Consider the following 144,179-nt stretch of genomic DNA (forward strand, 5'->3'; position numbering starts at 1 on the left):
CAGGTGAGAACACAGGAGACCAGGATGGGTTTCATTCGCAAGGGTGACCTGGGATCGGATGGGGAGTGACCTGGGATGGGACGGGGCAGGGAGAAGTATGATGAGATGGGTGTGGCAGGACATGGAGGGGTCAGTGGTCATGTGGTGCGGTCGTAGGGTTCCGTCGAGTTGGATGGAGTGGGACGGAATAGGTTGGGGTAAAGTGGAATGGAATTGTGGAGTGGGAGAGGTGGGGTGGCGTTGCGGAGGGTGGAGCGGAGTGAGGTGGGGTGGGGTGGCGTGCGGTGGAGCTGTGCTTGGTAGAGATTGGGTGGTGCGGGGTATAGCCAGAGACGATGCTTGTGGTCTCTGGTGGGAATCTCTGGCCTCTGTTGATTCATGGGGCTGTGGAGCACGAGGAGGCTATAATAAAAAAAATCTCCGCGAATAAATTCACCTCGCAACTGCTGCTGTGAACGATGGGGAGGTGAGAGACGGAGGAAGTTAAAATTTTGGCAAAATCTTCACGCCTGTGAGCGTCTGGTATTGAACGCGTTGTGCTCACTATGCAATTCATTTTATGAGTTGTGCGTGAGATATTTTTTTATATGGCTTGTTCTTACTGAAATAATCTAATTCATAATTTAACAATATTCCAACTAGAGTACTTGATTTGTTTGCTATGCTTTAATATTAGGCATGATCTTTTAAAAATAAAACATGTACTATTATTGTACAGTACATCATATAGCTTCTAATAACATTCCACATACATATGGAGATTAATTCTGTCACAGTGTATAAGGATATATGTGCGTAAAATATACGTTATGCACAAGATAATATTTATTTACGAGTTTTGCAAGCTACATTAGCAACAAATGGGTCAGCAAAAAGCAACACTGGAAACTAATCTTCACAAAATTTCACTGCAGCCCTATTAATTTTGTGAAGCTTCATCCCAAAATACGCTGTCACAAAATACTGCAGTCTTTAAGTGGAATGAAATCATACAAATTCCAAAACTCTGACATGGAAAATGAATGGGTGAATTATTCTTCATTTTATCCAACGGCCTTGGAAACGCTTAGTTTATATATATATATTATTCTTCAGTCGCGTTCCGCATCCCGTCATCCTCCTATAGATTCTTGACACGTCTGTCAAACGCGATGAACCAAAAATCTGGCTCCTGTTGAGACTAAGTCCTGTTGCTGGCAGGGCGTCTCATTAAAATAGGGAATGCTCATTCCACCACAAAGCAGCAGCATCTGCTCATACCTCCAGGTAACAAAAATAGCTGCAGCATGTGGTATTAAAGTAGAGGGTGACTAGGAAAACAACAATCAGAGAACACGCAAACAGCTACCTCCCACTGTTCGCACAACAACGCTGATGCGGACGAGGATTCGAATAGTTTTGTCATCTGCTCTCCTCTCTTATGGCACGAGACTTTTCGGGAGTGTAAATATTGATATGCTTATCGATGTAAGGCACTCGGTTTTTTTTTGTTCCTCCGATTGGTTCATATTGGTGGAGGGGGGAGGGGGTTAGTCTGATTTATATTTAGCTTCATTGCTGTAAATGTATTTCATTTGAATGATTTTGTCTTGTTGCAAATATGACTCATATCCTGGTCTATTTGAGTTCTCACCTCCTGGCGAAGCAAGTAGACGTTGAACTTGATCGTGAAGTATTCTGCACAAACAAATGCTTGTGTGCAAGACGAACGATATTTTGTTGGTGGAGAGGTGGGGGAAAAAAACCCTCCCTGCATTCAATAAAACAAGGTAATTGTATATTTTTTTTGTCCGGGGTGCCTTCTGCTGAAACGCAAAACTTTTTAACAATATATAATGGTCATCATGAATCAAGTGAAATTATTTCCCAGCAAAAGGTTATATATACGAAAAAATCTGTGTGAGTTTGTGACCTATTTAACGTCGACTGTGGCAAGGGTTTACGTTGCAATCATGCACGCGCACCTGAAGCACAACACGATTATACAAGAAAAAGTTTGAAGGCAAACTAAACATCATGGAACTGGCCACAATTTTTACACTCGAATGTCAACGTTGCTAAATTAAATATGGCGCTTGAATATCCCCCAAGAGCCGACAGAAGACATCAGAACTTAACTCAGACTAAACTTTCTAAAAGAGAATTGCATTAGCGCTTTGAGTTAGCTCGGCCACACGCTGGGGGGGGGGGGAGGGATGCAATTAGCTGCATTGAGGTTGCAACAAACCTGCGTTGCATTTTAGCATGCGCCAGTCTCAATTACGTTATCTATTAGCCAAAACTTCGAGCCAAGGTCTTTTCCCCCAAGTGGCAAACTCGCCACGTACATTTTTTTTCTTCTTCTCGTGGCTTCATTTTCAGATCGAAAAAAAGTTTCAAAACAACTTTGGTGCAATACAATTGCACTAATTAGTCTGCATGACCTCTTACCCACAAGTTTTATCCAAAAGAGGAGGGGGGGCGGTGGAACACATGCTCTTTCCTCCATGAAGGTTATGCATTTTTCAAGAATTTTAAAGAACCCCAGATCAAACATGAGTTTGAAATTTGCAATATTTTTTTTTAAAAATCCAAATTGGTTTTTAATTAGATTTTATATTAGCATGCAGGACCCCCCAGGCCCGTTCAGCATGACATTACAACCGCTCTGGCATTTTTAGGCTCTGCTAAGAAAGGCACTGGAGTATCTTGCTGGTCATCAACCTTTTCACCCACAGACGTGACCTCAATCACAAGGTGTTAGCCACTTGCATCAGCCGGTGTACTCGGGTAAAGAGAACACATTCCTTGATGGAGGAACTCCGAGAAAATTGCATCACAAAATTAGTAGTCTATATGTGTAAATTTGACCACACGTTTTGAGGCTCCGTGTGCTGTTGACAATTTTTTTTAATGTGTTTAAGTTTTGTGTATAATTTTTTTTAAAACCGTGTTTTTCTTCCCATGAGGGATTCCAGTTCATAAGCAACTTAACAAAAGTTACAAACGAGACATGGCCATTGGGTCCATGTGGCTCGCTCAATTGTGAGGATTGCGTCCAAGATCTCATCAAGGTGTTTCTTGAAGAGTCCCAGTGAATTGTGTGGGCAGCCGGTTCCAGACACCCACTGCTCTCACTATGTCTTTTTTATTTTAGCAGGTAAGGTCCACTGAGCTATGTGACTATTTTCAGAAGCGACCTGGCCACAAATGATATCTCAACGAAGTGGCTTATCATGTGGAACTTTATAGCAGCCAAAAACTCGAAACGCATCTAAATGTCGAGAGGAAAACCGGAGGGACCAGGACAAACATCCATGCGACCACGGGGAGAGAAATTTGCAAACTCCAAATATACCGGTGTCAGAGTTGGGCTCGAACCCATGATCTCCTGTATGCCAGGCGAGGTAGCTAACAACTCGCCACCGCAGCTCTCACAATCGCCTCCTCCAGGCCTCGGCACTGAATCTTCCCACACGCGGCTTGCACCCATTGCTTTTCTATTCTTTGCAATGAGCTTGAAGAAGTCGTGGTGTGGATAGACTTGGTCGGCATTATTTGTGATTGTGTAGCCCTGCATTAATTCCCCATGGATCCTTCTCTGTTCTAGACCAGAGAGAAATCGAAGCATTGTGTTCAAGTTTGACAACAAAAAAGGCGGCGTGCTTATATAACAACCTGAGTCCAGCACAGTGCCGTTGCAATGTGTGTGGGGGTGGTGCACTGCTCTCCGATGTGTGTTTTGGGTGGCGCTGCGTGTTGTTCGGCACGACGTCTGTACGTTTCCATCCACGCACTTCAATCCTTGAATAATTTTCCAACAGCGTCGAGTGAAACGTCAGTTCCCTGAAGAAGCTCCCGCACTGCTGGGTGTGGGGAAAAAACATCACAAATGCTGGGAAATAACGAGGAGCACTCATTAGAGAGCAATTTATTTATTAATTAAAAAAAAAACACGCTTTTAATCTCACTTTATAGAATATGCCATGGCTCCAGCACCCATCATTATGTTATAAGAGAAACACGCAACGCTCTGTGCTTTGTGTCTGAACCTCGGAGTTGAGAGTGGAGAGTTGAGCAGGGAAACAGTAATTGTGCAGTCTCAATGTCTAAAGTCGTGACCTCAAAACTACCACTGCTGCCACCATCATTGCCCTAATAGTTCACGGGTCAAACACAAAACTGATGTGAATGTGTGGCTCCTACTTTAGACGTGAGCGAATGTACATGGAATAAAATAGATGCCGCTGTATGTGAAAGGGGCAGATTTGTGAACACCGAGAGCAAATGTCAGGTGAACCCAGTGAACAAACGCTGCACAGGAAGTGGGCGGTTCAATGGTCAGGGCAGACACGTGATGGTCAAATATGCGACGTTGTGCTCTCGTTTTTACAACCTTACATGAATGGCAATCGTGTGGTTTTAAAGGAAACATTATCCGGAAAGAGAGCTTATTAATGTGTTTTTTTTATCTTAAGGTGTATAGCATCAATCGACATCTTATTGATTTGTAGAATGATGGAGTCGAATGATACACAATTGACGGAGGGTTATTGCACAAGGCATACAGTAGTTTTTTGAAAAATTTCTATTCTTACTTTTTTAGCATTTGCCAGAGACCAATAATTGGATATTGATTTACAATCTGCAGCAGTGGCTGTGCGATTAGAATGTGTTCTTTTTGCAGTGTGTCCTGATTTACTATATAAATCACGTACAACAATTCAGCCATCATCATCACCATTGCAGTGCATGTCAAACGTTCTCAATTTAATACGATGGCCATGACACAACTGTGCTTTTTTTCAGTCACCTGTGGTAGAAATAATGTTAATCCCATCACATATCAGTGGATGCTGGAGTTGTGTAACGGGTTTCACACTCGAACTGCCAATCTGGAGGTCGCCAATTGAATTCCATGTGGCGCAGCTGTTGAAACAACGATGCAAGTTTCTTAACCCCCCCCCCATCACCACCACCACCACTGCCTCTGTCCAACCAGCAGTGTGAATGGGTTCAACGCAGTTAGTCAGTCGGGAATAATTATGTGGTGAAGTAAAGTGTGGGCGCTACCATATTTTACAAGACGTCTTACTGGTGTTTTATTTATTTATGTATATGCCAGGTAAAGCCCACTGAGCTCATCTCCATAGGCGACCTAGCCACACGTGACAACTCATCATCTGGGTATTTAAAAGACCAGCTAAATCTTTTAAAAGCATGTTTTTTTTTATGTGGAGGGCAAAACCGGAGGAACCATCGAACAAAATACGTGACCACAACGGGGAGGGAACTCTAGATATACAAGTGTCAGGGTTGAGATCTAACCCACGACCTCCTGCCTACCAGGTGCAGGGGATAACATAATAGCACCTTGACTCGACAGAGCTTGCCAAATAACCTCGAGAAGGGCTCACAAGAGCTTGGTCGAGTGTAGGCCCTTCTGCCAGCAGTGGCAATGAGCAAGCATTTGCAGAGCTGTCTTGAACTCGAGGTTTTATTTTGTCGTAAAATTTAGGCATTTTTATTCGAACAAATTTCGTTCAATATTATTAATTGAGTTCGGAACATTTTTACGCATGCAGTACATTATTGTGTTTATAAAAGTTATGGTAGTCATACGATACCAAATGTGGCATCTTTTAAACTAGTTGTAAACAAAACTGTAAAATTGCACATTTGAATATTAAATTGATAAAACAGATGTGGGCAAAACATTGTCTCAATCTTTTCTGCTCATTTGCAACATTGCAAGGTTTACACGCAGACAATGTGATCTCTGAAGAGAAGCGTTTCAAGAGTTTTTCAAATGGAGTGATGGAAATAAACAGTTATTACCATAAAACATGTGCCCCCCCCATATTTTCTAAATTATGAAAAATAGCTATTTAATGATCTGTCCAGTCTGAAACATTTAATTTGCCTCAATCTAGAATTTTGAACGTCATCGTGTGAAATAGTAAATGTGTATGCTTGCATTACAATTTATTCTACAATTTATTTCGTCGCATTCCATGTGTAGTAACGCTTACGACTCGATGACACCGGAGTTGGAGGCACACTTGTTTATTTGAACACCAACTTTGTGACATACACAATTGAGGGGGTATCGGCCCCCTCACCCGTCTATCTGAGGACACACCTCTAGGCTAACCTTAGCCTGCCTCTGAGTCCTCCGCTAATGGGCTAGGGGAGGCTATCTTGGCCCGACACTGGTCAGTCGGGCCCGGTACCCAGAGTCCAGACCAGCACTGGCTCTGGCTCTGGTACCACGCCACTGGCTCGAGCCTGCGCGGTCCTGATAAGGACGGCGTACCAGGGGGAGTCCAGGGCTCTATCTCAGACGTCTTCCTCCTCCTCTTCTTTAGCTAAACCTCACTCCCGAGCCCTTCGATACATTCCCCTTTTATACCCAACCCCTCCCTGAGGGGTGGGGCCCCGGGGGATCATAATGACCGAATCGACCCCCCAGGGTGTCTGGCGCGGACGTCGCAGAGGGCACCTGCTCGTGCACACATGTAGCCCCGCCTACTGTGTTTGTTTACCATAGGCTGCCATGCATAACGGGCTCTCTCTCTAACACCCCTACATCACTCCCCCCCGCATAGCATGCAGCCGTCCCGGCTGCCAACATACAAAAATTTGACAATAAAGGTGCCTTCACCCCCTGACCGCGCGTGTGCCTCACTATTTTTGAACAATAACAGGAACCAGATCAAGAACGCAACAGCAAGATGAGAAAACAACCCGTCGCACCCCCCCCGAATAAATACGAATTCCGTAAAAAAAACAGCCTATATACAATCAGCAGGGAACCCACCACGCACACACAACACACGGTGAAGCCAACATATGTACATCCGAGGAGTGGGGAACACACCACCCACACAACATCCAATGAACACAACAGCTATGTACACATTTTCCGGCCTCACAACAGTTTGCGCATTTTAGCGCGCGTCCTTGCAGCGGGCCCCTCACACGGGGTAACCGCGCGTGGCGGACCATCAGGTGGCAATTGTCCGTCTTGGGGTGAGCATTCATCCGACTCCGCGTGACCCTCGGTATCCGCAGGAGGGGTGATCGGGCGTGAGCCCGTCACTCCTGATGCACCTGAAGGTGGCACAGCCGGCAAGGCATTAGGTGAGAGCGACGGAGACGGACCCAGCGAGTCGGCCGACCCCCCACATGCTTGGCCACGCGCGTGTGAAGTGTGATTGTGTACCGCAGAGAAGGGTTTTAACCTAGAGGGGTGCACGAACCATCGCCGCTTCCCCCACTTGATGCGCACGCACTGCGGTCGTAACACCTCCACCACTTCCACAGGGCCCCGCCACGGCCGCACCAGTTTAGAGGAGGTTGCCAGTGGCACCTGGGGGCAGTGCAGCCATGCCTTGTCCCCCGGCTTCCACTGCAGCATGTGCGCTCGACTCAATCTGAGGCGCTCATTCGCCTTCTGACGGAGGTCAGAGTTTTGCATTGCAGCATCCCGTGCCTCGGTCAATTTGTCCAGATTAAATTTAACGTGGTCAGCCAGATTAGTTTTTCCCTGCGGCACGGGGATCTGCAACTGGGCACGAACAGGCGGGTCTGGTTCTCGGCCGTACATGAGGTAAAAGGGAGAAAACCCCGTAGCTGCATGGGGTGCCATCCGGTACGCCGCCAAGACCCCCTGAATTTGTAGGTCCCAATCCGTTTGCGAGTCCGAAACTTGTTGTGATAACATGGACGTGATGGTGCGATGCAACCGTTCGACCATCCCGTCAGTTTGTGGGTGATATGGGGAGGTCCGAATTTTCTTTGTGCCCAGGAGATCACAGACTTGTCTGAGTAGTTTACCGGAAAAATTTCTGCCCTGGTCGGTCAGCAGCCTCTCCGGAGCACCTTTGTCCAGGACATAACCCTGAACAAAGGCCTCCACGATGGCTGCTGCCGACTGGTTGGCCAGAGGCCAGGCCATAGGCCAGCGTGTAAAATACTCGACACCAGTCAACAAATATCTATTCCCCCTGGGGGTGGCGGGGAATGGTCCCAAAATGTCCAGAGCGACCAGCTCGTTTATCCTGGACACTTTGATCGATTGCAAGGGCGGGTTAGACTCCCGTGCCGGCGGTTTGCGTTGTGCACATCGAGGGCATGATCCCAACAAATCCCCAACATCCCTCGTCATGCCAGGCCAATAAAAATCAAGTTGCAGCAAGGCGAGAGTCTTTTGGGTCCCCAGGTGTAGGAGGCGCTCATGAGCGGCCCATACCACCCTGCCCCGCAACCCAGTAGGGACCACCAGCCGATGTCGACGCGACTTCCCGTCCCAATGCATCAGCAGGCCTTGGCACATTTCCCATGCGTCGGAACCACCTCTTTTTCCCCCCGCCGCACCGCCAACGCGACGTCGCCACCCGAGGAGGGAGACATCCTCCATCTGGAGGCGCCCCCAGTCAATGACGGGCAACCCCAACAGGGAATCTTTGCCCTGTTGTTCGATCGAATTAGTAACTACTGTATCGTCGTCGTTGGCGGCCGCCAAGACAGGAACCGATGTGTCCCCTGGAGGTCTGCAACGTCCAGACCCCAGGAGGCATGCACACTCGGAGGTGGTTGGCAAGCGCGACAGAGCGTCCGCGTTGGTGTGGCGAACGCCCTTACGGTATGTGGTTTGGAAATCGTAATTCTGGAGGACCTCCAACCATCGGGACAATTGTCCCGATGGCTGTTGAACCCTCAGGGCGTACTGCAGTGCCGCATGATCTGTGCGGACGGTGAAATGCCGACCGTACAGATTTGGGCGATACTGTTGGATGAAATGGACAATTGCCAACAGTTCCCTACGGGTGACACAATATCGTTGCTCCGCTGGAGACAACACCCGACTGCCGTACGCAACCACACGTTCCACGCCGTCAACCACCTGGGAGAGCACGCCCCCAATACCCGTGTTGCTCGCATCGGTGTCGAGCAAGAATGGTTTAGAAAAATCAGGGTAAATCAGGGGAGGAGCGTTTACCAAAGCGTCCCGAAGGGAGCAAAAAGCAGCTTCCTCCTCCTGACCCCAGCAGAACCGAACCCCTTTTGATGTTAAAGCGTGTAGGGGTTTTGCTATAGTCGCAAAATTAGCGACGAAGCGTCTATAATACGACGCAAACCCAATAAAACTCCTAACCTCTCCCACTGAGGTGGGAGTCGGCCAGGAGCTTACACACTGCGTTTTGGCGGGATCGGTAGAAATACCTGAGCGTCCCACGATGTGCCCCAAATAACGCACCGACTCGCGTAACAAATGGCATTTTTGGGGCTTAAATTTCAAATTAGCAGCCCGCATCTTTAGGAAAACCGCCCGCAACCTCTGGAGATGTTCATCAAAAGTTTTGCCAAAGACAATAACGTCATCCAAATAAATCAGGCACGACTCCCATTGCAATCCAGCCAAAACCAATTCCATCAACCGCTGGAAAGTTGCCGGCGCTGAGTGTAAGCCCATCGGCAACCGGTTGAATTGAAACAGGCCGTGCGGAGTACGGAAAGCAGTTTTAGGCTTTGAATCATCGTCCAGAGGAAGCTGCCAGAATCCCGAAAGTAAGTCCAATGTGGAGAAGAATCGCGCTCCCGCCAAGGCGTCAAGCGATTCGTCCATCCGTGGGAGCGGGTATGCGTCGGCAACCGTAATTTTATTAAGGCGCCGAAAGTCAACGCAAAACCGCAACGAACCGTCCTGCTTCTTAACCAGGACGATCGGCGCTCCCCAAGGGCTGTTGGAGGGAGAAATGATGTCGGCGGCTAGCATGTCATCAACAGCCGATTTGACATGGTCCTTTTCGGCGGGACTCAACCGAAAAGGATTCTGGCGTATTGGCGCGCTGTCACCCGTATCAATATGGTGACGCAGCAGATTAGTGCAGCCCAAATCGTATTTATCCCGACTGAAAACGTCGGAAAATTCCCTTAGTAGCGTCTTAAGACGTTGACGCTCTAAATTTGACAGGTCCGTCGATCCCGCACAAAGCGCCTCGAGCCACCCTTCATCGCTGTCCGAATGTGGTCGCGGTGCAGGGACAGCGCCGACATGACTCGCGACGGGTTCCTCACAGGGCACCGGCGTTGCGTGAGCAAGCACGGTCCCCTGTGGGACCACCACCGTCTGCGAGCCCACATTGAGGACCGCGATGAAGGGTTCTCCTTCCCCTCTCACTATGGTCTGGGCCGGGAGTAAATCAGGTCCACTGACCCCGGCCCTAGACGGTCCCAACAGAACCCCTTGAGCCCCAATGCCCTTAGCGAAGGGCCGCCGAAGTTTCAAAGGAATCAACATTTGCGCCCCCGGAGGAACGCGCACCGTTCTATCTACGAACGCCGGCACCGTCGCGAACGCCGTCCGGCTCGTAGCGGGGGATGGCAGAAACGCCATGCGTCGGCCCGATGGGAGCTCAATGCATCCCTGGTCGATTAATATCCTAATCGGCATTTTGGCCAGGAAGTCCGTCCCCAGCAGGCACGGAACCGCCAGCAAGGAGGAAACAAAAATCGGCCCAGACAATTTAATATCCCCGACACAAATTTGGGCACGAATTTGTCCGATGATGCCAAGTGAACCCCCGTTAGCAGCAAAGAATGGCACGTTAACAGGCATCAAAGGACGGCTTTGGGCAGGGAGAATGTTATAAATCAACTCCGAAATAATGGTCGCCGATGCTCCTGTATCGACCAGGATGCGCACCTCGACCCCATCGATGTGACCCACAACGGCCGACGACCCTGACGACGCGGCTACAACCCGATGGGCCAACACGGACCACTGGCTGGGTTCAATCTGAGTACCCAGAGCGGTGCGTGTTGGTGCCATGGTACGCGATATTGGCCCCCCCTTCGCTGCGGTGTTTGAGTGTGTGACGGGCGTGTGCGTGGGCCAAGCATGAGGGGTGCCGCGACTCGCCGGATTATGATGGTGGAGCTTGTGACGAGGGCCGGCGTCCCGTTGAGGTGTCGTCCTGCGCTGCCCAGGAGAGCGGCACCCCGAGGCGACGTGGCCCCGGATGCCGCAGTTGTAACAGCGTGGAAGCGCTGGTGACGACGATGGATGTTGTAGACGGCTTGAACCGGCCCGGTCCTCCCGTACTCCCGCTCCATGCTGCCGTTGATGGTCGATGGCGCAAACCTCTTCCGCCGGGAGGGTGGCTGCAGCGACGGCACGCCCGCTCGCCGCCTTGCTGGCCTTCCGTCGTTGAGAGGACAGGTTTGCGTGGAGAAGACGGGCCGCTTGGAGGGAGCACATCTCTGCATCGTCCTGTGCGACAATGACGATGTCTAAGTCGTCCGCCAGCAAAAGTATCTTCTCTGTCACCATGGCGTCGACACCCTCGTCATCCATTCGTGGAAAGGCCTCCTTCGCCAGTGCCAGGAGGCTTGTGCGGTACGCCAGGGGCGACTCCTTCGTCCCCCGCTGGCGATCGTAAAAGAGTTGGCGACAGTCCGATGGTGGACCATATACCGCCGACAGCACCTGCATCGCCTTCCGCAGCGTGGAGCGCCTCTCCTTCGAAGCCGATGTTAGAGTGGCGAGGGCGTCGCTGTCGAGAAGTGCTGGCAGCGCGCGGAGAGCCTCGGCGTCTGTCCACTGTGCCATCTCCTGGTGAGCGAGGAAGCGCCGCTGGAAGCCGCCCCAGTCGCCATCCTCGCCCACAAATTCCTTGAGTGGAGGTAGCCGCTGATGTAAGGCAGCGGCTGCAGAGGAAGAACGCACTCCCTCGTCCGCCTCACTCAACTCAGCGTCGGCACGAACCAGCGATGGCATCGCCGGTCGCACCCGTGGTGACGTTCCGCCCGTTGGTGGTGACGCGGCAGGTACTGTACTCCCGCCGTTGGACGCGATGCTTAGAGCGGCCACGCCCTCAACAGCAGCTGCAGCGATGGCGGGAGTTTCAAAATGTTGCTCCGTGGAAATGGCGGGAAGGCGCTGTGATCGTCGGCTGCCGTTGCCCCGTGGCGGTCCCGCAGCCCCCAGCTGCGTGATGGTGTCGAGCATGGCGGCTGCGGCGTACAGCAGCTCGGTCAGCTTCGCGTGCGCCTCCCTCAGCCCCTCCATCGACGGCTCCCCTTCCTCCAGCTGCTGTGGCGTGGATGCGCCCAGCCCCGGCTGGTCGATGGCATTTTCAGCCGTCTCGGGCCCTCCGACTGCAGTGGTGTCTTCTGCCTCTGGTACCCCGACTCGAGTCGTCCGGCGTGTATCCATGTTCGTACTTTGTTTCACTTCTGACGCCAGATGTAGTAACGCTTACGACTCGATGACACCGGAGTTGGAGGCACACTTGTTTATTTGAACACCAACTTTGTGACATACACAATTGAGGGGGTATCGGCCCCCTCACCCGTCTATCTGAGGACACACCTCTAGGCTAACCTTAGCCTGCCTCTGAGTCCTCCGCTAATGGGCTAGGGGAGGCTATCTTGGCCCGACACTGGTCAGTCGGGCCCGGTACCCAGAGTCCAGACCAGCACTGGCTCTGGCTCTGGTACCACGCCACTGGCTCGAGCCTGCGCGGTCCTGATAAGGACGGCGTACCAGGGGGAGTCCAGGGCTCTATCTCAGACGTCTTCCTCCTCCTCTTCTTTAGCTAAACCTCACTCCCGAGCCCTTCGATACATTCCCCTTTTATACCCAACCCCTCCCTGAGGGGTGGGGCCCCGGGGGATCATAATGACCGAATCGACCCCCCAGGGTGTCTGGCGCGGACGTCGCAGAGGGCACCTGCTCGTGCACACATGTAGCCCCGCCTACTGTGTTTGTTTACCATAGGCTGCCATGCATAACGGGCTCTCTCTCTAACACCCCTACACATGCACCACGAAGTCTATTTCACTTAGAAATCGGTCAGTATTATGCTTGAAAGAACACCTCAACAGCATTCATTCTGGAAGTGCGTTCATTATCAGCCTTCACATTATTTGATAAGAATTTTCTTCTGAAATAGAATTGCTTAGATTTTTTTTACTCGGCAATTGCAACAACACAAAATTGTTGAAGAATAGCATTCTATTTCTTCCCACCACGTCGGCATAATCACTGTCAGCTTTCCGCTTTGATCAAGTTAGGCCGAAACGAGGGGTACAAATGTTGAGAAATTATTTTAATAGCCACAACTTATATTCTTATTCTTGTCCTTGTGTCCATTTCACTTTGTATTCAAAATCTCCGTGCAGATTATATTTGCCTCATTAACCACAATTGTTACCAGCCCGTATTAAAGTTATCGGCAGGTTACGTAATGAGCTGGAAACACCATCATCGAAAAGACGACGAGATGTAATGGAATTACATCCCGATATCCGTAACCGTTCTGCTGCTCAATCCCGCCACGATCCGCTCACCTACCCATTCGCGGCGCACGTTTTTGGGAAGACAGCTGCGAATTTCTTTCGCGCAAAAAAAAAAAAAATGCGATAGCCCGAGATGGTGAATATGCACGCCATTGATATCGTGATGCGGGGAACCTTGACGCTGCCGAACCATCCATTTTAAAGTTGAGGAAGGCAGTTATTTACCACATCAGATAAGAGAGCTGCTCCCGAACATTCTGTATTCTGCCTCATCCTCCAAATTTTTTAACATGAATAAAGTTTAGCGAGCCCGTTATAAATTTGATGCACTAACACGCGTTCATATACTGCGCTGTTGTAGAAATTTAGATAATACAGTTCATCCTTAAGATGTCATTTGCTGCAAATGCAACTGTTAGGAAGTTTACTGGCATCATTCATTTTCCAAAAGTGTCATTTTGGTGTGTACACGGCTTGCATAAAACAGGGCCCAGTGCAAAATGACGCACATGCAGTTGTGACACATACAGCAGAGTTCCACGTCTAAAGCGTCGCATTAATCAACCCTTGCCAAAACACAAAATCAGCACCATTCATTTCATCGAATGCCACGAAAGATGTGGGAGGTGTGAATAATTAATGGCAACTCCTTTTAAAGAAAGCTTGGAGAGAGGGTGCGATACGTCTTACTAATTTGACTGCTTTTTTGTTAACAACACCTTCCATCATGCCATTATTTCCCAACAAAAACCCGGCTCTCACTCTGTCAGAAGAATGTTTAGAAATTATTTTTTTTTATTGTGTTCCAGCCAGGTGGCTCAGTGTTGAGAGAGCGAGCGGAGCGAGCGGAGCGAGCGGTGAGAGCGAGAGGCTCGCAATCAGAAAGTCCTGGTTGAGTACCCGCTTTGTACTATGGATATACTCTGCCCCACCATAGGAGCCTGGAATTCCCACCACTGGCTCAGTGCTTTAAATATGAGATGTGGACCGCCGCGCGATTAGAATCACGATCTTCTTGCCGTGTGTCCTGATTCGCTCCGTGATTCACGTGCAATGACTCAGCTGTAGGCATTGCAGTGTGAGCCGTAGCTAAAGAGTTTCTTCAAAAAACGATTTTCAAGTGATCTAGATTGTTATCGCTCCTTAAGGAATTAAATTGATGAGTTATCCGTTTTAGCCATAATTGTAAAGCGCTTTGGAGAAGGCGCTCTGTACATTCCCTTCAGATAATTTAAGATCATTCGCATTGTTTCAACGAACTTTCCTTGTAGTGAGCCCATCGCCGTCGTTAGTTCCACCCAACACCACCGACATCATCAAGTGATGTGGCTTTGTGCGTCGTGGAATATTTGTAGTCACGTGATGCACCCAAAGATAATATCTGCGAAGCCCCCCCACCCTGACCCCCCACACCCTGACCCTCACCCCCCCCCCCCACATTGATCCCATTCTGACCCTCACCACCCCTACCCTCATCTCCCCCCACCCTGGTTAAGATTCTTGAACCAGAAAATTGCCAGGATTCCTTAAAAGCATGAAAACAAACTCCGCATGACGCGTGTCCCATTGATCACTTCTGCAGGTGATGGTAAAGGTGCAGCCCTGCAATTGCTTGCTCGCAGCACTGCTAGTAGAAGAGGTTTCCATAGAGAGAGTTCTCGAGAGTCCCGTCCAGAGGGTATTGTGGGATATTTATGTTGAAGTCTGTAAACAACAACACATCATGAAGACCGGTGAACAGAAACAACAGCTCGTTCTTCTGTTTCTCTCAGCACCCCCCCCCCCCCCTGTTGTTATTTTGAGATAATCTGTTATTCATGGCAGACAAGCGTTGTAAAGACGATCAGGATGGTGGAGGCCCGGTTACCCTGACAGACCTTGGCATGGTTTCCACGAACCCGCCGGGCCACGGGGAAGACCGAAGAGCAGATGGTTTGGAGGCTGTCGGGGCCGGTCTTGGGGGTCGCTGCTGCGTCTGCTGTGCAGCAGCTGCACTGATCTTGCTGAGAGTACAGCACGTTGGCGGGGTGTGGTGGTGTTGGCATCAATGGCTTTGACTGTGATCACCTCTTGACCTCGTTATTGTATGACTCTGTCGGTTGTATATTGAACTTGCATTGTAAGTCTTTGCGTGAATGTACCCGAAAAGTCGGTAAACATGGGAGAATACTTCCACGCGTCGCGCTTTAACAATCGTGGGGCTCTGCGGATTTGGCATTGCACAATAACGGCTTTGACCGTGTTCGTGTTTGGATGCGAATCGTTGGGACTCTCACAAAGTCAGCCGAACGATGCTTGGACACTTCCGCGAATCAACTGGCAAATGAAAGTACGCGGCGAATGCGTCAGGAAGGGAATGGGACAATCGGCATTCAGACTTCTTATTGTCACGAGCAATCGAATGCAATGGCTCGCACATCTACCCAGGACGGATGCCACAAAGAGGTTACCTTGAAAACCGATGCAAAGGAACCCGACACACGGAAGCAGGGAAATATGGAGACCTCGGAGCAGATGTGAAGACAGAAGATGGAGACTTGGCACGAGAGAATATGGCGGGTGGAGAAATATCGGAAGAGGTGGAGGTGACCATATTGCCAAGCGATGATGATGATGATGATGTAGGCTTCGTGAGAAGACAACACAGCACACCAGAGTTGTGGTAAATCATCCAAATTGAGTTATCTGTGGATCAAGCCCCTGGAAGGTTCTTGAGCAGCAGCAGCAGCATCAGCTCAGGATGGAGCAGAGCAGACAACTCACGGCCAAGAGTGATCTTGCAGGAGCAACGCGCATCTCAAAACAGCTGGCTAAACTTTGAATTACGAAAGGTCACCTTGGAATGAATGTTAATTGAAGGTCAGCCACGGACTTCCTGGCACCCGATGTCCTTAGCTAACATTTAAGATTTAATACAAAATGTTTTTTTACGTTAACACTCCATGGGGGGTTTCATTTGCCTATGTTCACAATACAGAGTGGAGTGGAGTGGTGGCACAGCGATTGATGTATTGTGCTACCAACCCCGAATATCTGCGTCGGATTCCTGGCCACAGCAAACATGAACGCAATTGTGCATCCCCCTCCCTTCTATTCAGGCGCATATCCAGCTCGTGTTTTATACTCCGTGTCAATCTGGCAGATTAATGTGAGCGTCCCCGCTAACGATAATAACAATTTAGTTAATGTGGTATTCCTGCCGTTCTTATAACACAAGGCTATCGCGAAGGAAGGCGCCTGTGTTTCACAGACACTCTAATACTGGGTGATGTTATACGTCATCTTTTTTTAAAATTAAATATATTTGGACCATGTCGCCGGCACGCAACGGCCTACTCGTTTCAAATGACGTCAGGGGATCTTTAACGTCCACTGTGAGGCAGACGGCGCTTATTGTGCGCTTAATACGCACAGCAGTAATGGCCAGGGTGGCCCGCCGGATTCGAACCGCGAACTTCCTCAACAAGCGGTGGAACGCTCCACCGCTGGTGCTGTGTCACGTGTCGTGGCTGTGGGACACGAGCAGGGCATCACCCTGTGGAGTTGGAGTGACGAGGTCAGGAGGTGGACGGCTGACCCTGACATCACACGGTGGCATCAGACCTCCTTGCATGCACTCTGTCCCCTGACACTGCCATGGTCAATGCTCAACAACCCGCTTCCTCGAAAGATGCTGAGGCTAGGGGCACCGCCGCCCCATTGGGGAAGCTGGGGGTGTCCTCTGAGCGAGCGGTCCCTGTGGTGCCTGCGATTATCATCAACCGTGTCCGATATTTACGTAATGTAGAAGGTGTGGATATCTCCTCCACAGATGGAAGATCAATTGCTAGCCTTGTGCTCTTTTTCAGATGCCATATGAAAGAACGAATAATAATCACGATTGCATAATAAATACTGTATGACACACGCATTTTTATCTCTGAGTTCCTCGTATAAGCCAAGCTGAGCAGGTGAACCTTGAGCTGCTGCTTGAAGGTGGAGGATGGTGCTTGGATGCAGTAAACTTGTGGAGGGAGAAGGTTCCAGACGGCTGTTGGTGCAGCTCCGGATGTATCGCCAGGACGGCAACTGGTTCTGGGTACGATGAGCATTGCAGATAGAAGTGCATCAAGTGTGCCTCCAGCTTCCACCAGGATAACAGGAGTGCTGATGTACTCTTAATTGTATGAAGTGTACACAACTACAGGCTACTGCTTTGCACGTGCGCTGCTGTGAACTGTATTTAAAGTTCTGACGACCACGTAAATCAGCAGCGGTTGTCACTTTGTCGCACGGAGACAGACGCAGACTCAAAAAGTCGCGTGATGTTTGTCCAAAAGCGTCGTGAGTGTTTCGAGATGCCGGGAGCCCGGGGTACCAATGGCACTTGGCAGTAGTTGTGTCGACCGTTCGAGTCGTTTGGATTTTGATGAGCACATTGAAACAGGAGAGCTCAACAATGTCATTACGCTCGACTTTATTTTGCGTGTGTTGTTTTTATTTTATATTTTTGTACATATTACAGGCATAATTTATTACATGTTCACCTAAAAGAGGTAATAAAGCATAGATCTCCTTAAAGTTCATTAAAACAGGAAAAGAAACGTGTTGCGAATACTGGAAATTCATTTGGCGAAAACGCATATAAAACTGTCACTGCCTTTCAAGGGACTCTTTTTTATTTTTTGCGCTGGAGGAAGAAACAAAACTGAAACAATATTTACGCAATTAAATTCTAAGCATAAATATTAATCGTCGCTGATATTTTAAAAAGTGTAGTGTACATTATATACAATTTTCATAAATAATAATAACAGTTTTAGTGAAATGGTTGTGTGCTTTTTGAGTTAATAACAGCTTAGATATTTAGGCATTTATTTGAAAACTAAATATTAAACCAAAATTTGTATTGATTGTCTCAAATATGTTATAAGCACAATTTTTCAATAATACTGTACAGTATCTAACAATCCACAAATTCATATACAAGAATAAAATCTATTAACAAAATAAGAACTTCATTGCAACTCTATCCCTTTCACCTACATTCTGTGTGTCATAAAATCCTTTCATTTGCAGATCAGTCAAGTTCATTATTCACGGATTCATACAAAAATATTGAATAATTTTACTCACAATGTATTTTGTTTTAAATATTAGGGGAAATGTCGATGCACGATTGAAAAAATAAGCAACGCGGAAAACAGTTTACAAAGGATATCCTTTTACGATGAATCTATTATTTTACTCGCAAGGCATTCTGTATATATATTGCAACAAACAGATAAAAAATACCATTAGATGTGCATTCATTAAAGTTGCATGGGAAATAGCGGTGAAGCTGACTAAATGAGACGGTGTTGGTCTTTTTTACGGAATCGCAAAATGTAAAATGTACACGATCTTCAGGACGTCGCCACACTCCGTCCCCCCGGACTCGCGCTGTTCACCATCCTGGCGCGTCGCGTGCTCGCCGTCCAATTCCCATCCTCCCAATTTTCTCGTCGTCGCGTCCGTAAATATTTTAGGACGGCGAAAAGCAAAATTGCTTTTGAACTCGACTGCGTCGCCATCGTTTTCAACGAACGACCGAGTGGCCCCGTGGTCCGCCGATCCACTGCGCGCTAGCTCAGAGCGTGCTTCTTCGACGCGCCCTGCGCCTCCACGAACGCCGGATCCACCAAAGCCACTTTAGCGGCGACGAACGAATGGATGCAATGCAGCACGGCCATGTGATTTGCGAATTCCAGCTCCTGAGATGAAAAAAAAAATCAAATACATGATATATATACTGTAGTTATATTCGCTTCGCGGAAATGTGAGTGTTGCGTGCTTCCCAAGTGCGCTGCGCGGCACAATCTATTTACAACGCCATCGGACGACATCATAACGGGGATAGCCATTAGGCTACAGGGTGGCGAGTTCAGAGGGGAGCGTGCGGGAACGGAACAAAGGGATGTTAACGGCCCTTTTAGTCCAATGTGAGTGCGCCACGTTACTCAAACATAATAAGTAGGATTTCTGGTTTATCGTTGTTTGACATTAATGTGGCCGTTTTTTTTATGGTGTTTGTATTCACTGGATGTAAAATGAGTCATTTTGATCCTGTTTTTTTGTCATCACGAAAGAAAGCCACTGGCGGTTGCGTTTGTATCTGTTTGGATAATGCGCCGCTGCCGTGTCCCCTCTGCGCCAGCCCACGTGGGGTCACGCATCTCCGAGTGATCTTTTGAAGCCATTGTAGTGATTTTATGGGGGTTTTTTTGGTCGTAAAATCATAATCGTCATCAGCAGCCATGATCAATCCGCTGCTGGATGAAGGCCTCCCCAAGCCGTCGCCATCTCTCACTAATCTGCGGGGCAATCCATCCGGCACCTGCACACGGGCTGATTTCATCGCTCCGTCTCCCTGGTGGACGCGCTATCGGACTCACTCCATTTCTTGGACGTCACTCCACTGGTATTTTTAACCGTCATTTTTAATAATTATCATTAAAATATAGATTATGATGTTTGAATGATATTTTACATTTCTGATGTATATATATATACATATCTTCATATATAATTGTATACGTGTTTAAAATTGCACGTGAAAATATATATTTGATTAAAAATGTCAAAAATACATTTGTGGGATTTAAATTTTATATGGCTGCATTGATTGAAACCAGAATAGCTCTTTATTTTCATTGCTAATTTGATTTGTTTTTCTTATCTGAAATACCACAGTTGTATTCATGAGCGCAGCTTCTACATTATGCAAATATGAACACGTGAACAATCTGGGAATGTAATGGAATAGAATGTGTTATGCGTTGAGATGTAAGTGCACGTCCTTACCTTTGTCTCCACTAATTTTGTGTCCGTGTTTTGAAATAAAAACTTAACCCTGCTCATTCCGTCGTCAGAGGAGCCTTTGAGTTGAGCGAACTTGTAATGCCAAATTAGATGCTGCGAAACAAAAGCAATTTAAAAAAACAAACAAACTAGCAAAGCAACAACCAACAACAAAACTGAACTTACATCATGTTTCCTTCTCTTGCTATCGCACATGTTCGCTCGAACCCATTCACATGCAAAAGAAACCCAGCACAAACATGATCTCTTGACTCGAGTTCCCATCCAAATTGCAGAATCGCCACCATTGGAACCTCATTTGCCAGAAGAAAAAATATGATAATTGTTTTTTTTACCCTTTTATCTGGCAACAAAACTGACACCTTTTTTTTACAAGGAGTCATGTTTGCATAGACCACAATACCGGCAGTCGTAATGCAAACAAAAAACATAACTCTGATAATGTATGCACTGTCCTTGAAGTTGATTGGTCCACACCGGAGACAGCTTTCCTTAGAGCCTAGTCTCACATGGTGTTGGACCAAATGACGGCAAAAGGCGCACCATTTGGCGTCATCTGGTCCAACACCATGTGAGACTAGGCTCTAAGGAAAGCTGTCTCGGGTGTGGACCAATCAAATGGTGCGCCTTTTGGCGTCATCTGGTCCAACACCATGTGAGACTAGGCTCTAAGGAAAGCTGTCTCGGGTGTGGACCAATCAACTTCAAGGACAGTGCATACATTATCAGAGTTGTGTTTTTTGTTTGCATTACGACTGCAGGTATTGTGGTCTATGCAAACATGACTCCTTGTAAAAAAAAGTGCTCATCCAATGGGCGAGGTCTCACGACGACGGCCAACTTTCAGGCCAGGCCCGGCAGAGTGCCGCCCAGCCATTCTTCAACTGGGCACGCCACAAAGAAGTCCAAATAAAGTCGCGGCGTCTTTTCACAGACGAACGAGACGGCACCTGCCTTGAAAGGACCACAAACGGCAGGTGTTGATGATGACGTAGGAGATAATCCCCGGCACCCAATGTTATGTCGAGTAAAACTTGACACGTGTGGAGCCTACATCTTTGTCGTTTAAAAAAGAGACCATTAGCTTCAACAGGGCTCATATTTTACCGAAGTACATTCGTTTTCCTCCTTTTAAAGAAGTGTAAAATCGTGGATGTTGCTTGATCTTCACAAATATAAAGTCCCACAAATATCATCATCTGTGCAAAGACCCAACGATATTTATCTGCTAGCAGTTTACAACATAAAGGGTGTGAGTTTTTAAGGATATATTTTTTAATTAGCAAATCATATTTTAAAGTAAAAACATTAACATTTCTTTGGTTTTCAAAATAAAAAAAATAAAAAGTTTTATTAACATTATTCTTAACTCGCTTTGGTCATTAATTTTAACGACTGCGCAACTCATTATAACCATTTAATTAATTTAGTCGCTAAATTGTAATGCATTCAAAGTTTCTTTACGCACAATTATTAAATACAAAGTGATGTTTCCTTCAAATGTTATTGAACAAAATGCAAAAAAAATTACTGTAAACGGAATCATAATTTTCGGGTGTCATTAAAATGTAATTGCAGCGTGGCTGATTTACAACATAGACGTTGTGTAGGAACAGGGCCGCAGTTAATGCTTCCTACGAGCAAAACTGTCGTCAGCTGCTTTATCATCGGTACACATACCTTTGTTTCCGCATCAAAACATGTAAATCCTGTGTTAAAGTCTATCTTCAATCCCAGTGGCCTTCCCTTGAGTAAACAGTTGTAGGTTATAGACTGAAAAATAAACACAAGCAAAATGACGCCCAGATTGCACTGAGCATGGATCTCACCCATCCCCAGCCCCGCACACATAGTCTGTAGAGAAAGTCAATAGAATGCGTAATTAGACAGCTCCTGGTTTTCTGCTGAATTGGGGTTACAGAAGCGGCGGTAGGAGAGAGAAGGAATGGTCAGAGGAGCGGAGGAGTGGAGGAGTGGAGGGACGTTTGTGAGCAGCGAGCATGAGAGGCAGCGAAGGGAAGATTGGGTACTTGGAAGTGAGGGCAGGCAGATGTTCAAAACACAAAAAGACCCCCCACTGGCACAAATAAACTGTAATTCAATACACATCATTAACGGTGTTTTGACCTAAAAATAACGAAACGTACATGAAGTGACATGCATTATTCATGACCAAATTCTATACAACATCTTAATAAAAACCACGGAGCCAGGCAAAAAGGCCTTTCATAATGGCTTTGCAATCTACTCGTGTTGACGTAGTCTGAATTTTATTTGAGTCTTAACCTGAGTCTGTTATCTGTAAGTGTAGTCGACTGAAGCAGTCTAACATTTTGTAAAATACGCACAGTTAATAAATGCATATGTTTGGGGGTGTGCACCACCCCACCCCCCCCAAAAAAAACCAAGGTAAGTACTCAGTAAGCTCAATACAATCACCATCGCTGGTCCTTCTCGGCGCACTGCCGCCTCTAACGTCAGCAAGTGACCTCCGTCCGCATATTCACTCGGAATCGTCAGTCACGGCGGTTAGCCGTATTCATCGTCACGCTTATTTTTTGTCCGCTACCCTTTCAAAAATTTACGTCACTAATTTCCTTAAACAGAATTAACAAGCGACAAGACAAACGTAACAACGTCTACAGCTCCACTAGCTCACAGATTGATGGTCACAATCAGAACCTTAATTTCTCAAGGAATATTTTCCGTGGCCCTCTAACCCGCCAATCCCTAACTTCCCGGACCAGCAACACATTTTTCGGAGTCCAGCCCCGGACAACTCCCCACTGAAATGAAGCCCTGGTCTTGATTGATCAAACACACAGCGCAGTGGCCACGTGGGTAAAGTACACCTACCCCTCTTCTCTGTACCTCCAGGAAGCTTGCCGTCTGGAAAGCCTTCTCCCACACCGCGAGCTCGCTCGCCTGCTCCACGCTGAAGTAGTGGATGTCTTCCGTGGAGGTCATGACCCTGAAGCAGTGCTCCTTCTGGTCCTGCAGGTCGCCCCCCTGTGCGTCGCGTCCGTGAGATCGGCAAGGCCGGGCGAAGGGGGCGGGGGTGGAAGGGAATGAACGGAGGAGGCCCGTGAAAAATCGGCCGGCGATGAATCGTGCCGTCCGCTTCGATTACAGTGGACGTTCAAGGATCCCGTGGCACCCCAGAAATGCAGAACAGCTCGAAAATACGTGGCGTCCCTCCAGGATGCTGCCGTTGCGACTCCAGCGAGTGCTGACTCATTGCGCTGCGTCTCTCGCAAGGCTGGCTGAGTGGCGTGGGGCCAGGGCCCTCGACTCTCAGGGGGGCAGGTCAAGAGTTTAACGTTTTGCTCAGAGATTGACTCGGCCCATTATGCCTCCGTGGTCAATAAAACAACGAGTTCTGCTATGTGTTCCACTCAGAGGCAGGCGGGTGCTCTGTGGAGTGACTGGTCCCAGCACCTAGGCACGTGGTTAGGCCACGGTGATTTAGGGCCATTGAACGAGATGAGCACTGCCCGGTGGCAATTTAAGCAGGTAGACACTGAAAGTGAAATCAACAGCAACAAAGTAGGGAAGGAAACCAGAATTACACATCCTCTGATTGTCTGACACACACACACAATTGTAGTGATCTCAATCTGTGATAGAGGAAAAGCAGGCAAGAGATAGAGGGAGCAGACAGGAAGAGGAGAGACGAGAGGGAGACGCATAGTGGGATGAAATCACGTAATGGAAGGGGGTGGGGTAGTCAGATCAAGACCGAGTGCTCCTGTACACCGTTCGTGACCCTTGGAGCAGAATGGCACTTGGGATATCACCTTGATGAGAGGCGATACGTATCCAATATTTGAACAATTCCACCAACATAGACTCAATTCGATGACAATTTTGAGGATTCAATTTAGTTTTTTGTCCTCTGGTGAAATCCAACTTGTCCTGCAGCGACATACCGAGCCCTCCCCCTCCCCCCAACCACCAGCACCAGCAGCGTCTCGCGACGAGGGGCGCGCGGCATCACTTTGCTCGCGACAGAAGTTCAAGAGGGAAAAACGCCGACGGCAGCGCAAGCCCCCCGGGCCAACGCTTTGCTGCCCATCGGCCTCGCGCTCACGCCGCGTGTCTCCTCGAGAGACGAAGCAACTGCTCGCGACGTGGCCACGGAAGAGGAGGAGGAGGAGGAGACGGTGCGCTTCTAGCGAAACGATGGCCACGCAACAGAGCGCCCCCACCAGCGCCCGCGTCGCCGCTTGCGCGGAGAGAGAAGCGCTGCAGCGGATGAACTTAGCGGTGGCGCTGTGCCACGAAGCTGGCAAACGGAGTTCGATTCGCGCTCACGGCCAACATTGGTGACAAATGTCGGAGCCAGTCACGGGCCTCCCGTAGGTCGACTCAGCCTTTTATAAAACAAAACAGGTTTGACGTTGCTCATGGTTGTAAATGCTGTGCTCTAGTATCGGGGTTGTCATTGGGCACTACCACTCGAGACGTGCAAGGGATTCCTATCCATAACAATCCTCTATTATCCTATCCTATATATCGATAATTCTATGAACAGGTGTTTTTTAAAATCCTTTATATTAAGTTCACTTGCTTGCTTGCTTGCACGCTTACGACCGTGCAAATCTTTCGGTCGTTTTTTAACCCACTTCCCGTGATCCAATCGAGCTCACATTTTGCACACAGACTCGTTGTGCATGACAACTTATTTACGTGAAAATTTTTTTCCAAAATGTTACACTTTTTAGGAAAAAATAAATTATATTTAATTACCAATTGCTTAATGGTGGCAGGCAATCATCTGACCCATTGGTGGCAGCCATCTCAATCCAGAGGACGAGAGGACTCTAGCCGCCATGCATATAAAGGATTTATAGTGAAAAACTTTGTTTTTACGGATTTTTTTTTTTACATATGATGAAGACAAAATAAGTTGAGATGGATGCGGCGTGCCAAATCATACCCGGAAAAGCATTCCAGACTGTTAAGCACTGTTTGTCGAGCTGAAGCTCTTTCCCAAACTCTATCGCAATGCGGACTTGCAAATGAATACGTCTATGAATTTCCCAGCCTTTAACTGATGGATTTGTTCAACATGATAATACAATAAATCATACCCCCCTTGCCAGCCCACTTTTGGACGAAGGCCTCGCCACACTCTGTTACATGACCATACTTCACCACGCTGGTCAATGTGGGTTGGAGAAGAGGGGGGTGGGGTGGAAGTCGCTCCGGTTCATGAATTACTAGTCATTGATATTCAAATTAAGTTGAGATGGATGTGGCGTGCCAAAATCATTCCCGTGAAAGCATTCCAGACTGTTAAGCACTGTTTCCCACCTGATGACGGACGCTTGTGTTGCGCCCGAAACGTCGTGATTTATTTTATTGTATACCTACGTGACTTTACCGAAAGAACCAAAGAGTATGGATTTCTGCAGTCACGAAAGCTTCTAGTCGAATTTAGGTACAGTAACTGGCTTCATTAGAGCAGTGCGCTAACCATTGCACCACCAGTCCACCCACAATGCAGACCATTTAGACCGCGGTGGCCAACCTGAAACACAAAGTACCCATGAGTTCTGCAAAAAGCCATGGGCATATCTAATATTATATCATAAAACTCACCATGCAACATTCATCCATTCTTCTTTGCTACTGTGATAGCATGTTCTACGTTATGCCCCATCGAGAAAGCTGCATGCGACTTGATTTAGATGAAGGAAGTTTCCAGGCACGAAGCTGTAGTCAAAACTCTGCAGGCATGTGGAACGATGAGGCAATCTCTTTAAGGGAGCAGAATAAGCAGTGCTCACCGCGGAAGTGATTGAGACACAATGCAGCATCGCGAACGCAGCTGCTGCGGCAGACCGCGGCACAATCACCGCACATCGGTTCACTCCAAATTTACAAAAGGGTGTTCATTGTGAGCCACGTTGGAGTCGAGTGAAAATGTTTCCCATTCGCAAACCACTCGGTCAAGTAGTGAAAGGGAGCGATTAAACGCGGCTATCTCGTACGAGTGAATTAAAATTAAACGTGTGACCCCTGCACCGCCACGACACGCGTGGTGGCGTCTGTAACTCACCAAGGTCAGTAGCACCGGTTGTAGGAACAATTCCTATTACAGACACATCCAATTACCTCGGGTGCTATAGCTTTCTCCTGCAATCAGAAAGCCATCCAGTCTTTCCGATTGCTTTCTATTTTATCCTGCAGTGTGAATCCTGATGGACGGCTGCCAACTTTGTGTGTCAACTTCAATCCCATGATTGGATTGGGGGGTTTCAAATTACGCCCGGGAGCGATATGTCCATTACCGCTCATGAAATATAAGTTAGCGTGCACTCCGATAAAGTCTGCATCCTGTTTTTTTTTGTCTGATTGATAACTAACGCTCCGCACCTTGAGTGATTGTTGTATTACATTGATTACGTTGAAGGAGCAATGAGTAGCGTTTGGTTAATATGATGGTGGCGTGGCGAAATGAGAAATCCGTGCGCAACGATTTGCTCGCCTAGCTGCGGGATATTTTTACCCGGGCATCGCGAGCCAACGGTTTAAAAATCGAATCCCATCGTGAAACAAAGTGCTGCGGTAAAAAAAAAAAAATCCTGTTCGGCATCGTGCAGTCAGGGAGGCTGTCGACGGCGCGGGTACATGCGCCGTCGACACGGCGAGGCAATGCGTTGCAGCAGCCAAAACCCACAGGTGCCCCGGTGGGCAAGGAACGCGCACGCGACTCGTTCGTGAGGCCAACAACCCTCAAGCGGCAAGTAAACAAACGTGAACTCATTCTGAACGCCAGGGGGGGCAGGAGGGGGGGGAGATTCTCCTGTTGTTGCACACGTTTTGCTTTCACCGGAATGCGTTTTGCCTCGGGGTTAAATTAATTGGCCTCGAATTATCTCACCTTAAGAACCTTACAGAGGACTTCAAACACATTGTAGATCCGTTCTGCCTTCTCCCAGTCTCGTGTGCTTACCTGTAAATAAAAGACAATAAGGTTATGATTTTTTCTCACAAAGACCATGATCGCCTTTCACAGCCTGTTGGGGGCAAGTGCTGTTTGAGAGTACCGGTAGAAGCCCACAGAACACATGGGGGGATTCTGTAACAGGCATCACACCCGAAGTGCTGATGTCAGAGAATAATCACAGAACAAATACATTTTCAAAGGAGTTTTCATAAAATAATGAATCATTCAGATGTCCCTTTTACCCTTTACACTTTATCACGTGGGCTTTCCCACACAGTCTGCTATGAGCGTGTTCCTTAACAGTCAAACCGCTATATTTAATTCTCAGCACTGAAATTTAGTGAATGGGTTGAAAGCGTCAACTCATTACACTAAAAAAATCCAACTCTTTGGTTCTTTCGCTAAAGTAAAGTAGTTAGAAATAAAATGAAATAAATCACGACGTTTCGATCGCAACACAGGCGGTGATGACGACGTTTCGATCGCAACACAGGCGGTAATGACGACCGCTTGTGTTGTGATCGAAACATCGTGATTTGTTTTATTTTGTTTTATTTCTAACTACGTGACTTTACCGAACGAACCCAAGAGTATGGATGCCTGACGTCACGAAAGTTTCAAATCAAGATTTAAAAAATCCTGTTTGATCATCGGTGACTTGTCTGGATTCGAACCGAGGTTCTCACTGGTGATGGCTTAGTGGTCTGACCTCTAAACCACCAGTCCACCTGCTGACATCAATTACTAAGCTCATAATATTGGCATCAAACTCTTTGTGTAAAGTATATGCTTTATTTTATTTATATCATCATCAATATCCTCGTCGTCATTTGGAAGATAATTACAAGACACAGGAGTAGGTAGGGTCCATGAAAGGTTTTTCTTTCCTTCACTCGATTTATATTACTGATTCATACATGTTGCCTTTAGCAGGTTCATGTGACCCCTGTAGCCACTCGGGGTTGCTACCTCCACGACAATGATGAAACAAACCCAAACAACCGAATTCCTGAATCGAATTGTTGACCGTGATCGAGATTATTCGTCGAGTCACGAGGTGGGGTGAATCGTCGTCACATCTCTATCAGGTGCAACGTGACGTCACTCTCAATCGCCGTCCCGCGACAACGATAAACGACGACTGTCTGCCGTGCCAGGGGCCAAACGGAAAACGTGAAGACCCCACGGCAACGCGGACAGACCGTGTCCGTGGGCTCTTCATCCTACAGCCTCCGAGGCGGCCTTTGAAAAAAACAAGTTATTCATCGCTCAACAGGCTCTAAATAATGCGACGTATTGATCGGCATGATTCATTACCATAACATAGCATATCAAATCCATATCAAACATACGTGCCACAATAAACATGAATATACAATCGGCCAAATTAATATACATTGAGTGCGCGGATGGGCTTTGTTGTCCTGCTTATCAGCGTGCGTTGCAAATGCATTAACGCGGCTCGTGGGAGGCAAGCGTGGAAGGAATGGGAAACGGGTTGAGAAGGAGGAGGCTGTGGTAATGGCAGGGGCACCACGGTGACTATGAGATGTTAACTACCTCGCCTGGTATACAGGAGGCTGTGGGTTAGATCCTAACCGTGACACCTGCTGCTGTATATTTGGAGCTTGCAAGTTCTCCCCGTCGCCAAGTGGCTTTTTCTCCGTGTCCCCCGGTTTTTTCCCCTCCAAATTTAGAAACACGAGTTTAGAATATTTGGCTATAATACATTTACAAATTATTATAATAAGCCACTTGTATGAGCTATTATTTGTGGCCAGGTCACTTCTGAAAAACAGCGACAATAGCTCAAGTGGGCATTAACTGGTAAAATAAAAAATACTTTAGTTTAGTTGTCGTCTTCCCTGCGGTCCGCTCCTATAACGTCACTCACTGCCAGGTCGCCGACACAATCATTCATCAAGGAAACGGGGGTTGTTTTAGTCACCTGGTGACTACGACTGGAGGAACATCGTCGAGCATGATGATGGTTATGACTGCTCACCACATGTCAGAGCCTAATCAATGTAAATGAAGGCACAGACTGAGATCATTCATTAGAGACAGCAGGGCTCAGCTTCCTCCAGAGGACCCCCCCCCGCACCCTCCCCTCCCGCAGGGCTGTGCCTAGTGAGGAGGCATGGACGGCTGAGTCTACGACTGAAACAAACAATGCTGACCAAGTCAACTTCTCGCAATCACTACAGATCCACAAACGAGCTGCAAAACAACCGCACAATCGAGTCGACGCAGCCAACAACAGCGCATCGCCTGCAGTCCCCTACACATTCAGATTTTTGCTCAGCCAATTATTGAGCGTGTCCCACGTGTTTGAGGAGACCAGAAAAAAGGTGCGCACGAGGCAACGAATGAAGGGTGTGTCTTCTCCTTTGTCGCAATCGCGACTTAAACATCCATATCCAACTTCGACGGTCGCACGAACGGAGCTCTCAACAGCGGCGCGCGAGGACCCACGGGAAAGCGGGGAAGCAGGCCGGTGCCGATCTCTCGTATCGTGGGCAAACAAAAAAGAACGACATCACGGCCGCCCCGGGAGACGCGCGGCAGCGTGCGCGGGGAGGGCCCACTCACGGGAGGGCAGGAGAAGAGGTGCATGTGGTGGCCCTTGAGGGCGAGGAAGCGCGTGCGGTAGACCTGCCACGTGTCCGGCGTCGGCGCACGCTCGTACAGCCAGCCCATGTGCACGATCTGCGACCATCACGCGCTCGAGTGATTCGCGCGCACCCACCGCGGCGCGCTTACGCGACGGGCAATCACACTCCACCGCAGACGACGACCTCGCGACTTGAATTAAAATTTAACCTTAGCCGACCGAGGAGATAGAAAATAACAAACAAGGGAATTTGATTTATCCTCAGGTTCCGTGCCGCAGCTGTCGTCGGCGTTGTAATTAGTTTGTCCGTATTATACATTTCCGCGTGTGTTATAGTTGTATATGAATAAATAAAAAAGATACACATTTCGAAAACTGTGGTGAGTTAAAAAAAAAGAGACATCATTAACTTTGCAAAATGATTGCATGAAATATTTACGTCAAATGATTCATATTCTGTGCCACTCGACAAGAATGCGATGACTCAAAACTATTTTGGCAAACAGTATTTATATTCTTTTGCAATTTTAAATGAAAGGCAATAACTCGTGAACTTCACATCACGTAGTTTCTCCGTAATAACGCTGTTTAATATAAATGATAAACAATATCGAATGAGTATTTTTGCTCGTGCGCACACTTAAGCATCGTCGCAAAGGCTTCTGGATATCAGGCAGTGTTGGGCCGCTGTGAGGCAACCACACAGATCTTTTACTTTGCAATCAGGTGAGAGGCCATTGAGATGATCAATCTGAGACTCGGGTTACAAAGTAAAAATATAATAAAATAAAAATAAATAAAACAATTGCACAACAAGATCATTAAAGGGTAAAATATGGTAAACAAACAACAGCCATTTAAGCAAACAAAAACCATTCCGACACATTGAAAATAAACCCAAAGCAATTAAATATATCCTGTGACCAAGTAACATGGAATGCGCGCGATCTTGTCAGATCTGAGAAGCTAAGCGGCGTTGGGACTGACTGGACAGTGCATGGAACGGAGACCATGACTCATGAAAGGCAGGTGCTGTGGGCTGCTGTGAGGCTATGTTGAGGGGAGTGTACCAATAATTAAATTGTACTGCACTATGCTCCAATGTCTATGAGCCCCATCTTTACCAATCCACACGAATCATTGTGGTGAAGTATGGTCAAATAACCCCAGGCCCAGCTAGGCCCTCGATTCAGCAGTGGATTTCCAAAAAGAATCGATACCCACACAAGTGCAAATATTTATTTTACAACATACGACGACGGTAGAACGATAGTACAAAGTATAAAGTATAAAGATACAACTAACAGTGAGATAAGATACACGTCTTTGAAGTGTATTATAAATCTAATGACAAACAGTGAAACGCGTTTGTTGAGATTTGCTTAATTTTATCTGTAGGCTTTCACAACCAAAGTGGGTCATAATTAATTTAATTTTGCGTCGGATCAACTTGTGGGATGTAATGCCAAGGTTGAACTATAACCATCCACCACCCAACATTTTCAAAACTGTGCTTGTTTTTCAACAAAAAGCAAATCAATTGGCTCATTTGTCCACCACGTGACAACTCTATTTGATTGGCTGTGTCGGGCGTTGCAGGTTGTAGCAAAGACAAACTCCTGCACGATGATCTATGCTCCAAGCTCGTGTGCTGTTTCATTCAGACTCTGTCGCCTCGACGGACCTGGTTTTCACCTGAGGACGGCTGCTTGCGTTGTGGCCGAAACGTCGTGAGAATTATTTTATTTTATTATGTTTTATTTTTATTATTTTATTACTTCCCTTCTACGTGACTTTACCGAAAGAACCAAGAAGATAACCCAACGTACATAAAGCATGAATCATCATATGTTCTTGTTTACATGGTACTGTATATATAGGGTGGGCCAAATGTCAGGACACATAGGATTATTTAATTTATGTAAACACGTGCATTTACACATTTTAATTGTTGATTCGTTAAGTTTATATTCATCTATTATCATTATTAATATCTATTTTTCTTCTTCCTCTTCGGAATAAATTTGAATACAATTATGTATGCAAAAGAAGGCAGTTGAAACCTTTACAAAAAAGTCATAATTACATTTAAAATAGAATTCATGCATACATTCACGTAAATGGAAAGCAGTTTGAACATTTGTGAAAATAAATTAAACAACCCTATTTGATGTGTTAAATAAATGTGTGTCCTGATTTTTGGCTCACCCTCTATATATGTGTGAACTGCCTTGAAACTTCAGAGGTGAACTTTGGCTGTCGGCATTGTAATGTTAATAAATCAGTGGTGGAAAGTGTTTGACAAGATAATAATAATAACACCTACACATTTACAATGTTTCGCAACACTTATGTCTACTCCTGGCCTTGCTAGGAATATATATGTGATTCGGAAATGACCATGCTGTGGATGATGAAAATGTCAGCCTCACCTGATCATGAGCTGGGGAGTATTTATTTGACATTTTCATCTGGGGGAGAAAAAAAACACACACAAAAACACAATTTACATTTCAATACGTCTAATACACCCAAATGCACTTTAGAAAAAACCTCCATTAGAATGAATTAACATTTGAATCTTTAAAGCAAATGAGTAACATAGAGTGAACAGAGTGCAGGCAGACAATTACAATTCGCGGAAAGGGACTGGAGAAAGCAGATAAGATGTCACTTGGTTTGATGGGAGTTCATCAACAAAATAGGAATATAGCAAAGGCTGGCTGTAATGACTTTTGAAATAGATGATAGTAACATAGATACAGGAAATATTGTGGCAATTGCCGTCTGATTGCAAAACGCTGTGCGAACACGAATACACTGTTTATTTTGTTATAATTAATGATAATATTCAAGGAGTATTTTTTCTGAACACAATGGAAACAAAAATCTGAATGTTGCACAAAGGAAGCACGATGCAAAGCTGCACGCTTGGAATTTACAGCGAGAGACAAAAAGAGACGCACGTGGATCAGAGAGGAAATGCAAATCAGAGGCATTCTGTGGAGTTGAAAAAAGTAAAAGTGCGCTTGGCTCGGGCACACCTCCCAAATGTTTTCATTTACGATAGAAGACGGACGAGACGGGTGACGGAATAGCAGCCAGAGGAGTGAACGCACGCGAGAGCACGACCACCGTGGAGATGGAGCGAAGAGACTTGTTTACGTAAGATAGCGCGTGCAGGAAGGTCAACAGCGTGGGCGAGGCCTTTGATCCGGCAGTGGATAAACCGATGGCCGCCGCTCCTGACAACGACGATCATGGATGTGTTTGCGCTTACGTTCTGTTGAGTCAATTCCGTGGTGTTGGAGGAGATTGCCTGATACCAGTCGTAGCACTCCTGCGAGCTGTGACATTGCAGAACTCCGGAGCTGATGCCATCAACAGCAATGACCTCGAATGCGTTTGGTCTGAAAAAACACAGGAGCCAAGGAATCATTAAGCAGCGTGGAGTGCGCACTCAACACTTTACATTTTGACGAAAGCCAAACGCTCTTTAGTAACGAACGTCAATGCATCATAACGCAGCTTGTTTTTGCCCAGTGCTAGACAAAATGTAGCTTTTGGCTCATTACAGAATTTTGGCTCAGTTTCCTAAGCACAATAATTACGTGAACAAATGATAAATTAACGTCTGCAATACTTCTAATTTTAAAAGTTCAAAAAAGTAACCAGCACACCACCGCAATTTGGCTGTGCGGCAGAGCAGTGCTGCACTTCAGACGTTTGCCCAACGTCTCTCGTTCCTAAACACCGATGGGATGCTATGAAAATAAGAAAAAACAAGCCGGGGAGAGAAAAAAATAACTTTTAGCCTTACTCCATAAGTGTTTTTAAAGAAGCTATACCTTGCTGACTGATATCCACATTATTAGACAAAGCTGAGAGCCTGGGTAAATCCCTTCTCGCTGAATGCCAATCGATAGCCAGTTTCAGCTCGCGCTGTAAAGTTCATCCCGCATCGATCGGCCTCCACCAAATAATCCCAGTTTGTTCAAGACACTGGTACAAAGTGTCGCGGTGGAGGTGGTGTGGGAAGGAGCGAGCCAGGCGGTGGGAGGCGGCAGACACAGCGGGGGGCGGGGGGGGGGCATTAGGGGGCTGTTGCCGTAGCGGATGGGGACCCAGACTCGGGGTATAATCTCATTACCAAGCCATCCCACACCAAAGCAATGAAGACTCAATTGGCCACCAGGCATACGATCTGCGCGGCGAGACTTTCACTACTGGATCTGGCAGCTGTGTGAAAGCGTTACGGAATTTTAGTCAAGGCCCCGGGTATACTGCAGGGACGCCACCGACGGTTGCTCACCTGGGCTTCAACCTCGCACTCACGCGGCAGATTAATGACACCACGCTAAATCTCGTGTCGACGTACTGGGATATTTTAAAAAAACCTGAAAATCAGCAAGAAATTACGATAATGAACGATGATAGACAGGGGAATGATTAACCGCTTGCACTAATGCCGTGTGAGGATGTCTGACGATGCAACTTTAAATCGCTGCAATGATAGTTCTGTCATCAGGAATCATAGTCACCGAGCTCCCATCTATATTTAAATAAAGGCAAATAATGTATGTAAATTGTGGATAAACGCACTATTAAATGAATGCTAAGCAGCTGTTTGTAATGTGCAGCCAAGCAAAGCAAAGTATGCTGTGTATCTGTATGACGAACCTTTCAATCAAAGCGTTACAAAGTAACAATGGCAATTTTTTTGCAAAGAGCTCTTTAATTGGAGCAATCACGCGCTTTTGAAGATTAAACTACAGAGTAATACATTATGTAAAAACATCTCGGCATATCAACAAGAATATAACAATTGCGGTATAAATCCAAATGTTATTGCAATGTATTACGTACACACAGCAAGAAACAAAGACAAAGATCCCCTGTACAGCCTGAACAGACTGTAGGGGCAAGTGCTGTTAGCCAGCACCTATGAAGGCCGGCACGGCACACGATGGGGTGGGTGGACAGCACCACGCCCAATAAGTTAGTTTTACATTATATTTGCTTAAAAATAAACAAGTATCATGTACAACTAAAATAAATGGCGTATTTGCATTGTTTCATTGTGCATGCGACTTGCATATTTTTAAAGTATAATATAATGGCCATTTTAAGATATAATCCATGAAGTACAAATTATAAAAAAAAATTGTTATGACGGTAAGAACATGAATGAAAATGCCCGAGTACTATTTAATTATTCCAGAAATCAATGCACACATCTTTCTTTCATGTTCAAGGATCATCTTGAGACTCGGTAATTCGCATGGAGACATAAAAGAGACTTGCTGCTTTTCGTACTCTGCTACAAGCGTAATTGTCAGAGTATGGAAAGATTACCACAATTCACATCCACAATTACGCACTGTACAGCCCATGAGGCCAGGTGGGTCGTTCGATGCCAACCGAGGTGGCTACCAGCAGTCTCCACCCTGGGCAGTCTCCACCCTGGGCATTGTCCACCATGGGCATTGTCCACCATGGGTAGAGAGCTTGGCATACATGCCCTCTGTTTTATAACCACGTTTACTTTTGATTTTCATATGCCGTAGATGTTTAATCTCAATTGTTTATTGTCTAAAAGTGATGTTCTCTGTCAAACGTACCAGGGCACATTCTCTTATTCCCTTTTTTTTAAATAGAAAAATACCACAGTGACCATCCTATCCATAGCTAATTGTGATCAAAAGATACAATGCTTGAATAATCTCATTGTTAGCATTTGCCACTCGAGGTGGACCTGATAATCCAGTTTAGGGCCAAAGGCGCAAGGACCAGGAGACAAAATACTTGCGTACAGTGAAAAAACATACACCGGCAATGCCTCTTAGATGGACAAATTTACTCTTAACCTGAAATGGTCCACACTGGTGGAAGAAAGTGAACTGTATTCTCTGGCTGTATTTTAAAGGAAATGTTGGGGGTTTGTCTTATAATGCACTAGGTGTGAGCTTGCGTTAGTGTAAATGTGTGTGTGTGTGTTAGAGTACGTGTTTGTGTGTTTGACCACATTGTTTTTGTACAACATTATTGACACCGGGTATAATTTGGAGATGTCTTACTTTCCGGACCATCTTAAAAATCCAGAGAATACAGTGGTAACAGGTGTCCAGCACTCACACTTCACCTCACCACACCACAAGTAACCCATCAAGCAACTGACAGCAGTGGACTCATTTCACCACTGGTGTAAGCAGGCCTGGATTAAGGTCACCCGTAGGCCCTAAGCCAGCACCATATTTTTGGCCTCCCACCCACGCCTTTGGCTCTGCTGTGCTGTGCCTCGCTCCTTTCTCTGAGCCCCGTGCAAGGGCCAAGTGCCAGGAGTCGACTCTTGGCTGCCGAACATTCGAGCACTGACAAGAGGAGCTCGTTAGGGTCACGGTCCGGCAAAGGGCTGCTAATCAGGGCTCGGAGAAAGAGAGAGAGAGGGAGTGGGAGCCATGAAGCTGCTGCTGCCGCCATTTTGATAAGAGAGAGCCGGGCCACAGCATGGTGGATTCGGTAATAAAGCCACGTCACGTGGGCAGGATGTTAACTACCTCGCCTGGTATCAGAGGTCGCAAACGGGTTTTGATTCCTTACCCGTACCCGTACCCGGCCGTACCCGTACCCTACCCGATACCCGGCCGGGTACGGGTAGGGTACGGGTATCGGGTACCCGATTGCGACCTCTGGGATGAAGCCATGTTGCAGGCGCGGGTGGGTTGATTCTAGGAACTTGAATTGTGAGAAGAGACAAGACGTTGGGAAATGAGTGACAAACAGTTACTCACCAGTGACTCACGGCCTACCCGTACCCATACCCGGCCGGGTATGGGTAGCCGGATATCTGGTAGGGTACGGGTATCGGGTACCCGGTTGCGACCTCTGCCTGGTATGCAGGAGATTGTGGGGTCGATCCTGCCCATGACACCTGTTTATTTGGAGTTTGAATGTTCTACTTCGTGGTGGCGTGGATTTGGCTGCTCTAAGTTTCCACGTGATAAGCCACTTCGTTGAGCTATCGTTTGTGGCTATATCGCTGTTGAAAAAGAGCTATATAGCTCAGTGGGACTTACCTGGTAAAATAAAGAAAATAACTTAGTTTTTTTTAGTTGAATAAAGCTCTCTGTTATCAGATTGGCCAATGTGTGGAGTTCAGCTCTCTGTTATTGGACTGGCACAAAGAGAGCTGAGTCACACACAATGGGCAATCTGATATTCGAGGGCCGAGTCACACACACAGCCTATCCCATATTGCAAAAGAAGCTTACACCTGCCGATACGACCGTATAACAAAATAAACAAGCAGGCATGATGCCTCCACATATCCTTCCCTCCACGTAAAATAATACAGATATTTCTTCCACAACCCATCAGCTGCATGGCTTTCTGGGAGTGCGTAGCTTCAGCGGCCTTGTCGAGTAGGGTTGGCATGGCTCCTGGTGCAAGTAGGCGCATGATGACCCCCGTCCAATGTCGCCTCACCGCAGTCTGATGTCTGGGCAACTCCAGTCGCGCACTTCCAACTGCCTACACACTCAATAGCTACGTGCACATGTATGTTGCACTTCTTTCGCACCGTATGTAGCCAACTGTGCTTATCGGAGGTACACCGCCTACGCGTTGCATTATTTTATCGTGAAAGAAACCGCCTCCTGCTGGACAGATGTTTCCTCTAACTTCTCTACATGGTCAGTGGGCTCCGTGTCCAAAAATAAAACGCCAAAACAAACAAATAGCCACTGCGTGTTCACCAACACAGGTTTAGTGCACACGTAGTGCATGTGATGCGTAAGAGGATGACACGATTGCTGCGGGAACACTGAGCAAAAATCAATGCCAAGTATGAAATGAAAGGAGTGAGTGGGATGGTTTTCTCTTTGTCTTCTGATAAACAAACAACAAACGGCCTTGTTGACTACACGCGCCTGCAACGTTCACAGAACGACAGCGATGATCAAGACGACGATAATGACCGTGTTGAGCTTACGTAAAAAAAACATGGCAATAATGAAATAAAACTACCAATAACAAATTACTCATCTTTCTTGACGAACACAGGTCATGGCTAAGCAGTATCATAATCGGCACCGTAATTATCTGGAGAGATACCAACTGCTTTAAGTTGCAAAGTAATGCATTCAGCAAATGCTGTGATGACAAAACGTTTCCATCGCCTCTCATGTGGCCCCATGAGCTTTTCCCAAAGGATCATAGGAGGTTATTCAACTGCAGCTGGATGTGGGGCAGGTTAAGGGTCCTGCTTGAGCTCACAGAACTATGGAGGTATCCACGGAGGCTTTTCAGTGGCCCTCAGAGAGAAGTTGGAAAAGAGCGAGAAATCTTGAGACGCAGCTAGGCCACTGCGCTTCGGCGCCTAATGAGGCCCCCGTAGCAGAGAAAATAAGGCAGAGACACAGAATTGGTCACGGTAATTTGTAAGAGGTCAGGGCGTAGCAGCTGAGAGTAGGAATATTTTAGATTGTTGTTATTTGAACTGCGATTAACACCAGCGCTAACTATAACATGCATAAGCGAGTTACTTTACATCTGTCAGGGGACTCCACCCACTAAACTGTCACACGGAAATATTACACTTTTCTTCAGGCCCATGCCACTACAGTGTACGAATTACGGCAGTCACGCTAAAATGTAATTGTTAATCCATCCGTGATATGCATGACGTGGCACGTAAACATTTCATTTCCATCAGCGTCGAATGCATCGCTATGTAAATCAAGGAGGAAGACAAGAATATGTGCTGCATGCAGTGGCGGCTCCTGCAAAATCTCTCAGGGGGGACAAATGTCTGGATGATTGATAAGGATAAGGTCCACCCATGCAATGGATAAATTAACAGCTTAAGCATGTAAAGGCAACTTCACTTCTTTAATATTAATGAAAAATAAAGTGACTCTTACAATACATATTGTTTGTTTCTATACTCACTATTAAAACAAACCACTCAAGTTTCTTTCATTAAAGATTCCACTAGGTGGCGACAAATTATATTGTTGGATGAAACGTGCTTACGTATGATGACGTAAGCACGTATGATGACGTAAGCACGTTAGTGCAAGCCCTCCCGGAAGCCATAGAGAATGCATTGGAGCGCCCGCCGTTCGAAAAAAAACATCTTTGAATGTAAGTCTATGGGGCCACTCGGGGCGATTCTCAGCTGGAGTGAAATCGCCCAAAAAGAGGCGGTACTCCACAGAACGTGACATGACGCTAATTGGACTATATCCAGAGGCACAGTGACGGCTAGCGTGACTCTGTGGCTGAATGACATTGGTGGTGCGTCGCCCAATCGCCCTAATGAAGAAACCGCCCCTGGCTGCATGCCAATCACAGATTGCTTTTCAAGTGACATGCACAATTTTTTTTAAAGAGGCGTATCGAACTGATTAGTGGGACGTCCAAGTTGCGTTGATGAACCCCTTTAAGTGGCATTACAAATGGGATCCTGCAGGACATGGCCATTGGGAACAGGTACTAAACGTTCATCAGTCAGCCCTGCCGTCGCTGTAATGCACAACGAGAGCATCGTTTGTAAGCAGAGCACAGGAGACACATGGGCCAGGCTGAGGGCATCGCTAGACACGGGCCTGTCAAATTAAACCTCGTGAACCGGCAGTAGCCAAATGTTAACCTCAACCGTAAGCTTCGCATTTTGAACGTTTCAGTTCCCTCCCGTCCACTGTGTGTGCGAGACCATGATGACCAAAGCGCAGTTTCAAATTAAAGACACGGGAATTCATTTAAATAGCTTCCACCCCCCTCCCCTCCTGGGCTTTCTGAATACGTGCAGTTGATACTAATGGGAGATATCCCAAGGCCATTCCTGGGTACCCAGTTTATAGAGCCATCATTGGATGCGGCCAGCTGTGGGTTGTTTAAATTCCCCATGTTGCTACGCGTGGCAAATAGTGGTGATGATTGAAGGGAAGCTGCATGCTGATTTTGCCATAATTATGCTTATGACCATAACTTGTGCACGGAATTTCAAACAAGCAAGATGCTGTTACCGTCTCTTGGTAGCATCTTGGACTTTAGGCCCCAGAGGGTCTCTGGCCAGTGGTTTTCAGCACATCATCTGGACCTGGGAATTTCAAACGCTTGTGCGGCGGTCAGGCATTACTAAAACTGCCATGTGCACATTTTGTCACGCGGTAGAATCGTGCGCACTCCCACGTTTCCCCCAAGACGTTTGGACAGAGTGGACGAGTAGGCTAAATAGCCTCTAGAGGGAGCTCGCTAGCGCCCTTCCGCCAGAAGTAGCATGAACAAGACATTGCAGTGCTGCACCTTTACCTTACATGATAAAACCAAACCGGGTTTTTTTTTATAAACATTTAGTTTTCAGACATTTGATTATCCATCTTTGGAAAATAGACGATGGGGAGGAAAATTCCAAAGCTGAGCAACGCGAGGGGAAGAGACAGGAAGAGAAGCGTTTTGACTCGTAGATCGTCAATACCAAATAATGCAATCAATAACATTAACACCGTGTGGTATACACTGTGCAATAGCATGTTCAAACACAAGTATCTGGGCAGGGTTGTTCATGAGGACTGTTCGCAGATCATCATCTCAGTAGAACTTCTGAATAGGGCGCTCGGTGGTGGGGGAGTGGTGGGGTGGTTGCCACCCAGGGTGGGCCCCAGCAACACCACGTGTCCTTCCCGGCCACACCACCAATCTCTCTGCAGCGGTGACTCCCTTCTGAGTGGCCTCGCCCATCCCAGAGGAGACTGAGCTGCGCCTGAAGCAGGAGTGAGGAATTATTTGGATCTGAAGCAGGAGTGTGGACTTTTTTGCACCTCAATAATGAGTGAGGAATTCTTTGCACCTGAAGAATGAGTGAGTAATTCTATATACCCGATGCAGAAGTGAGGAATTCTTTGCATCTGAAGCAGGAGTGAGCAATTATTTGCACCTGAAGCAGGAGTAATTATGTGTATCTGAAGCAGGAGTGAGGAATAATCTGTACCTGAACGAGTGGGGAATTCTTTGCACCTGAAGCAGAGTGAGGAATTCCCAGCTAGCGGCGGCGCTTCCCACGAGGATACAACGTGACCTCAGCTTGTGCCAGAGCGTAGCTTCGTAAAGTTACATTTTAAGTGAGGTCTTATTGCGCCAGTAGTTGCGCGTTTTTTTTTGTCCCTTGGCCGTAACGTGCAGCATTCATAACCCAGCAGACATTATTAAAGCTATAAACCACTGCATATTCAATATATTCATTTTCTTTCTGGCAGCGTCCAAAGTTCGGTCCCAAAGCAAACACGCTGCAAAGTAAATAAATAGTTTATCCAGTGGGCTATTTTTTTTTAAGGCCGGAGCTATGGAATGCAGCAACCATCAAAGACGCCCGCGTATGGCTCCGCGCTTCAAAGTGGAGAGAAGTGAGCAAAGAGGGGTACGGGGGGGTTGGGGGGGTTGCGGGGGAGGGGTGCGGGGGAGGGGTGCGGGGGTGGGGTGCGGGGGAGGGGTACGGGGGAGGGGTGCGGGGGAGGGGTGCGGGGGAGGGGTGCGGGGCTGTGCACGAGCTTCAGAGTTATTTAATAGCTGCCTTAGCTCCGTTATTTTATCTGACCGATCAACTACCTAGGAACAACCTGGTGACCTGAGGCTGACTCCCGGCCACAGCCTACAAACATACACCGGTCGTGAGTGACATCTCGAATGGTCCTGGGTCACAATTCCCTTCGCCGACCCTGCACTGACCCAGATTGGTGAAGTATGGTCACTTTCTGTGTATGTGCCGCTTGATACGCTGGATACTCTTGCAAATGAGATGTTCCGGGTAAAATATTCAAAGAATAATAAAATATTTTAAAAATGGTAATATAAAAAAAACACCCACGTGACTGACAAGGTGTGAGTTGGCCGCCATTCAGAGGTGAATTGGCAATGGCGCTGAGGATTATGACTATTAATGTGATTTTTTAATCCACCAAAAAAATTGACAAGAGGTTCTTTCGTGAGGTTTTTTTTTCTTTGCGGTGCTCCCAGTGGCAGGCAGTGACTTGTGTTTGACCGCGTGGTCCGGACTCGTTATCAGATGTGGCAAAGGTGTCTATGCTCTTTGCATGACATTGTGTCGCTTGGCGTACAGCCAGAGCTTTTTGAAGAAAAAAACTCCCCACCTCTGGTAACCGAACTGCCTCGTAAATATATACGGCCTGACATTCTGGTAGGAGTTATCTTGATGTAAACAACAACAACAAACAATTGTAGGGAGTAAGTCTTGCAGAAATAGGTGCGATATAACTGCTCCCTGGCATCTCAGACGGGGGGATAATTGGCAACTTATGCAGTTCCTGAAAAAAAACCCACGACCAAATCACGTAGAATGTGCAGACTCTCGTTGGGTTTGAGAAGCCAAGCAGGTTTGAGCCTTATTCATATTCTTATGTTTTATCGGTAAAGTCACGTAGGTAACTCGACTGTCGAGCGTGACTTTACCGAAAAAACCTACGAATATGAATCCTTGCAGTCACGAAAGCTTCAAATCTAGAATTAAGGTTTGAGCCTGTATAGCGCTTGGATGGGCGACCACCTAGCACGAAATACACCATCGTCAAGTATAGTCAAATATCCCGCGTGGCCCGCACTGCATGGGAACGTCATCATCCAGCAGTGTATTTACAACAACGGTCCCGCAAACAATTGAGTCTGGGAATTTTACGTAACTTCTAAAAAAAATCAAGTGGTAAAACTAAGCCGATACCAACCGAGCACAATTCTGTAAATGTTCTAGCCTGGAATTGTTATTACATTATTAGAGTGTAATTGTACTAGTCCTACGAAGATTCCTACGGGGATTGTGAAATCAGGAGGATTGTGGAGTGGTGTGGCAGCGCCAGGCTGCCGCGGACGGGGCCTGGGTATTCAAGCGAAGCGGGAGGGTCACTGATTGCTGGTATCGAAACGTGTTGTGGTCGATTAATGTGTAAAAATTTAATGGCGATTCTGGTCAATATTGTCTGCCTGATATCGACCTCGATACCACCAGCTACGTTAAGCATAGGTGAAGTCTCAAAGTGATTTCTTGTTCAAAATCAGCATTGACGCGTTGCTTGTCTCCTGTTTACAGCCATAGCAATTAAATCCAATTCTGCCACACGGATACCCCCCCCCCCCCACCGCATGGAATCCAAATTAGTCAAAAGACGTTAATTTAACGTGGGAATCGCCCAAAAAAAGATTTCATATTCCTGCAGAAGCCATCCAGGGTGGAATCACAGGAGTCGACTACAATCTCTGCTGGAGTTGCCTGGCTCGACTGTCGTGCAAAAAAAAATATTTGCATCCGATGTGAGCTTGGGATGGGGATGCATGGCACATGGGAAATCATCGCAAAACTAGAAATGTCATGCAACTATAACACAGAAATGCACTGCCTACGCTGTCTGGAACTACATCCCCATCACCAGCCGGTCTACCGAGACCCTGTTCAATACAGCCTCCAGATTAGTCTTTTTTCCTTTGCCTATGATAGATGGTCTCTGCATGTCTCTCGAGGAAATTCCAGTACGTTTGCCTCCCATACCCTCTCACTCATCTACCCCTTCTCAAAAAGTGTAAAAAACAATAAGAAGCTCAAACACCCATTCTCTCTGCCTTGCTTTCAGGAAACTGTGCACTATCGCTTGACATGCATTTGTTTTTAGATACTAAATAAAGTAAATTTTGCATGATTATAATGCATCGAAGACTGGCGGGGTGAGGGGTGGTGAGGAGGCAGCACAGTGGCGTCGTGGTTAGCGCGCTGCGCTCTCTACCCAATTAACCACGTTTGATTCCCAGCCACGGCTAGCATCAGTGGTGAGTGATATCCGAACCAGTCCTGCCAACCCATCCCCCACCTTCACCAAACTGCATGGACTAGCATGGCGATGTATGGTTAAACAACTCACATGACTGATACAGCATGGGGAGGCTTTCATCCAGCAGTAGATTTTATTTTACGTGAAAGATTTGACGACATGTCACGCACACAAGGGAGATGAGTTCTTTCAGGCCCTACCATGCACAGAATATCCCGTCAAATCCTGATGTGGAATCATCGCCCCGTGCAGCGGCGCCCGGTGGGTGAATGCGTTCGTGGTACAGCAACTCGGTGGGGCGAGGGGAGAGGGGGTGCAAGGGGGAGGGAGGAGAGGGAGGGGAGGGAGGGGAAAGTGGCGGCTACACGTCGTTTATAATATTTACACAGAGTAGGAAAGCATTGATTGTTAAGGTTTCATAATTGCAATATTGGTTCCTGGCACCACCGGTCCCTAACGATGGGCTGCCCCTCACACCGGCCACGGGGCTTCTGGGTGTTGTTGAGAGGCGAGGTGCATCGGGCCAGCCCCTGTGAGTGGAGGTGCCCCGTGGGGTGGTGGTGGTGGCACACACGGGTCCCTAGGGGTCACGCACGGCACGAGCCTCTCTGCAATTTGATCCTCGTCAATAACATCCCAGATAGATGTCCACGTCGTTCAAGTTATCAACATAATGGAACACGACACCTCGGGGACAATCCTCTCGGTTGTAAAGAACAGCGATACATTTTCACGGGACGTTGTTTATCATTGGAGAGAGAAGGGAGAGAGGGGGGGTTAGACAATTGCACAGTCCTCTTAATTGCCACTGTGACCATCTGTCTGGAACCTCCAGCATTGCGACACAAACAAAGCGACAACACGAAACTAGTGCTGTTGAATTAATCAATTTTCTTGGTTTTGTTTTTGGTTCATGTGAACGGCCACTAGTGTGTAGTTCGGTTCGTCGAAGTCCCCGCTGCTACGCTGATAATTGGATTCACTCTTGGGAGATAAAACGCGCCCGAGCTGAACTTATTTACGTTCTGGCGAGACCAAGGGAGCAAGGGAGAGAGAGTGAGAGGAGAGCGTGGGATTTGAGCCGATGAACAGCGCCGTGGACGACGGGAGGACTCGTCGGGAGGGGAGCAGGAAATTCAAACGTGCGAGTAGCCAGGTAGACAAAGTGGGAAGTTAGTGCTGGTGGTGGTGGTGACAGAGCGGTGTATATGGAGTCACATTTTCAGTGTTCCTCATCACAGTGATAAAGGTGATGATGTACGTTATTTGTTTACTGACTTTACTATTTGTGCAGTCACAATAAACCCTCCCTACATCGCAATGAGCATTATGGCAGGTGGTTAGACGGGCATGTAGCTGGTGAACCGGCAGCTCGTTAGGTGGACAGACAGGCAGATGTTGAGGTAGGTCGGTAGGTTGAATAACCAGGCAGGTCGGTCAAACAAACAGAATGAAGTCGTTCCTGCTTCACCGCGCATCACGTGCTTTCAGATGCGCTTCTGCGGCCGTCTGGAACAATCTTCCTGGAGCTGTAGACATTTTAATATAAATTGAAAACTCATTTCTTTAGAACTGTTTTTTGTGTTTAGTTTGTTCTCCCTTCCCCCGCACCTCCGATTAGCACGGTTGGCTACGTACGGTGTGAAAGAAGTTCAACATACTACTCCTATACGCTTTCGCTTTTTCGGTAAGGTCACGTAGGTGTTTTTTCTACCTACGTGACTTTACAGAAAGAACCAAAGAGCATGGATTCCCGCAGTCACGAAAGCTTCAAATCATACCCCTACTATTTATTTTACCAGGACAGGCCCACTGAGCTACGTAGCTCTTTTACAGAAGCGACCTGGTCACACTTAAGAGCTCAACGAAGTGGCTTGCCGCGTGGAAATGTACAGCAGCCAAATACTCGAAACGCGTGGAGGAGAAAACTCCGGAGGGCTCAGAGAAAAACCCACGTGACCACGGGGAGAGAGAGACAGCTAGAGACACGCAAACTCCAAATATACAGCAGGTGTCATGGTCAGGATCAAACCCACGACCTCCTGTATACCAGGCGAGGTGGTTAACATCTCGCCACCGAAGTGTCCGTATGTGTGTGTGTATGTGGGGAGCGGTAGTGTAGCGGTTAGCGCGCTGCGCTACGAACCTGGCGACCCGGGTTCGATTGACGCTCATGGCCAACACCCAGTGACGATTAACTGAACCGGTCCCGGGCCTCCCCGAGGTCAAATGAGTACCTGGTGCGATGTGTAAACATCGTCACTTGGGAGACAAAGGCGGCCGGGCGTGGTCTTGGCCACCCATCCCCTCATGTGCCGTGCCGGCCTTCATAGGTGCTCGCTAACAGCACTTGCCCCTACAGTCTGTTAAGGCTAAATGGGGGATCTTTGTATGTGTATGTGCGAAACGTAGACCCCCCTAACGGAGCATCTTCGCCGGTTAGAAACATTTTGGCTGGCCTTACTACGATCCATCCTGGGTTTAACCAGGCTGGATTGTGTGAGGAGCTCACAAATCCTTGAAAGATCTGGGCAAAGTCCCATCGGTGAGCTCCTCCGGCAGGCAAGGCTGCATTGGTTGGGTCATGTAGCCCAGCCACCGCATGCCTAAACAGCTTTTGTTCGGCCGGATCGAGGCGGGTAAACGGGCGCGACACGGGCTAGAGAAGAGATGGAGTGATGTGGTACAGGAGGACGTGGAGCTGAGTGGACTTGCCGATGACTGGTACCAGCGGTGTAAAGATCGGCCTCCGTGGAGGAGGCTCGTGAAGGACGCTACTGGGCAGTTGGAGGCAGTCGCCCTCCAACAACAAAGAAGGGCGGAGGAGCGACGCTCACAACAACGAGCGGAGCGCCGGGTAGCTAAAGCACAGCAAATTGGCACAGTAGGAGGCACAAGTGGTGCATCAGCCAGTCATCTCAGTCATCTCAGTCAGTCCACCCGTGGCACCTGGGTCTGCCCCGTGACCTCCTGCCAACGGGCGTTCGACACTTCACGTTGCCTCAAGGTGCACTTGGCCTGGCATAAGCGTCGTGGTGACGTCACCACCACTTAGTGGCGAATGGCGGTTGTTGTTGTTGTATATGTGTGTGTGTGCATGTGTGTGTATATGCGTGTATGTGTATGTGTGTATATGTGTGTGTGTGCATGTGTGTGTGTATATGTGTATGTGTGTATGTGTGTACGTGTGTATGTGTGTGTACGTGTATGTGTGTATGCGTGTGTGTATGTGTGTGTATGTGTGTGTGCGTGTGTCCGGACGCGGCGGCCTCTGACCTGAGCTGGTCGGTGCCCGGCGTGTAGCGGGAGACGCGCGCCATGAGCAGGGGCAGCGAGAGCGCGTCGCACCACTGCTTCTCCCAACGCGTGCGGCTGCTCACGGGGGATGAGGAGGGCGACGGGCCCTGCCCCGGCACAAACCGCACGGCTGCACATCAACGCCCACAGCCGCACCAGCAATGCTATACAGCGTGGCACGCGGAGGGTGACCCGTGCACAGAGCAACGAGGGTTTCTAACATATCCTGCTTTTCTCTTTCCCTCGGGATCGTCCTCTTTTTGCAGAGACTATCCTGGGATGTCTGCGGGACTCAAACATAAAATCCCAATTTTTGGTCAGTTGATACGAATCTTTGCAATGTATATGGCGCTTGCCCAAATGCATCAGCAAACATCGGAAGGGGCCCCAACTCCCCCATTGGCAGCTGTCCCTGTGCATAAAAAGGTTACAGCACAGGCCTGCGAGTGGGCATTGGTCTGCCAGTAGGGGATGATGACTCTTATACGTAATCCAAATTGTGTAATTTGTGGGTCATTTTGTAATAATCAATTATGATCCACCACTGCAGGCAATAACTCTGCGTGTAGGTCGCTCCTATTGCAGAGTTGTGAGATATTCGTCTTCCCATGATGTGTCCCACATATGTTGTACCTCAGGTGGCAGCCCTAAGCACAATGCAGAGCTACAAAATCATCGTTCGTTAGGGCTCCCTTATTCTGAGCTCTCGGTGCTGGACGAGATGAGACACGTTGTATCATATGGCGCACAAAGGAGGGTCATTAAATATATAAATCCCGTACTGGGCAAATTAAACATTGACTTATGCAATAATAATTCAATGCGAAAGACGCCATTCAAATAAATGTATGCGAAAATTTCTAAAATAAATAGACATTCTTTACTTAAATGCTTTTAATTGAGTAGCGCAGTAATTTGGATATGAAATCAGGCGCACTTCAAATAGATAAAGGAAATTAAGGGGGCGTTGGCGAGGCAAAGCGGACCAAAGGGACCCCCAGACGCACCGAACAAGGGGATCAGGGTCAGGCATTGAAGCGCGTGGCACGTTCGAGTGTTTCTTTGTGGCAACGGTGGCAGAGAGAGAGAGCGAGACAGCGGCAGGGATGGCAGCAGCGAGTTGAAATCAAACAGCTCGGAGGAGATGACTGGACGAGAACAAAAAGTCGGGGCAAGAATGGAAGAGCGTTTTGGGGAGGCGTTTGCCCAAATGTTGGAAGTTTCTGACTGACCACAGCAACAACAACACCACCCCTATGACAGCTGCATTCACACTGTGAGGCCCACCCCTAGCAAATGATAATGGGGATGACAGCTAATGTTCACCATAGGGGATTTGGAGCAAACCTCGCAATTACGTGTTTGCTTATTGCAATTGAATATGTTTCTCACGGAATCCGAGTGAAGCCCATTGAGCTAAGAATCTCTATTTCAAGGGTGACTCGGGCCAGATTGTGCCACGTGTTGTTTGGATGTTAGGCATGATGCCCGCCGTTTAGCAACATTTGCTTGGATATTCTACAGGAAAGTGAATTTCAGTTCACGAAGAAAGGTGCCAGAACGTGGAGCCAAAAACATGAAAGGCATCGAACCCAACAACCGAACGAGACAGCGCAGCCTGGAAACGCATCCCAGGACTACACCCACGCAGTCGCGATCATCTAAATTGTTACCATTGGAAATTATTTGAATTCAATAAAGGCTCAAAACGGATTAGTCACATATTGTTGCGTGAGGCAGCAAGAGGGGAAGAGAGAGAGAGTGAGGTGATGAGGCTTGAGAAGTGCACGACAGTAGTTTGCTAACTGGTGGTCAGGGGCGGTTTCTTCATTAGGGCGATTGGGCGACGCACCACCAATGTCATTCAACCACAGAGTCACGCTAGCCGTCACTGTGCCTCTGGATATAGTCCAATCAGCGTCATGTCACGTTCTGTGGAGTACCGCCTCTTTTTGGGCGATTTCACTACGGCTGAGAATCGCCCCGAGTGGCCCCATAGACTTACATTCAAAGATGTTTTTTTTCGAACGGGGGCGCTGCAATGCATTCTCTATGGCTTCCGGGAGGGCATGCACTAACGTGCTTACGTCATCATACGTGCTAACGTCATCATACGTAAGCACGTTTCATCCAACAATATAATTTATCGCCACCTAGTGGAATCTTTAATAAAATAAACTTGAGTGGTTTGTTTTAATAGTGAGTATATAAACAAACAAGATGTATTGTAAGAGTCACTTTATTTTTCATTAATATTAAGCTGTTAATTTATTCATTGCATGGGTGGACCTTATCCTTATCAATCATCCAGACATTTGCCCCCCCTGAGAGATTTTGCAGGAGCCGCCACTGCTGGTGGTGTAATGTAAATGTGGTCCGTGGCAGGGTTACAAATGGGTGTCCCGGTGATGAGATGTTATCTGCCTCGCCTGGTATACAGGAGGTCGTGGGTCCTCCGGCTTTCCCTCAACATGTAGAATGGACATCACCACGCGTTGAGAGTCTGTGGCTGCTACAGTAAACTTACACGCGATAACGATCCACTTTGATTGAGCTATCATTTGTGGCCAGGTCGCTTCCGAAAAAGAGTTATTTAGCTCAAGTGAGCCTTACCTGGTCACAACAAGTTTTAGTTTGGTTCATTTCTTATTTGACCATTCACAGACTACTGTGTTCCTATGCAGCGTCTGGTAAAGCCCACGCGTTCCCCGCTTCCATTGTGCCGCCGCCGGCGTGGACGTGAAGCGCTCGATTTGACTGGCGTGTCACGTGGTGAAGACAGAGAACGTACAGATCGAGATGCCTGTAAGTCGCGTGCGAGCGTGAACTGTGTGTATATATGGATAAAAAAAAAACACCAAGTAGAGCGCAGGAGAAGGTACACACATAAATGAGAAAGCATTTTTCGGCATCAAAATGTATGATAGTGATGCGGATGCCTTGTTAAAAAAAAAGATAACAAAAAACACGGAGGGATTTCAAAGGCGCGCCGCCCGCCTCTGCGCTCCAGGATGAAAGTGCGCGACGCGCGGAGGCACGTGCCCCTCACAGTCAAGAGTCGTCACGTGTCGCAGGCGAGCGGGTAGACATTTACAAAGGGGAAAAAAAACCCGCATGAAAGGGAGTTTTTTTTTTATATATCGCAAAAGGATTTTACTTTCTCTCCACACATATGCAGAGAGAACGATAACTAATTCCGGCAGGTTGAATGAAGAACGTTGATTACCGTACATATATATATGGATTGTTTGGTTTAATAAATGTTACATTAAAAGGGGAAGCGTTGGAAATGAGCTTTGAGTGAACAGAAAAACAAATGGATATTTAATATCACAGGCCTTAATAAGGATTTGCTAAGCTTTCATTGTGAGACTTGTTTACCTTCCTTATCCCTGTTGTACCCCACGTCATTGTATCACCGATATTAACTACAGAGACGGAGGTACTAAACTTCAGGCACGAGAAGAAAGCGGGCTTGAATGGACAGAGGTAGGACTTTAGCTAAGATGGATGTTGGGAACATCCAGACAGAAAAGCAGAAGGAATCAAAGGGGGGGTCACTAATATTATCGAAAAAGCTAAGGAGGATTAGACTTATACGGCTTGGGCATCTGTTGATTACATTTAGAAGAGCTATGGAGGTTAGAGAACTATAGAATCACATAGAGACCCATAGACTCACTCAGAGACATACAGACCCATCACAGAGACCCGTCGACTCAAACAGAGATACATAGACTCACACAGAGACCCGTCGACTCAAATAGAGGTACACAGACTCACACAGAGACCCGTCGACTCAAATAGAGACGCATAGACACACAGAGACATACAGACTCTTCACAGATGCCCGTTGACTCAAACAGAGACACATAGACTCACACAGAGACCCGTCGACTCAAATAGAGGTACACAGACTCACACAGAGACCCGTCGACTCAAATAGAGATGCATAGACACACAGAGACATACAGACTCTTCACAGATGCCCGTTGACTCAAACATAGATGCATAGACTCACACAGAGACATACAGACTCCTCACAAAGACCCGTCGATTGACACTGGCTCCCGTCGGTGAGATGAGCCCTGGAGACGCCACGGGTGCAGTGGAGATGGAGCATCGGGAGACAGACGGTGAGACGGGGGGAGGCGGTGGAACGAGAGATGAGGAGGGATGGACGTGACCAGACAACAGGCGAACAACAAAAAGCAGATGGGGAGAGAAAATCCGAGCGGCAGCCGAGCCCGTGCGATAATGGGGACTTAGAAGAAGATGCAGTTGCTAGAGCAACAAGTCGTCACGGTGCCACGTATTTGCGCTGCGTACAAGAGCGATTATTAATGCGGCAAGTGCCTAGCAACACATACGGAATTGCTTGAGCCTCCGTTTAAGTGTAACCCACTGTCGAAGAGTGGCGAGGACGTCCCACTGCTGTGGTCGCTGGATGGGATAGGAGAGCCTGGAAGGGAAAGAAAAAACGAATTCTTTGTCATCCTCGTATGCACGAGTGCTGATCTTTGGTGCTCCGGTTGGCTCCGAGATGAAGGCGATAAGATCGGCTGCCCGACATCGGACACCAGGAGCAACCGGAAACTCTGCTCCTGGAGAAGCTTCCAGCACACGAAGCGAAACGTCGGACATCGTTCCAAACAACACGCTGTACAACAAGGAAGAACGTCGGACGGAAATTTCTCAACGTTGCATCCACACTTGAGTGGCATTTTTTTTCCCGTTGCCAAATATGCTCCGTGAGTGCAATGGAGCTCACATTTATTGTATCCTCCAGTCAGCAGAGCAATATCTTGTCGGGCAGGGCCTATTTTAACGGTGACAACCAAAATAGGCAGTGTTAAGACGACTTTGAGTGCTAAATATAAAATGGGTTAGTAATAATAAATATAATAAATGTTTTAGTAATAATATATGAATCGTCCTGGTGATCACACGGAACTAGCAACCAAAGAGGTCTGCGGTTAGTCGATGGCAGTTTTGCGTGTGGTGGAGTAAAGTGTGAGCGCTCCCACCTCTTCCGAGAAGGTCCGGCCAACGTGGAAGAGGAGGGGGTATCTCCAGAGCTCTCTCTAGTGGAGGCCCTTCTGCCATTCATTGTTGGAGCAATGCATTTTCAGGGTTGCACTTTTACCTGTTTCTCGTTGAATAAGAGCTCTGTATCCAACGTTGTAACTGTTGTAGCCTGTACGGCTATTCCGTGTACTTCAATGAAACATCACAATGTCCTTTAAAATAGGCCCCCGTATCAGGGAATGGGTGTAGACAATGACACTGCAGAACATTCTGATGCATCCTGATGCCACTTTCATGACAGGTTGCAGAATTACGTGAAAACAAACAAATGTAAGTTACATCCTTTTTGTGCACAGCGATTGGTGAACCCAGGGTTGAACCCAGGGTTGAACCCAGCGTTGAACCCAGAGTTGAACCCAGCGTTGAACCCAGGCTTGAACCCAGAGTTGAACCCAGCGTTGAACCCAGAGTTGAACCCAGAGTTGAACCCAGCGTTGAACCCAGAGTTGAACCCAGCGTTGAACCCAGGATTCACAGCAGCGACAGCTCAATGCTATCACACTGGCACCACGGTAGCCGCATCGCTAGCTCGTAGGTAATTTAACATTTGTCAAATTGTCTCAACTTAATTAAAAAAAAATGTAAATTAAATTCGGGTGCAAGAACAAATTCCAGAACGTGAAAGACGTACAATTACATATATATTTTTAACATTTTAAAGTGGTTATGCTATGTATAATATTTTTAGCCAGTATTTTGTCAGAGATTATTCATTACGCTGTGGGTACGTCGAGATGCATCGATTCATCAACTAAAATCGATCTTTATGCTATGAATATATGCACTGAAGTCTCTGTGTGCAAAGTTGCATGACATTGTATTCGTAAAACAATTACTTAGAATCTTAACCTCTTTTTAAATCCATTTCTAGATGAATGCCTCCCCCAAGCCGTGTCAGTCATTGGTTTTTTGTTTGTTTTCACGCCAGCATTGGTGGGAGCCCAGGATCGGTTCAGCAGATAACCGTCACGGATGTTCGCTGTGGCCAGGAATCAGATGCAGGTTACTGAGTTCGCAGCGCAGTGCACCCGCTGCCATGCCATCGCTTGATCACTATGAATACACAGGGTACGTTGCATTCACTTGGGTCAGGCGGTGCAAGTGATGCAAGTGGAATGAAAGAAGGAGAGAGATCAAGGGGAAGGCAGAAGAAGAAGTGGGGGGCGATGTGGTGCGATCGGACCGTGGTGGCCTGAGGAGTGGAGGGAGAGATGGCACAGGACATGGCAGCGTGGAGAAGGTTGCCTAGGACAGCGTAACACTCCACGTGAGTGGGACAAACGCGTGGAAGTAGAAGAGAGAAATTGTAAATCCTGAAGTCACTATATTGTCTAACACCGTCAAGGGCATTACGACTGAAACAACTTTTGTGTAGAACCATGACCCCGGGATGTGACAATTCATCAAATCGCGAGGTGGGGGAGGGGAGAGAAATTTATGAATCTACACCGGGTAAATGAAGACTATTTTAACTTTTAAATAAGGCTTATTAAAAAACACGACAACATTAAATGTGAATTTCTAAACAATATTAATAATGTAATTTAATTGCTATATTTTTCAATTCTATACGTAACATGCCAGGTGGATTAATTATGATCCGGAGAACGGTAGCGTCGACGCTGGAAAAATATGCATCGCCTAAATTTCATTCACTTTAATCAATGTAACGGTCGTTCGGCACTCACAATGTTGGGGCAGTAAGTGGGCTCGCGGGGTAACTCGGTACGTGAATCATTCACCCGGCAGCCGCCAAGGCTGTCTGCCTTCCACCACCACCGATAGAATGTGGTTTGATTAAATCGATCTTAGAGTTGCACCCAAGGGGATGTGTCTGTGTGCCTCTATTTACCCACAGCCTAAAAAAAGGCAATTAAAAAAAAGGTAACAATTTACTGTACATAACAACCCGCTGTGAACACAGTAAGCAATTGTTATTACAAATGTATTTATTTCGTTTTGTCTAGTTATATTTCTTCCCCTAAAGCTACGTTTTTCTCTTAAATAAGCTGTGCTTTCTGGCCAAATGTGTTACTGGAAGCTGTATCCTTCTGGGGAGGGAGAACCAGTTTTTAATGTCATGAGCGGCATTGTGTGCAGGTTCATGGGTGTGTTTTTGGATTGTACCATGCGTGGGATTGGGCAGACCTTATCACCGGAAAAAAGTGCTGGCTGATGGTCAAAGCATAACACCGGCGGCCAATGAGTGGAGCCCGTTTGAGAATAAGTACACCAAGAAGATGTAACGTTGAAATCAGTAAGTGTGCAGGTGCTATGGGGATTATTAGATCACATGATCATAAGAGGTTGTGGTGGCTTGAGGCAGAGGTGGGACAAAGTCATTGTTATGCAAGTCCAAGTCGAGTCGCAAGTCATCAAATTCATGACTCGAGTCTGACTCGAGTCCAAGTCACATGACTCGAGTCCACATCTCATAGGTGGGACAAAGTCATTGTTATGCAAGTCCAAGTCGAGTCGCAAGTCATCAAAATCATGACTCGAGTCTGACTCGAGTCCAAGTCACATGACTCGAGTCCACACCTCTGGCTTGAGGATACCTTCATCCAGCAGTGGATTAACCAAAGTTGCTGCTGCTGCTGATGATGCTGCTTCTTCAGGAAGTGAATTTAAGAACAAGTTCCCAGCTGGTGGAGCGAAACGTCGGGCGTCTTGTCGAGTATACAGTCCGAGCATAAAACGCATCGACGAGACAGACATTAACACCATGGAAACCCACGCAGTGGGAACGTGTGCACGTGGCACGTAGACGTGCTTCACTTGCAAGGCGTAGCACATTCGGCATGAGGTGGTCTGAGCCATACCTATTGCAAGTGGTGAAATGTTAACTACCTCGCCTGGTATACAGGAGGCCATGGGTTTGATCCCGAACCTGACGTCTGTGTATTTAGAGTATGCGTGTTCTCCCCGTGGTCGCGTGGATTTTTCTCTGGGTCCTACCGTTTTTCCTTCCACATTTGGATTCAACATGCGTTTAGAGTGTTTGGCTGCAAAATATTTCCACGTGATAAGCCACTTCGTTGAGCTATCATTTGTGGCCAGTTCGCTTCTGAAAAAGAGCAACATAGCTCAGTGGGCCTTACTGGGTAAAATACAAAATAGTTGATAGTTTATTTTTTATAGTTCATAAGAAGTTTTAACTTTTATCTATCGTGCAGAAATCTGATGTTCAGTCGGGGCGGATCAGAAAGTTGCCAACCAAACAATACCAAAAATATAAATTCTTCCAGCACATGGCTGTCCAAGGGTTTCAAATTCCCACGCGAGCACATTTCCTTTCATGTCTGACGAATGATATTGCGTCTACACGAGATTTATCATACGGTACACCTCATTCAGGTCTCCATAAACTGTTAGAATAACGATTTGCCATTCTTTACCATTTATCTCGGAAAGCTTCACTGAGTCTCAATCCTTTTTTTGTTTTGAGAGGGTCCCGATTTGGAATGTTTGGACGATTCTTTTGTCGCAAAAATTTGCTTTGATGCGGGAATAATGTGGGAAACTGCAGTAAAAGCCAACACACACATGCAGCATGGAAAAAAAACATTGTATTGTACTGTGCGTCCATGCTTCTTACTGTCGCATGTTATTGTCTATCTCTCTGTGTGGCCGCATCTCTTACTCTGGCTCTGTGATTCAAACCGGCAGCCAGGGCTATTGCCCCCAGGGTTATTGTGGGCTATTGCAAAATGCATCAGTGTGGCGAAGATGCAATAATACAGGAAATCTGTTATCCCTGCCCTATTCCTTCTCAAGCCGCATCCACCACAAGCCGTAATAGAAAAAGCCCTCGCTTGCTGACCAATGCCCGACCACATCTCTGCCTGCCAAAAGCACGGTGACCACAGCTCGCAAGAATACAGGAGACGAGTAAAAAAAAAGCAAAAAGCTACGTGTGCTCTTGCGCCTGAAGATTCAACACACCAGTACTGTCTCACCTCCCCAGCAGTCCCGGAATATGGACGCCTTCGGAACGATACCCTCCAAAAAGACAAATGTCCTCGATATAAACTCGCGCACGATCGTGAACTGACACCTGGCTGTCTCATTGTCCGGCTGCCCACGGCGGGGGTTACCGCACTCAGAAGTGTCGTGGGGTGGGGGTGTGCGTCAGCGACATTGAAGAAGTGTCGAGCTTTACGAGTGAGCCAGCCAGATCGACTCGGCCTCAAGTGTGAGCACGTGGGGGTGCAAGGGTGCGAGAAGGCAGAGGTGCCGGCCCCACCACCCGCACGGCTTCAACAGCTTCTTCCCAACAGCAATTTGCTTTGACAGTCTCCTGGGTCAGTTGGGTCAATAAGGGGATCATTGGCGATTAGATGTGGGGATTAATCCCTACCCCCGGCGACACGTTGCATTGTCGCAATTCAGGGTCACGATTTTATTGAAGAATGCATGTCTCTGTTCTCTCTCTCTCTGGTGGTTACTGGAGTGAAGTGAAGGAGTTACATACAGCATATACGAATCTAAGATAATGGATTCTGACACGCATGGTTCTATGCGTGTACTATCAGCTTAACAAACAATAATATTTTTTATGAATCGATGCATTGTTACACCCCCATTGGCGATTATCATCGTTCTGTACACTAGGTGCCAACCCTACATCACGTAAACTTGCCAAAGCTATACCACTAAAATAATAAGTCGAGGTTCATGTTAATTGGCCTGTACAGATTGTGACTGGCTGAGTAATCCACACACACGGAGTGTCTAGACCACACACGGAGTGTCTAGATCACACACGGAGTGTCTAGATCACACATGGAGTGTCTAGATCACACACGGAGTGTCTAGATCACACACGGAGTGTCTAGACCACACACGGAGTGTCTAGATCACACACGGAGTGTCTAGATCACACACGGAGTGTCTAGACCACACACGGAGTGTCTAGACCACACACGGAGTGTCTAGATCACACACGGAGTGTCTAGATCACACACGGAGTGTCTAGGTCACACACGGAGTGTCTAGATCACACACGGAGTGTCTATGTCACATACGGAGTGTCTAGACCACACACGGAGTGTCTAGATCACACACGGAGTGTCTAGACCACACATGGAGTGTCTAGATCACACACGGAGTGTCTACATCACACACGGAGTGTCTAGACCACACACGGAGTGTCTAGACCACACACGGAGTGTCAAGATTACACACGGAGTGTCTAGATCACACACGGAGTGTCTACATCACACACGGAGTGTCTAGACCACACACGGAGTGTCTACATCACACACGGAGTGTCTAGATCACACACGGAGTGTCTAGACCACACACGGAGTGTCAAGATTACACACGGAGTGTCTAGATCACACACAGAGTGTCTAGACCACACGCGGAGTGTCTAGCACACACGGAGTGTCTAGATCACACACGGAGTGTCTAGACCACACACGGAGTGTCTAGATCACACACGGAGTGTCTAGACCACACACGGAGTGTCTACATCACACACGGAGTGTCTAGATCACACACGGAGTGTCTAGATCACACACGGAGTGTCTACATCACACACGGAGTGTCTAGACCACACACGGAGTGTCTACATCACACACGGAGTGTCTAGATCACACACGGAGTGTCTAGACCACACACGGAGTGTCAAGATCACACACGGAGTGTCTAGATCACACACAGAGTGTCTAGACCACACGCGGAGTGTCTAGCACACACGGAGTGTCTAGATCACACACGGAGTGTCTAGACCACACACGGAGTGTCTAGATCACACACGGAGTGTCTACATCACACACGGAGTGTCTAGACCACACACGGAGTGTCTACATCACACACGGAGTGTCTAGACCACACACGGAGTGTCTACATCACACACGGAGTGTCTAGATCACACACGGAGTGTCTAGATCACACACGGAGTGTCTACATCACACACGGAGTGTCTAGACCACACACGGAGTGTCTACATCACACACGGAGTGTCTAGATCACACACGGAGTGTCTAGATCACACACGGAGTGTCTAGATCACACACGGAGTGTCTAGACTACACACGGAGTGGCTGCCCACGTTTAACAGAGAAGCGAGCGCCATCGGGAAAGAGAGGGTGCAGAGGGCAGCGCATGAACCTACAGCGGATCGATAAGCAAAGACCTTCAAAATCTGTGTGTCACGTGGGAAGGAGGCGAGGTCGATGATGGCTGACCGGCACCGACATTTCTACGCGCCGCTAATTTGTCAACGACGCTGAACGCCACCGAGTGACTGAAGCGAGAGACGCCCACGGGCTCGTCTCGCCCAGAGTTTGGGGTGACTCAAGACGTGCTGGGGGGGGGGGAGGCACTCACAGTTGCTTTCCTCACTGGAAGGGAGTTTGAGGAACGCCGGGGCCTCCTTCAGGTATCCGACGGTCAGCGTCACTTCATCGCCAGCGTTCCGCAGAATCCTCACCTGCACACGCGACCACACCATCAGCACGCGTGGAGTGGGCGCGGAATGCATCTTGTGCCTTTTTTTCGGAGAAAAAAAAGCAATTCTTTGAGTAACAATAATTAGCGTGACCGGCACAAAAGCATGTTTGCATTTCGTGGCGAATATTTATTTCTTTACGTATTGTGCTCCCGCAATTAATGGATTGGAAAATCCATCTGTTGTATAGGCATTGCGTGTGTTTCTCTCCGCTTTATGGTCCTTGGAATTATGCCTCTCCATAAGGAACGCTTGCACCTCGAGGTTAATGCATTATGGAATTTTCATTTCGCGTATGCTGCTCCGCCATGAGTTATGCCTCCCCGTTGCGCCATAAGAACTGCATATGGATTATTAGCATATGAAATATTTTCTCTCAGTGAAACCGCATACGCACATAGAACACAGAAGAAGAAAAAATTAAGAGCCAAACCGTAAACAACTTGTGGAAAGCGGAGGGTTTATACTCCCCCCTTTCCATTCCTAATTTATGTTTGGTTCCTTCATACATCATGCTAATGGCTCTGGCACAGTCCATATTATGAGTTCCACCTGAAATGTCCAATACATCCTCTTGAAGTTGGCATTTTCACTACAGTAAATGGTTTGTGAAATTACTTCCTTGCATTAAAGTCGAGTCGAATAATGCTCCCACAACTATAAAGCGCTCTTGAAAATAATATTTAGCAAGGAACTTTTTTTTCTCTTTCGAAAGCAGATAGGGAGGGGGGGGGGAAGGGGTACGATTCAAATACACGGGTGAAATATTCTGAGTGGAAATTCAATTTCGAAAACTCCTCTTCAATATGCCAATTGAAGAAGAAAAAAAAAGCGTCTTCAAAGGCCAGGGTTAAAGTACCACGCTGCAGAGTTAATGATGCCATCGCATTCCAGATAGCTCCAAGCCTCGCCTCGGAGCCGCCCGTGCCGCTCTTTGTGAGTGTGAGCCAGCGACAACATCATTGTGAGTCGGCACTCGATCTGGGCTGTTGTTCCTATATAACCGATCACTCAACCGGTTGTCTGCTTGATTACTCTCGACTCATCGGATAACATGTAAACAGCTGGGGCTGGGAGATCTCACCCTTGTTGCCCTGTGTGCCGCCAGATGGGAGGTCATGGAGGGGACTTGGTTGAGTTACTTGCATCATCAGCCATTTGACTCTGGAAAGGGCTTGCCGGGGTTTCCCACCTTCGGTGGGCAGGATGTGGGCGTGGCCACCATTGTAAAGGTGCCCAAGTAATCGAGTACAATAAAGTAGTCAATTATATTTTACAGTCGATTAATCGACCAACTTAATGTGCAAACACCGATTGCCCGTGATGCATTATAATTGGTCTCTTTGAGTCAGCACCACCAGCCACTCTGAGCCTAGATACATTCTTCCTTTCTTCTTAGCATCACCCATCGACTTCTGCCTATCCAGCAGTACAACAGAAGATCCCGCTGTACGAGTTCACCATGCGCCGGCAAGAGGCAAGGATAACAATGAGCATCAGTGACTTTTTGGGCTATCCTTATTGCGTGTCAACCTGCACTTTGTCAAACCCAACGGCTACCTTGTCTCTGTTGCCCCAATGATACAATTACACAGTTTATGTGTTCTACTGTCAGCGTGCATGAAGTCGCCCTAATCTTGGGCATAAACGAAACCTCTCATTTGCGTTGTTGCTATGTCACTGCATTCGCAGAACACGCGATTATTTTCTCACGTCCGTTGTCACATTATTGCGCCTTGATGTTGCATTTCAGAGCCGGAGGCAATTCCGCTGAACACGACGAACGCGACGGGTGCGGATCACGTGGGGGACCTCGTGGAGACACGAGGTGACCCCGCGTAACCCACCGTTGCCAAATGTTCGCTGGGATTTTTTTTATCCAAGCCCATGATAATTGAACAGTATAATATTCAAAGAATTCGCGTTCAGTATGTTATGCCCAAGTGAATGTTTGAACGTACAATGTTATCCGTCGATCGCTATGAAGAACACTCCTCAAGGCATTTACAGGCAGTGCTTAATTCACATTTAATGTGTCTGAACATTGGACCTCGGGAAATCTGTTCAACAAACAACAACATGACCATCGCTTTCACCATTGCCACTGGGTGACGATTTACAAACTTGCTCTCGGAGAATATTAATATTTAATCGGTGCTTAATCTCCCATCGGAAATTTCCCAGGGTCCCTCAACCCCCAATTTTCCCCACCATTCCGCCCTTTAAGCCCCTACCGCGAGCGGTGGGGAGGTATTTTCTGGAGCTCAGCACCGGACAACTCAGAAATAAATCCCCGTGAACAATCTCTGGCTGTTTTAACCATCGACGATAACCTTAAGGACATTTTAAAACCATGAGACCATGTTTGTTAATTATGCATAAGTCGTACACAGAGGTGGGTGTGCGAAAGCTAATTTGAGCAAGTTTATGCGTCGAGAAATGATGCGTACACGTAGAATGATAACGTGGCCTCGGCGCAACGAGTGTGTTTTCACGTGAACTACTCTACTTACCAGCTCTTCGTGAGTACAGCTCACGACATTGATTCCGTTCACCTGCAGCGAAAGAGAGTATCAATCACACACCACCACTTCTAAGCATCGAATTTATTCAAGCGTCTCGCATAAATGCATAAAGCATACGTGTATTTATTCACATGCAGTTGACACTACGTGTAAGATTCCTAAATCACCTCCGCTTCTGTCTACCCAGCAGTATAAACGGCACACGGCATTGGCGGCAGGTCACGTGCAGTGCGGTAACACGTGTGTACTGCTACCTCTTACAAGATTCAGTTTCATTTATTCGGTATAACCCTGTGAGCCATGCGGCTCTTGACTCGGGTGCAACCGCAAAAAAACAAAAAACATGAACAAGAAACCTCTTAAGGTGACTACACGCAACATACAAATCCTGGCAGGTGTGAAAGAGTATGCCACATTACCCTCCAGAGGGGTGTTCTTCACGACATTTCAGAGGGCGTGGGCCGCTTTCGCCGATAAGACATAATTAGTGCGAGGGCTGCCACACATTTGAAACCATTGTTGGGTTTGACAGCAGCACGACGACGACGGGGAGTGATTTCACATTTGTGTAATGTCACAGGGGCCGCGCTAAAGGCCAACAGCACGTCGCCAGTGGCCCCGTCGGGCCTTGCAATGAAGAACACCCCCATAGAGGGGCTCTCCATGAGAGGGAATCGCAGGGCTGCACATTCACCCTTTGTAATAAATCATACAACAATTTCACGTACAGCCTCTTTGTCAATCACCCGCTGGACGAGGCGCACCACGTGCCGTGCCGGTCACCGAAGTTGCGTCACCACAAGCCCCTCGGCACGCCCATCAATGTGGGCTCGTGGTGGGCGGGAGTTGGCGGTCAGAGCCGCTTCAGATAACCACTCGCCACCGACGTTCACCGCAGCGGGGAACTGACCTCGGGTGGCCGGGCTGCTGGAGCAGGTCGCGAATAATTGTGTCACGCACGTGACAAATCGAAGTTGTCATGTGGGCGCTGAGGATTCCAGCCTTAACTATGACGAACGGTCTCGGCGTGAGAAGCGATGCGATGTGTGTCACACAATAAAAGTATTCCTTTTCACTTGCGGTCGTTGCGTGTGGGTTTTTTTTTGGTTTCCTCTCCTCCAAATAATTTGCTGCTACCTCCCCATTGTTTCATTCCGGTGACATGCACATTCACCATCTGCTGCCAGGAGGCTGCCGCCCACCATCGCAATCGATAAGTGTCAGCCGCTTGCACAATGCGTCAAGCGGACAAGTAAAACGCCTGCCGCAAATGGCACGCACAACAAAAAACACTTTAGCGGAATCAATGAGGGGACATTTTTTCTCGCCAGTTTTGACAACCCCACAATTAGCTTTATCGACGATTGTTAACTCAAACGCGCGGCGCTCCGTTTGCATGACACAGTTATTCGCGACCTGCATGCACGATGTCCAGGTTGCATCCCCCCCCCCCCCCCCGAATCCTAAAACTGACCTATTTCTATTTGACCAGGTAAGGCCCACTGAGCTATGCAGGCTCTTTTTCAGACGCGACCTGGCCACAACATGTTAAAATTGAAGCAGCCAAAATAATCTTAACGCATTTGTCCAAATGTGAAGGGAAAACTCCAGAGGACTCGGAGACATGCCAACTCCAAATATACCGCAGCAGGCATCGGGGTCGGGATCGGACCCACGACCTCCTGTACACCAGGCGAGGTAGTTAACATCTCGGGATCGAACCCACGACCTCCAATAGACCAGGCGAGGTAGTTAACATCTCGGGATCGGACCCACGACCTCCTGTATACCAGGCGAGGTAGTTAACATATCGGGATCGGACCACGACCTCCTGTATACCAGGCGAGGTAGTTAACATCTCGCTCCCGCGGCGCCCTAAGTAAGGGCCGCGTTGCCGAAACGTGGAGCGGGCGGGCAGCGCTTCATGGATTCGTCCATTGGCGCTGCGAGCGGCAGAATGCGCGGGGCGAGCCGCAGCGATGGATGCGGTCGCAGTGCGCGCCCACAAACAGCGAGAAGGAAAGGTGGGGGGGACAACGACAACAACAACAACACAACAACAACACAACAACAACAGAAAACCTGGAATTGCAACCTGCATCGGTTAATCCCCAGGTGGACTGCCAGGCTCTAAGTGCCGCCGCAGACAGGGAGCCTCCCTTGGCTTGATGCCGTTGAGCCGGGGCTGGTGCAGCCGAGTGTGGCGACGATGCCATTACAACGGAATGAGGCGCCGCATGCAAATTGCACGCGGGGACGCGACTGCCTCCCGTCTGGGAGAAGGTGCGGAGCACATCTTGCGACTCAACACGCATCACGTGACTAAACACGCATCACGCGACTGAACACGCACCACGCGACCGACGTTCGTGGCAATATTCATTCTCCCCATCACCACCTTCTCCATGCGTTTAGAGATTTGTTTTAACCGCGCACTTTTTGTTGTTTGTAAAGATTGCCGAGTTGTGTGTGTTTTGCGTGTGCCGTCTGCTCGCTCGCGAAATCACGAAATCGCCCATCCCGACTAAAGCGCCAAACGGAGATGGCGCGCAGGAATCATCTCGCTCGCTCGCGCGCTCCTCGGCGCTGCAAAGAACCCTCTCCGTCCCGGCGACGGCGGTGATGGAGGGGAGGGTGCTGGCAGTCGAGGCGGCGAGCTTCGCGCCGCGAGCGCCAGCCGAGTGGCAGACGGGACGGTGGTGTGACGGGGATGGGGTGGTGGGGGCAGCACGAGGTGGGGGGGGGGGCACGCCCCAGGGGCAGCAGGCCGTGGCAGCTGTCACCCCCCCCACACACACACCACCGCTCACGATGCGCACGGCGAGTGGCGAGCTCGCACGCCACACCTTGCTCCTCGTCACTACACATCAGCACTTGCCTGGAGAATGGCGTCTCCCACGAAGAGCATCCCCGTCTGGTCCGCTGCAGGGGCAGACGAGGCAAGCGCGTCAGACGGCTCGAAGGCGCATACCAAAACGCGTTGCCTTAACGCGTCGCCTTAACGCAGGGGAACTGGGTCAGGCTGCTGCAGAGAACCGCCCCGAGCGATGCGGCAGACCTAAACCCCTGCCACTCTCCACAGATCACCAACTCACTCATTACAGAGCATACTGCCCATCGATAAACAATTTGATGGACGTGCTTTCAACGCGACGTTTCTGCATGACGGCTCATTTTTTATTGTTATTCTCGGTTGCCATTAAAGTCGGCACAATTGCTGCGCTGCCAAATGTGTTGTTATTGTGATGACGGCATGTGCGCGAATCCTACCTGCTTGATCCTTGAAAATTTTGGAAATGACCACGGGGACGTTGTGCTCTGCTCCACCCTATATCTCAACACACAAACGCGTGTTCATGTTAACACGGAATTCCACGGTTGTTCGCAAAAAAATGTTACAATACAATGAATTTCAGAGAGGTTATTGTGGATTTCAAAGGTAATGCAAACCGAAATAATGTATACTCTTTAGTTCTTTCGGTAAAGTCCCGTAGGTAGAAATTATTGTATTATTTCTATTATTTCTACCTACGTGACTTTACCGAAAGAACCATAGAGTATGGATTGCTGCAGTCATGAAAGCTTCAAATCAAGATCGAAAGAATGTAATATCTTCTATTTTAAAAAAAAACATTGTAATTGTATTTGAAAGGAACAAAAATGTAAGTAGGTTGTGTGAGGCCTGTGCACTACTTATGTCCAAAAGGAAACGTAATAGGCATTCTGTTCCGTGCTACTTATTTCCAATTCAATTATTCCCACCTTGATACTGAGTCCGAACCCTCCGACTCTCTGCCTGCACAGGGTGACCGTTCGCTCCTGAAGAACAACAACAACAACAAGAACACAAAAATAACGAGCAAAACAAACACCCGAGACGAAATCATTGCCCAGTGACACACGACGAGCAGTTTACACCGCAAGTCACCCGTCGAATTCGCCGGTGACAGACACCCAAACCTTAAGCGCGCAAGCTCCTTCTCGGCGCGCGCCGTAATGAGGATAAATGGCGACCGCGTGTTCGCACCACCGCGTCCACGTGGCGGTGAGAGCCTCCGGCGGGGATGGCGGCGAGGGCCTCCGCCGCCCGGGGGTGGCCCACCACCCCCCCCCCCCACCGTCTACGCCTCCTCGGCATCTCCATCACACGGCCCCCCCGCGGGGATCGCCCGCTCCCAAACCGCGAGCCGTCACCACTCCGTCGAGTTTTAAGTTAAACCGAGGATTCGGGGGTTTGGGCCCATTCTCCACATCCACCCTATATCGCCCCCCTCCCCTCCCCGCTAGATTTAGTTTGGATTTTACTCCCACTGAGCCACTTGGACCCAGTCCAGCATTGATTTTTTTTTTATCGCAGCTTCTTCAATGGACTTTATGTCTCTGCCCTTCTATTGCCCAGAGCTGATCCATGAGTCGTGATTAGCAATTCACTTGAGCCCAGTTTCAGATTTAAAATGTTCAGATTTCGAGTTTTGGGAGTTTAAAGAAGACTTTTGGGTCTTTCGTGATTCACACGTTTGGATCATTTACATACTGTGACAATTTAACGTGTTAACAAAAGTGTCGCGCCAGATACCACGTGATGGCTGATTCACGTGAATATTGGACACACACCCCTGCCAATGCAGAGGGACATTAACCCTTGGCTAGAAATGGTCATACAACAGTTGCAGGCCAACAGCAACCGTTGAATTTTTTTGTCAAAGCCGAACATATTTTAAGCAACCTCTTTAGACTTCATTCAAGATGAGAAAAACAGCTTTAAAAAAAGCCGACAATTTCACGCAAAAGTGTATACGTATTTAGATGGCTAAAAACGATGTTCCTTTTAAACCTATACTGAGTTCCTTTATTTTTGACTCACACATTATTTATTCTCTAACTTACGGTTAAAAAAAACTTCAAGCCCCACAGGTATTAAACTTGCACCATTATAGTTCTGGATCCGGGGAACTGCGTCCCATCCCTTCTGTGCATCGTGGCACGCGCTGCATCCGCAAGATACATTTTAAACAATTATTTTGCTGGTGAATTCTTTTTTTACTCACCGCACACAATAAAACAAAACACCATTTAGCTAATTAACCACAGAGGGCTTGCGAAGAAGACAAAGCGGTCATTAGCGAGCGAGCGGGCGGGCGGGCAGGGAAGGTGGAGGGAACGGCGGAGCCCCGCGTGCGAGCTCACGTTGGAGAGGGAGCCTCCACCGACGCACACGACGTCCTGCTTCTGCACGGTGAGGACGTCCTTGGACAGCTTGAGCCGCACCTCGTGCGAGCCCGTCTTGCCATCGTGCAGCAGCACGACGCCGCTCTTCGTCTGAAAGTGCACGCGCGCACGCAAGCCGCCAAGCCGTTAGCGAGACCAGCAGGGCGAGCGATTCGCGTGGCTGCGAGGCTAATTCGTCATAGGCCACGGTTCGATCCACTGCTGGATGAAGGCCTACCCCAAGCCGATGCTGCCTATTCAAGGACGTGCGATGCAATACGGGCACGGCGCACAGAAGCACAGCACACGGATGGATTTTGCTACACTGCCCCTCTGTAGACTCCGCAGCAGCCGATAGCAACCTGGTGTATGTGTAGGGGTGTTACGGAGGGGCTGTATACATAGGATCACACGGGAAACAAACACAGTGGGCGGGGCTTCGTGAGTGCACGGGGAGGTGCTCTCAACGACGTCCGCACAGGGCAGCCTGGGGGGGGGGGGCTGGCCCCACCCCTCAGCGGGGGGTTTTGGTATAAAAGGGGATGAGCCGGAGAGCTCGGGGTACAATGTTAAAGCTAAACCAGTGAAGACCGAAGATCGTCTAGCTAGAGCCCTGGACTCCCCTGGGTCGCCGCCCTTGTCAGGGCCGCGCAGGACCGAGCCAGCGGCGTGGTCCCGAGAACCAGAGCTAGTGCTCTGGGACTCCGGGTACCGTAGCCCGACTTACCAGTGTCGGGCCAGACAGCCTCCCCTAGCCCGTTAGTGGAGGACTAGGAGGTAGGTCAGAGATAGCTAGCAGTGTATTCCCAGCTAGCCGGGTGAGGGGGCCGATACCCCCTCCAGTGTTGTATGTCCGCGGTTGTGACAACTGTTGCGGAATAAATACGTGTGCCTCAACCCCGGCGTCCAAGAGTCCTCAACGATATTACATATGTGCAAGTCACGAATCCATGCACTATCCAGGCCCATACCTGCTTAACTTCCGAGATATATGACGAGACCGGGTGCATTGTGGGTGATTTGGTCAGAGACTGACGTAACAATATAAAGGTGCAACCCTGCAATTACTTGCTCACGTCACTTCTGTCAGAAGGGCCTCCAACAGAGTGTGCTAAGCATTCCACCACGGCGGCATCGTGACCTGTACGGAGCTCTTCAGTCACCAGGATATAAATATTGTTTGTGGTATGTAATGTGGAATCGTATAGCTGAATAAATGGAGGTGCTGACTGCTTGAGTCATGGGGCACCGCTCCGTGCGGATTAAAGTTCAACATCGAGGCTCGGAGAGTTAGTGCCCTCGTTTGTGGGTGGCAGGGTGGTGGCGCAGTGGTCACACTCGTGCCTCGCAGCAAGATCGTCCTGCGTTCGATGCCCGACTCGGACGCCGATCTGTGTGTGTGTGGTTCACATGTTCTCTCCCCCTGATCTGCATGGGTTTGCTGTGGTTTCTCCAGTTGCCTTCCATAGCTAAAATGCATAAATAAAACATATAATGTAACCGGTATTAGCCAAAAAATTCCAATGTTAAAATATGTACCTGCCCAATGACTCAACTGTGTCTCCAACATGTCAATATCGCCCCCCTATTGCGAAAAACTTGGCAGGACCCTCTGTAAAGAGAATCTCGAGTCTTTCCTGGTTAAATGAACGTATAACAATATGTGTTACCCTTTCTGGCAATAAAATAGGTGTTGAGATGTTCAAACACCAAACATAAATCTTTTGCAAAAAATCATGTGGTGAGCATAAATCATGTGGTGAGCATGCAAACAAAACATGCTCTGTAATATATGCATTGTCTTTGCAACTGATTGGTCTTTGAAACTACATCAGAGACAGCCTTCTTTCGGGCATAGTCTCAACCAGTGTTAGACCAGAAAAAGCCAAACTAGAAAATAATTCTAATTATGATGATAATTGTGAAGTGAGCGCTTGAACTGCGTGCAGACACGAGCTCTAACACGAGAAGGTAACGCGTTGCCGCGTGCGGCAAGCCCAGCAGGAGTTTGCGTGATGCTCGACGCATTACCGTTCCGTGTTTTTTTTGCCTGCGCATTTTCACACACACACATCTGCCCATTCTCCCATGGCGGCGATCGTCTAAGTTCACTCGCTGCCCAAGGGTGTCAATTACCGTGCGTTGTCGAGGAAAAACGAATTGGCCACGGAGCCTTCGCAAATAGACGCCCCAGCACGCATGACTCGTTGAATCGCAACGACCGCCGAGGGTTCGAGATTTAGTATCAACAGTTTCGTTTTCGCGCAGGAACTGATGTAAGCGCGTAAACATTCTATCGTTTTACTTTCAATATGAATTACTTTATTTAGTCGTCAGACTTTTTGATTCTTGAAGTTTGCTCGTTACTAAATGGCTGCTCCCATGTCACCATTCATAGGCACATTTAACAACTGGTCATTAGGAAGAAAAATGTATTCTCATCAGGCCCCATGGTGTAATGTGCCTCTCGACTGGCCTCTCTATGTACGTGCTATAAAGAAGTCACATTGCCCAGAACATCTCCTGTTTTATATATGTTTACTTTAAAGGTCACAGTGTTTTTGATGAAAGTGTTGAGTTGTTTGTTATCCAAGCTATGAAGTGCAACTTGCAGCAGCATGTCGCTGACCAATGCGCAGATACTACACTATCAATCACCACTAATTACATTTCTACAAGATATTTGTAAAAAATTGTTTCTATGTAAGTTGTTTATCATCTCTATCAACGTGCGTGAAGTGAAGCAAAACTACTGACATTGAATTTTCATTTCAAAGCCAAGTAATCAATGTAACGTGAACAAAGTTTGATTGTTGGCCATTCAAAGCAAATCTTCATCATATCCAAGTTTCATTAAAAATCTGGGTGCCCCACTGCGTACATTATAAGGAGATATAATCGCTTGCGTGTGACAAGATGTTTAAGTGCCAACTGCAGACGTGTCGCAGACTTACTTGGCACAAGAATCCGCGCTACTGAAGCCCAAGTCACATTTACATGGATGTCCAGATGCAAAATCACATTAGCATTCTGACAGCTGTCGTGTGCTCCAAAAGGTCAGTAACTAAAATGGTTAGCACGGAACATGAGAATGATAATCATCTTACCAAAAGCAATAGAGTTGCATGCATAATTATATCCAAATGTATGAATCCATCCCGTCCCATCTCAAATCCAATCGTGGATTGGCGTTGTCTACTCAACGCATATGTGTAGGTAAAGGTGCAGCCCTGAGATTGGTCGCTCGCACCACTGCTGGAGGAAGGGTCTCCCCACTCGAGCCAGCTCTAGAGGGCATTTGGTCTACTCTTCCACGTGTGTAAATCTGATATGAAAGCTCAGTTGCGTTTTTGTTTAGACTTTTTTTTCAATGTTAAAATTGAAACCTCGTAGAAATAACAGAAATTGCTGTGTATGTATTATTTATAATTAAAGAGCCGTATGTTATGGGCAGAGTCAGCTGTTTTGTACATAAATTCTGACCATCCTTACAGAATATTTAAAAAATGCTTTTGCATTAGCTTCCAAATGTTTGAACACAAGGCTAAACGCTTGCGTGTGATTTTAATTTCATTTTTTACCTACGTGACTTTACCGACAAAACTAAGAGTATGAATCCTTGCAGTCACGAAAACTTCACATCTAGAAACACAAAGTAAGCTGTTTTTTTCTTAATGCAACAGAGTGTCCCTTAAATTGCCTCGACACAGCCAACATCCATTTTAATTGCTTTTTTTAGTTTTTCTTCAATTGTTGTAATGAGCCAACGTCGATTCTGGTCCATTGCGAGAGTGACAGACACTCGACTCAGCCCCGTGGCCGCTGTGCAACCAGAGTCTGGCGCCAGTGATCCGCTGCCCACAAGCGCAGATTTTGGATCAAAGCGGTGAAACCAAGCTCATGAATGTCATTGCTGACGTTAATTGCCAACGCATCCGAATCAATTTTTGAGTACATCTCACGCGGTTGTTTTTATTTGTTACCGAGGGAAGTGGTTTGTTTATTTCAGACGGTACAGCGGCAACTCTCGCGCCCCACATCGAGACGGAGCTGGGTTCGATTGCTGACTCTGTCGCCTTTCTGCATGGGGTGATTGGGTCCCACCACTCCCCCCCCCTTTCTGCCTGGGCTTCTTCTGAGGTCTCCGGTTTCATCCCATAGCGACGAACACAGTACCGTACAATATAATTGGTTTTGTGACCAAACATCCCAAATGTAGCAGGCCCCTCCTGAAAACGCGCATCTTTGTACTCAGTGTGGTGGCTTTGCTGGGTAAATAAGTACAGTTATATTTACTGAATATTATTTTTTTCTTCATATCGAGACATTGCTGGCTGTGTTTATGTGGCCTCCTGAGCAAGCAGGACACGAAGCGAGTATTCCTGGCGGCGTGCGCACACGAAGGGTCTCACTGTGTGCCCCGGAAGCCACCGTGACAAAATTAGTCGAGGCCACTGCAGCATGAAGTCAAAAAACCACTTTGCTGTTTTCGCCGAGTGCCCCTGGCGATCTGCAATGTTGGCTGCAATACTCCCCCCGTGGACCAAACATTTCTTGAATGGGCAATCCCTGCGCATTACAATCTAGAGCGGCGAAGACAAGCGGCAAACTTCTAATGCCTGCTGAAGATTGAACGGATGGACGGCGCGCCCTTTCTCTATGAGTAAATGGTTTTAACGACTTCCCCAGCTGTTAGGCACTCGTGCACTTTCAAAGCGAGCTTAACTGTAATCTCACACACGTGCCACTCATTAGGGCGTAATATGCAATTCACTGCGATAACGCAAATGAAAGGCGGTGATGTTCGCCAAACTCTTGACATCAAGAAGGACCTGGTAAACCTTACAATAACGTATTGACAAGACGTAATCAAAGGACATCGTAAAATGAGGAGTTCAATAAAAGGTTAAATGCTGGTCACAAAACTCATTAGAGTGTCCGATATACCATCACCCCTCTCTGAGTGAGAGCTCTCCAACGCCACCGTCCCACAGAGTGTGTGTGGGGGGGGGTCTCCCCGAATTAAAACGAAGGGGGGCTAGCTGCAAGCACGGACGACGGCGGCCGCCCTCGACTCGCGCTGCTTCAGCAACACGCCGAGACCCCTAGAGCGCTCCGAGCCTCAACGCTCGAGACCGCCGGCAACAGCCCCTTTGGAGGCACAGCGAAGTGGCGACAATGAACGTCTCATCGCCCCCCTTCTCCCCCTCCTGGAATAGAGCGACCGCGGGAAACCAACGGCGCACGTCGGCACCGAATAAGCCGCGAGCACCCACGGCAGGAGCCCGCCACCGTCTATGCAAGGGGACGGTCGGAGAGAGCCCGGCCGCTGTGGAGACCCCTGGGCAGAGCCCAGTGGGTGGGGGGGGGGGGCACGTTGTGAGCCATCGTGAACCTCGCGAAGAATGATGGAGTCGCGTTGGGCTGTGGTCAGGCCCAGACGTGAACGTATGAGTTGCCGTATAAAGCCATTCGCAAGACAAAGTATTGCACAGTGATAACTTGTTCGAAGGAAACGCGGTGGTTAGGCAGTATTTATGTACGTGTAGCTTAAGTGTGTTCTCATATGGAATATATAAAACTAAATGTAATCCTTTTAAAAAAGAAAACCGTGTTGTATTTTAGAAAAACAGTTCAGAAGCCATGAATCACCCCCTGCCTGGGACGCATTGTGGAAATGAGCTCGCTTTCCATTTACACATTTTAATTGCAAAACATTTTAAATGCCAAAATGAACACTGGGCGCTGAATGATTTAGACACCTATTTCGCCCTAAGAATCCTTCAACGTGGAAATTATCGCTTTAATTGCGAGGTTGCACTTCATAAGTGTGGCCACATTGACCGAGGGACCTAAGAAAAAACATCAGTAGCTCTAGACTCGACTCCATCTCGGGCTTTTTATAGTGCGCTTATTAATTAAAATCAATAAGCGGGTGGCATGCGATAATAATACACAATTGGCTGTCATCGCACTCCAATTTACCGAGGGAGGCGATACCGACGTGGCTTTAACAGTGGAGGACGCTCGCGACGAAGCCGTTCACCCCGCTCACTCAAAGTCTACCATCACACGAGCCCGCTCGAGTTGGGAAATCCAAGGTGGAATCCTGGCGCCTCTTTAAACACCAAGTCCGCAAGTTGTCACAGCAGAGGATCAACTCAGGCTGCGGCACTTACTCTGCTGGGTCCGGAAATCATGCTGTGCACATCAAGCGCTCCTTGCTTAATGCTTTAGGAGCTTACAGACTGCTCCCCCTGGGCATACTGATGAGACCAGCACACAAAGCCAACTGTACACAATTGCCATTGTGATTTTTTGTTCGTTACTCATTCCACGGTTGCGCAGAACATCGAGGAATTCCCATTTAAACCAGAGGCTCGGTCTGTCGGGAACTGGCCCGTGTGTGTCTCATCCGTGCAGGGTTTACCCTCCACCTCGCTGCACCTCGAAATGCTCAGACTGATTCTTCTTTCACACTGCTCCACTTTGGAATTCGCTCCCATCGTCACTTTTCCCAAGTTCAATAAATGCTTGACCTCTTATCGACGTACAACTTTAATAGTGCAGTTTGTTGCTTGCTACTTGTTTTGAGCGATCTTAATTTTTTGGAGCTTTCGTGACTGCAGGAATTATTCTTTGGTTCTTACGGTTAAGTCACGTCTAAAGATAAAATAATGAATTAAATAATAGCGACGTTATTTTATCTTTAGACGTGACTTAACCGAAAGAACCAAATAATAATTCCTGCTGTCACGAAAGCTCCAAAAATTAAGATTGAACCACTTCTACGGGGAAGTTTTAAGCTTATCTTTTTTCTCTCTCTGGCTATTTGTTCTCTCTGCCTGTGTCCTCTCTTTGGAATTTTCACACTTAAATTCTAACTTAGCAATCTTTGAAATACGTAATCAACCAGGCTATGCGTTAATTGTGTGTTGGCCGACTCTCTGTGTTGCATTATATCACATTTCGATATTTTGCGAGGTTATTTAATTTTAGTGTGTCTTTCTCATAATTTTCAAGCTTGCGTGCCGTGCCACGTCGTCATCTTACTTGCGCAGCAGCAACACGTTGCCGTCCACTCATTGATATGCTAATTTTCTCTGCCCCCTCCCTCTCTCCCCCCCCCCTCCCTATATTTAAGGGACCGTCACAGAAACGACCCCTCTCTCTGTGCCGATATGTGTCCTCTCTCTGTGTGTCCTTGTGATGTCTGTCTGCTTGTATGTCTGTCTATAGTTTTCTAGTTAGATTTTGTTGCTATTTCTCTTATGCCTGATGATGATTGCTTGTGTTGCAATCGAAACGTCGCTATTATTTTAATTCATTATTTTATCTTTAGACGTGACTTAACCGAAAGAACCAAAGAATAATTGTTTTGGGCATTTAGGCCTATGTTCCGCATCCATGAAGAATCTCGCTGAGTGTTAATTAAAATATATGGATATATCTGTAAAAAAATCAAACAACTGTTCATGAATTTTCCTGTGGGCAAAATTGATCAATGTTCTTCAGTGAAATGTTTTTGTTTAGCTCGTTGATGGCCATGGACACGTTTCAGTGCCACCGAATATATTTGAACACGTTTCTAATTGTCAGCACGAGAAGTATTTTAGCTGCTGTTGTCGCACTGAAGGTTCTCGTGTGTGTCCACCGAGGAATGTCCCATCACCCACGGACAGGTCCTGTCGCGAATGCCACACACAACGAACTCTTAAACATTCCCTCTCGTTTGGTCCACAATGGATGTTGTAATGATTTAGGTTTTCATCAAATTCGCTCGTGTTAACGCCTTTGCTTCTCCAATCCGATTTTCGGAGAATGACATCTGCTAGCGTCGCCGCGGATACCTTGGCCAAAGTGTGTCGCCTCATATAACGTCCCTTCCCTTATTCATTTCGTGTCCTTGATGTGATCCTCGCGTAGCTGTTCCATTGTTTGTTCAAATGTTTTTGTTTATTTCTAAATGCGATGTATGTACTTAGGCGTTAGCTTTTGATAGAATGGATGACGCCTCGTGGTCAAGATTAACGACAGAGTGGCAGCTCACGGAGATGCAGCAATGGAATGATCTTGTGTTAAAGTGTAACATGGATTGTTACACCGCAGCACCATGAGAGATGGTGACAGCTTAGGTGATGCCTTCACCCAGCTGTGGATAGATCATGGCTGATGGTGATGAATGAAATGGCTAGGACATTTGGTAGTCATGCTATTGGTATAGTGCGAGGCCATCACGATGACACTGTGTTTTACTCGTAATTATAGCCTGTGGTAGTCTCAGAGTTGGGGTCGACGTTCTTAGGTAGCTTTACCCAAATGAGGCAATTCACGAGTCATTTTAAAATTAGCAAATATTCGGACGGTGATGCCGGCACGCGTGGACATGGCCTAGTCTCTGTCAAAATTAAAATGAGAAAAAAAAAAACTTCACGAGACCTTTACCGACCATAGCGAGGCAGATGGCACGGAAAATTTACGGTGAATGCAACCCCGCCAGTATTGCGCTGGGCGGGCGCTGGGCCCGAACTGCTCAAACCTCCGCAGAAGGGAATTGATGATGATGAGGACGACGACGACGATGTGAACTGGGTGTACGAGCCACGGTGGCCCCCTACGCGTGCGCCCACCTACACGACATGTGGCACGCACCGCGTGGCCCCGTGAGCCCACGACCCTTGGGCACCGCGTGCCGCGTGTCAGACACGAAGCTGCCCCGTCGTCTGGGCTGTCTGCCCGCGCGGCTTAAGCGACTGGGGGCTTATGCGTGGATACACAAAAAAACAAGGTTTAACAACATGATGTTCCTAGCTGAACGCTACAAGCGAACCGTTTCTGCGTAAGGCACTGCCCTTCCGTGCTTGTTGATAGAAAGGTAATTCAGAAAAATTGTCATAGTTTCAGGTGCTAATGGATATTTTGTTTATTGTGTTTTTTTCCCCTCTCCTGGATTCTGTTGCAATGTAAAGGTTAATAACCGCTGCTCCGTGCACTTGTGTAGGCCTCACCCTTGAGCCGACTATTTGTTGTTCAACATTTCATTTATTTTTTTCCAGCTGGAATGGTTTTTTGTCTGACTTCTAGAATATAGTTTTCTTGGTGTAGCGTTAAGTGGCTCTCGCATTCAGCAGAATCACCATGGAAACGAATGTGACCGATAGTTTACAGTTACGATCGCGCAGCAATACAAATCCGAAATAAATTAGAATATAAACATTTGGTTGCTCATTTCCCCTAATAGCATTTCGCAGATGGAACAAAAAACTTCAGATAAATATACTTTTAATATTGGTGAAAAGTATAGTAATGAATAAAATAGGATGCGGAAGAGTTCGTAAACAAAAGTAAACATTATTGGGAGAAGTTGTTTTGGCAGTAGTGCCCAAACACAATTAACACAAAGAAAACTCACCACATTCATCAACAACTGTTTTTTATTCATGTGCTATAAAGAAGGGCCACTGCCTAAAACGTCGCTCATTGTGTATTAATTTCCTAGGGCAGCGATTTTGACGAATGTGTTTTGTGTCCACCGAGGAAGTTCCTCTGCATCGTGGACAGCTCCTGCTGTGAACGCCACGCAACGACGGACGAACGTTTCCCGATAGCTTGTGAATGAGCAATGGCCCTTTGCTATGTATACATTTATTTTAATGATGTGCAGCACTTTGAGAAGCTTGAAGAAAGGCACTTCATAAATGTAATGTATTATTATTTGTGTGCTCTGAAGAAGGGTCATTGCCCAAAACGTTGTCTGTGCTAGTTTTTCTTTTTAACGCCATATAATTGTTGGCGAATGTGTTGAGTTTTTGTGTTACATGCTAAAATCGCCTTGTTCTGCAATTTCGAATGATAGGTCGCTTTGCTTGCACTAGGAGGTCAATGCCGCAACAGCCAAATGTCTTGCAAGTATTGACCTCAAGGGCCGCAGGCAACACCTGCGCAGCAGCCCATCGAGGAGACGCGGGGGCACAGTGGAAGAGTTGCGATTTCTCCAATTGGCTCGATTTCCATTGTTTGGACGACGACCAATCTTGTCTGAGCTCAGAATCCAAGCAGATTTGAGTCTGGTTAGTATTTGAATGGAAGAATACCTGGGAATAACCAGGTTGTTATAAGCTCACACGACCACGTGGCCAGGAGAGTTATAGTACAGCAATAGATTATTGAGTCTACCTGTGAGGGCTAGACGCTCGTTCATGAAAATGACCAAACATTCCAATATAGCAAGACCCTTTTGAAAAAAACATATTGCGACTCTGTGACGCTTTCCCGGATACCTATGGCATTGTTGCTGTGATATATGACCGAGTCTTGTAATGTGCATTCTTCAACGCTCCAGTGGACGTTACCCAGTGACGTCGAGTGTGCCAGATGTGTTTTTTTGGTGATGCAGCAGTACATTGATATTCATCAACGTAAGCAAAATCCATTGCAAGCGTAAATATCTTTGTTCTTGCTATCAAGTTGCTGTTTCGGTTAAATGATACGTGAAATAACAGGTAACACACATTTACAAAGCGGTATTCTATTTATCCACGTATGTGTGTCACCGATGACAAAGGCCCATTTGAACATATCAGCCAACTTGCCCTCTTGAACAAACAGACCCATCCATGTTCCTGAAAATTGCCAGTCGGCAAAAAAACATCTTCCTTTTTGTTCGACTTTCATTCGGTGTTTCAATAACATAACAATAGGGCCTGGCGAAGAACAGCAAAGTGAGGCTTGACAAGTACAAGGAGGTCACGTTTCCTGGCCGTGGTATCGGAAACTAAGACGGGGGAGCTCGAGAGCTCAGCATGGGAAGGACAAGAGGATAGAAAGACGATAGCAAAGAGGTGAGCACAGAGGTGAGTGCCTGGCATTTCTTTAGAACCGCTTTGTGTGTGTTAGTTCGGCGCTCTTCCCCCGCACCTCCGATTAACACGTTTGGCTACGTACGGTGCGAAAAACGCTCTGCGTACTTTCACTGCCAGGTGACGAGCAAGTCGACGGAAGGGACTTTTTATTTGAAAAACCTCACCACCGATGCCTGGAATAGGGCCTGTCAGAGACCTGCCATCCCTCCCAGCGACAGTACAACAAACACACAACTCTTACCAATTGTAATTCACCTGCTAATTCGTCTATAAAAAAAAAATCCCAGGCTGTGGCCCACGCTGCAAAGGCACTCATCAAGTAAGTGTTTACAAGTATTTATAATCCGGCCTGTGGATTTGTTTGCGAGCTTCAGTGACTCTGCGGGGGGGGCTAACACGATTCGTATGCAAAGCTTTGGCGTCGAGTACAATATAATCCCTGAATGCACATCAAGTTCCACGCTGTGAATTAATAATAAACTCCCCAATTGTGCGTTGGTAAACGCTCAGGGAATATGCTGTACACCCAGTTCTTATACAACTCCTCATTATCATTATCATCAGCCCATGGTCAATCCACTGCTGAATGAAGACTTCTCCCATGCGAGCGCCCAACCGCGACATGTGCAAAACACCCCCTTTAGATTAGTGATCGATTTGGCGTGGCAATAGCTTCGGAGCTTGTGGAGAAGAAGGCACGAGCTAGCGATATTTTTGTATTCTTGCTGTAAAAAAAAAGCATTAAACTCACATTAGCGGTGGTGCCGCACTCTGCTCACACTACGCCGGGGCTCGGGTTCGAGCAGAAAATCACCGCCGATGTGGAAAACAACGGAACGTGCACAACACGTCTCTCACTGAGCGACAGAAGGGGCCGTGCTTTCTTGTTGTTCAGTGACCTTGAAATATCTGGATCATCCCTCCAGTCGCCACAGGTTGAGCTGACATAACTGCCGAGCGCCACCACCGGGGTGGATTGTAAAGTCTTCATTAATGACACAAATTAAAGAACGAACATTTCCACCCTGCCCTCTGAGTTCTCGAGATGATTCCAAGAGCACAACTGGGGGGGGGTGTACCTACAGATGAATTATATGACAACGTGATGCTGTACACCATGGCTCTGTTCTCACTGAATACGTTGTCTGAAAGAAAAAAAGAAAACAATCTGGCCGTTGTGTTAAGCGACGGATCGCATCCATCTCGGCGCGGGGGGTGGGGGCCTGGCACCACGGGGGGGGGGGGGGAGAATCGCCGCTGCGGCAGCGACCAGCGCAGCGCCTGAAAGTTGCAGCCAAAGTTTCCGGCTTCAAGATCCTCGGAGCGTAAGGGAGGGAATGCGGGAAAGTGTCGCGGCCACAAATTGGTTTATTGCTTCAAAGGGCATCCATTTCCTTCCCAATCGATATATCTCATTAAGGAGTTGTTTTAAGAAGTAATTATCCGGCGGGCGGGGGGAAATAATGAAATATATAACGGGGGCGGTGGTGGGGAGGAGGAGGAGGGGTGGATACGGCGTTCGCTCGGTAATCACGTCCCGTGCGCGCTTGGACGATGCGAGCCACTTCGCCGTGACAACCGCTCTCGCCGCATCGTCACCGCCGCCGTGAGATGCCGCTGCAGCGCAAGGCGCCGTCCCTCGCGACGGACCTCGGGGCCATCGGCGAGGGGCCTCCGGGGAGACGCGCGCGGGGCTCAGTCCGAGGACGAAGCGAGCCCCGGGGGCCGTCGCGTCCCGTCGGCGTGGTGGAGGGGCGACGAAGGAATTCCTCGACGCGTCGCAGTCGTTGTTATGGCGCCGTCGCTGTCGTGTCATTTGCGCAGCGTTCGGTTCTACTAATTATCGGTGGTGCAACAACAACAACAACAACAAAGGATGTGTTTATTTATTTGTCGGTGCGTACACGTGTGGTTCTTGTTGGACAACTTTAAGAGACGTAGCTGTTTTGGACCGTTCTAATTACTTTTAAATCAACATACATAGGTCGTGAAAGCTACTAGGAGCCTCATAATTATGCATACATTATCTTTGTTTTTCTATGTTGTTGTTGTTGTTTATACATGCGACTATGCAGTTTCTTGCCGCAAGCCGTTTTACGGTACAAGTGAGCTGCAGATGTTGTTATGCATTTGTTTGGGAGATTTGCATCCGTTAATTACGTTCAACAACCTGCATCTACTGTCAACATGCGGCACGGCACAAACAAAGTACGCGTGGAACACAAAAACAAAGTACTCCGACCATGTTGTGGAGGAATCTGTTTCCGAAGCAAATTCGCTGCTCGTTGCTCGTTAGGGCTCATGTTTTAGTGACGAGCCCATTATAACCATCTCATAGCGTCTCCCTCGGATATTTACCCAACACCTCGTGGAATATATCAATATATATATACCCCGGACGTGTCTCACCATTCATCCTTTGCTCCCTCCTAGCTGCCAATGTATTGCTCATGCGCGTTTCTATCCTTTTAATACTGCATCCACTCTTAACAACAAACAACCCTGTATGAATGAATACATTTCAAATATAGACCGTTACCCAATGAAAGACCGCACCACTAATGTGTAATTCATACCCTCTGCGTCATTGTCCGACCTCTAAAAGCACCCCACCACCACCACCACCCACAGCAGTGACCAGGTGGACGAGTGCGGATCGAGCGTCGCTCTCTCGCCACAAACGAGGGACCCAGGTGCCCGGACTGGCGCAATCGTCCCCCCCCCCCCGGCGTCTCCCTGCCGCGGCCACAACTCGCCCCCCCCCCCCACTCTGTACGGCTCGCTCAGGCAGTGGCATAGCGTAGCTATCGCGTGTGCCTGAATGTGTGCGTGAGTGTGTGCGTGTGTGTGTGTGAGTGTGTGTGTATTCTGTGTCTGTGTGTGTGTCTGTGAGTGTGTCTGTGTGTCTGTGAGTGTGTCTGTGTGTGTGTGTCTGTGTGTGTGAGTCTGTGTGTGTGTCTGTGAATGTGTCTGTGTGTGTGTCTGTGTGTGTGAGTCTGTGTGTGTGTCTGTTTGTTCGGCCGGATCGAGGGGGCTAAACGGGCGTGGCACGGGCTAGAGAAGAGATGGAGTGATGTGGTACAGGAGGACGTGGAGCTGAGTGGACTTGCCAATGACTGGTACCAGCGGTGTCAAGATCGGCCTCAGTGGAGGAGGCTCGTGAAGGAAGCTACTGGGCAGTTGGAGGCAGTCGCCCTCCAACAACAACGGAGGGCGGAGGAGCGACGCTCACAACAACGAGCGGAGCGCCGGGTGGCTAAAGCACAGCAAGTTGGTACAGTAGGGGGCACAGGTGGTGCATCAGCCAGTCATCTCGGTCATCTCGGTCAGTCGACCCGTGGCACCTGGGTCTGCCCCGTGACCTCCTGCCAGCGGGCGTTCGACACTTCACGTGGCCTCAAGGTGCACATGGCCTGGCACAAGCGTCGTGGTGACGTCACCGCCACTTAGTGGCGAATGGCGGTTGTTGTTGTTGTGTGTCTGTGAGTGTGTCTGTGAGTGTGCGTGAGTGCGGGGAGCGGTAATGTAGCAGTCAGCGCCCCGTGCTACGAACCCGGCGACTCGAGTTCGATTCCCGCTCACGGCCAACACCGGTGACGATTATGTGAACCGGTCCTGGGCCTCCCCTAGGTTGACTCAGCCTCAAATGAGTTCCTGATACAATATGTAAACATCGCGACTGGAAAGACAAAGGCGGCCGGGCGTGGTGCTGGCCACCCACTTCCCCATGTATCGTGCCGGCCTTCATATGTGCTCGCTAACAGCACTTGCCCCAACAGTCTGTTAAGACTATACGGGGGATCTTTGTCTTTGTCTGTGTGTGGGCTGTGGTGCAACGGCATCAGCGGGGGCCCAGGTGGTGGGCTACAATCAGAGGGGGTGGGGGGGGCAGGAGCCCCCCCCCCCCCATTGCATTGCCTCCACCACAGCGTTCATGCGAACCACGCAACGCCACTGCGCTCACGCGTAGTCACCATTGCAACGTTACCGATGCTCTGTACACTCCACAGAGGGTTAAGCATCGTCTGAACAACACGTCCCGTGTACCTAAGACCGTACGTGATTGTTTTTTTTGTTGCTTGAAAACAACAAATTCACGAACGCATCAATGCATTATTAGAGTTCACCTAACTTCGAGTGTAAGGTTGAGCTGAAATAATATCGCATACAGATGTTGTCATTGATTTATGCTATTTATCTGCTTGGTCTAGTTATGCTTGACTGGAACATTAAACTTGGCGCACCCGCATGTTTAATGATATGTATGAGATAGCCCTTCTGCACAACTGCGTTTTCCATCACCACTGTGCCTTAGTTACTTTGCCATCTTTGATGCGACGCATTTTGAGCACGAATTTCACTTCTCCGCTGCCGTAACTCGGCGAAACGCGCACAACCTTTTGATTTCAATTGTCTGGAGGAATCAAAGCCACCACAATTCCAATCTGCGATGTCAACGAACCGTGGCATAATATGCTGTGGCCACTGAGTGGAGGTCACGTGGAAATATCAAAGATATAAAAAGGAGGAACCAGGGGCTTACCACTTAATTCGCAGAATAATCTCAATGAAAACACTTATCGGTTCTTGCATTATAATTTACATTTACTTCATAATGAGACATGGGGTTGCCGCTGTGGCGTTGTGGTTAGAACACCGGAATTTGCAATCCAGAGGCCGCCGGCTGCAATGGGCAGGTTTCTTAAATCTCCCCCGCCTCTGTCAACCCATCGGTATCAATGGCTGGTTGTGATTGGTGGGGTAAAGTGTGGGTACTCCCATCCCTCCCGAGACATCTGGTCAGCATGTAAGAGAGGGCTCTATCGAGTGGAGGCCCTTCCGCCAGATCGAATTTTCATGACTGCACCTCAGCTATCGTTTCATCCGTGATGTCGAGCTTCAGCTTCGTCACATCACCAAGATTGTACGCTGCCTCGGGTAATGTCCGTGGAAGCAGCAAACGAAAGAATGGCAATGGCCACAGACACATAAAACTGGCAAAGTCCTTGTTCGCTCATATTTCATTAAACGTGAAGCAGCCATAACGACGGAGTGGAGACCGAGAAGAAGGGGAATGACCCAGAGGGCGGAATACGCGGCAGCGCCGAGACGAAATCACGGGGTTTGGAGGCCACGACTGGACAAGAAGGACGAAGCAAAGGAAGGACCTGGAGAAACCGAGGGAGACCTTTGCCCAGCATTAAGGAACTTACTGGCTGACAACAACAACAACAGCAGCATCAGGAACAGCCACGATCACCCCTGCACACAAGTCGGCAACAGGTGTGAGCCGTCCATCGCCATTGTCGACAATTTGAAAGTTACGTCATGGCTCATCGTCGAGCGGGGCCCAAAGATGCCCCGGGGTCTCAGCTTCACGTGAGCGAGGCGTGTGCCCTCCTGCCAGCCCCCTGGGGGAATCGAAGCTCCGAGTGAGCGACCCATCCAATGGAGTCAAAGGAGGGGGCAGTTTCCGCGACGCGAGGGAAGGGAGAGGCTCGGCGTTCACTCCGGTCAGTGCTCATCGTCGGGACATTTCAAACTAGACGATGAAAACAAAGTGTGAGAGCGTTTTGTATTAAAATGTTAATAGCTGAAGCAATTAGTCTTGAGTGATGCATGAAAGCATTTCAATTCAGGTGGAGTTTGATTGAAATGGTTCAAATTGAACGTCGAGGTCATTACACCCCTTGTGTGAGGTGCGAGCTTTGGCTCAACTCTTGCAAATGGCTTGAGAATCTGCCAAAGGCCAGAGAAGAATCTACAGCCATCATGCCTCGCCTGTTCTGGGTGACATTTTCAGGAGTTGGCCCTTAAATGAAACCTTCCTCGTCTTGACATTAAAAGAATCTGGATATTTGGATAGATTCCGGACACAATGAAGACACTTCATGCTTCCATAACCCCTACTTTCCACGATCTAAAGGTCACTGGCTGTTGGAAATTGTCCTGATGTTTATTGCGTGTCGGCCGGCGCATGTGCCATACTACTGATATTCTCTCTCCGATGAAAGTGTCACTTGTAGAGCAGAGCAGCAAAGCGTCACTTTTCAACAGCACACAAACACGCATGATGCAATGTTCGAGTGTTTCCGTCAAATTGATAGCTTAATATTTGAGGTTTTTTTTTATTAAACTTATCTAAAGTTTAGTTTTTCTGTTTTTTCCTGTTTCCTGACACACGTTGTGTTTTTGACGACTGCTGCCCAGTCAAGCACATCTTGTAACATTACACCGATCATTACATGATTATTCTTATTAGATACGAATCATTTACAGCCTGCTGTCAATCCACTGCTGGATGAAGGCCTCCCCCAATGCTATCTCAATGACGGGTGTTATTTGACCATATTTCACCACGTTTGTGAATGAGAGCATAGCAGAGTAAACCCATTTGTTTTACTGCACTGCAGCAGCCTGTATCACCTGTTATGCACGGCAATAGCCCATCCAAGCGCTCTCCGGGCTCGACGCTGCTTAGCTTCTCAGGTCGGCTGCATTCACGGGTGGAAATGGTCACGTGCGTGTGTTCATACATGTTCAACATTTTCCACGCGTGCGCGTGTGTGTGTGCAGTACGTGTATATCGCATTTTGCCATATCATATTTATCACGGCTCTTGAAGGGCGAGACACCAGAGGGCATATTGGATGCCATTATTAGACGTATTGCCATGTGGATGCCGGCATGCAATAGGAGAGGCACATGCTCACAGCGGCTTGGCTGTGGCGTGACCCAGTTGACAAGTGGAGGAAACTGTCCAGAGGCTATGAGCCTTGGGGTGTTCAGATGCTTGCAACGGAGTGACCCAGTGGTACAGGGCATTGGAGCCAAGGGTGATTTATGCTCATATGAACATTGAGGCAGCGCTCATGGACAGGGGAACGTTTTTATGGCCAGGGGAAAGCGTTTTCATAGCACAAACCAGTGTTGACTTTCCCCATTCAGTGATACTAATTGTATCGACCATTGAGGTATGATGGGATGAGTCAACCCCCCCCCCGCCCCAACCAGGATTTGAACTCGCAACCTGGCAAATTGTGAGCTGCTAACTCAACTGTTGCGTTTAAACATTGACATCATGAACGTTGAATTTAATACCGCTGAGCCACGCGCCCGGCTGGATGTTCCCGTGCTACTGCGACGTGGTGGAGGTGCGTGGGGAGTGCTGTCTTGTGAGAGCGACACCGCGGGTAACCGGCGGGAGGAACATGCGCTGTGAGCACGCGGCACATCGGTGCTAGGGGAGATCAAACCGAATGTGGCCAACACGCTACCACTTATCACGTTCTGTGAGCAAGATGTCATCATTGTAAGATGCTTTTTTCAGTTTTTAAACAAAATCGCTCAAAGTGGATTCCTGCTCAAACTCGCGAGTTGTCGTGTGCTCGTCACTTGTTTATAACCGTGGAGCATGAAGTTGAAATTCCACATTTCTACGGGAAGGATTTGTCTATCCATAAGGCAATCACTGTCCCATAAATAGAAAAATGATTATTTACATTAAACAGAATGCCACCCTATCTTTCTCACTCCACTTAATTTACACCATCTAAACAAAGGTTATTTAGTAAATCAAATTTTCTACAACAGCATGTAAGCATTACATAAATGCTTAAACTACATTTCGACTAATTACTTGCATTTACACCAATTACGTGCGTCGAGCTGAATTTGAATGCGAGTGCGAATATTAAAAACGATGCCTTCCGATCAGAATCTGATTGGTGGCATTTTTTCCAGAATAAAAATTTCGCATCTCAAGCAGGCAATTGATCAGCGCAGAGTTTGCCCTCTTTCCGGCAACAATCGCACATGGCAAGGGCTGATGTGTGGAGAAGCAGCAGCAGCAGCCCAATGCATGCGTTTTTCTCTCTCTCTCTAATCATCTTGAATTGTCATCAACGGCCACCAAACCCCAAGTGCACCAAAGACCGCCCTCCTGCCACCGTCATGTAAATGCGATTCTTTCCCATGCATTCCACATTCGTCCAAGGGGCTTTGTGGAGAAACGAGACAAATGTAACACCAAGAAATTGTTTAATCTAACAAACTGGCAATCATCCGAGGGTGTGCAGTAAGAATGGCTGTTATTTGTCGGTGTTTTTTAACCCATAAAACACCGCCTTTACAATGCACGTGTGTAACGCCGAACTGCCGCTTAATGGTATCTGCGTGTTTCCGCGTTTGTTCTTTACTCTGTTTAATATGTATCCATTCGCCGCTGGGATCGTGGCTCCAATACTGATAAAAGGGCGCAGAAAATAAATTTTGAAGGTGTGCCCATTAAAGAAATAACAGCAGCAAGATCTGGTCAGGTGACAGAAGGAGAGAAAACATCTCGCAATCGAAAGGTTGCGACTTCTAATGCTGGCTGACGGGGGTTTGACTCAGCCCATCATCTATTCAGGGTTCGATAAGACGAGTACCAATTTGTGGGGAAGTCAACAAAGGTTGTCCTACGGATACATTTGCCCGCACAATAACTGTGCAGTTGCCATCACTGTATCGGGCCTCCACACAGGAGATGAATGCCACCTCGGGAAATCACTTAGACTTTTTTTTTTGCTACAAACAGGAGGGCGTCACGCATCGCCTGCTCTAACTCAGGGGTTAACGTCAGCTCTCCAAACTCTGAAATAATTATGCAGCTACTGACTTTTTTTGTGCTTTACCGTGAACGGTTCAGTGCGCTCCGTAATAGCAAAATTATTGTGAAATGTGCTGCCGATGATGAGGGGTGGGGGTGGAGCCGTCCTCCACCCACACAGATAATTCTGCCGAGCTGCTCAGAACAATTGGGTGGCGATCGCCGTGCCTGATCCCACATTCCGTGGTGCAAACCATCTGCGATTTCCCTTTCCCATGATTACTGCCAACACTCAGTGATAAAACCAGCTGTTGAAAAATGGAATCTGCCGGCTGGCGGTGATCACCGTGTTCAATGTTTAACGGTGCAACCCTTCAACTCCTTGCTGACGCCACTGATGGATGGAGGGCCTCCAATGGCGGGAGCTCGAGAGAGCCCCTCTCTCGAGGGTGTTTTGGCCTACTCTTTCATGCTGGCTAGACGTCTCTGAAGAGTTGGGAGCAGCTACACTTTATTCCACCGCACGCGACCTGCCGATCGACTTACTGTGGTCTACCGATCATACTTGATGGGTGGACAGAGGGGGTGAGATTTAAGAAACTTGTCCATTTGCTTCAACTGCCTCCATCGGATTGCAAGTGCAAAATGTTAATCGTTACACCATAGCAGCATCCCGCTTCCTGTAGAGTGCGCGTTATTGAGCAATCCTTAAGCAAGCGGAGTGGTCGCGCCGAGTAAATACACTGCGCGATGGGCCTGGCCACGCGAGTTCAATACCAGCCCATGGTTAACAACAGTGCCAAGTGCCGTCTGGGCCTCTCCTTCTCACCCCACTCCCACAGCGAGCAGTGTGGTGAAACATGGTCAAACAACCCTGAAGACAGACACGGCATGGGGAGTCCTTTCTCCAGCAGTGGATTGACAACGGGTTAAGTATAAAGCAAGAGGATACCGATATTACACTTTTCTTAAAATCATCACTCAGGACGCCAATCCAGGTTCTCATCATTGCTGGCTCAGTGCTCCAAGTCATCCAATATTCTCATCGCACCACTCCTGGCCACCTCAGTCATAAGTGACTCACATTTGTTCTTGATTTGGTAAGATTTTATGTTTCCACTTTTTGTCATTCTCACCCCCCCCCCACCCCCAGTTAGAGTTAATGCAACGCAATGTGCAATGTCATTTGGATTTATAGCGCATCTGAATGCCACCGCTTCTCAACATGCTTCGTGTTTATTTTACAGAGAGAAGGGGGGGGGGCATTCGATTAAAGGCAGAGGAAAAAGGAAAGTCTTGAGCTGCGACTTCAATGGAGGCAGGAAGTTGGCAGAACGTGAGCTGGTGGAAAGAGTTGTCGACTATTTAGATTTTATTTCAATAAAAATTTTGCCGTCAGCTGTTTTACAATAATGACCCACGGGGGACCTTGGTGAAAAAATAAGAAAGTTACAGCAAATAAATTGTAACATTGCAGACACTGAGTATCAAATACGTCGGAGGAAAACAACAACAACAACAACAACAACAACAACGAGGTGATGGGGGCAACAGAGGAGAATGAGCGACCCCCACTGATTCAGAGAGAACTTTGAGGAGGGTGGATTGAAATGAGAGGGTAAAGATCAGAAAGTGAGATGTGAGAATTAGGAGAGCGCATGGAAGGGAGCAGAGTGAAGATGTGTGAGAGGAGAGAGGCAGGCGGAGAGAGTGCGTCGCTCGCTTTGGAGCAGGGATCAGATAGGAGGGGAGAGGTTTGCAGGGGCGAGCCCACGTAGGATCGTGGGGACGGTCACAATGTGGACGAGAGCCGACGGTGCTGGGTTTGGGTTGCACAGGAAGTGAACGCTGACGTCAGTGTCTTGAGTGCCACTTCTGGCAATTAGACCACGACTGGGCATGCCTCGGAGAAAATGACCGTGCGTGCATTGGTGCGCGTTAGTGCCTCCACCGGCACAGAGGCACCTCGTGGTTGCACTCAAATGTATTTGAACCGTAATTGCATAAATGTTGAATGTCGACCGGCAATTTGGATGATAACACATCAGTCTGATTGTCCATTAACATTAATTGCAACGCTGCGATTTAGCCTTGCTTAGCCACTCTGTCCTGTCAGGTGGCAATTTGCATCCCTCTTTTTTGTGTAAGTAATTTTTTTCTTGAAAAATTATATATAATCATAAATGGGAGCTAAGTAGTTCGTAGTATATGAGCATACATGTATTGGTGCGGTGTGTGGTGAGTGTGTGAGCGTGTGTGTTTGCATGTTGCTGCTGTTGTTGCAATCACGGAGGTTGGTGAGCGATGCTCACGGTCACTAGGGGTCGAAACGCAAGGAGACGGCTTAGTGGGGAACACACGTGGGGCAGCAGCAGCAGCCAGTCGTCTCAGTCAGTCGTCCGAGTCAGTGATCTCAGTCAGTCAACCCATGGCACCTGGGTCTGTCACGTGATCTCCTCCGGCACCTAGCCTGGCACAGCAGTCAACCCATGGCACCTGGGTCTGTCACGTGATCTCCTCCGGCACCTAGCCTGGCACAGCAGTCAACCCATGGCACCTGGGTCTGTCACGTGACCTCCTACTAGTGAGATGTCTACACTTCACTTGATCGCCTCAAAGTGCACCTGGCCTGGCACTAGCAATGCGGTGATGTTATCGTCGCTTCGTGGCAGAAGGCAACTGTTGTGATGAGAAAGTTAAACTCTTATTATTTCAAACATTTTTGACCAGAGATATATGAAATCTCAAGTAGACTACTTGGGAAAGTTACTAGATCGTTTCTGATGGATAGAAAATAAGAAAGAGTTGGTATTATAAAGAAACCTTGAAAAGGAAGCCGAGGTGGCAGGAATGGGGGTGCTTAGAATGACAAGTAGAACAAGCAAAGCAAATCAGCAGAAGGAAGGAATGGCTAATGCAGCCATTAGAACAGAGGCAGTAAAAGCAATTTCAGGAGTAAAAAGGAAAAACTCCATGTAGCGGCAGATTAAGACGGAACACGTGTGGAATGGCGAGAGAATGTATTTTAGGGCACGCATGTTCTCAGAGACATTAGCCAAGTAGCCATGAAGGTAAAAAGGTAGTGAAGACAAGTAAGCTATTTAATGGGGGGGGAAAACGTAAAGGTTCGGCCATGCAATTTTCTTAATCACACCACTAAAATGAAAACGTTCTGCACAAATGACAGTATGAGAGCCAGATACGAATAGTAATGTTTTGCAGCGTTTGTTCAATCGAGTGCTGGATGAAGGCCTCCACATGTCGCTGTCGGTCATAGGTGTTGTTTGACTCCACTTCACCAAGCTCGTCGGTGACGGGTCGGTGGAGGTGCTCAGGTGGACTTCTCCACAAATCTGGCTGTCGCCTGATGAAGCCGGTTGTAATTACTGGCGAAACGTCGTACTCAAATTGTAAATGTTTTGGCTTGGCTCTCCTACACACAACCGGTGTGCTGTACTAGTGACGAATTGGCCAAAGTTATGTTTACGTGGCAACCCTTACTAGTTGGCTGTGTCGGGTGGTGGCGGGTTTTAACGACACATTTATATATTTACGCGATCTAACCCCCCTCCCCCCCCAAAAAAAACCTCTATTCGGGGCTCAGGATCGGTTCAGATATCGGTCGATGCTGGTGTTAGCTGTGGCCGAGAATTCATCTCAGGTCACTGGGTTCACAGAGCAGCGAGTTAACCAAAGTGCCACCACTCCACCCCACAGATATCTGCTGTGTAACATTATCAGTGAATTATTATTTTTAAAACCTCCATTTGGAGATGTTTGTATTTGTTTTCATCTTTACATTCTCACGTCATCGATGCTACTATAAACATATCCTTCAAATCCAAGAACCAATAAAAACATTTTTAGTACAAATTACCTGAACCGACCTTGAAAAATATATATTTTCCTTGCCATATTTTTGGCATCAAATATGGATAACCACTTTCATCTTATTATTTTTCTTCTGTGGCGCTTCGACGATGCTCGTTGCCCTGAGGGCTCAGGCATGCTGTGAATAAGGAGAAGGAAATGGAGAGGCGGGGGTGGGAGAAGCTGGCCAGGGCACCGCAGCGAGGTTAGATACGGGAGAGCCCTCGAGCCGTATTCCTTCATTGGCTCTTAGATTGGCACATAAAGTGCACGGGCTAAACCTACTATTGGTGTCGTGCACGAGGGTGCCACGTACCAACTCTCAGCAGTCAGCTCAAACCCAGAGGCCCCTGGGGCGAATTCTGCTCCGCAGCGTCTCTCCCAAGCAGCCGAGTTGGCCCACAATTACAGTGCTGCTCGCATGGCAGGAATTTATTCAAAATAAAATGTGCGTGCCCGCGATAAGTTTTGCTATATATACTGTGAACACATTATCTATGCCAAGTTAAAACAATGCCAGCGATGCGCGTTGAGGCTAATCTCTGATTTACAGCCCGGAATCAGCAATGCGAATTCCACATTTATATGACGGGGACGAGATTATTTTTGTTACTTTCCCGACAAAGTGGTACTCACTTTATTGACCTCAGAGGAATGATGGGCTGAGTTAACCTCCAAACGAATATTTGAACTCGCAACCTTCCAATTTGTGAGCCACTCACTCTACCGCTGAGACGTTTAGTGTCGTAAATTAATGTTTCTTGATTAAGATGGACAATGTTGGCAGAGTACGGACCAGCAGGAGGCTTCGGCAATACATTGCCCACGAAGCTGCAGCAGACTTGCGGGATTGAACTTGGCAGGCCTTCGCAACTGTTTAATTGAACGTGCAAATTATATTTTCAAAAGCCTTATGGCCGCAAATAAAAACACTATTCAAATGCAACACTTTCTGTAAAGGATGAGCAACCCCATTGCAACAGGAGAGTGCATGCAAGGCTGACAAATAAACAAGCAGTGAACATCGCTGGTTGTTGTACTGTGCTGGTGAGTCATAACGAGGACGAGTTGTCCCTGGTTTCACTTCTGCCTCGTTGAGACGGCTTTTGAGTTGGCAATGTGAACAATAATCGGCGGCCCGCACGCTCATCTCGTCTCCGAGCTGCCGGCCTAGACGGGGCCTTCTCTGCGTGTTTATCTCTGAAAAAAAAAGCAAAAACACAAAAAACACCGCCGGCAGTTGGCGTGTCTCAATGACAACCTCCGCCGCAGTAACCAAGACGGCCCGAAGTCCCTCTCGGTGCCGCCCTCAGGCTGGGCACGCGTCGAGCGATCGGACGCCGACCTCCTCGGACCTCGCGCGGCGGCGACGCGCTCGGAGCGCGGACAAAATGCGCCGCTAGCGACGAGTCCGGCAGGCGGTTGCGATGGCATCCACGCAGGAGAGAGCAACGTCGTGAGCAAACGTCATTGCTCCACTTTTTTTTTGGGTCCGTTTAAAAATAATATTTACATCTTCTTGGTTCTTTCAGTAAAGTCACATAGAAGGGAGGTGATAAAATAATACAAATAAAACATAATAAAAGAATTCTCACGACGTTTCGGCCTCAGGTGAAGACCAGGTCTGTCTCCCCTTCTACGTGACTTTACCGAAAGAACCAATAAGATGAATCCCTGCAGTCACGAAAGCTTTAAATCGAAATATTTACATATTAAAGGGATCTTTCCCTTACAAGCACCAGAAACGTTTCCATCGCTCATGGACCGTCATCGTCAACAAAATCCACCATCAATCTACTGCTGGATGGAGGCTTCCGCCAAGTCATGGCCACCGCTCACGATCCTGAGATGGAACGATCCACCGAGCCAGCTGCTCACAAGCGGACTTCATCTCGTGAGATGCCCCATTCGCATTCTGACGAAGCTCCCAGGACGTGGAGCGAAACGTCGGACATCACGCCGAACAACACCGAGCCGTTCAACTGAAGTCGTGTTATTGCAACTTATACCTCATCGGAAGCATTTACCAAATTACATATTGCCAGCTTATATACACACACATCCATATACTGTATAGGTCAACATTTAACTATAAATATTATATTTCGATTTAAAGCTTTCGTGACTGCAGGGATTCATCTTCTTGGTTCTCTCGGTAAAGTCACGTAGAATGGAAAAAATGTAATAAAAAAAATAAAACATATGTTTTATTTGTATTCTTTTATTATTTCCATTCTAGTTGACTCTACCGAAAACATATGTTTCATTTTTATTATTTTATTATTTCCATTCTACGTGACTTTACCGAAAAAACCAAGAATATAAATATTATATTCACACAATTGAGAACTTCCACACCACCTCCGCCAGTCGCGCTGCGTTTATAGTCCCGCTTTAGAATGTCTGTCGCCAAGGCAGAGTGTTTTGTAATCGTTGTTCACACCAGATCGCGAGCTCTCAATGTCAACCCGACATCGAAACACATCGGGTGCGTCCAGCCGGACCGCTCCCACTGCCAGCACGCACGGGGTGGCGGTGTGCGCGGATTCCGAATGCCGATGGTGGGGGGGGGGCTATGTGACAGCTGATCGCCGCGTGAGACTGGGGCAACCACCGTGGAGCGATGTTAACTACCTCGCCTGGTATGCAGGAGGTCGAGGGTTCTAGCCCGACCCTGACGTCTGTACGTTTGGAGTTTCCGTGTCTCAGTCCCCGTGGTCGCCTGGATTTTTTCTCCGTGTCCTCCAGTTTTTCACTCCACATTTAGAATCAACATCACGCCTTTAGAGCATTTGGCTGTTACACATTTCCACGTGACGATAAGCCACTCCGTTGAGCTATCATTTGTGGTTGCCAAGTGGCTTCCGAAAAAGAGCCACGTCGCTCAGTGAGCCTTACTTGGTAATACACAAAAAAAAGAGTCAAAATAAAAATAGAGGAGTGGGGAGGCGACGGTCGCAGCTCGTCTAGACGTGCCACGACTCGCGATGACTCGTCACGTGCCGGAGGAAGAGGAGGCTGCCCCGCGCGGTTCTCTGGCGCCTTGTTGAACGAACATCCCACCTCGGAGATGCATTCCTTCTCTTGTTTCAATGCTGCCGTGACGGTGCAGTCCCGTGCAACAGCGATTTTCTAAATAAATAATACTGATAACGTTTCAAGGCTCCCGTGCATGAAAAGGATAAAGTTGATAAATAAATATCTGGGTGGCTGAGTGAGAGTCGGAAACGAAGAAAGCGAATCAGAAGAAAAGCTGTTTTAGAAAGATATTTTCTATATTTTTAGGAGGGACTTTAAAAATGTCAACACTGTCCAAGAGCATGTAGCGAGTTCCACAACCGGGGTTGGGGGTGGGGTGAGGAGGGAGCAGCAGTAGGGAGTTCCAAAACTGGGGGGCACCACAGCACATGCCTCATCACGTCAAGAACCCAGCTGAGATCGAGGTATGCACAAAAGGGCACCCATTGGCAGATCTTAAAGACCTTGAAGGGGCATCATATTAAATATAAAGTGGAGTGAGCCCTTTCAAGGTCTCAAACGAGGAGCAGCTTGGTCTGAAATTCCGCTCGTTAATCGAGACAGTGAGACGGTGCAAACGATGCAGGAACGGGAGAGATGTGTTCTCGAAGCGGTGTGCGAGTCAGCAATATAGTTTGTGTCTTCGGTGCCCCTCTTTACTCATTGCAGGTGTTCGTGAACGTTTCTGCGAGCAGGCGAAAGCCAGGCACCACTCTCCTCTCGCTCCGCGTGCTCAGGCAGGCCGTCTATTTCATGCCACTTGAAATGTGCTCTTAATGAGGTGTATTGGATTCTTGTTAAAGAGGGGTTCATAATTACTGCAATATGAATTGTTGAAGTTTATTGCAATGATTGGATGCAAATGATACAAGTGTGCATAATTGTGCATTTTGACACTGATCCATCGTTACTATTGATCCATCATTAGCCAGTCTATCCACTGGCTCCCAATCCAATCCGAGATCAATTAAAAAATCGCGCTCGCAGTCTTCAATATTCTCCAATGAAATTATCCTGCATGTCTCTCCCCTCTCATCTCACTCTACTCCCCCCCCCCCCCCCCATCGTGCATTCTCTTACCTCTCCCATATAATCTCTCTCTACTCTCCTCCACGCGATCTCTACTCCAGTAACCAAGGATATAGAACGGGTGGAATTAATTTGATTATGTTGAATCACACTGCCCATCTCTTGACACCTTCACGACCGCTGCATCAAGGTGTATGCCCAGTCAATTGTGCTGCTTTGGAAAACACAAACGCGCCGAAATGCAAGTGTTGTCAGCGAAAATCTATGAAGGCGGGCACTGCACAGGAGGAGGTGGGTGGCCAGCACCACCCCTGCCCGCCTTTGTCTTCCCAGTGACGATGATTACACACCACACCAGGTTTTCATTTGAGGCTGAGTCGACCTGCAAACGTACACGCATAGTCACGTGTCCGTCAACCCCCCGCCACCCCCAGCACCCGCCAGGCTAACATTGATTGTCAGTTTCCCGAGCGTAATTATTCACTTTTTAAAAGGTTGCAAATGTCCAACATCAGCATGCTTCGCAAATCATGCTTGCATGGTGTGCATGCTGCTCGATAGACATAAAGTTACGATGTTAGCCCAAAATTGCACATTCGTATGGCGCGTTCAAATTTGCATGGTCATTCGCATGAACACTCGGCAACATGATTCGTGGTCATCATTACAGTTGTTATGTAGTCATTACGACGCACGTGCTTGGAGGCTGGAGCAGTGAGTGGTGCCAGTGGTTCGCGCTATGGAGGAGGTCACCGCGAGTTGTATTCCTGCTCGTGGCTGACATGAGTGGCGAGTCAAAAGTGTATTGGTTGAGCCATGTTTGTTTGTTGTAGTACAGAGTTAGACTGATGGCCTTAATCTAAGTTGTCTTGTGGTTGTTGTTGGTTGTTTGACTTGCATCCCACTGGGATTTTTGCACACAGCGTTGGTGTACGGTGTTTTTTCTGCAATAATTTGCTGCCTTTTCTTGGATTTTCTGTTTGCACTTAGTCACATATTCACTTTAAGATGTTTTTTTGTTCATGTTTTTTTTTGTTGCGGTTGCACCCGATTCAAGAGCCGAGTGGCTCACAGGGCTATACCTAATAAATGAACTTGAACTCGAACGCCTCCTGAGCTCCCCCTCTCTGCACCAACCCACACGGATCAGCAGGGCGGAAGAAGTTGGTCCAGCGAACGCCACGACCGGCAAGGCATGCGGGAGGTCTTCGCCCCGGGAGGGAGTCGAATCAGCGCCGTACTCTCTCTTTACATTCTTGCTTGAAATTCGATCGGCATTATCTTTGTGCAACACACGTCTGCACGTTATTAACCATGGCCTATCCATCCATCTCTGAATCAAATAGTAAAGTAACAATTATCTCAACATAACCACCCGCGTTTTTTTCAGAAAAGCCTTCTTTTCCCAGTTGTTGAGCTTATTCCAGCCACACTATAGGTAACGTGTCAAGTGAAGGATAAATATAATTTTGTAGCTTGCGCGGAGCGGTGGCATAGCCGCGTGCTTGAGTACCGCCCGCAGAACGCGACATCACAGAACTAATTTTGAGAGCTCTTCAAGTGACCTCTCATCCACAATCGAGGGTCATTGCTTTTATGGCTTTATTTTGGTGATTTTCGAAAAGTGTTTTGGTTTGGCCATGTTTGTTTGTTGTAGTACAGAGTTAGACTGATGGCCTTAATCTAAGTTGTCTTGTGGTTGTTGTTGTTTGACTTGCATCCCACTGGGATTTTTGCACACAGTGTTGGTGTACGGTGCTTTTTCTGCAATATTTTGCTGTCTTTTCTTGGATTTTCTGTTTGCACTTAGTCACTTTAAGATGTTTTCTTGTTCATGTTTTTGTTTTTTTGCTTGTTGCGGTTGCACCCGATTCCAGAGCCGAATGGCTCACAGGGCTATACCTAATAAATTAACTTGAACTTGAACCGCACTTTTCCTACATGCTGTATAGATGCGACAGCCCATCTAATATTTCTTTAATCCTCAGTGGGGTGAAATTTTTGTTTTACCGAACTACTTGAAAAAACAAACAAACGTGACACGATGGGTTATTATTTGTGGACGTTTGTGACCAGACCAAGACCGTTAATTTTCTGCACCAGAGAAGACGATTGATCGTGAGCGGCAGCCCATATTTCACGGCAGGGTCTCAGTGGTGCCAGTCCAGTCTCACTCCCCCCCACCCCCCCGAGTCACGCGGCCACCTCGAGGAAATCCATTCCTCTAATGCCCAACCTGTGCTGATTTACATTGTCAATTTCTGAATGATTGACCTCAAAGGATCGTTCCACCTTTTACGTTTAGATGAAGCAAAATGTGCACACCTCAGCCGCCATCTCCTGATTGCTAATCTAAGTGCTGCCTGCATTGCTCTATTGAAATGACACCGTTGTAATGCATGCTTTCATGTGGTTTTTTCCTGTTGCTTTAAAAAAGTGCCTATGAATACAAGGCCTTTGATTTTTATTCTTACCCGTCCTGCATTTAAATAAGCTATCCTAAGCCGGTGTGTTACAATTACAAGCTGGACACGCCAGTTAGGCTACAGTTTTCCGTTGGCTTATAAAACCCTACATCCTGTAATGGGCTGAAGTTTATCTTGTGCTCCAGCTGCCATTCAGTAACTCGTTTCTCAAGTTCGCTCTTAACCATACTCAATGCATGCATTTTGTCTCGAGCTTAAAGCTCTGCTTCAACCACCCCGTGATAAATGCTACGAAATGTCACGGGACATTGAACCCATGATGAACAGCAACATTTGCATTCACCTTATTAGGGTGCTGCGATTGGAAATCGAGTGATTATCAATAACAGCGAAGCGCCTTGGTTACAGCCTTAAAACCAAAAGGGCTGTGTAATTGTAAAGCTCCAAATCCAATTATATACGTCAACGATTACTCTTCAAAGTAACGGTTTGAATACTCGGAAAATCTGATACAATAATAGTCGGGGGGGGGGGGGGTCTCACGTCCCTTCCCACGTGTGATGGACGACACTCGATGACGTCATCGACATCTCCGCCCCTTCATGCTGGGCGTGGTTCGTGGGGGGTTTCCCACCTTCGGAAGGGCAGGACGTAAAGTGGCCGAGTAGTCGACCACTAAATCGCCCGATTAATCGACTTAGTCGACGAGTCGTCTCTGCTCTCCGTGTATATCTGTGTATGCAACATGCAAAAATCAAAACATTCAAAAGGTTTACGAATTGTTATGCTCTACAACAGCAGTAACCAATGTGATTTTGAGATCGCCAATGGAAAATTAAGGGCACGGGCCAAGCGTAGGGACACCTCAGCTATCTTCATTTGGCAATGTAGTTAAACTGAAATGGATAGGTTAGCATGGAAAATCATGCTCGTGCAAGTGGGGCTAAAGGAACACAAAGGTCAACTCACGCTAGATGCCTCGCACATGCCAGAAGAAGTAACCGAGTGAGTGTGGGAATTAGCTTGAAAAATTCCACCTTCAGCTCGGCTTTAGATGAGAAAGAATAGAGGAGCATGATCAGCGTTCAATAAATAATGAAGTCTGCACACTTGCGGGAAACTCGCAGGCACCGTGAAGGATAAGGCGGAGGGCGACGCTCGCTACAACCATTACAGAGCATTGCCATCCTGACAAAATGCATTTTTAATACCCACGATAGCAGAGAGCATTTGGGAAGCTAAATTGTTTTAACACCAATTAAAGTACTTTTTTCTCATATAAAGAAGCCTAATGTTTCCGTACATTAGAATTCTGCACAAATCGGAAACTATTTGAAACTTCCGTTGGATTAATACTCGAAACAATGACAATGTTACACGTTACGCGATATTTCTCATTCTGGAACTGTCACTTTACTCCACGTGACATTTTATTTAAAGCTGAAGCATTTTTAGATTAATTTTTAAGGAAAAGCACACATGGAATATGGCGTACTTAGAAATGCCACGAGTCAAATATTTCCGGAATATTTTCGTCAAATAAAATGTAAATACGCGCATCTCAAAACCCCATATGAGTTTTGGAAAATGTATTCTGTAATCCGATTGTGTATAAAAAATAATAATAATACTGATGTTTCCATCACCATCATTATAACACATCGCCAAAGAGATGCGTTCGGGCCATGTTGTTAAAATATAAACCAGGTTCATGTATATTAAACGCATGCAAATGTACATATATTCACTACAATAACACATTCATACAAATGCATACACATGTACGGTCCAACATCGCATAAACGACCTCACATGTCTTGCTTGACTAATTAACCACACACACACTGTGGCAGTGTTTGTTGTCGCTGTTCTTTAGATGTTCACAAATCTGTCATTTAACGTATCCGCCTATGCCTGAGTTCCCCATTGAGAACAGATATGTAACGTTGCGCCGTATACACACATGTGTGTGTACGTGTTTGTGTCATTGCATGTCAGATATGGTGCACGTGATTGCACTATGCAATGCTTATTTCATTATTTACTTCACAACTTGCAGATAAAAAATAACTTCTTAGGAGCCACGCTTCGAGATTTTGCAAGACACGGGAAGGACACAATGCCAAGGTAACAAGCATGAAATGAATGTTTTTAATATTGTAATGATGAAATTTGATGGATTTAAGGAAAGGGAATTACAAATTAGGAATATTAAACTTCGAAAATATCTAATATAGAATACGATCAAAACACATCCATCTTATATTGCACTTAGGTGCCAAATTATCTTGATTGGAATTTAATTAATGCAGTTGAGCAGCTACAATGGTCATATCTGTATAAAAGTTCCCGTCCACTGGTTGTTATAATAATATATTCGTGGTGTTCATAAATAATGTACACAGTTAAAGTATGACATGCAGGATAATGGTGGAAATGAAAACCTTGCTAAATTTACCATTACAAATGAAGACATTGCCCTTTATGAGATGGTTATCCGATTCCAGGTTTTCACCAACATTAACCCCTTGTTGATGCTTCGGAACACAAATGAAACAAAAACATCATATTTTAATTACGACAATTTATTTTACTTAAACCTACCGCTTTTGAAAAATTCTGTAATGTATTTTTAATGAACAAGAGTTGCTAAACAAAGCATTTTGCGTTGTGCTGAACTTACTTTAATAAATGTAAATGGATTCAGTTGTCATTTTATAAATATACTTATTTTAAAAGAGAAAGGTGCAGCCCCTGAAATGCCTTGATCACACTACTTGTGCTGGAAAGGTCTGTACGAGCGGGAGCTCTGGCGAGCCCTGCCCTAGACGGTGTTGTGCCGACTCGTCAAATGTGGCTAAGCAACTTAGAAGATGCGGGAATGTCCCCGCACCCTACCCCAGCACACCGATCTGCCGCTTGACTAAATGTCGCGGAACAATTTATCCGCAGGACTGTACTGCTGGGTCGACAGAGGTGGAGGAATTCCAGAAACCTGTACCGCTGTGTCAACTGTCACGCCGGCAGATCGACTCGAGCCGGCGACTCCCGAATGATTTCCCAATCCGGCGGTGGCGGCGGCATTCGTATTTAGTTACAAACTTGAATAAGTCTACTCGGCAGGGTGTTTTCCTTGGGAAGGGATGACGGGAGGTTGCGGTGACACAAGGCGTTTGCCCAGCACCGCGGAGGCTGTAATCTCCCGAGTCTTTCAGGAGTGCTGTAAAGACGTCGCGAGCCAGCGGGGAGAAGCCGGACGCCCGCTGAGTCGAATTTCCATACTCCGCGTCTCGAGGCCCTTCGCGTTGGAATGCGACTGATGTATAATACATTTGGTTGTGGTGCTCAGCTGTGCAGCAGCAGCAGCGGCAGCGGTGTGCAATAAGCAATTGACGGGGGGTAAAAAAGAAACCTAGCACAGGTTTATTAACTCCAACCGTCTCAACGCGACGCTGCCACGGTGTCACGGTTCACACGATTAGAAATGTAGAGGTCACCGGTGCCGATCACCCTGCGTGGCAGTTTAAACAATTGGCACGTTTCTTAAATCCTCCCCCCTCGGTCCACCGAGCAGTCTCAATGGCTACACCACGGTTCATCGATTGGCAGGTTGCCGTGTGGTGGGGTAAAGTATGTGTACTCTCAACTCTTCCGAGACGTCTACGTAGCATGGAAGAGAAGTCCAAATGCCCCCGAAGGGGGATCTATAGTTATCCTTATCGTGGAGGCCCTACCACCAGCAGTGGTGTAAGCAAACGATTTGAGGGCTCCACTTTCACGCCTGCATCCTCGGCTTATTAACTCCCACACGGTGATGTATTGTCATCGTTACATTCACACGAAACTTTTATTTTAAATCTCATCACAGTGCCGCTGCGCTTGACTCTGATTTTGCGTTCGAATTTACAAGGTTTTGGCACGCGGACCCCTCCGTGCTTTCGGGTTGTGCCGCTCGCTGTTGCTAATTCGGTCACGATGTCCAGCCCAGGGAGAATGTGAGTTGCTCCTTTCAGGTCCTAACGAATCTGCCAGCACGTGGAGCGAAGCGTCCGACATCGGGCAATGGTACAACCCGGAAACGCGTCGTGAATCTATAACATCACAGCGGCATAGGTGCGATAACTGATGCTGACTGTTGACCAGGTGGGCTAATGGGGGAGATGTAAGTGGGAGAAGGTAGGGGGCCAAGTAGGCATCCCTGTAGGAACTGCGGCTGTGGATATGGTGACTGATGATTTAGAGTTTCCAACCTTGACATAAGACAGGTAGGATTCAAATCACTGTAGTATCATGCCAATGGCAGCGAGATCTGATATCGGATTCTCCAGCAAGGCATTGTGATTTATTGTGTCCAAGGCAGCAAAGATGTTAAGGCTGACCAATGCAACAATGGAACGAGAGTTGATAAGAAATGCCGTCAGTGATGTTGACAAGCGTGGTCTGTGCTGAACGGTAGCCAGACTGGAGGTGGTAAACATTGAGGAATGAGATGATGATGATGTGGTGGTGGTGGTGTATTATTGTTCTATGGATCAGGCGCTAATAACTGAGAGACTCTATGAGATCTCTTTTACCAGTGGCAAAATATAGTAGTAGGGTTTTACCCTGTCAGTTTTGTACCAGTTTAAAAGGGTAACTGAGAGACTGTTGATAATTTAGCGATTGGTTGGTAATTGGTGGGATTGTCAGAGTTTAATCCAGGCTTTATTTTTTATGTCGGTCTGATTCGACCCAGCTCTCATTGATGGGAGATAATGTTCAGACTCAATGTAAGTATACACAGTATGTTGAACTTCTTTTGTACCGTGCGTAGCCGACCGTGCCAATCAGAGGTGCAACGTGGGTGACCGTCACTAAGTGTCGGTGGTGCACTCCTAGAATACGGCATCCGGTAGGTGGTCAAGGGGAGAATTTTTTTTTTCTATTGGGGAAGTCCGAATAAGGCTTAGCACCTGCTGGGCCATGACGGGTGGGAGAGAGAGAAGCCGAGGGAATAGCCCATGGTTGGTCGTGACAGGCTGAAAGAAATACTCTGATTTTTTTGGGGTGCAATGTTGATTATTTTATTTCTTGAGAACAAATAAAAATGTGTTGACGAGCCAGGAGTCAGCTTTGTGATCATGCTGGGCTGAGGGGGGCATTTCATATGGACCACGGCTGACGGGGATGATTCACGACAGACTTAATCAGTTCGTTAATAAAGGAAGCGCATGGGGCCGTGGTTAACTTAGTTGTGGACTTGCAAGCACGGCGATAAAGAATTCAGTCGGATTTCAGTCCGGATCGAGAGTAGATGACCTCCAGTTGACATCTGCGGTGCCTGGATTGTGGCTGCAGTTGCTGATAACCATTGATTGTCATGCAAGGGAAATCGGCTATTCCAGCATTTTAAGGGTGCTAGCTTGTGAATTGCATTCCCAAGGTCAAGGTCCACCTGGTTTGCACACACCCTGGGACGGGCAGGTATAAGAGGTGGTGATGGTGGTTTGCACACACTCTGGGACGGGCAGGCATAATAGGTGGTGATGGTCAGTAGCTTTGACAGCATGGAGGCGTCGGTGTGGCTAAAGTTGCGCGAAAGGTGGCTGACTAATGTGGTGGTCCGAGTTAGAGACTTGCAACGCTCGTACTAATTTGAGGCGGCTGTAGGATCTAGGCTTGGTGAACACGTGGAGCATGTTTCTGACTCCAGTGCTAGGCAGCATGGGTTTGACTACGATCTTCTACAACTCCGTGTCAGAGGAACTAGGGCAGTTGAGGTGGCCAGCAATGATTTGACGACTGTTGACCAGCAGGAACAGGTCGATGAGGTCGGACAGCTGAGCTACCAACACGTTTAGGTTGCCTTCTGATGGAAGATACAGGTTGAGTATTGCAAACCAGTTTGTACCGGTGGCTAGACTGAGAGACGGAAACTCAAAGTAGGTGTCATGGCCAATGCTTGACGGTGAGACCATCATTGAATACTGGAACCAGACAACCAGACGTGCGTGATGAATGGTCGACGAATCCACGTGGAGCAACACCAGACAACATTGCAGCAGGAAGGCCACGCCTGCAACAGGTTTCTGTCACAAGGGATACATCGAACGAATTATCTGAACAAGGGCTGATTTTTGTTGTTGTCGTGGACTGAGCATGTAGCCCGATTTGAATACCGATCGAAACAACTGGGTTTATTTGGAGATGATGATTATATTATGGACGGGTGATGAGCTACGAGGAGATCTCTTACAGCCTCGACAACCTCGTTTGTGATGTCAGTAAAAACAAGGCTGAGATCACGGAAGTTGTGTCCTGAGGAGAGCGGGGACACGAAGGAGTGCTCGGAGCGTGCGAGAGTGGAAGCCGATGAGAAAGAGCAGGAGACCGGGGTAGGCCACTGACCGGTGGCCACTCGAGACTACATGCGGTAGCAGGGCTGCAACAGTGACGGCCGTATGCTGTGAGGGGCAGCAAGCAGATGCCCGCCTGTGGCAGCGTTGCCCTGCAGGGGACCGCAGGTGCCCACGTGTGGCAGGAGGGAGGTCCCCACGGGTGGAGACAGGCCCGTGCAGCCTGGGGGCGCAGTTGGCCACCTGTAGCGGCAGAACCACGCCGTGCGCCGTGTCTGGCTGCCAGGTGCGGAGAACACCCAGCCATGAGAGCACCCCGGGCCACGGGGCGCCGCTCGGAGCAAGCGCGGGTGACCCGAATCCGCGCGGTGGGCCAGGCGAGGCTGACCGCAGGCAGCGGGGAGTCGGAGAGCCTCGCCCGGGACAGGTGCAGAGGCTCGGACGAAGCCTGAGCTGGAAAATCCGCAGAGCAGCGCAGCGGGCAGATGGGGTCCTCCACCCGTGATGTGTTGCCAGAGGCAGGCACGGCAGACAGAAGGGGGCGGCAGGAGTGAATCACTCCTGCCCCCCCCCCCGGACCCCCCAACCCATTCACCAACTCGCCAGCACGCTGAAGTATGGTCAAACAACGTCCATGATCGACATGGCGTGGGGAGGGCTTCATCCAGCAGTGGATAGATGATGGAGATTTGGTATTAGCTAATGCAAGAGCGAGCTGCTGCAATGTGAAGCACAGTGACGTGTTGAGGGACAAAGGTCGATGATGGCAGAGAGCATAGAACTACAGTACAACAATGGATTTTTCTACACTGGCCTCTGCTGCTCAAAACATAGCCCCCACATCCTAAGACGCTTGTGTTGCCTCCGAAACGTCGTGATTTTTATTTTATTTTACTTTTATTAATTTTAATGTTTTACCTACGTGACTTTACCGAAAAAACCTAAGAATATGAATCCTAAGACGCCTATTACGTTTGGTGGTAGCCTATGCAAGCAATATCCAGGATCAAATCTGCATACATTCTAGGAACTGCCACATCCATAAAATGTCCAATAATTCAGCTTAGGATTCTGCATCAATAGCAATGCCATCCCGAACATCTCAGATTGTTGACCATGTACTCATTTACTCGTATCCTTGGGTGCATGCCTTCCACAGCATCTCATCAGGTATTCACTGAGGATGTTCAACAGGTATCCCCTGTCGAACCCCCTTTCCCATGGGAAATGATTTATTCCATAAATATACTTGCCACGTGCCATTGTGGAGCATTGTGGGTGATGCAGTAGGCCTCCATCTGTCTTTCCACAAAAAAAAAGTAATGTTTTTAATCCAGCGACTCATGGACCTTCCCTGATTTCATTTTTGCCTCGTCTGTCTCGCTCCAACATCGTTCTTCGAGCATGGTAACATCTTTTCCCGGAAAAATTAATTCGCCCTATTGCGTAGATTTTTGTGGTTGCCCCGTATAGCTCTCCATGGTCCAACACAAAAAACATCGGAGAGAAATATAAATTCATGCCGATTGTTTTTTTGTTTAATACGATGCAATTAAAAAGTGTGACCTGCTCTGATACGTGCATAAAGCTGGAGGAAAGGTAGATATATTTTAAATGTCTAAATCTACATTCGCGACTTTATTTTGTTTCACATTCTCTAACCTTTTTGGCGTACACCTCCACGCTTAAAAAGCACTCCGCAAGCGGCTGAAGACCCCGACCAAGATGTGAAGCAATGGCAGAGAAAATTGTATGTGCTACTGAATATTCCACACGGCTGCCTGAGGTTGGCTTTAGCCGCTCCCATCAAGCACTCGAGCTTTGTAAAGGTGACACATTTGCTGCCGGGCATGCCACTGACAAACCCCAGGAGCTGACAGACAGGAGGACACTTTCGTTTGCTCGGTAGAGCGTGGCGAGGGAGAAAGGGAACACAATCGCACTATTACAGATTCCCAATTTCGCGCAGGTGCCAACATTGGGAGCGGCATGCCATTGCCTCCGCATGGGATACGCAATAAAAATAACACAATCTGAATGATTAAACAATGTAGTTATGTAAAACAATACTCGATCGCACAGCATATCTAAAAATACATATGTATTCATATTTCTAGTAATGTAAGGCAGCCTTGGTAACCACTTCTGCCACAGGTTCCAGAGGTCAAATGTTCCATTGCCCCATCTGGTGTGCTCCCACGCTAAAAATAATTGGCTACAAACCGCCTCGGCGTTGCAAGGTGGTTGTGACAATCGCATAAGGAGGGAAAAGGGATAGGCTCACTTGCTGGTAAAAATAGTTACACGGATATGAAGCAAAACTGTTTCTTTGGCTTTCATGACATTGCGAGCCAGATTCTTATCTTGGCAAGCGTTTATTTTCATCCAATGTTGTTCTTTGTGCGTGTGACAATGTGACGATGTCTCCGTTATTACTGGCGATGGGTCAGTTGCCAAGGTGATGTAATTTGGCTCTTTCATCGAGATGGGAATCTGATCCCGAATGTTTTAGACGCTGAATAATACTATTAGATTGAAACAGGATGCTGTCATGGTGAGACGGTTAGATTTTCTAAAGTGTGAAGCAGTTGAAACAATGCTGCGGGGTTTCTTAAATCCCCTGCAAGCCTCTATCCAGTCGATATGCAGGTCACGTGTGGTGGGGTAAAGTGTGATTGACTCTCAACTCTTCCGAGATGTCTGCCCGGTAGCAGGGCTCTCCATAGCTCCCTCTAGCGAAGGTCCTTCGACCAGCAGTGGTGTGAGCAAGCAATGGCGGGGCTGTACCTTTTGTTTTGTTTTCACTTTTCAGTTGATGACTTGTGCGCCAAGCTTGATGGTGGAACTTTAGAGGGAATTGATGAGTGCCATATTATGTAATAAGACATGGGTTCGTTTAAATGTGTCGCAACTGCAGCTATTTATTGTGTGCTTTGGAATCCTGCAAGGCCCGTTTTGCCTTTGCCACAAGTCATAGATTGTACAGTAAATTTGTCAAAGCGCGTTGAGTAAACGGTGGCTGTGGAGTCCTGCAAATCGCTTGCTCACCCCGCTGCTGGCAAGAGAGGCCTCCACTCGGAGAGCATCGTAGAGAGGCACCTCCAGAGGGTCTTTGGGGTTGTCCATCCATGATGGCATGGAGCCATGGAAGACGTGGAGGTACCCGCACTTTACCCCACCGCGCACCGCCACCACCTACCGATAGGCGAGCTGTGACGTGACCATTAATACCGGACAGAGGCGGTGGGGGTTCAACAGACGTGCACCGTCGTGTCCACCGCTACGCCGGGAGATCAAACCGCCGACCTCTGAACTGCGAGTCCAGCGTGCCTCTTATCGTTACACGGCGGCGGTGGCAGCAGCATTCCAGCGGGGTAAAAAGTGTCATCAGATTGCGTGATGATGCCAGGATTGTAAACCACCGCTTGAAGTTCAAAGAGAGCCGTGAAAGTTTTTTCCCCATTCGGCAACGAGGTGTATACAAACCACTTGACTGGCATGAAAGGACATTTAGTCATTATCTGTTGAACTGCAGCAATTTAACAAAAGATACGCAATATAAATGTGTTCTGTTACTTTGAGAGCACATTAACATTTTATGAAGAAGAAAAAAAATTGCATGCCAATCAAACATTTTCATCTTGACTCGATTAATTCAGTGTTATTACAGGGCTAATCTTCAGCCAAGCTCAATTCCTTCTCGGCATAATTGAGGTATTAATGGGCTATTTATATGCTTTGCTGGAGTCTGTGACATTTTACCGAGCCATGACTCACTGCAGGACGCCACCATCAGCCCAGACCCTGGAGAGCAAGGCAAACACAATGCACTTCATATGCCGCGCAGATGTGACCGTGCACACATTACGCCTCGTCTGAATGTGCTCGCGTATAATTCTCAGAGTTATTGGCGGAGCGCGAAACCCTGCCGGGAAATTACGCCTCTCGCGTGTTTTTTTTGTATTAACAAAACGTCGCACATGTGCGCGCTCGCTTATTAAGGGGCGGAACGATCGTGCCCGTCTCGCGACTACAACGTGCTGTCGTGGTCCGGGGCGCGCGGTTCAATTTGTGAACCGTTTGTTTAAAAATGCTGTTGTGGTGATCGGCGCACCGTGCTCCCAACCCCAGAGGTCGCCGGAAACTCTGGTCATCCCCGCTTTTGGCTCGCCATCGAACAAGGCCAGTCGCCGCCTCGCGCGTTTTCAGATGTGCTTCTGCGGCCGTCTGGAACGCTCTTCTGATATTAGGAAGCCACTGGAGCTATGCACTTTTAAATCTACGTTTAAAACTCATTCATTTAGAACCGCTTTTTGTGTTTAATTTATTGTTGTTGTCCCCCCCGATTAGCACGATTGGCTGCGTACGGTGCGAAAGAAGTTCAACACACTTACGTACATAGGCTCGATCTCAACGGTGCAAGTTTCCGAAATCCGCGGCCGCCCCCCACCCCCCATCTCAGCTACTGGCGTAGCTGTTGAGCCTGCAGACGGTGCAGCAGCAGCAGCAAGGCTCATGGGCTCCATGGAACCAGGCTACAATATGGAAGGACATTGCTGCAGGGGTCCCCCATTTCATTTCTAGCACCATGACCCGTGCCAATGAAGCTATGCCACGCGCAAGGGCACACTCACTCCGTGTTACTTCTAACAATGACAAAGACCCCCCGTATAACCTACACAGACTGCTAGGGGCAAGTGGTGTTAGCGAGCACTTACGATGAAAGCCAGTGGTGTGGCCAGTACCACGCCCAACTGCCCTTCTATCTAAAGCTTTCGTGACTGCAGGGATTCATCTTCTTGGTTCTTTCGGTAAAGTCACGTAGAAGGGAAGTAATAAAAAATAAAAATAAAACATAATAAAACAATTATTATGTTTTATTTTTATTATTTTATTACTTCCCTTCTACGTGACTTTACCGAAAGAACCAAGAAGATGCCCTTCTATCATTTACACATCGCGCGGGGTACTAATTTGAGGCTTTGTCGACACTCGGGGAGGAAATGAACCAGTTTAGAGAATCGCCACCGATGCTAGCCATTGCCGGGAATCAAACTCAGGTGGCCGAGTTGGTAGCGCAGGGCACTGACGGCTGCATCACACAGGCGCCATCGGGTGCGGCGTTACAGACTGCAACTCTTGCGGAGCAGTCGGGAGCATCACACGTGATCTTTCACAACCCTCGACAGCACTAAAACATGATCCTATCAACTGCCATCGTTCCTCCACCACCATCATCCTCACAAATCCGTTCAACAGTGGAATATTTGCATCAGAGTTATGGCCAGGAGGCGGACGCGCTGGGGCGGTGGCGGCTACGTAAGTGGCCTGTAATCCAGCACTGCAGAGGCAGCGAGAGTTGGTGGATCAGCGCACGAGCGTTGTGAAACTCCTTCCCCGTGGACGTCGATGCGCCATACCCTGGCTCGCCAGGAGACGGCAGTACAGCAACATTGTGGACTCCACCTGTTCCGTCTGTATGGCATAGAGGGTTGTCCCCTCGCATGCGTGCGTTTTGTCCAGGCGCTACAGTTTCTTTCCACATGGAAAGTAATCATTAATTAGATGAAAACATCTTAATATCCAGGGTGCTTCAAAAAAATGTTGACACTTTTTGGAACTATCGTTTTTAATGGAAAAAGAACGGATAATACTACACTCTAACATGATAACAAATGTAATGTTCATAGCTTCAAAAAGTCAAAGAGTCTCCTCTTGTTCGCCACCATTGGTCAACGCGTGCCTGGAATCTTCTCCAGGTGGTCTCCAGAGCTCGGAGGCACATTTCTAGTGGTATTGTTGCAAATTCGCAGAAGTGTTCACTTTTCTTTAAAGCACCCTGTATAGGGGACCGCAGAGCTTGGGAAATTGTTGGTAGCACCGGCTCACTACGTGGCTGCTGCTGCTGCTTTCCCGCTCGTCTGGGGTCCCTCCCCGCGCCTCTGAGTCGTCCTCTCTCTTCGAGAGCGATGAGTGAGCACTGTGCGTTGGCAGCACCGCGTTACAAGTTGAGACTATTAGTCAAAGGGGACATTCTAGAACTGACATCAAAGCTATAGAAGAAAATGTTTGCAGATTGTTTCGGGCTATGAATTTAAAAAGTCAAACTGATTTCTTGCTCAAAAATTGAGCAGTGAGGCATTGGTGTACATCCACCGTTTACAGCCCAGACCCCAGTGATTTCAATTCCACATTCCTATGTTGGGGACAGGTCTATCCATAATACAAGCACCGTTTACTTTGCCACAAAACGGTACACATTTTTTTACTCCAGAGGGAGTCAAAGTCCCGAGCAGGGTTTGACCTCACGACCTTCCGATTGCAAGCCACCCTCTCTAGCGCTGGGCCACCAGCCTGCATACAAGCAAGCGCACTCGTTTTCATTGGGCGTTTAAAAAATGTTTATGAATATGCTCTGAATGCGCAAACTCATAAGTGGACGGTGTTCATTGGAAATACGCTGCAATGCATTTCTAACGACGAACACCAGCAGTGCAAAAGTGCTCCGTGATTAATAAGCGAAGTGCGCAAGTACACTCTGAGTTGCAAAAACCGTGCACGGACACTTAATGAGAGCCGCGTGTCGCAGGGTTTTAGTGCTGCGCCCTGCTACGGCGCCCCGCTTTGCGCAGCCAGCTGACGAACGCTATTAACCTGCTTGCGGACTACTTTTCGTAAGAGTCAGCAAAAGCAACAAAAGCACAAGCGAATTAAATGTACACCCGCCGAAATGTGAACGCAAAACTCGCGCTCGTCATCCGATGGGCATTTCAAAAGCGACGCAATAGAGTCACCCTTCGTCGAGAGTCTGCGCACTGCACTGGGCCGTCTTGCCTCGCGCGAGCACGATCCGCAGCACTTTCTTCCGTTATCCCTTACAACAACAACAACAACATTGTGGCACTTATTGTACCGTTGACATGCAGTGGGCATGACCGCTATCGATCTCTGTTTTTATTAGTAATGCCCTCTCAGTGGGGTTCCTTTGCATAGCTCTCTCACCCTTGGGCTCGTATACCTAAAACGAAGGCTCTTAACAAAAGTCCAGCGAATGATAAATAATGCACTACTTTACGAGCCTTTCACTGAGGGCGCCGTAATGGGCTACGCGCTGCAGTGGCCCACCGCGTCGCTGGTGGCGGTGATTGCCGGCCTCGGCCTTCCACGTGAGCCGTGCATTAACGGTGGACAATGCTTCGTGGCAGGCTGCTGGGAACGCAGACTCGGGACACCCCCCAGTAGTTGCGCTGTGCGGGCGCTTTCTCCGATCTCACGCGCAAGTGAACCACGAGGGGAAAGGAAGGGGGTGGGAATGGTGGAGGGTGGGGGGTGCGGAAAATAAAAGCTTTGGGCAAACGCCAGGTATCGCAGTTGGACGGGAAATGAAACCCACTGCTCAGCGTGTCTCACCGCTACGCTTGGAAAAGCAAGTGGAGGGCCAAACGACCGCCAAGAAGCACAGACGTTGCTTTGCCGCGACCGCCCAGATGCGGTGGCACTCACTAACATGCAGTGTCAGCTGCCACCACTAACCCCGGGTATGAAAGCATTTTTTTCTCCCCCTTCAGCTTCTCTCCATTCAGGATTGACAGACAAAGTGGACAGGAAAAGTGCACCGCCAAAACTTTTAAAGTGAAGATGTATGTAAACATGGCACAGGATTTCCTCACTTATTTCTCTTATACGTAGTAAACAACAGAAGGTAAACGCACATTCCCAAATCAACCTTTTCTGCCAACGAACGATGGCCTCCCCGCATCATGCCACTGATATGAGCCGTAAATCGGGAATCGAACTCGGTTCGCTGGATTCATCGGACAGCGTGCTAGCCACCTCACGTGCCTGTGAAATGAGGTTGGTTGGTATATTTACATCAAAATCAGCACGAGATTGACTTCATAGGAAGGCATTCAACGGCACGGAGAAACATAGGGGTTAATACTCTTTGGATTTGTCGGTGAAGTCACGTAGGTAAAAATTTTAATTAAATAAATGAAAACAACTAGATTAAATCACGACGTTTCGGGCGCAACACAAGCATCCTTCTTCAGGTGGGGACAATGTAGCGAAAGCACGACCGCTTAAGTGTGTCTTTTATTTGATTTTTTACCTACGTGACTTTACCGAAAAAACCAAAGAGTATGAATACCTTGCAGTCACGAAAGCTTCAAATCTAGAATAGGGGTTAATGTGTCAGGCTGAACCATGGGGGTTAATGTGTCAACCTGAACCACAGGGGTTAATGTGTCAGACTGAACCATAGGGGTTAATGTGTCAACCTGAACCACAGGGGTTAATGTGTCAGGCTGAACCATAGGGGTTAATGTGTCAACCTGAACCACAGGGGTTAATGTGTCAGACTGAACCATAGGGGTTAATGTGTCAGCCTGAACCATAGGGATTAATTTGTCAGACTGAACCATAAGGGTTAATGTGTTAGCCTGAACCATAAGGGTTAATGTGTCAGCCTGAACCATAGGGGTTAACGTGTCAACCTGAACCATAGGGGTTAATGCATCAGGCTGAACCATAGAGGTTAATGTGTCAGGCTGAACCATAGGAGTTAACGTGTCAGACTGAACCATAGGGGTTAATGTGTCAGCATGAACCATAGGGGTTAACGTGTCAACCTGAACCATAGGGGTTAATCTGTCAGCCTGAACCATAGGGGTAACGTGTCAACCTGAACCATAGGGGTTAATGTGTCAGGCTGAACCATAGAGGTTAATGAGTCAGGCTGAACCATGGGGGTTAATGTGTCAGGCTGAACCATAGGGGTTAATGTGTCAGCCTGAACCATGGGGGTTAATGAGTCAGGCTGAACCATAGGGGTTAATGTGTCAGGCTGAACCATGGGGGTTAATGAGTCAGGCTGAACCATAGGGGTTAATGTGTCAGACTGAACCATGGGGGTTAATGAGTCAGGCTGAACCATGGGGGTTAATGTGTCAGACTGAACCATGGGGGTTAATGTGTCAGGCTGAACCATAGGGGTTAATGTGTCAGCCTGAACCATGGGGGTTAATGTGTCAGGCTGAACCATAGAGGTTAATGAGTCAGGCTGAACCATAGGGGTTATTGTGTCGGCCTGAACCATGGAGATTAATGTGTCAGACTGAACCATAGAGGTTAATGTGTCAGGCTCAACCATAGGGGCTAACGTGTCAGCCTGAACCATGGGGGTTAATGTGTCAGACTGAACCATGGGGGTTAATGTGTCAGGCTGAACTGTAGGGGTTAACGTGTCAGCCTGAACCATGGGGGTTAATGTGTCAGCCTGAACCATAGGGGTTAACGTGTCAGCCTGCAACATAGGGGTTAATGTGTCAGGCTGACATGCAACCGTCTCTACTTTCTCTCCTCTTGGCTTTACCACAAAAGCAATCCAAACACAACCCGCAGCAGCCTCCCAGCCGGCGGTCTTAAGGCCACGCCATTCTTCTCATCCACGCGTGTGCCACACGGCTACTTTGCACGGGCGACCACCACGCTGACAATGTCCCAACAACACATTGCACGGCTGTCGTTGTAGCACGAATAATAAAGCACTGTAGGTGCAGTTTTTACTTCTTTGCTAATGTGCCATTGAGCAATCTAAGGGTGCTGCAAACTTAGCAGATTTCGCTCAAGCAAAACGTACACACGTTTTGCATTGTATTTTGGCGATACGAATATATTTTATCCGATCTGATATTGATGCAAGATCGGCCTTGGATTTTTTTTAATAGAAACTGCATACAGCCATGGTGAAAAAAACCGAAAGTTTCCTTTGTATTGTTTTCAATATTATTTATTGAACCACACGTTATCATCAATAATTTTCATCGCATTTTTCTTTGCCTTCCATTACTGATTTTAGCTACGTCATTCCAGTTAATATGTTTTTGGCAACATAAGTCCATTGTATGAAATTCCACATTCTCGGAACCCACATGCAGCTCTTTAGAAATAACTTAAAGCTTTTGTCATCATTCTAATGTTCCGGCAATGAAAGAGAGAGAGATATTTTTTTCAAATTTTTTTTTGTCTGCCTTGTTTTATTGAAATAAATGTTACGGTGTTGCCAACATTTTTTTAAGTGTATTATTTTGTATTATTAAAGCTACGTGCCTTCTGTAACTTGACTTCAGCAGTCGTCTGCCTGGCGGTGCCAGCGGCTCTCCGAGCACACTCAGAGACTCACGGCCAGCCTCCTCCCCACACCCCGTCCTCAAGCCTCCAGGCCATCTTTGTTCCCAATATGAGGATTTATTTTATCTTGAGTAACGAGCGGGAACGAATGTTAATTAACGCAAACGCGCGGGCAGCCCGAATTCATTTTTTTTGCTTCTATCCTCCCGTATGCTTAAACTATCCCTCCGCTCCACGCTCGCAATGCCCGCTCTGCGATGCGTCATCTTAATGTGGCCCCGGCGGTGCGCACCGTTAAATATCTCCCGTGCCAACATGAGCCGTATAACATCCCCGCGTAAGGAACGAGAGCCTTGAGTGGCAGACGCTGCCCGCTCCCAATGCAGCGGTTCGTCGCTGACAACTAAATGAATAAATGTATGGCGACGCAATTAAAGGCAAATACACATTTCTCGTCAAGAGCAAGAGCACAGTGGCTGGGCCCAAGCCATGGAATGAGAGCGTCCGCATCACAAGATCGTGAGAGGCAGTGGCAGCTTGGCAACGCATCCGTCTCGCAGTGGATTGAGCATGACTGATGATGCAACTTTTATTATTCCAGCCTTTATTTCATTAACTTTGTTTCGATTTTTGGTCACATTCATAGGACACCGCCTATGGCTGCTCGCCAACGGACTTTTGTTCCAAGGCATTGATGCCCTCATTTCCCAGTGACGCAACGCTGAACTAAGGGCACTGGATGGAGCAGAGATGTGGGCCAAGCTGGCTATCAGCACACCTTAAACGCAGGGCGTCTGGCCAGCATGGAAGAGAAGGCCAAATACACTCTAGAATGGCTCTTTCTAGATCCTTCTGGTGCAGGCTCTTCTGCCAGCAGTTGCGTGAGCAAGCGTTTGCAGGGCTGCCAGTTCTCATATAACTAGACATCCTCACATTAAACTGGTGGATGTGGGGGGGGTGAAGGGAAATTCACTTCTGATACGAGCACACTACTTCAGGACTGTGCTCAAATCCTGCTTCGCCGCATCGCCCGATATCAAGCGTCTTCCACCCGCCTATCGCGCTGACTTCTAAGGCGGTGCACTCATTAAGTCAGGCAGCTACAGAACTCCGCAAAGCCATGCTGACAAACTCTCTCAGAGCAATTCGTTGCACGAGTGCGTGTGGTGTGCACACCATCCTACGAGCCGCGGGCATTATTTATTTAACATTCATTAAACATACTTGTGCAGGCTAAGCTCGATCATTAACCTGTGTTCAGCAGGTTTATAAGGAGAGAATACGAATCCTCTTTTCATTAACTCGTAACTATGTCATTTAGGCAGAGTCAAAGTGATGTTCTGCTCAAACGAGCATTCATGCATCAGCGGTCATCGCCTGTTTTCAGCCCTTAGCCGGTGGTGAAAATTCCATATTCCCTACGGCAGGTACAAGTCCACCCATAGGACAACCACTGCTGACATCCACACAAAAAGTAGTACTCGTGTTATCGACCCCACAGGGATGATGAGCTGTCGACCTCCATCCAGGATTTGAACCCGCAACCGTCTGTGGATGAGGCGCTCGCTCTCACGGCAATGCGCAACGGGTTTTAATTATTTCTGAAAGACAAAAAAATCGCCACCAATGCGCCGCAGTGTGAGCGTAGTGCCCACCAGAACGTGACTACAGGCACAGCTGTTTGAACCCGCCCTGTAAGGGACTCGTGTTCATTGCTAATATTCTTGTTACGCGCAAATCGGGGTAGAGTGAGCACCGAGACGGATCGGCGGCCTCAAACAGGCCACACCGCCTGTGGCCAGCGGAGCGTCGCGGTCACGCAACGCCCTCGCATCAGGCGGCGAGCGTGAAGGCGCAGTCTCTCTCACTGCAGGGACATCGCTCTCACGGAAGCCGCAGCGACAGCGGCGATTGCAATCAACAGGAACGTGCGACCCGTGGAACCCGGTCAGGAGTTGAGCTCTCGTACGGAATGTGCAAAAGCGCAGGGGAAGGGGAGCTTCCCCATCAATTTATTTCACTAATTTTGTCAACTCGCGCACACACGCACGCACGAGGCATCACTGAAGACGTGAAGAAACGTGAGACGCGGCTTGGGCCACGACCTGTCGTCATGGCTTAGAGGGGACGATGGACGGCAGCGAAGAGCGTCGACGGAGTGGCAGCCAGGGAACGGAACGCGTCCGAAGTGGATTGTTACATCGCATGGATTCTTACCACATCTTGCGTCTCTCAAATCTAAACTGCTCTGTCCCACCCTGCCCTCTACGCTCCCAGACTCCCTTCGTGTTCCCCGTCACGGGAACCAACTCCCCCTGCAGCGCACACAGCGATCATCTTCGCGAACCTGCAGCTTCCGTTCCTCCCTCGCAACAACCCCCATCTCCTCTCCCCGAGCCCAGCATCACCTTGATACAGATACTCACCGCTCGTGTCCCCCAGCTACATCCAGGCCTACTCGAACCCCTATCACCACCCCTATCACGACCCCTACCCCTATCATCACCCCTATCACCACCCCTATCACCACCCCTACTCCTATCACCACCCCTATCATCACCCCTATCATCACCCCTATCACCACCCCTATCACTACCCCTACCCCTATCACCACCCCTATCATCACCCCTATCACCACCCCTATCACCACCCCTATCACCACCACTATCACCACCCTTATCACTACCCCTATCACCACCCCTATCACCACCACTATCACCACCCTTATCACTACCCCTACTCCTTACACCCCTATCACCACCCCTATCACCACACCTATCACCACCCCTATCATCACCCCTATCACCACCCCTATCACCACCCCTATCACCACACCTATCACCACCCCTATCACCACCCCTATCACTACCCCTATCCCTATCACCACCCCTGTCACCACCCCTACCCCTATCACCACCCCTATCACCACCCCTATCACCACGCCTATCACCACCCCTATCACCACCCCGATCACTACCCCCGATCACTACCCCTACCCCTATCACCACCCCTATCACCACCCCTATCACTATCCCTACCCCTATCACCACCCCTATCACCACTCCTACCCCTATCACCACCCCTATCACCACCCCTATCACTATCCCTACCCCTATCACCACCCCTATCACCACTCCTACCCCTATCAACACCCCTATCACCACCCCTATCACTATCCCTACCCCTATCACCACCCCTGTCACCACTCCTACCCCTATCAACACCCCTATTACCACCCCTATCACTATCCCTACCCCTATCACCACCCCTATCACCACTCCTACCCCTATCAACACCCCTATCACCACCCCTATCACTATCCCTACCCCTATCACCACCCCTGTCACCACTCCTACCCCTATCACCACCCCTATCACCACCCCTATCACTATCCCTACCCCTATCACCACCCCTATCACCACTCCTACCCCTATCAACACCCCTATCACCACCCCTATCACTATCCCTACCCCTATCACCACCCCTGTCACCACTCCTACCCCTATCAACACCCCTATCACCACCCTGACCCCAACTCCTCGGTAACCATCCCCACCAGTCTTCCTAACTGTCACCATGACTACACCACCACTTGTCATAACAACCCCACTCTTAGTTTTAACCACTGTCATTTTCTGTACAATTATATAATAATCGTAAAGCACCTTGGACTAAGGTGCTATATAAATCTACGTAAGATTATATCACAACATGGGGGGGGGGGGGTCTTCGTCCAGCAGTAGATTAAACATGGCTGGTGATGATCACGAAGCAAAATCAGCACATGTATTAAATTGCAATTTTGTTGAGGAGTGAGTGTTACGTGCTTTGTTGGTTAATTACAAGATATGTATATTAGTTAGGAGCAAATGTGTTGGCCATAGAAGGATGGTGTTTCCCATTCCCAGCAGAACTCCATGTCAGGATGTATTAGTGGCCTGGCTTCAAAAATAATCCCGAGGTTCAACAATTTATAATCACTCTCATCATCCCTTGTCCATCCACTGCTGGATAAAAGCCTCCCCACACCAATATCATCCCTCAGGGTCCCAGTGCTTCCGCCATGCGCCTCACCGCTCCGTGCGGACTCATCTCGTCTCACCGTTCTATGCGAACTCAGCTCGTCGCTGCGTCTTCCCTGCGCCCGTCCGCTCGGACGCGTCTCCTCCTTTGGCCGCCATTCCATCACCAGCCTCGTCCATCGGGCCCCAATCTCGCGACGTGCTCTCATCACGCCAATTTACGTTTATTAATTGCCAATTATGTCCCTCCCCGATTTGTGCTTGTTATTTGATCTACGTCTTCGCCTTTCTGTCTCTCGGTGTGATTCCAAGGTACGCAATCGAAGCTCCCCAATGTCATGCCCGATCAAGCAACAATAAGCTGTGCCATCATTATTGCTTCAATAATACATTTACTCAATGCGCTGTGGACATCGTTAATTTGTTTCATCATCATCAGCCATGATCAATTCTCTGGCGGATCCACACCTCCCCAAGATATCTCACGGATTTGAAATGTAACCATCGGATGCCTTCCATTCCCTGGCTACCACTCCATCACTGTTGTTGACCATCGGCCATCATCCCTGGCCAGCCACTCACCGTTATTAACAGACGTGAGTTATGTCTTTATTAACAGACGTGAGTTATGTCTTTATTAAGAGACGTGATTTATGTCGTGAACCGAAATATGTACGCACGAACATTCTCTATTGCACGTGTGCCTCTTTCTTGCTGTCTGTTTAATAACAGTACGTGAACATCGTATTGACAGACTATTAAATTATAAAACAACAACAACAACATCACTCGTTGGAGCTGTGGTCATCCTCTCCCGTAATTCGCTGGGGAGGCCTCATGAGATCAGCAGCAGCTGAATGCGTTTGGACCACACACACAGACACCTGTTTTAAACCACACACACACACCTGTTTTAAACCACACACACACACACACCTGTTTTAAACCACACACACACCTGTTTTAAACCCAGCGCATTCAAACCACACACACCTGTTTTAAACCACACACACACCTGTTTTAAACCACACACACACCTGTTTTAAACCACACACACACACACACACCTGTTTTAAACCACACACACACCTGTTTTAAACCACACACACACACACCTGTTTTAAACCACACACACACCTGTTTTAAACCACACACACACATGTTTTAAACACAGCGCATTCAGAGCAGCGGCGATGATTGAAATAGCTTAGGCGAGCCGTGCAACGCAAAAATAGGGTCCCCTCCCCTTTCCTGAAGCGACAGAGCTATAAATACGAGTGTAGTTAGGACATGCCAAACAAGGCAGTCGATTGATGATTATTAATGGCACCGTACTGTGAATTGCAACGAGGGGCTGCCGTGAACGTGCCTTGTCGCGCACTGCTTCCTGACTCTAAGAGTCTCGTTTGCCTCCACGGTTGCTGCTGCTGCTGCTGTTGTTGTTTTTCCCCACATCACATTTGTCGTGCAGGGTTGAAGCACGGGCTACTTCGCTCGATGTGCGATGCTCCGGACCCTCATGCGTCACCACGCGTTGCTGGACAGCTCAGACGGAGCTCCGATACGCAGTGGTAACAGCCTGCACACTGTGTTGCCTTTGCTGCATATCGACTGAGCGCAACGACACAGCGGAGGGATGGGCTGTCTCTCTCATGACCAAAGGCTCATTACCCGAAACGTCACCGGTTATATAATTGCTCCTCTCTGGAGCAATGCAATTTACGAATGTTGATTTTTTTGTGTGTGTGTGTGTTATTTGTTCTTGTGTACCACTGCCAACAGAGGATATTTTATATATATATATAAATAGTCCATATATGATAGATGCACATTCTACAGTAAATACGAATGATCAATTACATCAACCTTACGTGAGGGCAATGCTGCATAGCCTCTGCGATTGACTTAGTACGATCTACACACGCGCCTCGAAGGCGAGCAAGTGGCTGCATTGCAATCCCCTCTTTCACTGCACTTCGCGAGTTCCCATGTTGGAATTCGCACGGAGGAAGAATCGTTTCGATATCAAGATGCGATGCCCCATGTCACCCGCGGCGGAGGGGGGGGGAGTCTTCCTTACAACAACAAAAACTACCGAGGGCTCCACGAATGTCCACGTCATACATTTACATGACTGCCAGATACGCTCGCAGACACCGACGCATCGACTATCACCGTCACGCATATATTTATATAACCCGTCATTCGTCTGGCATCAGCAGTCCGCAAAGCGATGTTGCTCACTGCGCGTACGGGAGCCGTATCAAACAGCAATACTTGTAACGCAGCAACGGCTGTGGACTTTGGATTAAAACCAAATGCATTCGCCATTAAGAAGGGCGCGTGCAATTATGTAATGGCCTGCTTTGTAGCGCCACTCCCGTCTGCCCCGGCGCTGTCTGTGCCAGAGGTGTGGACTCGAGTCATGTGACTTGGACTCGAGTCAGACTCGAGTCATGAATTTGTCCCACCTCTGGTCTGTGCTGCATTTGGGGGATAAATGCTGCGGGTTTTGACCGATTTCTAAAACCTGTAACTGCACAGAGTTCCGTGGCTGCTACAGACACGGACCCACCCCCCCCCCCGCCCCCCCAGTGACACAGAAGCTTGGAACTCGTGGCCAATTAGTTTACAAAGTACTGTTTGTAATAAGCCATTTGTTTAGCGACTAACAGACGATGAATTTGCTAACAGCCTATTCATTTACAAACAAAACGGGCAATTGATATCAGTCCATGAAAAGGCACGTATGATCACTGCGCAATGCATTCAAAGAGCAAAATATCTCCTTCAATAATACATTCGGTGTCATCGCAACTCTCCACTCATCGCCAGCCTCCTTCTCCGTCGACACTTTGTGCTGGGCACCAAATGCACAGCGTGGAGTTTATGTTACCATTGCGTGTTGCTCCACTAACTATGTTATTATTTATGGGTTTTCTTTACCCAACTTATTTGGTCTCAATGGACTCTCACCTGCTAAACTACCTGATTAACAAAGACAGGAAAAAAAGAGTTAATCTGTCAGCATAAAAATAAAATGTTTTCAGTCTAGCAGGCGATGAGGCTTGTCAGAACAAATATATTCATCAGCAGCATTTTGTTGAGGCAGGAAAACTCTGAACTGATTTCAACAATCTCATCATAAGAGTTCGACCTGCTAAACAAATACTGCTGTCTCGCCATATGTTAATGGGAACATGTCGACTTAAGCTCTGAGGCCCATTTAGCACAAAATGCGTAATCTGTCATGTTCATGAAATGCAATCCCATAGCTGAGTGCACCACCAGAAATTGCCATTTCGGTCGGTGCCCCGTAGTCAACTCCAAACACACAACACTCTTCTCATATAATCCCCATGCACCACGGAGCCGCATTTCTAGAATTTCAGCACTGGACAGTTCCCCACGAGGATTTGAATGGCAGCTCACAGCCAGAATAGCCTGGCCCAAGGCAGACAGGGACCGCGGTGGCAGGGGAGAGAGGGACAGAGTCTGGCAGGAGAGAGGTGACAAGGAGTGGGCACTCACCCAGGCAGGGACAGGCAGTGAGAGTGGCCGGTCCGCGTGCTGCTGCTGCTGCTGCTGCAGGCTCTTCGGGAGCGCACTCATGGCCCAGTGGAGCGAGCCGGGGAGGAGACACAGGCAGCCAGAGCCGGGCCGGCGCACGGTGGCACCACGGTGACGGTGTGGGGAGCGCGGCACGGCAGGTGTGGGTAGAGCCAGACGCTAATTATCACATCCTAGCATAGAGCGATTGCTAGATAACTCATCCGTGCAATTAATTACATCATCCCCCCCCCTCAATCACCACACCACACTGGCGACACCTACAATTATAATCACTTTTATTCAATTAATTGACTATTCTGATCCACACGTTGTGGTCTCTCCCTTCATTTGCTTTATTTAATATTTGTCGTCTGGTTGATGATTTCCAACAACAACAAAAAAAGCTCCCCAACAACAACAACGACGAAGAGACTTTAAGTGCGACAGACGAGCCGCTCTTTTCTCAGATACCTAAAATTCTGCCGCACTCCGCACTCACTCCCGAAAGTATTTTGGGTCAAGTCCATCGCCTCCGCGGGTGCCGATGAATGCACGGAGAAGGCTGAGCGCTCGGCTCGCAGCGGCAGCCACCGCAGTCATCTGTTACCGGGGCTCGGACCCCTACAGAGCAGAGCTCCAGCGCCGCGTGCGTCTCCCTCCACGCATTCACCCCGCCTCGCCGATGGACATGTCACCACTGGCTCCCGAGTGAAGGTGGTTGCTGAGAGAGGTGGAGACAGCCCAGGCGCGGAGCCGATCAGCCCTCGCTGCGCGCGCGCGTGTCTCTGCGTGCGTGCGCGTGTGCGCGGTGTTGCGCTGCTGTGAGCATCCGACACTACCTCCCCTCCCTCCCTGACTGCCTCCCCTACTCCCTCCATCCACCTCTCCCTCCCTCCTGCCCTCCCTCCCCCGCTGTTCTCAAAGCCAGCCAACTCGCCCCATCCTCCTCCTCCTCTCCCTGCTCCTCCCCCCCTTTGTCGAGCCCTACCCCCCACCATCACCACCCCCTGTAAGCCTCCCTTACTTCTCACTCCGTGTCCCTACCCTCCGTCTCGCCCCCACTTGCTCCTCCTCCCCCCTACTCAGCTTCTTTTTTTCCCCGACTTTCCAGGACGTCTGGCCATCTGCCCGGCAGCCCACGTGGACCCCTGCCCCGCTGGCGCGATTGATGGAAAGTAATTAATCACCTGCAGGAGCGAGCGAGCACAAGAATTCCTGATACTTTCCCATTAGGCCGTTTCCACGCTGTGGGAGGGTAACTGCCTGTTGCCAGCAGACGCTAACCCTACGCCTCGTGTGTATTGAACTCTAACCGTGGGCTAAATAAATCCAAATTGCGTTGCATTGTGACGCTCGGAAGGTCACACGTAGCAACGTTGTCCATGACATCACCTCTTGCGTCTTGCTGACATTAGAGTGGGAGGTAATGCACACAGTGCCTCTCAATGTGAAACGGATTTTGCCTAGGACATTGGAAATATAGTAATTCCCTTTTCATTACACTTCATGAAAAGTGTTAAGATGTTCTGTTTATTGTGTTTAATATTATGCCAATCCATTCATGCTGCTTGGGTACAGACAGAAAGATCGAGCCAACACTGGCAGCAGGCAATAACTGTCATCGTGATGATCAATGAACCAATACATCAATATTAAGATTTCTTCGCGTAATTTTATAGACTTGGAACGGTGCTGATATAATAATACTTGTCATCATTAATAATAATAACTAACATGGCCTGGCAGGAGCTGAACATCCTTACGAGTTCACGAGCCGCTATGGGACGCTTGCAATGTCGAATAGAAATATATCCGACTCGATTCGCGCGAGTTGTTCAATTTTGTCCGGCACTTCCATGCGCTCGACACGTAAATTGTCTTTTTGCATGAACGCCTCACAAAGGGCGGGGTGGAGTGTGTTAGATCCGGACTTTTATCACTACAAGTCCAGTAACATTCCAGTGCGTTCACCAAATTGATGAATATATTCAATTGTGTCGTATGGGAATACAAATTTAAGTGTCTTGTGCTTTGCTTCTCTTTGCCTGGGTGACGATTTTCAGCGATACAAGTCACGCACGTGATGTTTACACTTATATCTGCCGTGTTTTGAATCCATCAGTAAATAAAAGTTTATCATTTTATTTTCTCAAAATGTCACATTGCGTTACTTATTCTTTCGGTAAAATCACGTAGAAGGGAAATAATAAAATAATAAAGAGAAAACATTAAAACATTTTTTAATAAAATAATAAAAATAAAACATAATAAAATAAAATGTAATGTTTCCTTTTTATTATTTTATTAAAATAACATTTTGTTTTATTATGTTATTACGTGTTATTTTTATTATTTCCTTTTCTACGTGACTTTAAAAATAATTTAAAAAAACATAATAAAGTAAAAAATTATTTTATTGTTTTATTTTTATTATTTTATTATTTCCCTTCTACGTGACTTTACCGAAAGAACCAAGAATATGAATCCCTGCAGTCACGAAAGCTTTAAATCGAAAAATTGTGTTACTTGTTCCACTCTTGCTGTGATATAGCAAGAACTCGTTTTGTGAAGCCAAAATAATTCAAACCAACATATCATATATGCATTAAAATGCAGCTCATAATTGTGCATTAAAAATACAACTGATAATTGTGCACAAGACTAAAGTGAGATGTCAGCATGTGTAATTTGCTTGCTTGTGAGTCGACACCTACGCTTGTTTGGCCTGACATTTAGCTCCAAAATAAATAACACTGTCGCAATGTTTACACGGTTTTTTTTTTGCTTAAAATATATTTCATCATCTTAGCTGAACTGTAACCTTCCAGGAGCTAATGACTCCGCCAGGTCCTAACTAACATCCCACTAATGGTTCCAATTCGAATTTGTATTTATCTCAAGGTCAGTCAAAGTCAAGTCTATTTTGCCCCGCCTCTATATTAACAATAGAGTACCCCTTTTTATTAACTCGAAGCTTTTCTCCCCCTCCGCTTGCCTTCCCTCCCTCTTAAACAATCCCACACTCCAGCCCACAGTCCCTGCACCAGGCGAGAAGCTTTCTCCCTTTCACCTGCCCTGTGAGCACCGCGCTTCGGGCTTTTGCCCGCCGAATTCCTGTGCGTCGTCCCCTTTTTATTGCTCGCGCTTGATACCGGGGTCTTGTCAAAATAAAAAATAAAAAATTATCACGTATATTTAAAATCAAGACCTGTTATTTCCACCTCGCCCTCGTTCGTCTCCACCGTCGTCGCCAAACGTGTTCGCATCTCGAATCACACGAGCGGCGCACCAACGATGTCGATCTTTGTGAAGATGTTCGACACCGTGACTGCTGCCACTGCTGTCGCTTTTTCAGTCGACCCGGGAGCTCACGGAGACCGTCTTACAGACGCAAACTGTACTCCAGCATCTACGTGGCTCATCCTCGAATGCCTTGGAAATTCGTAGCCTCGCCCGAGGGAATTCGCCACCCTTTCCCACGCACATGTCCGCGCCACCCTAATCTAGCTTGAAGCCGCTGTTTTGTATAAATAGCATCAGCCCATAATTGTTTTCTAATGTCTTCATTACTTATGCTCTCCCATCCCGTTCTCTTTCCCACTGCTCCTGGTCTCGCGCTAAACACTCTCCCTAAACGCTGCTTCCCAAGTCCGTGATATCCTTGTGCATTTTTCACTCGCTCGGTATCGGCGCCTTTAGCCGCGCTGTTTCCAATTTTTCCTATTTGAGAAGTGTAATCTGTCCACCGACAACTTATTTCCGTATTTTTTTAACGAGGTTGTTAACGTTACCCTCACCCTGGCACGAGTGCCAACGTGTGAGTCTTCCTCACACAACAGGGGAGCAATCTCTACCTCCTTGATCTACACGCGCGACTCATATTTCATCTCCCCTCGTAATATTTTTAACGAGACGATCGATATCCCAATGGCCACCGAGGAGTAAACCCGGATAAAAATTTCGTTCAACTTGGGGGGGGGGGGGGAATGCGACCACATTGACCCTGTCCCCCAGAGCTGCTTGGTGATGAATGTGTCCGATCCCCAAGCAAGTGCTGGCCACGTGCCCAAGTCACCCGAGCTCAGGCAGCTGGAATCGTAGGCACCCTGAGAATAGATATTACTTTCTCTGTATGGTCCGCAGCCGCTTTGTATTTCGGCTTCTCAGCCAGCGATGATCGCTGCCGGGACATTCCGCGGCTGGCTTTTCTCCGGGCGGGGATGAAGCACCGCGCTGCTCAAACGCTGCTAATTAACACGCAGCCGTGCGTTCCTACCAAGGCCTAACCGCAAAAGTTGCCAAAGGCAATTGTGAACTTTTGTGCTTAATGAGAAAATAAGGACCTTTGTTTTCTCTTTCTTTTAATGTGATTTAAAATATACTTTATATAACCTTTTAATTGCTTGTGACGGTCAAAGCTGCTAACTACGAAGCCCAGATTTAAAAAAAAACATCTCCTCAACTTCATGGGTTTTCTCCGGGCTGTGCTTTTCGGCACCATGTCCGACATTTCACTTCCATGTGCTGGGGAGCTTTCACGGGAACTTCAAAAACACTGTGGCTCCAATGACGAGCAGCGAAACGTCGGACGTCGTTGCCAAGCAACGCGTAACGGTAGAACCCGAGGACACAACGGAGAGGTCCAAATGCCTCCTCTCGTTTTCACCCCTCAGACTTTTGTGCAGTCGTCACTGGCAGGCTGGAGAGGATCTGACGCACACACGAGCGTCTCCCCAGACCCAGTGTTATGGTCTTCTCGGTGTCCGCCTCAGGGCTTGGTACTCACGGCCCCAAAATTGCCGACTCAGCACCCTGGACACGGGCATCCCCAGAGAGTCAATATGACGCGGCCGCAGGCCTCACGCTGTAGAGTCACATTTGCGAGGCCGCGTTGATAAATATTCTTCCACGAGCCCCAGGGCACGGGCTCTCAAAAGAGATCTGACAAGTTCGTTTGTTGGGTTTTTTTATTTTGCTCCAAAAAAGAAGACAAGCAAGCAAAAGTTAGCGGGCGTGCAGTTACACCCGCAACACTTTGTTAAGCCCAATTGAGGCTGAAGCGATGTCTGTTAGCTGCGGCGCTTAAGCAGTGACATCGTGGGGATCGCGTGTGAAAGTCTCTTTCGTGGCCGCTCGCAGACTCAGGGCAAAAGCGTAAATTTGTGCGAGGCTGAACAACGCCGTTCTGCCCTCTCAAAAGGCCAGCAATCGACCATGTCTCGAGTGACGACGTGCTTCTAATCGGGTCTCGTTGGATGGTTCGTTTAAGTGTGAACCCGGTCACCCGTTCCTTCTGCCGGTCGGCGGGAGCGATGGACACAAACGAAACGAAAAATGGAACAACAAAGTCTGTGAAGTGCGCAAAATAAGGGTGGACAGATGCATGCATGGAATTGCATCGAGATAGAGAAAGAGGAGCACGTGGATTAGAGAACATACACAGGTGAAATATATAATTATATATATGCATAAAATATATAATTCAAGCTGTTAAGATAAGTATATGGGCTTTGACAGGAGAGCTTATGGCTAGAAGGGATGATGACCGATGATCAAGAAGCGACAGAGTGGAAAGCCAAGGAATGGAACGTGTCTGAGAGGACGTTCACTGGAGAGATGGAGTGATGAAATGAGCTCGCGTGCAGGTGCGAGATTGATTGTTGCATCGCGGGAGTGAGATATGGCAACAGCCTAGGGGATGCTTTTGTCCAGCAGTGGATTTATGATGGCCACTGATGAGCCATGCTGATGAATAGGATTGTTGCTGGGGTCGATTCAGGCACGTGAATAATAGGAAGAGTGGATCCTAGGAGGGTGAAGAAGAGGCTTTTACTCCATAGAAATATGTAAACACTGAATATATTGAGAGGTACTTGAGAGCACAGGCGCTTTGCGTGCGGTCATGCAAATTCAATTACAGATCCACACAGGACTCGAGAAAGCACAAGCCCACACTGAGGTTTAAACATAACACGCAGGACAGACAGCAGAGCATATGCTGGTGATTTGCAGCAGCAAGAACAACAACAATACCAACAACAAAGACAGTGAGGCTGGCTGGCTGGGCTTATCATCATCATCTCATCATGATCCCTAAACACTGGCCAAGAGATTTACTCTTATTCACCAACACACCTAGGATTTATAATGTTTTGTTCAATTCCAAGCTGTAGGATTGGGCTAAAAATATGAATTTTTATTTTAACACCAACTCTTTAGCGCAATTTGCATAGTAAGAGCACGTGATTTAAAGTGTCTCATAGAGAGCTGAAAAGATAATTACAGCACTGCATTTTAACTTGACAACGTAGCATTGTCGGCACTTTGTGGTAACAATTCCATTTGCAAGATGGATGTAATAGAATCGCACATAAACTTAAGGTTAAAAAATATTGAGTGCATTTAAAATTCACACATGCTGAAATTGCCCTAAATTATTAAGGCTCATGTTTTAATTCAATTGTATATTTATTCTGAGAAATGGCTCAATCATTGCCAAACGTTGGAGGATATTACGTGACATTAAACTAACCCTAAATTATTCAGGAGGCTTACGACCCAGAATCACAGCACGGGAAAATATTTAAGATTTCCTCAATTAATAATTTTTCAATGTATTTTCTCAAAATATCAATCAACGTCTTGCAGGACTCGGCGCTAAGTCTCAATGTAAGGCAGTTCACAGCGCCCCCTACTGAGACAATAGACATCCACAAAATAAAAAATCAGCAACCCTTATATTTCTTCGTTCGTGTTATATTTTCCATCAGAACCAGCAAATTACTAATTTTAGTTCCTATTATTTAAATAACCTCGGGCTAATGTAACACCCACCCAGCCACCCAGCCACCCACCCACCCAGCCACTCATCCCACCTACCCAAACACCCACCCAGCCACCCATCCCACCTACCAAAACACCCACCCAGCCAGCTACCCAGCCACCCACCCACCCAGCCACTCACCCAACCACCCAGCCACCCTGCCACCCACCCACCCAGCCAGCCAGCCAGCCACCCACCTACCCACCCAGCCACACACGCAGCCACCCACCCCCTTCACCCAGCCACCCACCCAGCCACCCACCCAGCCACCCACCCACGCACTCACCCAGCCACCCACCTACCTAGCCACCCATCCCACCCAACAGCCATCCACTCACCCAGCCACCAACCCACCGCACTTATTGATTTAGCGAATGCTGTTTCACATAAAATGAATATATTGCACTCCTTCCATGGATGGCAAGATGTGTAGCAGTAATCCTTCCCTACCCTCGTTTGTTGTCCTCTCCCCACACCTCCGATTAGCACAGTTGGCTACGTACGGTGCGAAAGAAGCTCAACATGCATATGTACACATTCCCAACCACCACATTTCCCTTTGAAAATTACTTCTGCACGGCTGCGTTGCCGCAGGTGCACAACCGGCCCGATCGGCAGATGTCCGTCTGCGACTGCAAGTTGTGCTCGCGAGGAGGGATGGGAGGAATATCAGACGGGCCTCACTCAGCCAGCGGTATCCTCACAAATCTCCAAAGCCCACGCCAACGAACCCCCACCGCCACAGCTAACCCGCAGCGCTCCCGCACTCTCTTATCTTACTAATCTCTCTTGCAGCTCCTCCTCCTCCTCCCCACCACCACAACCTCGCTCTCTTCCCAGCACCGTCACCCTCCCCCCTGCTGAGGGCAACGATTCGTGCCAGGTGTGAGAGATTCTGCTACAGCAGCTGGAGTCTAAATATTCATGAAATCTCAGGATCCCCGACCCGCAGATGTGACGGATGCGAATGCTACTGTACGTTGGATAAATAATTCCCTGCTGCGTCTCGGACCGTCCGTTTCCACCGGTCGACGGCAGGGTTTTGGCATCGTCGGCAATGCTCAATCCACTGCTGGATGAAGGCATCCTCCAAGCAGCCGCCACTTCTCACAATCTTGCGACGCATAAACTGATTGTGTCCTGTGTGAGGGTGCCTTCACCTGCCCTTGGTGCACACAATAATTGAGTGACACTTCACATTTTTTAAATCTTTTTTTTCATTTGGGGGGGGGGGGGGCATCGGTTGGCATGCTGTGCTGTGAAGCCAACGCTCCGAGTTAAATTCCAAACCACAAGAGACATTATTGATGAAGTGTGATCGAACACTCCCACGGCCGACACGAAAACTAGATGGCCTTCATTTAGCAAGTTGTTTGATGACTGTAATCACTATTCTGTAGTTTATATTTCCATAAAGATCAACTCACTTAAAGTTCAGACGCAAATGAAAGCCTGTGGGCGTACACTAAACGTTCTTTTTTTTATCAAACATTATTTTAATATTAAAGATGGAGCTGAAATAACTTGGAAGAATACTACCAGAGTTCTTATGCCAATTGTATTGTCACATAGGGGATACAAAACAATTATCTGGGGGTTTAGTTACACCACTATTCAAATTCAGTTCTCCAGGGATTATACCCGAGATAAATAATTGCAGTATGTTGGACAAAGCGCTTTCCTATTTAACGATCTGTTAGTCCAGAGCGCATCGTAACGCGAGCCAACGGTCTGGGGAGTGGCCGAGCTGAAGTGAGCCTGGCAGATCGTGTCATAATGGTGGCAATTCTCCACCAATGCAGTGGACGTGCACGTTAGTTAATTGAACATTCGTCAACCTTGATTAAGTCGTCGAACAACAATGCGTTATGTTCTCCACCATTTCACAAAAAAGTGCTCTCCGAACCCTCTGTTCAATAAGAGCTCACGACCGCCTCGCAGCGCCACTGCAGAGCGCTCTGACAATTGGACGCACACCTGGAATTATATACATGAGAATAATACGAGTGAGTTGTATGAATGAGAATTGTACGAGTGAGTTGCATGAATGATAATTATACGAGTGGGTTGTATGAATGAAGATTGTACGAGTGAGTTGTAAGAATGAGAATTATACGAGTGGGTTGTATGAATGAAGATTGTACGAGTGAGTTATATGAATGAAGATTGTACGAGTCAGTTGTATGAATGATAATTACATGAATGAGTACTCCAGTTATGAACCCACGAGTAGAGTTGTTTAGTTTGGTGGCGTCCGTCGCAAGTATCAACATTGTTGAAGGGGCGCCAGCCGAAGACGAGTGCAACGAAAAAGTGTGGTCTACCAATATGAAGAGTCTTGATGTCACCTCCGTTGTGTCTCAGATTCCAAGTGCTTCACTTCACGAAGCACCGAAATTAGCTCACTAAATAAAATCTCCTTAGCGGTTCGAAGAAATAGGAACTCTATTATTCGCATACACAAGGTTGTGTTTAATCCCAAAAAAATATATCATCTCATCAGAAAATGTACCTTCCGTACTCACTCAGATATCGATTGCGTTCAAATAATTGCTTTTAAATTGCAAACATTTTTCTCGTGGCATTCAGTTTATGCTCGCGGTATTTTAAAATAAATAGCAACCTGGTTTGGGGAATGGAACAGTGTCCTGGATAGTATGAGAAACAGAAATTAGATTTAAAGTAAACAAAATATTATTTCAAATAGCAAAGATGTTGTTTGTTTCTTAACTGTGATCCTTAAATATCTTATTGTTAGTGTCAATGTTCGGTTATAAACACTGAGACATCTGTGCTCCCAGTCGCCCGATTTATAAGTTGGCGAAGTTTTGCCCAATCCTAGCCAGCTGGCTAGACACACTTAATTCACACATAATTTAAGATAAATGTATTTGGAAGTGAAAAAAGACAAATGGTACAAATGGCACCGAAATATAAGAATGGATTTCATACGTGCACACAATCAGAGCGATTTAAGACAATAATTTATCCAACCTTTCCCAGAACAAGCAAGATCCACATGTTAAAAAGTTAGACGTTGACAAGATGTTATCAATCAGAGTAACAGTCTAATTGCCGACAGCCTAAAATCGGTTCTAGCTAAAGGGCTGGATTTCGCAGTCACCCCTAAATACATCCCAGTTGATGATATCATTGCCCAGGTTGACGTAGCCCTTGAGGGTTTGGGATACATTGCTGCAGACGTGGCAAGATCGGAAATCGCTGCAATACTCAAAAACGCTAAGACACATATTAGCAACATCTGTAAGGGTGAGCGCTTTGAGCTTTCTCAATGAAAAAAAAGAGATGACATCATCATCCTCTCAGCTGACCAGGGCAATGCCACAGTCATCATGAACAAAACCACATAAAATAACAAAATTCAGGACCTACTTAATGATGGTAGCTATACAAAAAATGAAAGAGATCCCACCAACAGCCTCGTTACGAAAACCAACAATATCATCACCAATTCGACATCTTTAATCGAACCAACCAAGCGGTTTTCTTTAAAACCCTCTGCTGCTAGATTACCAAGATTGTATGGCTTACCAAAAATGCATAAAGAGGGAACACCCCTTCGTCCTATCGTCTCCATCATTGACTCACCCACCTACCAACTGGCCCGATTTCTGTCTGAGACCTTACAACCATTCACTGGTAAGACCACCTCAGCTGTACTTAACTCAGCTCACTTGGTATCGTTAATTAAGAATATCTCACTTTCTCCAGGTTATTTGCTCGTTAGTTTCGATGTAGTCTCTTTGTTTACCAAAGTTCATGTGCCTGACACCATAGCTATCATTGAAAACTTGGTCCAACAAAGACTGAATGCTGATGTACCGGCCCTGGTGAGACACTGCCTCACCAACACTTACTTCACCTGGAATGGAACTTTCTACAAACAAATTGAAGGTACGTCTATGGGTTCTCCCTTCTCTCCAGTTGTAGCCAATGTTTTCACGGAAAATTTTGAGACAGATTCCATCCAGGCATCCACTCTACGTCCGTCCTTGTGGAAGAGGTATGTAGATGACACGTTTGTCATCTGGCCACATGGCCGACCAGCTCTGAACCAATTCCTCAACCACATTAATTCCATACACCCAGCCATCAAATTCACCATGATGGTGGGAAAGGATGGCAAGCTACCATTCTTGGATGTTTTAATCGAAAGGAGACCAGATGGCTCAATGGGACACTATCTACAGGAAAGCTGCCCATACGGATGCATATCTAAAACCTGACTCCCACCACCATTCTTCCCAGAAGAATTCCCTCATCAAAACTCTACACCATAGAGCTCGATGTATTTCTGACTATCATCACCTAGCCAGTGAACTGGAACACGTACACCAAGCTCTCAAGGTGAATGGATATTCAGGCTACACAATCCGTAAAGATATCCCCCCAACCGTTGGGAAAGAACCATCTGAGGACCTAATCAAACCCATCACCTTACCATACATAGCAGGGGTCAACCAAAAAGATCTCCAAAATCATGAGCAAACACAAGATCCAGGTTCGATTTAACACAGTACGTAAAATTGGTGATCTGATCCCATCTGTGAAGGATGTGATCCCTGACATGAAATACCCCGGCGTCTACAAACTAAGCTGTGTCTGCGGCAGTAGTTACATTGGGAAAACTAACCGACATGTCTCGGACCGTGTTCGGGAAACACGGTAGGACCAATACCTCAGCCGTGGATGATCATTGTTTTAATGCGGTTGGCTCAAACGAAATTGATTTCTCTAAGACGAAGGTACTTTGAAAACTCACTGGCTATCAACAAAGATTCGTTCATGAAGCCATCCATATATACAGACACAATTTATATCGAGAAGATGGGTATAAACTGAACAATCATTGGAAGGACGTTATCAACCAGTTTAAGTCGTAACTGGCTGTGATGTTCCCATCCTACCACCTTCCGATGTTAGTTGTTATTTTCGGTTCTCTGATTTTACATTAACAGGTTAAATTTCTCACCCTAACACAGCCACCTCGCTCACCGAGCTCCAGGTTTTTGCTTTGCGATCTCCCATTAACATGCTAAACTCTCACATTAACAAACCACCTCAGGGCGCTGGCCGTGGAGGCCGCTCAACGATCTTACATTAACATGCAAATTTTTACTTGGCAGCCCTTTGATTGGTGGAAAACCCACCACCGTCACGGTCGCTGCCGACCACTTACATTAACATTGGCTGCAGACATTTTGGCTACGCCCATTTCAAACCTTTATAAACAGTTTGCCTTTAGAAGCGGACCCCCTCTTCCTGATAACGAAAGCTTGTGTTGCGATCGAAACGTCATAGTTTTTTTGCCTATCTACGTGACAATACCGAAAGACCCAAAGTATAATAATTTATCATTTACGCTTTTGGTATAACAATCCATAAACGGAGTAAAACTCTTTGCTCTCGAAAACCACATATAATTCAGGTCACAGAACGAACTTTCCATTTCATAAATAATATCCTACATTTACGAGCACTGGTGTTACGAATGGAAACTTTTCCGCGGATCGTGTGACACACCGTGGGCTTTTGTGCACTTGTCAGATATTTATTTCCAAAAAACCCTGACGCGTAATTCCTCAGCCCTGCCATCGATGTCTACTCTAAGCAACGCTCCCTTCCTTGGGGGGTAATCTAGGAATGCACTTCATTACACATGCTGAATCGCAATCTCGTTTAGCTGTGCGGAAAAGATGACACTGGATAATGTTGCTCTGCAGAATTATGCTGTGGGATCCCCTGACCATCCTCAAGAGGAGCACAGAGCAGCCAGCTCAGCGTACCGAATGAAGGGAGAGAGAAGCGAGCTCTTCACGTGAAATTTTGACCCTCGAGGGTACAAATTCTCATCCCGGGGAAGGAGGGCCCGTGTGCAAAGCAGCCTCTGCAACTTATGGTGTGGGCTGGGGCACAAAATGGCGGCAGCGCATCCGAGACTTCTAACCGAGAGCTCTCGACATTACAGAGATGACGGCAGTTTGCCTCGTGGTTTATCTGGAGTAAACGTTTCTAATGCTAGAATATTTGAGTCTTGCTTTGGTCTCTCAGCAGGCCTAGCGTTCCACAAGATAGTCATCTATAATTCACCATCGAGGACTGGGCCAGCCCAGCTTTTATCCATAATTAAATCATTGGTCAATCCATGCAGCGATGTTTGGTTTACATTTGCTTATCATTGACGCGCGGTTGCATTCGCATCGCCGTAGAACCTTCGCACAACGAATATGCACAAATGTGGCGTTTAGAAAAAGATAACAATTCATTATCAATGATGAGAAATCGTTCGTAGTCTGAAAAATTTAATAATTGACAAAACGTATAAATGCTGTAGTAAGCCGAGCGGCTAATACTGTAGCGAACATCCAAATAATGCACGTTGTAAGTAAGTACATTTTAATAATGACACTTAAGCGTTAAGTTGACGGTCGTGTTTTATACGGCGAGCCAGCAAGGACGTCACTTAGTTTATTAAGCGAGTGTTGACCTCAACATGAGCGTAATGCTACATTTTTATGAATTGGCAGAAAACCAGAGGGTGTGTCCAAGTGAATTGATGACATCACCACAATATGCCACTTGACTCTCCATTCGTCTTCGTGGCTGACAGAATGGCTCTGAGCATCGGGGGCTCGTTGTCAGTGACAGCTTCCTCTAATGTAGAAGAAATGGCGACCGACTTAGGAAGGAAAACGACACGCTTATGACAGAGCTTGGTTGACGAAAATTGTACCCGCGCACAAAGTGATCCTCAGAGGTGATTGGACGACAACCACTTTTTTTTAATGAGCGCTCTATTGGAGCATGCTTCGGTACTCAAATAAATCGCCTTCGATTCTGTAAAGGCACAGCCCTGCAATCCCTTGCCCAGGCCACTGCTGGCGGAAGGGCCTTCGCGAGAGGAGGCTCTGGAGAGGCCCTCCAGAAATTGTCTTCGCCTACTCTTCTACGTTGGCCAGACGTCTGGGAAGATTGGGCGTCGACACACTTTTTACCCCACCACAACTCAGCCTGCTTATCAACCCACTGTGATGGACCAATCCATGATTTTTGGGTGAACTTAGCCGTTTCAACTGCCACGACCCCCGTGATTGCAAGTCGAGTGTGGCCAGGTCGCTCTTGAAAAATAAGTTAATACCTCAGTGGACTTTGCCTGGTAGGATGGGGATGGTTTAGTTTTATTTGCATGTGTTTTGGGTGATTTGTTTACATTTTTTTGTACTTTGCACTCCTCTCTCGTTTTAGTATTTTTGTTATTTTTGCTGTAAATGTCTTGCCCGCCCCCACATAACGGTGGCCGCCTTCCATTCTGTAGGAATAAAAAGCACAATAAACGTTTAATTTCAGCAGGTAAGGCCCACTGAGCTATATATTTCTTTTTCAGAAGCGACCTGGCGATCACAAATGATAGCTCAACAAAGTGGAAATTTATAACAGCTAAATACTCTAAACGCATGTTTCTAAATGTGAATTGAAAACCCAAAGAATCCGGAGAAATCCATTCGACGACGGGGAGAAAGAGACATGCAAACTCCAAATATACAGGCGTCAGGGTCGGGATCAAACCCACGACTACCTCACCTGGTATCTATATATATAAAATCGTGAATCTGTCTGTCTGTCTGTGTGTCGCCGGACCATACGCACTTTCATTGGACGGCGGTTGCCCCTGGCAACGGGTAGCGACGCCTTCGCCGTTTTCATTGGACGGCGGTTGCCCCTGCCAACGGGTAGCGACGCCTTCGCCAAGGGGTGGACGCCATTTTTTATTCCCGTTAAAAATAGGCGCACGCATTAACACGCGACTCTGACGTAAATTTATCACAGTTTCACGTCCTCTTCACTCCCCTCCCACCCCAATGTGTTCAATTACTATTATAGGCTCCGTAGATAATAAAATAATAGCGATTAGACACTATTATTGTAGCGCAGGGGGGGGGGGAACGCCACCCATACCCTGCCTCTTTCAGGTGGGCAATTTAGGCGAGGCCGGAGGCTCTGCACGCTACTAGGCCTCGACACCCACCACGCGACTCTGAGGTAAATTCATCAAAGTTTCACGTACTCTTCACTCCCCCCCCCCCACCACAATGTGTGCAATTCATATTACTTTTAAACCCAACGCGCCAAGAATCTATTCTTTAAATGGTGACTGTACAAATAGTCATTAAGCTGGGTGAGCGTACTGACAGTCTATAATGTAGACTGTTGCCTGCGTATTAAATTGCCTGAGTATACTGACAGTCAATTATGTAGACTGTAGCCTGCTTATTAAGCTCGGTGAGCGTACTGCCACTCTATCATGTAGACTCTAGCCTGCTTATGAAGCTGAGTGGGTGTACTGGCAGTCTATAATGTAGACTGTAGCCTGGTTATTATAATCGATTCTTTAAATGTTCTTTGTACAAATAGTCATTAAGCTGGTTGAGCGTACTGCCCGTCTATTATGTAGACTGTAGCCTGCTTATTCAGCTGGCTGGGTGTACTGCCAGTCTATCATGTACACTGTAGCCTGGTTATGAAGTAAAGTTAGTCAATTTGTAACACGTACGCCGATTCCCACTCACGGCCACCACCGGTGACGATAATTTCAACCCGACCTGGGCCTCCCCTAGGTCGACTCAGCCTCACACGAGTAACTGGTGTCATGTGTGAACATCGTCACTGGGGAGACAAAGGCGGCCGGGCGTGGTGAATCCAAGTACCCGGGCGAAGCCGGGTAGTAAAGCTAGTACCAGTATACCAGGGGAGGTAGTTAACATCTCACCACTACGTCACCAAATGTATAAGCAATATATTCGTAGATTAGCCTATTTGACTTCCAGACATATGTCAACTATCAGACTTTGCTCATCTACTGTGGGTCAAGTCTGCTAATAAGCCCCAGAGGTACGAAACTGCTCCGGTGTTTACACATTTAAGAGAATATTGCTGTTCACTATAAGTCTGGAAGGTCGATACACCTAGAGCTGTTTTATTTTAATCTGTAAATAAGTAACAGGAGGTGATTCATTTATATATACCCACTTCTGGGCCCACATCCCATGTAGATCTCAACTGAAGCCACTATCAATAATAATAATACTATTTAGAGTTTAAACACAGATATGGCTCGTCGCCTTAGCCACGGATAACATGAGTGAAGAGTGGTCGTTATCAGTTACGAGTGGTCGTCGTCATCAGTGACGTGTCGTCGTCATCATCAGTGACGTGTCGTCATCATCAGCTTGGTAAAATGTCGTCAAGCAACCATCGTTGCAGCACGTAGGGAGGAATTCGAAGAGCTGTGAATTATATAACATTTTAAACACGACAGAATAAGTGTTAGACCAAGAGTACAAAGGTTTTCAGTTCGGGAGAAAAGAAAATACCATGATAATTAAATAATGTATCACTTTATTACAAATAAAAAAAATGCACGGACATTTATGAGCGTTGACATTTCAAGGTCGGAATGGTATACGTGACATCTTTAAAAAATAATTCCTATAAAAGTATTAACTTAAGGTTGCTTACGGGGGGAATACATGTTATTGGCAGTAGTTTTTTTCCTTGGTGTATTTAGGTATGCTTTTTATTTTCTTGCAACGAGACCAGGATGTTCTGCTGGCACTGCACTTTTGGTGTCTTTGGCATACGACATGTACACATACAAGTATGTCTGTTGGGCTTTGGATGGACGTTCGCCAAATAGCAAGCTCATTTATGTTTGTTTCAAACCCTTCCAAATTAACAGAACATCCACAAACCCCGCCCCCCCCCCCAAGTAATTGCATTTAAATTGCGTTGCAGAGACAGCTTGCAATCACAGGCTGCAAACACACGCACGCAAAACAAAAGTTGGTGATGAATGTCTCTTTGTCACGGTACAAGCAGCCAAATGCTCGCTGCCGAATCTGGCCGTCGGACACCCGTTAAAGCGCCTTCTCGTGCCTCGATTGATGGGAAGTTTTTTTTCACTGCTTCAAGTTCAGGAGCCATTATCCAAATGTCTGCAATGTCACGACGAGAATACTGGCAACTGGGCTCGAACGAGTTGGCCTTTGATGAACCGTCATGGCCTGGAGCCTCGTTTGGCGACATTTTCGATTAATCTCATGTCGCAATTACCTAACGTTATTGTCGTGGTAATAAATTCCCAATTGTAATATTTCATACTAAAACAATGATTAAGGTTTTCACCTTCAATTAAATCAACCATTGCATTATATATATCCACCAGACATCAGGGATTTAACCAGTAACCCACTGTACATTTTACAAACCACGAGGCCGCCAATCTTTTAGTGCCACTATGCTCATTGACCTGTAAGGTTGATACCATACGATCCAATTATGCGCCACCAGACCTTATAAAGTTGTGCGCGTTCTATGCAGAACTCAGATACGAGACCATTAAATCCGTGATTTCTATCCTCAAGTCCTTTCAAGTCTTTAACCACCCCATGCTCAATTTATTTTGTGTACGGCTGGATGAATAGCAAACTTGGTCTTACATCCAAATTAGTTCGCCAGAAAATTACCTCAGTTGATTGATGGTGGATTTCTTCAATGCCTCCGTTGTGTTTTCATAATTCGCAGTGGTTCACGAGCAGGCTTTTCACCCCTTGAGTTGCAAAACCAGTGGAACATAGCATCGGCCAAAAATAACTCACGATACTGCAAGAGTGGATAACTACATGTAAATGCATCGTCTTGAGAAGCATCCTATCACACAACTGGCAACATCTGTGACTGTTAATGTCCCGGGAAGATTTACAGAACTTCTCAGGACAGCAAAGTCAACAACAGGACGCTCCTGTGAAGACTAGCACAGGTAGGTGGAAAGCTAAATTAATATGTGCATGATGGACTTGGTCAGTTTTCCTGTGATCGCATGCCAGGATTTCTATGGATGTCCACGTGTGAGGCGGATCTGCCGTAAGAAGGAGAGGTGTGATGGGGGAGTGAGATCCAATTTAATGTGCTCCACCGTTTTTCAGGTAGATCGTATCAACCCTGGAGGTTCTTCGGTGGACTGGGCCATCAGGTGATCATTCGGAACACTGTCATTGGCCACATCCTTCGCCACGGTTCAGCTATCAGCATTTGCACGCAAGCCCAGATATTGTTACTTTATGTCCCACGTTGCACGTGCAACATTTATCACCAGGCAAAGAAAAAACTACACTTGTAGGAGGTAGAGATTGGAGGGAGTGGGGGGGGGGAAGCTCCCAGAGAATTGTAAATTGCAATCAATGCTGTGGCTAGGAGGTGATTTTGAAACCGAGAGAGGTAAAATGGCAGTAGGCACAGTTTTGCCTGAATTATGCAGCTCTGCGTTACGCACCGCAGTGGCATTTATAACGGAGCTGTGTTTTCTGTTCATTCCCGTAATACCCCGAGGCCAATAACTCTCACATCGACAACCTGACCATTTCACGCACTGCTAGGTGGAAAAATAAGAATGTTTGAAAGGCTTCTCTTTACGCGGCACACCGTGGATTCATTTAAAATGAGCACAAATGTATTTTATCGCAACAGAGCCGACGATTCGCACGAATGAATTGGTGAAGGGTTTGATTTACAGTAAAAAAAAAGTACGTTTCTTCGTGTCAGATGGACTCATCTAGTGTACCACAACAGATTATTAAATAATTGTAAAGAATGAAGTAATTTATGACATTATTTCCGTCCCTTTGTCAATCCACCGCTGGATGAGGGCCTCCCCATGCTTCGTCAGTTATAGGAACTGTTTAACATACTTCACCACGCTGGTGAGTGCAGGTTGGCAAAGGTGCGGAGCCGCCCAGGAACAATTCAGATATCACTCACCACCAGCGTTGTCACCTGTCCCGATTTTTTCAGGTATCATCATCTTATTCTTGGTTCTTTTGGTAAAGTCACGTAGAAGGGAAATAATACAATAATATAAATATAAAACAATACAAATTCTCACGACGTTTCGTTACCGAAAGAACCAAGAATATGAATCCCTGCAGTCACGAAAGCTTTAAATCAAAATGTATCATCATCTTGTTGAGGTGGCCAAGCATGGACAGTTGTACGTGTTCCTGCGACATTCGAAGTACTGCTTTGTCAGTTATGTAATAATAAGAAGAATACACCACTCAAGACAATTCATGTACCGTTGTTTTTGTACCTCCAAGCTTGTAAAAAACGCATTTTGCCACATCTCCCCCAACATTAAATTCAACGCTGCTAGTTGCTTTGCAGAATAAACTATGATTTTACACACCAGCTACACATCATCATCATCCGCCATGAACAGTGAAGCCCCCCCCCCCCCTTGTTGCTGCCATCTCTCACGATTGCGATGTAAATATGCAGCAAGTCATTCAGTCTCAATGTTTGCTATCACGCACTCTCACGAGTTGCGTCCATCACGAAGGCGTAATAACAACAACAACAACTGCCATTCGCCACTAAGTGGCGGTGACGTCACCGCGGCGCTTGTGCCAGGCTATGTGCACGTTGAGGCCACGTGAAGTGTCGAACGCCCGCTGGCAAGAGGTCACGGGGCGGACCCAGGTACCACGGGTCGACTGACTGAGGCGTACCTAACACACACAAAGACAAAGATCCCCCATATAGCCTTAACAGACTGTTGGGGCAAGTACTGTTAGCGAGCACCTATGAAGGCCGGCACGGCACACGAGGGGGTGGGTGCGTAGCACCACGCCCGGCCGCATTTGTCTCCCGAGTGGCGATGTTTACACACTGCACCAGGTACTCATTTGACACTGAGTCGACCTAGAGGAGGCCCAGGACCGTTTCTGATGATCGTCACTGGTTTTGACCATGAGCAGGAATCTAACTCGGGTCGCCGGATTCTTAGCGCAGGGCGGTAACCGCTACACTACCGCTCCCCGACAAACACACACACACAGACACACACAGACACTGACATACACACACACACCGACACACACACACAGACACACACAGACACACTGACACGCACTCCCCATTGGGCACCTTCCCGGACGCGTCTTCACCTTCAGGTTAGCTGCACGTGGTTTGGGCGTAATAGGAGACACCTGTCAGACGGGCACGTTGAGAGCGTTCGTTTAAACCTCGCTCCTCAAACCCCCTCGTCCGCCGCGCAGCGTGGGCGACGCGGCCACGGTTGCGCTCAGGGAAACGTTTCAAGCGCGCTGGTCTCTTCGACCGCTTGCCCCGTGTTTCGCCGGCGAAGACATTTTCACCGGTGTGAAGATTGTAAAGGCGCGCTCACCTCTCGTCGCCCTTTCGTCGTGGCGAGCCGGAGACGCCGCGCATCAAGCCAAGCGAGGCGACGTCGAGAGAAACCGACCGTCGGATTGTCGGTGCGCATTTTGGAAATCATAAATGAGAGCACACGGTTTGAGAGTGTTATTCACAACCCTACCAAATTGATGTGCTCGGCTGTACCATCAACACGGTGTCAGCCGTGCCCGCGGCGGGCCTGTGCTAGACAATCCGATTCGGATCATGGCATTTGTTTCTGTACTGTCGCCGTCATTTCGGCGAAGTTGAATTTTACGCAGAGCAGCGCGCTGCCTCGGCTGAAGCGGTGAGCGTTGGAAGAGGGCGAGGAGGGCGGGTGAGGGATGCCGCGCTTCGGCTGGAGTCTGGGAAGGCATCTGTGCTCATTGCTGGGACTGTCGCCGGGAAAGGGAGGATCAGTCGAGCAGCAGGAACCCGGCCTCCTCGTCTCACCGATGTGTCGCTGTTGAAAACATCATAGATTGTTTTTCATCCGACAGCGCACTGATATAACTTGTTGTTCTTTTTAAACAATGTACTTGCGGAAGGCCACATCTTTCAATACGTATTTCCATCGCCTTTGTTCACCTATTCGAGCAAAGATATCCGTGGGATGGATGACTTTCCTTTGAAGGGAAAAAATCCGTTTCGATGCATAATTTCCTTTTGATGTCATCATATTTCATGCCATGATTCATTTGTATCTCCTTACACCGCACTCATTACCATTCTATTCAGCTTTGAGGCTATTAAATCGCATGCTAATTTTAATAATCTGTAAGGCTCTTTTAAAACACCGCATCATTTAGTTTAACATAATTCAATTAATAACCAATGTCTTTTTCCCCTCTTTTGAGATTCGCGAGCGCGCCTTAACTTACATTCCTTTACAAGTCCCTCACGAGAAGTGTCGCTCGCCCCTCATAAACAAATGGTTGTGACAACCATGTCATGTTGTGCCCATCCTGCCAACAATTATACCACTTCTGCGTCAGCGCCGAGGTCCGGTGTGGCCAATCCAGGTAATTAAATGAGCGATGGCTTCGCGTGCAACGTTGCGTAAATTGCGTTGCCACTGCCGAAACCCGCGCACTCAATGAAGACTCTGGGGCTTTGACAAAAAATGCCGCAGGCCCTGTACCCGTTCACGTCCGTGCGCCGTGCGAATCGCGTGAACGCGTTCAAAACAGCGGCGCTCGTTGCTGTCGGAGTAGAATGCTATGGACGCGTCGATCAAATTCAAGAAAGTGCTGGACCACAAGCAAAGATGTCAATTGCGAACAGAACAACTTCCGCTGCGCGTTACCTCCGGTCGAATCGATACTTCTCTGGCTCCACCGAGCCTCGTCACGCTTTACATTATTTGTTGCTTGCCTCGTGCTTTTATCAAAACGCAATAACGTGGATTTCACTGCGTCCTCATTTATAAAGCGTAAATATTGACCGCTGACACATCTCCCATAGTTTTCAGCAACTTGTTTGCAGGAAGAAAAAAAACCCATGAACAATCTCTTTAACTACTTTCCAACCGCCCAATATTAAGAGATTTGTTTGCTCCGGGTAAAACGTGTCACCACAAACGTATACATTTTCGCAGCAGCTGATCGATCCGGGATTCATCAATTTGGATTTCATCACTAACGCCTGCTTCTGGGTAAATCCACACGTGCCGAAAGGCTTTCGCGGTGAATGCTTCCACGCAACGCCCTGCGCAATGCAGCACTGGTATTGAATATATTCAGGGTTTTTATAAACACTTTGATCCGAATGTTGCTTGCTGAACAGTGCAACCCTTCGTGTTAGAGAACGGCCCACGGAAGTAGATGTCGCAGAACTACATCTCAAATCCCTTGAAGTGATATCTGGTCCACACAGTAGACGGGATCTCGATCAAACCCGATATGCATTTCACAGTGATGTTGACCGTAGAGTGTTCAAACCGATAGAAATTTGGCCAGATAATTACGTGGCCTAAGGACAATTATTTTTGATTATAACTAAAATACAGCGCTCCCTTGCCTGGATGGTGATACGCGTTTAAAGGCAGCTGGGGCTGTCATCATAATCATCAGCAGCAGCAGCAGCCATGGTGAATACATTGCTGAATGAAGGCATTCTCATGGCAGTTACCATCCCTTTCAATCCTGCAATATAATCAACTGCAGCTGTGTAGTAATAACGATGGTCTCCACATTCGTTGCCAGTTGTGCATAAATATGATGCATGAATAACGAATATTCAACAGATGTGTCAATTATTGCAAATGCCCTGAAATGAACAATTTTATTTTACAGACATATGTCAATCCACTGCTGGATGAAAGCCTCTGCACGCTTTGTTGGTGAAGAGGGGTGTTTGACCTTACTTCACCGTGCTGGTCAATGCAGGTTGATAGAGGGGGGCTAGCCAGCAGCAGCTCGCACAAGGCGCTATATACATCTATATACAATAAGAAGATAAGATATTCATCACCATGGCCTAGAATCGAGCATACATTGCAGAACGTAGAGTGCACTGCGCTAACTACACTGTGACACCCTGAACACGTGTGCTGTAACTCAAATATGGTCATTGTTGACGTACAACTTTCGTGACTGCAGGAATTCATATTCTTTGGTTCTTTCGGTAAAGTTACGTAGATATGAAAAATGAAAAGTGAATACAAATATCACGACGTTTCGATCGCAACACAAGCGGTCGTTATCACTTATTATTTGTATTTTTTTTATTTTTTCTAACTACGTGACTTTACCGAAAGAACCAAATAATATGCTAATTGCTGTCAAGGGTGAAGTTAAGGAGTATCCCAAGTGGAGACGTTGATATGACACATGATGGGGGTTTTGAGTTGTACCGCGCATGGTTCGACGTTACGTCCCAAAGGTCCTGAAGAAGGATGTGGATTGAAACGTCGGAAATTGTGCTGAACAAGCGGCACAACCCAAACATTCATCAGAGATCTGCGCGGAATCGCCGCGCAAACCTACTTTGCACGAAATGTGTGAATTAAACAATGTGTTTTCGATTATGGGAATAGCATTTAGCATCATTAAGTCGGACCTTATTCTTAAAATGCAGTTATATGTATACACATATGGCCATTGATTTTACAACATTCCAGTATAGAATTTGATTGGACAAAAAAACGCGCTTGTTGAATAAACCTGCTCGGGCTTGATTTACAAAAGGTTAATGAGCGTTGAGGTTGCAGTGAACTGCGGTATGATTTGAATTGCTCTGAGCAAGGCTTCACTTACAAACACGGTCTTCCGTTAACCTTGAGCCCTCCTATCAACAAATGTGAGCGTTCCTTGTGCAGGCGCGAGGTGCCAAATTGAAAGTAAAATTACTCAAGGCCAAATAAGTAAATCCCAGAACGTAGCGCATGCTAGAGGGGTTTCAAATATTTTCTGGGCAATTAATACATTTATGTCACGAATTAAACTTACATTTTGAAATGGGAATTGCAAAAAAACCCAGTGCAATATTCGTAGGTTTGCTGTGCAAATTGTATCTGCGTGCACACACGGCGCAGCTTTTACCCCGTGAGGCCGAGATGCATTCCCTTAGACAACGAGATAAAGGTGAAGCTCTGCAGTGCCTTGCTCACGGCACCGCTGGTAGAAGGGCCTCGGCTCGAGGGTACTGTGACCAACACTTCCACACCGGCCAGACATGTCGGAAGAGGTGCCCGTACCCACGCTTTAGCCCACCACAAGCTAACGGTGACATTTAGGAAACTCTACCATTGTTTCAACTTCCGCGACAAGAGATTATAAATCACGCCACATCTATTATGATAAGGTCCCCCTGCGCAAGGCAGGGACTCCGCAAGGTTCAGGCTCTAAAACTCCATGGGTGTGGGCTCAACATCGCAATCCATATTCACAAACTACACAATCCATGAGCCACTTGAGTTGGATATTACTCAAGCACAATAACAATGCTGCAGCGGCAGTGTTCCTGTGCCCAACCTGACCAACTTTAATCCTCTCGCCACTGAAAATGCTGGCGCGTGTGTGTGTGTGCGTGTGTGTGTGATTAATAGGCATAGTCTGCTCTCCTGCTGGGGTTAACAAGCCCTGGCCTGCTCCGCACAACAGTGTGATTTCAATTGTCGAACTTCCCAGCTCAGCTACCCATTACCAA

At 47.5% G+C, this 144,179-nt stretch overlaps 1 protein-coding gene across 1 annotated transcript; it reads right to left on the reverse strand.

Moving 5' to 3' along the window:
- Nucleotides 1–17,742: 17,742 nt before the first annotated feature.
- On the reverse strand, nucleotides 17,743–120,074 carry SNTG2 (syntrophin gamma 2). Its single transcript, XM_078614323.1, has 17 exons — nucleotides 119,918–120,074; nucleotides 66,083–66,214; nucleotides 64,658–64,714; nucleotides 64,166–64,223; nucleotides 63,774–63,817; nucleotides 60,884–60,925; nucleotides 58,250–58,352; nucleotides 51,196–51,287; nucleotides 46,805–46,932; nucleotides 32,977–33,106; nucleotides 32,129–32,167; nucleotides 29,675–29,791; nucleotides 27,017–27,088; nucleotides 22,984–23,136; nucleotides 21,808–21,900; nucleotides 20,110–20,220; nucleotides 17,743–19,019 (listed from the first exon to the last, which is right to left on the reverse strand). Exons 1-17 carry the CDS (start codon nucleotides 119,996–119,998, stop codon nucleotides 18,891–18,893), a joined length of 1,581 nt encoding a protein of 526 aa, XP_078470449.1. The 5' UTR covers nucleotides 119,999–120,074; the 3' UTR covers nucleotides 17,743–18,890.
- Between the last annotated feature and the right edge of the window lie 24,105 nt (nucleotides 120,075–144,179).

Source organism: Lampetra planeri, chromosome 2 (assembly GCF_965212315.1).
Source record: "Lampetra planeri chromosome 2, kcLamPlan1.2.h2, whole genome shotgun sequence".
Taxonomy (NCBI): Eukaryota; Metazoa; Chordata; class Hyperoartia; order Petromyzontiformes; family Petromyzontidae; genus Lampetra; species Lampetra planeri.

What these genes read in the sequence shown, in the direction of transcription:
- SNTG2 (XM_078614323.1), bottom strand. Translation starts at nt 119,998, where the DNA reads ATGAGTGCGCTCCCGAAGAGCCTGCAGCAGCAGCAGCAGCAGCACGCG. An exon ending in ACTCCCCAGCTCATGATCAG is followed by an intron (nt 29,792 to 32,128) that starts GTGAGGCTGACA and finishes TGATGGTCGCAG; the next exon opens with ATCGTGCACATGGGCTGGCT. An exon ending in GTTTTGATGCGGAAACAAAG is followed by an intron (nt 20,221 to 21,807) that starts GTATGTGTACCG and finishes TTTGTTTCGCAG; the next exon opens with CATCTAATTTGGCATTACAA.